Below are 120,765 nucleotides of genomic sequence, written 5' to 3'. Positions count from 1 at the left end.
TGGGGTAGAAGTGCAATAGTGCTTACCATCATGTGTGTCTGTTGGTGACCTGCCTGCTATTCAAATAATACTTTTCATGCAGACTCTCTGATGCATACGTTTCATATAAACATCTCAAAGTATTTTCATCTGGCAACGTATTATCCGTGCCGGATACATTTTGCTATCTAACTGACTGAGTGAGACGGTCTACAGGGCACAGAGACTAGAGGAGAGCGCAAACAGTGGAAAACAAGATGAGCCGAAAGAGTTCTCGTACAGCTGAGCCAAATGATCCAACTCACCCATCACATCAAGCTCAGGAAAAAACACGTTTTGTCACTCAAAATGACTATGAGCAGTTTGAGCAGTTTAATAAAAAAGTGTTATCATGAAAACAGAAACAGTGCCTACAATAACCAGTGCGATGTTGATGTATGGTGACTGGACTTGTAAAGGGATGACGCGTGTTTCCACAACTTGACAGAAAATACTGTATTATGCTGATGAATTAACAGTTATCTACTCTTATTGGTTAACCGACCGCATTACTGTTAATTTACATGTGAGGTATGATTATATAACAGTATTTTACAATTATTATAAAATACAGTAAGATACTGTTGTAAATCCACAGTAAATTTACAGCAATTTGTTACCGTGTGGATCCACTAAGTAAGGCCTTTATATCTATCTTAGACTCTCTTGGTTTCACTCTTTATTGCAAACATACTTTTGACTTTGGTGTAGTTTATTTAGCCATTCTCCCCCAGAGCACAGCAGTCTCAGATCTTTACCTAATCTCATATGAAATTCATCGTAATGTACGTTCGTCGCCATGCTATCATGCCGGAATCGTTTACCTTACTTCAACAACATGATATAACTGCAATAACTCTCTGTACTACTTTTACTTATGATAGTTTGATAAACTGCATTTAAATTCAACCTGAAATCGTGAAAGTAGAACTTTGCCTTTGTTAGTTCATGTTGATCTTTTTTACTTTGCTAGTTTATCTTGCTAATGTAAAGTCCACTATTAATTTGTTTCTGTGTGTATATATATATATATATATATTTATATACATCTCTCTCGCTCTCTCTCTCTCTCTCTCTCAATAGCATTGTTTTGACGCATCACGATTTTTGATTAAAGTTCTGATTAAAGTTTATTTTAAAAGCAAAAATTTGTAAGTAAAATCAAATAGAATACTTTTACTTTAAATCAAGCATTATTTAATAAAGAAAATTTTTACTTTTACTCAAGTTCAGAAGTTTTGTACTTTGTTCATTCTTGGTAAAAAGGCTCCTGAAGCTGCAAATGTGAGGAGTTGGTAGGGGGCCTAGAAGTAGAAGAAAAAGAGACCCTAAAATAGGACTTTTTTGAAGTTGGTATGTATACCATGGAAGCAGATATATGCACCCTTAATAAGAAAACATTTAAAAATGTCACAAAACTGTTCTTTCCCAAAGGTTATTACAGTCAGTCAACAGTCATGAGAAACACAGACATACTAGTAACTAGTAAGTTTAAAACACTGACTTCAATTAAAGACTGACATATTCATCTTAGATGATTACGTTTGTAGAAAAATAATTGTAAATAAACCAGCAACATGCCAGACAAATAGAGGTAAATAAAAGTTGCTTCCATGCCTGAGAAATGCTGGTGGTAGATGTAGGAAACGTGTAGGTAACTGTAAGAAGAAAAGATATGGTTAAGCCTGAAAATAGTAACAGAAGGAGAAGAAAGAACAGATTTCACAAACTGATAGTCTGATATAGGATAGTTAGCCTGTAAAATCTCTTGAGAGCTAGTTACCAAATCGCAGCTCTTTCCGTATATTCAGAGAGCCTCGCCCGTATCTGTACCTGGGCTGATTCTGATGTGACAATGCAGACGCTTTGCCATGTCTGCTGCAATGCAATGAGATGGCATTAGCACAGTAAAGGTTAATGAGTCAATTAAGTCATCATGAGAAAGTTGGGTCAATTGTATTTTTAAAATTTACCGAACATTTAGCAAGTTTTTTCAGTAACCACCTAAAAACACCTTATCAACCACCTAGACCACCATAGCAACCACTTACAAAAACCCTAGCAACCATCTAAAACATCCTTACACTCACCTAATAAACACTGGCAACCACAAATGATTGGTAACATTGCTACACAGCAATGCTTGACTTGCTTCAAGAAATGCATCTTTCTAGTTGTTTTACTTTTCAATTGCACGTACATTAAGTGTCGGATTTACAAGGACATTGAAATAAACATTATTTAACAAACATATACCATATTTTAACATCTTGTTTCTGTGGAAATGATGGTATGATTTTGCTGAATAGTGAAAGGTTTTATACCGTAAATGTAACAGCAAAATCTGTAATTTAAGTCCATGCCATGCTTCTATGCTAATCAAAACTAAAATGCATTCACTAGCGGCTAGCTTAATTTTGACTTACAGCACAGCAAATTTAACATGTTTGGTAAGCTGCAGTAAAGAATGGGCAACTGCTACAGCAACCTATTGGAAATTGTTAGTTTCCTAGCAATAATTAAAAAGGTCTTATCTTTGGTAAGTTGGAGGACTGCAACCCCTGAAACGTGTAGTCACTGGTGTCCATGAGGCATGAGTTTGCCTTAAGTGTGAGGTGATTAAAAGCAAAAACCTCCCAGTAAGTAAAATCTATGAGCTTTCTGCATCTTTGCTGTTCCTGATAAAACATAAGTAAATTCTATTTTTTATTAATTTATTATTATGAAACTCTATTATTATGAATAGGTTACTATTAGTTATTTACGAAATATTAATTAACCCCAGTCCCACTTTTTACAGTGTTGTCAAGGGGGGGTGTTACTAAGTACTGACCATGCACGGTACCAAAACCTTTGCTTTGGGCCCTTTTTCTTTTTGTTATTTAGAAACTGCAAAAGATGTAAAAAGTGATATTACAGTAATGTGTGATCTTTATGCTTTTTGGAAATCAAATAATTTTTTACTTCCTATTCACAGTAACATAAATTTGCATACCACTATATGTAAATTATATATGAGTATACATATTACATATAAGTATACATACTGTTATGTCTTACCTTGGATGACATATTGTTGTGCACATCTTCTAATGTAGCAGAAGCAGTTTTAATGTGTATGAATTTCATCAAAATATTGCATGTAATGTGTATTTAAAGTAATTGGTATTGTACATGATCTCTTATGAATGGAATTCTTGGGGTCAAATTATCTATGATGTCATCGCTATAATGGTCACTGCGTTATGTGTACGGAAAGACGGTAACTAGAAGGTCGAGCTCTAAAAAGTGTAAAAAATTGTAGTAAAAAATGTTTATGAGTCTGTGAAATAACTTGTCAATATATGTGGATTACATTTTGTAAACAACAACTCTTATGATTTGTTTAGTATGTTAATATCAGCAAGTGATTAGAAAGCCGCTGGATACAGAGTAGTCTGCCTCTTAACGATAAACAAACTGTTTTACTGTGGTTTACATTTTGTTGTATAGAAGCTGATAGCTGTAGTCTGTGCCTTTTAATGACCCCAACGTTTTTTTCTTGTGTTTGTCAGGTATGTTGATTTAATTATTTTTTTACTTTATTAACATCTTTCTATGTATTTCTGTTGTTTTAGTAAGCTTTGTTTCTGAATGTAATTGTCTATTATTGTTGCCCTAGTAACATAACAGAAAATGTATTCTTGTTAGTCAGCTGCATAGTAGATCACTTCAAATCAAAACAAACTGATATAGTTTCTTATTTTTATGGTATCTAATCTATACAATCACTCTTTTTATGGTCACTGTGTTATGTGTATGGTGAGACGGAGCTGAGAGCTGTAGTCTGTGCCTTTTAATGACCCCAACATTTTGTTCTTGTGTTTGTCAGCTAATAAACTCGGCACTACGTCTGAACCCAAAGCTTTGGTGAAGAATAGTTACTTGCACAAAGTGGTCACAGACCGATACAGAGGGGATACATTTGGTGCCGTGACCCCACAACTGAAGATCAGCTTAACTGCCAATCACCGAGTGACAGATACTGCGAACGGAGAGAGAAACGGTGGACTGAGTCAGATACTACGAACGGAGAAAAGCACTGCAAGAGGAGAGAAACACTGTGGACCGAGTCAGATACCTGCGAGCGGAGAGAAACACTGCGGACCGAGTCAGATACTGCGAGCGGACAGAAACACTTCAGACCGAGTCAGATACTGCGAGCAGCCATACAACATGGGAGAGTGCAGGTTACACATAGCTGTTTATAAACATAACTGAAAGTTAATAACAGTTCAATTACATTTTACAAACTTAAAGAAAATAGCTGATGCTGTTATGAATTAATTTACATGGACAAACGTTAATTTATATCTGTATACATTTTTTAGACATTTTTCATTTCTGTTGTATAAGCCTTTATTTAGTATTTATTGAATTAACATTCATTGTATTTTTTAAATGGCAGAAGGAAGAAGTATACACCAATCTGATGTTAGGAATGTGTGCACTCTCTTGACACTATCTACTCTATCTTGAAACAGCATTTTAGTGATCAGTCTTGTTCCAGCATGCCACTTGCAGACTTCTATAACACATTGCCAAAGGCCAGCGAGAGTCCTGTTGATTATTGGGTGCGGCTGAATAAAGCAGCTGACATCGAAGAGGAGTATCTGAGAAACAGAAGAAGTAGAATGAAAAACCTCAGCAAAGAGGTAACCATGATGTTTGTACAGAACTGTCTGGATCCATCACTATCTATGGTATTCAAAAGCAAACTCACTGACAGCCAAAGAAGTGCAGGAGAGAATTGATGAATATCAGCGAGAACAGAGGTCTGGTTCTAGAAAACAGTCCCTAACCTGCCTAACTCAAGCTATCAGTACGGTGAGTGACGAGACACAGAGAGTAGCCACATGTGACTCTCAGTCATTACTACACGTATATAAACAAAAACCCAGCAGCCTGTAGAGAGTGATAGTGATGCTTCAGTAAAACACAGCATTAACAAAATGATTGAAATGCTGATCCAGCTATTGAATTCACTGTCGTCAGTGCTCCGCGAATCACCTAATCAAATCTACACAAGAACAAACCAGCAACAGAAAAAAGGTTTTCAGGATATAAATCTTGCAAAATTTGTAATGAGCACTCACACACAACTATTGTGCACTGCCAACTTCATCGTCTCTGTTTTGTCCGTCATGAGCCAGGACATTTGAAGGGTCAGTGCCCTTCCCTCCACTCTCCAGTGCCACAGTCCGAAGCCACCTCTGTCTCTTCTTCCTTCAGTCAGGGAAACTAAGCAGCCTGCATTTGAAGAGGGGAAATGTGGGCTTTAGTGAAAACCCTCTCATTCAAACATCAGATGTGCAGTCAGTGTATGAAGCTATCAGTGAGGGCCTACCTAGCAATCCTCAAGTAATTATCCAGAATGTACAGCATCTGAATGGCAGTGACAGTTTGTTTTACACTCCTGTTGTTATTAATGAGTGTATTACAGTGAAGGCCATGCTAGACACAGGTTCTATGGCATGTACTGTAAGTGAAGCTGTCATGAAAATGCTCACTGATGCTGGTTCTGTTGACCACGATCAACAAAAGAATACCGATATTATGTTAGTTGGATGTGGAGGGAAAAGAGTGTCTCCAACAGGATTGTGTGATTTTAAACCTGAACTGTATGGTTGCAAAGTGTGTATGCCCACACTGATTGTTCCTGGTCAAACAGATGTTCTTATAGTCATGAAACATTTGACTCGTCGCCTAAAAGAATCAGAGAAATACTAGGAATTAGTTTCAGAGCCAAGCAAGCCTGACAATGATGACCTTGAAATTTTCTTGGAATGCTTGCTGGAATACATCGGTGGAAAGGAGAAGAAGTACCTGAGACTGTAGGGACTGTAGGCCATGAACACTTAGTCTGGGGAAAGCTTCCAGAGAAGTCCTGTGAGTCACTTGGTTCCACTGTCATTGTTGAACCAACAAAATCTCACTCCATGCCACGTATTGTGCTGGTTGGTCGCATTATAACTTCATTGTGAGGAAATGGATGGGTACCTATGAGAGTCATCAACCCTACTCACAAAACAATAACCATACGGAGAAATGTTATACTAGCATTTGTATATCCATGCATAGCCATTGAAGATGTGGATACAACTGATGGTTTATACATGAAATCCTTCAGTGAACAATGTGCCTCTGAAACTTCAGAAAGGTTACTGGACATTGTATGACCTAAGTGATCTGGATCTAGAGTCTTGTGAAGTGTCAGACTATTGGAAAAATGAGATGTGTAAACTGGCACTGAATTATTCTGATATTTTCTCCAAAGACAGGCTTGACTGTGGTGAAGTTAAAGACATCTGTACTGATTTTCGATGGCTTAACGCTCAAACAGTTAAAGATGCTTACCCACTTCCACATCAAGCTGACTGCCTTGCTGCTTTGGGAGGTAATGCACTGTTTAGTACTTTGGACCTAAATAGACTTAATATTCTCTGATGATTTTTGGGGTTGGTGATGTGGTATCAACGCTTCATCCCCAACTGCTCTGCTGTAGCAAAGCCTCTTTTCCATTTAACTTCCAGCCCAAGGAACACTATGGGAAACAAGCAAGCAAGGAAAAAGAAAGCTAGCGGAAATTTATACAAAAAGATAACTGCTGCAGATTGGACCCCCGAATGTGATGTAGCTTTGCAGTCTCTCAAAAATGCTCTACTAGCTAATGTTGTTCTAGCTCACCCAGATTTTTCCAGACCATTTATTCTATCCACTGATGCATCTACTGATGGTTTTGGTGCTGTACTTTCACAAGTTTCTCTAGGTGAAGATAGAGCTTGTCCTATGGCATTTGCCAGCAAGTCCTTAAACAAAGCACAGAAGAAATATCCGGCACATCGGTTGGAATTTTTGGCTCTCAAGTGGGCAATCAGTGAAAAATTCAGCCACTGGCTAAAAGGCCATACTTTTACCGCTTGGACTGACAATAATCCACTAACGCACATAATGACGAAGCCGAAACTGGATGCTTGTGAACAGCGTTGGGTGGCAAAGTTGGCTGCTTATGATTTTGGTATCAAATACATTCGTGGTCCTCAAAATATTGTAGCTGATGCACTCAGCAGAGAACCATTTTCTGAAAAGATTGAAGAATGCCTGTTATGCGAACCATATGAAAAATTGCTTTGTGGATCAGAGACACTGTCAGATGGTGAAGTTCAAGAAGTGTTTAGGTGGTCAAACATCAGGCAAAGCACTCAGAAGACAAGAAAGGAAAAAGTACAGATTTCCTCCTCTTCAAGTGCAGCAAAAATTGCATCAGTTTCCAGGGATGAAGTTTCTGCTTTTCTCAGCAACCACACAAAATGGGATTAAGGAGCAAGAACTCGAGCGGTGTCTATGTTACATCATGTAAAGAATATGGCTAACATAGGCCAAGAGGTCCTACCGTCCTTTTCACAACATGACTTGAGAGACAAGTAGCTCACTAATACTGAGTTGAGTCATGTCATCTTCTATGTGGAATGTCGCCATCGACCATCAAGAAGAGAGAGAGTTAATGAACCTGTGAATGCTTTAAGACTCACGAAATAATGGGACAAATTAGTATTGGAAAATGGTATACTATAAAGAGTGTTAAAAGATCTAATCACAAGGAAGAAAAAGTTTCAATATGTTGTACCTAAATCATTGCAGAAAGATGCCTTGCATGGTTGTCATGAAGATGCAGGTCACCAGGGTCAGGACAGAACTCCATCTGATCAAACAAAGGTTCTATTGGAGTACTGTGGATCGTGATGTATGGGATCATGTCTGATGTTGTGTCAGGTGTGTAATGAACGCCAGAACCTGAGAGTCGAGCACCTCTTGAAAGCATCTAAACTACAGCACCACTTCACTTAGCCTGTAGCGATTTCCGGACTGCTGAAGATTCCAGGAACTGACAAGTGGATGTACTTGTGGTCACTGACCACTTTACCAAACTTGCTCATGCCTTTCATTGTCCTGACTAGACTGCGAAGTCAGTAGCTAGGAAGTTGTGGGACAACTATTTCTGCATATATGGATTTCCTGAGAGAATCCACTCTGACCAAGGCACCAGTTTTGAAAGTGAATTGATAGCTGCTCTACTTCAAATTTCAGGTGTGAAGAAATTCCGTACTACTGCTTACCATCTTATGGGAAATGGCACTGCTGAGCGCTTCAACCACACTCTTGGGAACATGATCAGGATGCTTCCCCCTCATTCCAAGCAATCCTAGCCTAAAGTGTTGCACACTTTGACTATCATATCATATCATATCACATCATATCATATTACTGCTATGGACAATAACACTTTAACACTAAGTCACTTTAAATAACAATAACACTGAGTCACTTAAGTCACTTTAAAATGTATATATTGTTCACAGATTATCCCTTGTTTAATATAAATATATTTGTACATAGCAGAGAGGATTTTTTTTCTTCTTACATAGGTCCCTCCTGTCTCTATATTTTGTGTATTTTGTGTATATTTAATATATTTCAGTTTCAGTATTTTCTTGTATTTTTATTTTTGCTTTGTTTACTTTCTGTAGAGTGATTACCTAAGCCTCGTCACAAGCATTTCATTGCATGAATGTCCTGACATGTTGTGCAAATGACAAATAAACTTGAAACTTAAAAACTCATGTACAACTGTACTGCACACAAAACTACTGGTTTCCCCCCATTCTATCTCATGTTTGGGAGAGTTCCTTGGTTGCCTGTTAATGTTTAAGTCTGTTCTACATGAAGATGGCAATGCTTCCTATGAAGTGATGGTTTTTGTTGAGAAACACACAAATGATGAGCAGAAGCGTCAAGCCAAGGTGTACAACCATGAAAGGTGCTCCAATTGAACCAGGCGATAGAGTCCTCCTTGCTAATAAAGGTGAAAGAAGATGAAAAAAGTTAGCAGATGGGTGGGAAGATGTAGTCTACACTGTTGAGAGCAGTAACCCTAAGACAAACACATATAAGATTAGAAAACCAGTAACAGGTCAACGTAAAGTAGTCCACTGTAACCTTTTATTGTGTGTTAACTTCCTGCCCATCATGACTAGAAGTGCTGATGTCTCTACAGTATCTTCAGTCATAAGTTCTGCCACTGTTGATCATGAGCAGCCTACAATTTTGGAAGAAGCATTTGACAGGAGCTCTAGGACACAACATTGGGTGTCTCAGATTTAAATATGTTCCACCTGTATTCTCAGTGTAAAGAGAACTCAATAAGTGAAATGACCATGCACAGATATAAATTACAGGCATCATTATCGCACTTTAAATCCACTACAGCTTTAATATAAAAGGAGAAACCACAGTAGTATATATCATACACCTTCTGTCAAACAAGTGATTTATGACCCCTTGATTTATGACCCCCTGACTTATGACCCCTGTGATTGACAGCAGGGTTTTTTACGACACCCACACAACCCCACCTGCCCCCACCTACTCCTCAATATTTATAGTGTGACAATGGGGACAGGGTTTGTGGTTTACATATATAGTATTTAAGCATTCTTCTCACTGGTGATGTGTATGTTTTTTTGTTGCAAAATGTCTACTGCTAGTGTAAATCAGACTTTTCTTAGCGTTTCTGTGGTTACACCAGCTGTTAGTTCTAGTGGTTTGGATGGCAATTTGGGTTTTGCACCAAGGAAAAGATGATGTGGCAATGCATTTGGTTGCAGGTCTCGTGAGTGTGACATAGTGACTTTTTTTTTCAGGAGAAATTGATGCTTGATGGCGTTGATATAAAATTTGCATGACATGTAGTAACTACAAATTCTGTCTAATGCAAAATGATGCGTTAGTTTACAAATTAAAGATTCTCTCAGCATCTTTATTTGTCAAAAAAGCGTCTATCACCAGCTGAAAGGCTAGGTCATGCTCAGGCACTTCTGTCAACAATGGCTAAATACCCGATTGATAGAGTGTGTCTAAAAAATTTTCAATACCTGCTGGAACACGTGTTTCTAACCAAGAAAATTTGTTCTTGGGACTCTACCGAAGTCCATGATAATAGCGGTGGTTGACAACGATGCTTTCATGGGTGCATGCAATAAAAATCCTTTTGCATTCAAACATTATGATTCAGAGGTTCTTGCTGTCTATGTAGATGGACAACAATATCCAGCTAAACCACATCAACCCGAATTCCATTCCAATTTTACTGTGTACGCTGTTTTTGACAGTATCATCGAAGTGTCTAACCAAAGACACTTGTCCACAAAGTTTTAGTGGATTTTTACTAATGAATACCTTAGAGCTCACCGCTGTCATGGATAAAATATAAGTGTCAACACACATTTTCTTGGCGTGTTAGCATGTGACCAATTACCAACAAATTTCATAAGGAAATTAGCAACAATGGTGATTATTAATACACACACATATGATCTACCCGGTGAACACTGGCTAGCAGTCTTCATAAGTGAAGATCATGTTGGTTGTTTTTTTGACAGTTTTGGAAACAGTCCAGACTATGACATTTCCAAAAATGATTAGCGACTTTCTTAAAACATCATGCATAGCACAACGGTACTCAACCAGGCAAATACAAGATTTTACATCAACCACTTGTGGTCAACATTATGTGTTTTTTCTACACCACATGTCTAAAGAGTTGAGTAACAAAGACATAATGTCTAAATATAGTTTTGATTTAATAAAAAAATGACAATATGGTTTCAATATTTGTGAAAAATTTATTTCTGTGTATTTGTAAGAACAAATTGTTTAAATGTGTCCAGCATGTTCAAACAGGACAGATGTTTATTGTGTAATTTGTGCAATGTAGCTATTGATAAAATAAAAACAGACAAAACAAACAATTCCAACTTTGAGTCATTTATTTACAATATATAATACATTGGTATTTAACATCTCTATTCAGTGCATCAAATTAATACAGTACGTTCTGAAAACAATGTATTTACATGGTCATGATAAAAAAAGAACAATATACAAGTCAAATTAATGTAAAAATATAAAAAAACCAAGCAAACCCTACATTAGTTTAACCATTTACTTCTGTCTAGAATGGGCGAGATAAACATGGGGGTTTCAACACTCTTAACCAGTGTTTGCAAAATGTCTTTTGTTAGTGCAGCATTGTCAACAGACATTTTGTTTTTTAACAAAATAATTTTCTCTGTAACATGCTTGTTTGGTATGGTAGAAAGAGATATATTTAAAACAGCAAAGGCCTCTAGAAACTCTGCCCACCCCAGAGGTCTACGATCATCGCTAACCCTGTGTGGCATTGTGATACCTTTCACAGAATATGTGACCCTGGGACAGCGCAGCCATTTGAGACAAATTCTCCTGATTTATTCCAAGAAGACACATCATTTGACTTACACATTTATCTAAAATGTACGTAACATTCTTCCTGCTTCGTGAGGATACATTTCTAAAAATATCATCGATTACATCGTCTTTGTCATCAGTCTGATCAATAACATTTGTTTTCTTATCATTATTGTCTGTGGGTGGTAAGGACAATGTTAATGTGTTGATCTCACATAAAATCTGTCGACCACCTGTAACTATCATCGCATCTACGACGTGTTGCTGGCGGCTTCTGTATTGTCGTTTCTATTTGACAACCATTTATCCAGTGTGGTTTGTAAACCACCAGTTGAGATATAACCATTAATATTTGCATCGTATCGAGTGTCTGTGTCTTGCAGATTATTACTTCCGGTATTAATAACCGCATTATACTCGTCATTTAAACATCGCAATTGATCGTTTACAGACATATGTTCCCATGCATCATTTGTGTTGCTAACAAACAGATTTTTGTCTGAACCCCGACACCTTTTAGACCCCATTTTTTTTAGATACAACAAAATAAATTGTTTTTACTACTAATTATTTAAAACAGTAAGTAAAGTTGCACTGATGAGGTGGTTAATTTAATATATAAACAACAAGAATATATGTAAACAACAAGAGTATAACAAAATGCCATACAAAAACTACTTTGTGGATGGTCCTGCAACAGGCAAATTTGGTGAAAGTTTTAACTGTAAAACCCTGTTCAGTTTAAACATTGGCTGAAACAGGCTTATCGTCAACACATGAAATGATTTTACACAAGTATAGATTAGATTGCCAGCATGACAATTTTATTGTATTTTAAGTCCACTATGCTGTAATATACAAGGGGAAAACACTTTTCTCAGGTTCCGGCTAAAGATGTTCCCTCTTTATTCTCAGTGTAAAAGTGGTCTGGTGAAAGCTGTTCCGTCTTTATTCTTAGTGTAACAAATGTACAGATTGACTAAAACTTACTGACTTAAATGATCTTGCACAGATATAGATTACTAGCATTATTACTGTCCTTTAAATCCACTCCAGCTGTTTCTCTCCAAGCGGAAACCACTTTCCAAGGCTGCCAGTAAAACCTATTCCTGGCTGTGTTCTTATTATTAGATTAACACTAAAATAACACAGACTAATTACTGTGCAGTGGAATGCTGTTTATTTATATCAGCAACAAAACTTTCAAATGTTCACATTTACACTACATCTTAAAAAAATCATTTAAGTCTGAACAACAGATTGTCTATGTACAGTAATTAAATGAGAAATGTGCATTAAAACAATGTTACATGGAGTAGCTAAAAACGGAGCAACAGCTAGCATTAGCAAAATGAATTTTCACTTACTTCAATGAACAGAACGAAATTACCCCGAGGAACAGTACAAACACGAACGAATTAAGCCTAGTGTGTGCTGAAGACGTCATGATTTCAACATGCACAATGAGGCGAAACAGAGGGAACTGAATTTACCATCACACCGGTTTATGAGGAGCCTGGCCTCGTCTTGTTTCCCCCGTTATATCAAAAACATGACTGCAAAACGCCAGAGGGCGCTGTGAGCGAGTTCTTAATGAATGTGGGCGAATGGAGCTAAACAGCTAAAAACAAAGTTTTAAAAACAAAAACAACAAGTTAAAATAGTTTCTAACCACTTGCCTAGAACTTTCCTTTAGTTTTAGAAAGTAGAAGGATGTATTTAACTAAAAGAGCAACTACAACTTACCTGTATGTTTCTTTTTTTCTGCAGCAAACAGGTTTTGGCCAGTAGGATTTTTGCATTGCTACTACTGAGTGCTGAGCAGCTTATTGGCCGTTCGCGCTCACTGACTTCATGAACATAATGAGGCGCTGTTTTAAACACCTATAACTCGAGTTCGAAAGCGTTTAAAATATAACTGTGGTGTTAAAATGTTTTATGCTGTTCTGTGTTCAGGACATAATGTATTCTACATTACAAATGTTTAAGCATTTATTAACTATGATTTTACTGAAATGCTTCAACTTATTCATTTTGGACTCACTTTGGAGCGCCCTCTAGCCTTTGAGAAACCCGGAAGACATTACAGATTTGTAATGTTCTGCTCTATAAAAGTTCTCTGGTTGAAACTATATTATTATTTATTTTAATATTGATATTTGTCCTTTAAGTTCTTACCAGAGACCTATCTACCATTAAGCACTAAATAACTTTTGTGTTCTGTGCTTAATTTCCTGTATTAGATCCAAATGTGCCAACCTGTTGATTAGACCCATTATTCCAAGCTCCATTTATCTTGTTTACTTATTCCAAGTAATAAACAAGGTAGTTGAGTGCTTCTCATATTCATACTAAAAGATTATCATTACAGGCTTTTAACAGTAGTCATTGACATTCATAGTTCTCTGTGATACACTTTAACAGTAGTTACTGGTTTTCACTGCCAACAGTGACTGATTTACACAGATCTGCTTCTCATTGTTACTTTGATAGGCCTTTGATAGGTCATCAGTTATCATTGCTTAACCCAAATACTTCTGTGCAATGACCGGCTGTTTTTTCCCTTTTCTTTATTATAATATTTTATATTAATTGGTAAAACCTTATTTTCTGTTCACATTGCACTTGTGTTATTGTTTTGCTATCCAGTGTCGACCAGGAGAGGGAGGATGAGGAGGTTGTCAACATAGAGGGACCTGAGGACTGTATGGTGGACTTCACTGTCAGGTGGACTGTTATCCAAAACATGCTTTTGGACAGCAAACATGGCACAGCAAGGACTGTTTGTACCAAGTGGCAAATTGTGCCATTCATAGACCTAGGGCTATTCGTCCCTCTTCATATCACTCCAGATAAACTGAAGCAGTGATCTATCTTATCTTTAAGTCTAATTTGGTGAAACATATGATAACATCTTTCTGGGCTTTGGCTTGAGGATAGCCAGTTAGGTCATAATCTTCCACATGTACTGGGTGGGTAATATGCCAGTTTTCGTCAGTTAAAGTGAATTAACAAACAAAAATGATTGGTTAGAAACACTACCAATTAGTCAATGAGCACCGGATCAATGACGTTTTGAAAAGGAATCTCAAATGGCTCCTAACTCCCAGTATAGTGCCCCCTGCTGACACTGTCTTGCTTGTATGTTTATTAAAAGGGAAACAGTATCATATCAAGCACCATAAAGTACCCGAGAGGGGATCCATGCCAATTCTGAAGTGTCCCCTCCAGAACAGTATAGCCAACGGCTTATACAGGGTGGTTGTTTTCGAAAAAGGGAACAGAACATATGGTCCTTTTTAAAATGATCTCATCTATATGGAACTAAGAGAAGAAGGGAGAGGAAGAGAAAGGGCCTATGGGGCCTCCCCTTGGACCTTTGGACCAGGGGCCCCCTAACTTAAACATTCCAAACCTGCAAAGTCAGATATCACATGACCTAGGTAATGCACACTATATAGTGAGACCAAGCCTATATTTTGCCCAGTGTTGTTGATTGTAGCCAGAGACGTTATAAACAGGTCTTTGTTGCAATATGAATAGGAAAGTTCGGAAAGCTCAACATGGCAGCTGTAAACGAGCAAAGGTTTGCCTTTCATTAAAGTGAGCCAATCATCTTGCTGTTTAAGCCGCAAGAGGGAAAAGCTCCACCTCGGTGGGCATGAACAGTAGCCAGAAGAAGCTGAAAAATCATGTGTGTGATACTTATGAAATATGTATTTTAAACTTTAATGTGGCTTTGGGTTTCAGCTTTATGTCTCTCCCCATTCAAAAAGATAGATTTTGTATGACTGGAAATAACTGCCAGCATTGAGTTGCCAGACTTTCTTGGAAGGTATTTGTGTAGCTCCCATGCAGGCTAAGAATTCTATCTTCCTCAAAGCAAAACTGCTCTGTGTTTTCACTGAGAAAGAAATAGGACGGTCAGCCAACAAAGTACGGAAGAGTGAAAAAGCACTGCTACTAAAATCACCGCTGCTATAAAATGCTTACACATGCACATTACAGATCGGGTGGTGGCAGTAAAATAATGTGCTCTACGCATGACAGTGTTGGGCATGTGTGATGCAAATTAGGCAGCGGCGCAGATCAGATAACGACAACACTGAAGCTAAGTGCTTCGAGTCCTATGATATAACTATCAGTTGCCATCACGATGTTTTTTTTTTTGTTGAAACGCCCTCAACAAATTTGGTGCTCATCAAAATATCTGGTTTTGGACTAATAAATATGGCCTTAGTAATAGTGGCATTCATATGCGCTCATCTTATTAATACAATATTTCTGAGAATATACTTGCATATAATGTAACTGTGCATTAATATTTGCTGAAACATGTTTTGAATAGTTTCTAGCACAGGTTGTGTTTACTTCTGTTTACTTCAAAAATCAATGCATTAAACACAGTAATAGGATTTAAAAAGTAATTCCTGGAACTACCCTCACCTAGTATGTAAATGTGGTCCAGCACAAAACTAAAACTAGGCAAAACTGTGAAGGTCTGCAATTCAGTCTCTGAGGACTGCAATCAAAACTATTCAACCCCTCAATGTAAGTCTAAGTGCAAGGCAGTTTAGTAATGTAAATAAAATGTAATTAAAATACATAAACCAAGGCTTTAGTAAACAGTCAAAAGAAGGTACATTACTATGTTCAAACAAATTTGAGAAGAAAGTTTTCACTGCTAACAACTGAAACAAAAATCACACAAATGTCAAATCACACAAATCTCCACAAATGTCCATGTGCAAAATTATTCAACCTACACTCTGTAACCTCCAATAAATGTTTCCTGTAGATGCTCACAAGCTTCTGACATCTCTCTATTGGAATCTTTGATTTAGATTTAAATCACAACTAAAGCAGACTGTCATTCTAGAGTTCCCAAAGGGTTAATTGTTTGTTTTTTGTGTGCTTTGTAGCCTTAGACTATCAGTGATTTAAAAACCAGCAATATTAAATAAGGGTTCAATAATTATGACATGGCTGTTTATGGAAAGTATCCTTTTACTCAGAAAAATGACATCACGTTTTTTTTTTTAATATCAATTTGAATAGGTCACTCAACTGATACACAGGTCATTTAATAATTTTCTGGTTCTTCATAAAAGTTCACAAAAATTTGTAAATCAATACCGCTCAGTGGGGGTTGAATAATTTTGAGTGCAACTGTATCTCTAAATTAAGCCATAGACACCTAAACAGAATGTTTATTTTGGCTAAAAAAACTTCAGCAGAACTCTAAGAGAGACTCCTTAGAAAAGACAACTCACTTTCAAAATTTGGAAAATAAAAAGGCTTAAAGTTACCCAGGTTGTGAAATACCAAGTATTACCAATACGCTCTTGTTAAAACGCTCCATCTTATAAATGCATGCCAAATGCTTACTTGAAAAAAAAACAACAAAAAAAAAAAAACACATTGGCAAATATCCATGAATATCCATCTCATTTGTTATGAAGAAAAGAAAAAGTGCTTTAGGGTATGTTTTTTCTGAGCGCAAAAGTCACTAGTCTGTCAGAAGCCTGCTATTGCTGTAGACAGAATAAAAACTGCCATCATATTCCCCCGAGACATGTCCATTTCCTCCACTTCAATCAGGCCTTATTTCTCAATCTTTGTGGTATGATGCAATGTTACTGTTCAGTTCTATGAAAAAATCCTGGCAAGCTTCTGTTTTGAATGCTTTTTCTTGCCAGGCTAATCCTCAGCCTTAGCCTCCATCTCCTCTGCATCATCGTCCCCGTCCACCTCTGCGTTCTCCCTCTCCAACCTCTCCAGTTGCCGGGCCAGCTCAGTCTCATCTGTGTCTGTCACGACCTTTGGCTAAAGGGCAAAGGCACATACAATACAGGTGAATCGATTTGGTAGATGGCTGCATCAAACATAAAATTACTGATACACAGAAAATGAACTGGCACAAATTTCACGGGACAATCAGTAAACCATGCTGGTCACCAGGAAAACCAAATTATCCTGACTCCAAATTTCTGATAGTTATAATTTCTGAATTTGACATTGTAAGTAAAGCTCGTTTCAGATTAGACATCTATGTGAAATGAGACCTGTAAGTCCTGAGTTGAGCTGAGCTCACAAGGGCACTTTTGTACCTATTTATCAAAAATAAACAAAAAACGCAAGAGCAATATGTTAATGGACTACAGGTATTAATGCATTGCAATATAAAATTACGCTGTCCTTTCAAAAAAAGTTTACCAGAGTTGTACTTTTGACAGAGTGTACTCTGACAGTCTCATGCTCTAGCCAAAAGCAGACGTGTGGAGTGGAGCTTCAGTCAGTGAGTGATTTTGAACAAAAGGAGGAGCTGTAAAATTCAGTTCTAAAGGTTCAGTACAGCAAACTATCACAAAGAAGCTTTTGCATGAGTTTCCCACTCACATCAATCTCCACCTACAAACACACACAACAAACCAGTAATGTCAATGTTTTTTTTTTTTCAAAAAATATCAAAAAGTCCTTGTGAATACAGCCTTAACATTGTGTAAACATTATATGTAAACATTATTTTACAAATTATTTGCTGCAAACTACAAAAGCTTGTTACATTTGCATACAGTTGGAAGAGGGCTGTTCAGTACACATATACAGAAGGTAACAACTTGTTGGATATTTTAATGAAGTTGCTGGATATTGATATGACAATATAAGAAATGACAGGTTACGAATGTTTATCAATTACATTTTTGTGCTGTGTGAACAGAAATTTAGCTCTTCAAAACACAAAATTACAAAAAGCGCAATTTATCATTGTACCGCATAAAATGAAATGTAATACTAAAAGCTAGCACCTCTGCTGCATACACATTTTACAGGTTTAAACCAAGACTGTCAGAAAAGCACTCTGGATTCTCCAACAGTTTTTGCTACACAGGCCTACAAACATATGTATACATTTTTTCTACACAGTAAAAAAAAAAACAAAACAAAAAAAAAAACTGGGTGTTAATATTTCAGAGTTCACGTATTTAAGCCCAGACTATGTCTTTTTAACACTGTCAAGATTAAAGTGAACATGAATCTCGCATACTTACAAAATATTAAACTAGTGTCTGTATGATATCTGAAACACTTACAGACAATGCTTTCGATAGGGTAAACAAACAAGACTGCACCAGATTAACTTTACACAGCGAAGCGTGGCAGCTGCAGTATCAGACTAAGCTACTTCCTGCTTTGCCCTAGTAAGAAAAAGACAAAGGCTGCCAGACTAAAAGTCCTCAGCAGGGGGTGCTATTTCACATAAAATTAGGACAGAACAGTATCTTTATCTGGAAGACTCATTCACACATCAAGTTGTCACTTGTCTTAAATTGGTGGGCCAAGCCATGGTCGACAGTCCTTCACCAGTGATGAAGTGCCAACTGATGAAGACGCAGAAGCAGCGACTGCTGTTTTGAGTACCACAAAAATCAGCATTCACTACTTCTTCATTGGGACTGATAAGCATGCGCTTCCATGCAAGGCGACAGGTTCAGTGGAAGCCTCTGACCAACTCTTTAAGGCACTTTTTTCCCCCGAAAAAATTTATCAAAGCACCATTTTATTATCCAGTATCCCCACTGCATCCAGAGAATTGGACCTGTAGTTTATAGCTGGTGTACGAAGGCAAATGATCAAAAGAAAAAAAAGGCATACAACGGGCGATCTTCAACAACTTTTAGTTGCTTAGTTATTGGTCCAGGGAAAATGGTGTCTTTCAACATGGTTAAAAGGAATTGCTATGGCAATGCACCAGGTTATGAAAGAGCACTGGACTAAACACCTGGTTATATGTAGCAAAGTTGAATCTGAAATTTCTCTGATTTATCAGGTATATTCTCTTCTGATAATATGTGGAAGCCTGTTTCTGCTCATTGTGCCTTTAGTTACTGCCAAGTCAACAAAGGGTTTTGTTTTCTTTCCCATAAACAACCTGCATTATCATAGGTCTATTGACATGCAAATGTCATATGGAATGAATAACAGAGCTTCATTTGTTGCCGCATATTGCTTTCTCTGGTGGGGATGTGATTTGTCATTTTGACACTGATGTATCGATCTCACCATTATAGGCAAGGCAAGCAAGCACAGCAACATTGGTCATGCTTTGTTCATGTTTATTCAATGTTATGACCTTTACAATAGATGCTGCGACTGTCATTTTGTGTTATGGTGTTTGCTTTTGGCAGTAATTATATTACAGTTATTTAATAACACTATTATGAAATTGAGATAAAAAAACAACACTGTAGAGACAAAAAAAACTAAATACAACTGCATCAGGTTTAAATATGATTACAAATTAAAGTGTTGATTTTTAACAGTTTCGAGTTAAAATAACTCTGAGTGTGATGTTTTTCACATTTTGGTGTTAATTTTAAACCTATTTTAGAAGAATTTATTCTGAAAGTTTGACACTGTCCATACAGTAACTTTAACACTATTTTTGAATGGGACTAAATGTTATCTGAAATGGTAAATGGTTAAATTCAACTATGTATGTGTTAAATTAACACTTATTTTTACTGTGTATATAGATCTACAAAATAATAATATTATAAAAATAAAAGCTCCCAATAGTGATGCAGTTTGTTGTGACAGTAACAATTACTACTTCACAAATACAACACTGACAGTGAGAATAAGTTATGGTAGTCTAGCTCTGTAGCAGAGGGGTTAAATTACTTGCTCTACAAGAGGAAGATCAGCTCAATTTTAAGCCTGGCTCATGGAGGCATACCACTACTTAATATTACATGCAGCTCCTTAACGGTGTTTAACAAGTAAACTTATTGCGATGAAAAAAAAAAATAATACAAACACAATTCTTTTAGGGCTGCACAATTCTTTAATTGTGCAGCCCTAAACTTGGAAAATGTTATTGGTAGCAGTTTACTGCCTTCATTTGCAAGCTATTTCCAGATTTTAAAAAAAAAGCTTCAATTTCCAGAGGTGAAAAAGCTCAGATTCCACACATTTCCAGGAGCATATCATGCGAAACTTGTGCAACTGAAATGTTCCCAGAATCCCAAATTCTGCCTAGCAAACTCAGCTCTCACCTCCATCTGAATGTTAAAGACTCCTCTTTTCTCCTCAATCTTCTCCTTAATGGCAGCCATGGCCTGGTTAAGCACAGAAAGGCCTTCTGTGCGCTCCAGCGTGGTTGTGGTCATTACATAACGAGGGGGGGCAATCAGGTTGATCTGCAACAACCATTACATGTTATGATCATTCAAAATTTAGTGGCACAGCCAGACCACAATGATAGGGCAAGAGACAGTCCACAGTTAACTGGTGAGTCACAAAGAAAACAAACAAACATGTAATTTAACCAGGGTGTTCAAACGGCATATGACTGAATATCATGAAGAATGAGTGTCAACAACTTACTTTGATAGGCATTGCCTCCGTTGAACAGTTCAAACCTGCCCGCAATGCATCTTTAACTGCGTCAATACCCTCATACCCATAACAAGCAACCTCAATGTCTGAGGAAAAGAATACAAATTACATTTAGGGGTGCATGGTATGGCAAAAATATAACTAGACATTTTCACAATACATGATATGTATCACAACATTTCTTTCTTTAAAAGGTTTGATAATAAAAAAGAAGGAATCAGTTGTGCCACATTTAAAAATACTATCAACAACTATAAACGCAACATTTCTTTTTGTTTCATATACTGCAACTGCACCAAATCCAACTAAACAGGTCTAATTATGTTCTCTCTGTAATTAAACATGCAGTGGGTCAAAAGTATTTAAGTAATGACAATGACATGCCCAGAAAAGTACATTACGATACCATTTTCCCAATGACAAATATCCTCATATTGCCTACACATAATAAGATTAATATTAAACCCCTTCATTTTAACTACAGATACTGTAAAGAAAAAATTAGCACCTGCTCTGATTTTGACTGCTTGTGGGGTGAGTCGTCTGTTGATGTTGTCAATTAAAACGGTCCTTTCCTCCTCAGTTAATTCTAAGCTATCTAAAATAAATGGGTCCCTGCAATTCAAACAAAAAAAGTATACAGTTAATTACAGGGTTAAGAGAAAATATGAACTGCAGCAGGTACTATGATTCAAAGTGTAATGGTAAACACTGCAAAGTGACACTTAAGCCCATTTGACACTAGACGCAGTAACCATGCCATGTCGTGTGCAATTTGCTCCTGTAGTCAGGGCAGTAACATGTGAGTGTAAAATGAACAAAAAACTGCCTTGGGCCTATTTTTGATTTTTGATATTTGTGCCACACGCTGCATGCTAGCATTTTCTGGGCAGAAACAGTGAAGAAGTACTCTTTGACAAGGGCTTAAAAATTCCTTTGCATGGGTTAATGTGGTGAACCCAGCAAGCATCTCCCCCTCTTGATAAAGCTATCCATCACTTGGCAAAAAAGCTAGCAACAGTAATGACAGCAAGTCTATTTTTTTATTGTTGATCTCTTTATATCATCTACATAAAGTGTATTTAAGCAGTAAACAGAGGACAAATACCGCTTTTGCCTTGCAACATATGCGTCACTTCTAGTGTGAAATAACTGTATTATTATTAATAAGTGTCACGGATGGGTTCCAGATTATCATGTGCACCACGCTGCATATGGTGTGAAATGGGCTTGAGGGAACGACACATACGCCACGGCTTGCTTGAACACATCATAAGCTCCGTATCCAGGTCGCTTGTACTTCTCATCAAATACCCAGGCTGTACGCTGATACAAACTCTCCAGCTGCTCGTCTTTGGTATACTCTAGTACCTCGGCCACGTGCCTCAAAATGCTGTACACCTGCAAAATGCATAAGTGCAGCAGCTAAGGAAAATAGGGTTCAGTCAACCACAGATACAGCTAATGATGAATGCCTTCACATGGACTGAACCACAGATACAGCTAATGATGAATGCCTTCACATGCAAATGACATCTGATTTAGCATCCTCAATGCTAAATCAAATACTCAACACTCAGCTTGAGGCCTGCTTACGGTCTTAGATTTAGTGAACTTGTCCTCACACTTTATAGCTTCTTCTGGCGACACTCTTCTTTTGGATAAATCAATGTAGCCTGGAAATCGATACAGGAATAAAAGTGATTAGGTAGACCTGTCACAATTTTTACATAATCACCAGATCTCAGTTAGTTTAGGTGACTGCATACTTGTTAGCTTTCACAATTACATGTTTACGATGCAATAAACAGAATCCAAACTGGGCGCGTTTTCATCTGCTGGACTGGGGTGAATACACATAAATAAAGAAAGCAGAAAACACATTTTTTTAAGACACATCATGGGCCTTTAAAGGTTCAGCTTCTGACTGGTGCTTTATATGTTTTAACGGCAGAGGTGAGTAATGCTTATTTGAACTCTAGACGTGTTTGTCTTTAATTCAAAGCTACCACTGATTGGTCAGTGTGATTATTAATACCATACTTACTTGTCAATTACATGTTGTCAAAAAATTTTGTCAAAAAATGTTATAATCATTAAAGGGCCTGTTATTAAGCAACTGCAAGACTGGAAAAGGTACTCCAGGAGTATCTGGTCCCTACCTTTCTCCTTGTCCACACGAATGACCACAACACACTCGTTGCGGCCAATACGGATAAGTTTGTTGATGGAGCGAATACGTCGTCTGGAAAGTTCACTCAGCAGAATCATGCCTTCGATGTTGTTGTACTCCAGGAGGCTCACATATGCTCCCATCTCAGCGATGGAGCGCACATTGACCATCACCACATCCTCCACTTCTGGAAATTTGTGCTGGTAGAATCTACAGCTGAGGCCAGGCATCCTCTAGCTGCCAGTGATTTACAGGAAAGGAGAGGAAACAAAGTAAAAGCAGTTAGGAGTTAGACATTCAACAATAAAGTATACCACAATATTCGACACACAAGGTATTGTAACTGTATAGACTTTTATATGCGTAACTGCATTTTAGTCAAACAAGTTGCAGTTTTCAAGTATATGTATAATTTTATATATTACAGCAGAACAGCTTTTGTTTTAGAAGGTCACACTATGCTGTCATATTGTGATTCCATGCATCCTTTAATGTCTGCACAGCTGTCTTATTGGTCTGAGCAGTGGTACCACTTCATAATCAGTGTGCTATTTAAGGGACACCAAAAACATGATGCCCATAAAGACTGTGAAAAAACAGGATTCCACAAATTTATAAAGACTACTGTACCATTATACAAGTGTCAACAAAGAAGTTTATTTTTTTTTTAAACTGAAATCCTTAAAATATATAATCAACATATGACATTAAAAAACTACATGCATACGTATCACTGTTTTTCTAAATACAATATTGTGATATCTTCAACTGTGAAAAAGTTAGGTAATCATCAGCTAGTCCTAATTCAGTAAACAATAAGAAAATTAAGTGTTACTGAAAACATTAGCTAAGCTCACCCACCACTCTGAATAAGACTCCAAGGACGGGTTCAAAACGTTTATCGCACTTAAATTTTTATTTATCAGTTTTTTTTAACTGCGTAATATAAAACAGCTGGATGCTAATGCAGAGAATCAAGCATGGGCTGGTTTAATTCGCTAACTCAACTCGGCCGGTCTGAATGAGTCTTGCCCGTTCTTTTGCCAGTCATTCAAGTAGAAACCAAATATGAACTTATTTTACTTTACAGATACAGATGAGAAAGTATCAAAGTCGCCGAGTTTTGTACCGTCGTTCCTTTGGATGATAAACTGTTTTAAAAATAAGAAAAACGGCAAATAATCAACCTACCGCTTTACTATACAACAGCGTGAAGGACTTAGACCGGAAAGAGACTACTATTTAGTCAAAAACCTGTGAATAGCGCCATCTACTGTACCGGTGTTCTATCAATATGTCCTACCCATCGAGCGGAACTACTGAGCATGCGCATATCATTACTATAGCGTGGTAATTTAATGCTTCAAAAGGTTTGTTGTGTTTTTAACGTTAATTCGGTGCATATTCCGAATAATATTGTTACTTACTGCCTGATAAGGTGATTTAGGCGATCACAATATCCTAATTATTCTTTTAATGCTGGTGACGTTAACGTTTAACGTTATTGATAAGGAGATTTAGGTTATCAAATTGTCCTACCTATAGAGTCCACTACAGGTAGCATTTTCTGATAGGATAATTTAGGCCATCAAAATATCCTACCTACAGTTATTTAGAGCGCTACTTAAAATATGCGGTACGGTAGGAAATTTCGACAAGGTAGCACCATTTTGTCAGAACACCGGTGTTACGGTAAATTCAGTTCCCCCTGTTCCCCCCTCATTGCGCATGTCGAAATCATGACGTCTTCAGTCGACGCTCCTCTGCGGGGCTTAGATAGGTTTAATTCGTTTGTTTTGTACCGTTATTTCGTCCTATTCCTCGCGGTAAGCGAATTACCACGTTGTTTGTAAAAATGACTTGTAGTTAAACACGTTTTAAAAGTATAAAATGTGTTGTTAGCAGATGTTTAAATGCTCAAACACAACGTGGGCTATCTTGATAATGCTAGCTTTGGCTCCGTTTTCAACTACTCCGAGTAACAGAAGTTAGATTTATTGCGCCATTTCTGATTTAATTGTCGTACATGCGGACACATTCTGTTGTTCAGACTTCAGTGATTTTTAAGGTGTATTTATGTCACATATCCTCATCAGTCTCGCTAAGTTCTGTAAATAGATTTGAAACATTTGTTGCTGAAATAAATAACCTGCATTAAGTTACACAGCACAGTAATTAGTCTATGTTATTATTATTAGACTACGTATCTCAGTGCACCTAGGAAGTTGGTTTCCCTGTAGTCTTTGAGGCTGAAGTCTTACTGTTATGGTACTAATGTGACTTGTCTTTACAGTAACTTTTATTCATATTTTATAATCTTCAGAACTGAGAATACAGGGGGAACATCTTTAACCAGAGCCTTAGAAAAGTGGTTTCCCCTTATATATTACAGCTGGAGTGGATTTAATGTACAACAGTGATGCTGATAATCTATATCTGTGCATGATCATTTCACTCAGTAACTTTTATTCATATTATACCACCTTTACATTGAGAATACTGGGGAACATCTTTAACCAGAGCCTGAGAAAAGTGGTTTCCCCTTGTATATTACAGCTGGAGTGGATTTAATGTACAACAGTGATGCTGATAATCTATTTCTGTGCATGATCATTTCACTCAGTAACTTTTATTCATACTATACCAACTTTACATTGAGAATTCAGGGGGAACATCTTTAACCAGAGCCTGAGAAAAGTATATTACTTTGTATATTACAACAGGAGTGGATTGTATATTACAACAGGAGTGGATTTAAAGTACAGCAATGATGCTGCTAATCTATTTTTGTGCATGATCATTTCACTCAGTAACTTTTATTCATATTATACCTACTTTACACTAAGAATACAGATGGAACAGCATTCTCAGTGTACTAGTCGATTACAGCTATTAAAGATTTAATGCACTATTATATTAATTTGTTTTTATTTTTATTTTACTCCAACTGCTTCTTACATTAACATTGTTTTATACAGAGACTAAACGGTAGAACAGATTTACCCAGTGCCCCTAAAAAAGTTCCCTTAAAAACTGGCAATTAGGATCAGTTTAATGTACTATAATGCTTTCTTTGCTTTTTCTGTTCTCCCAGTAACTACATTGGGTCAAAAATTTTAACCTGTAGTTAATTAAATGAAAAAAAAGATACATTATATGTTTTACCATTTTTCTCTACTGAATGATTACTACATGCAGGTGTACCACACTGTAATGTTTCTTGATACAGCTATGTTATCTGTTACTATGTTACCATGTTTAATGGAAGTAAACAAATGGGATTTGATCAGTGTTCCTGGTAAATGGTTTCCTTTCCCTACACTACAACGGGGCATAAAGGTAGTATGATAATCCTATCATTTTCTTATAACAGGTTATAAAAGTACTATAATAATTGTGTTGTTGTGTAAAGTTTGTATAATATGAATAGAATTCACTCCAGCTGTAATATACAAGGGGAAACCACTTTTCTCAGGCTCTGGTTAAAGATGTTCCCCAGTATTCTCAATGTAAAAGTGGTATAATATGAATAAAAGTTACTGAATGAAATGATCATGCATAGAAATAGATTATCAGCATCATTGTTGTACATTAAATCCACTCCAGCTGTAATATACAATGGGAAACCACTTTTCTCAGGTTCTGGTTAAAGATGTTCCCCCTGTATTCTCAGTTCTAAAGATTATAAAATATGAATAACAGTTACTGTAAAGACAAGTCACATTAGTACCATAACAGTAAGACTTCAGCCTCAAAGACTACAGGGAAACCAACTTCCTAGGTGCACTGAGATACGTAGTCTAATAATAATAACACAGACTAATTACTGTGCTGTGTAACTTGATGCAGTTTATTTATTTCAGCAACATCCATCCATCAACTAAACCGCTTATCCTTCTGGGTCGCGGTGGGGTGCTGGAGCCTATCCCAGCTGTCATTAGTCCATCGCAGTATTTCAGCAACAAATATTTCAAATCTATTTACAGAACTTAGCGAGACTGATGAGGATATGTGACATAAATACACCTTAAAAATCACTGAAGTCTGAACAACAAAATGTGTCTGCATGTACAGTAATTAAATCAGAAATGGCGCAATAAATCTAACTTCTGTTACTCGGAGTAGTACTCGGAGCCAAAGCTAGCATTAGCAAGATAGCCCACGTAGTGTTTGAGCATTAAAACATCTGCTAACAACACATTTTATACTTTTAAAACGTGTTTAACTATAAGTCATTTTTACAAACAACGTGATAATTCACTTACTGCGAGGAATAGGACGAAATAACGGTACAAAAACAAACGAATTAAGCCTATCTAAGCCCCGCAGAGGAGCGTCGACTGAAGACGTCATGATTTCGACATGCGCAATGAGGGGGGAACAGGGGGAACTGAATTTACCGTAACACCGGCATAAACAACATTCTCCAACCAGTGGCAGGGTAACTTACTGAAAGTGGACTACTTCTGCAAGCAGCTTCTGTTTAAGAAAGGTGAGTAATTATGTGATAAACAACTTAAGTAACAGTTAGTTAGACTCAAGCTATACACACATAAATATATCTTTGCTAGGTTGTATCTCTGGCTCAGAGGGAAAGTCACTAGCGTTAGCTAGCTAACTTGCAAATGGTTCAACCTCATAAAGTTGTGCACCGTTTTGCTTTGCTTTTACTTTCCGGTGTTAGGGTGAAGCCTGTGGCAGGTGGTTTTCGTTTCTTCCATTTTAATTAATAAAAAATGACCATTTATTCTTGAACAGCATACCGAAGATACTGAGGGCAGATTCATTTTAATTACTGGTCACTTGTATGGGCACCATGTTGCAATGCTTAACTCTACGCCCCAAAAGAGGACACTCCTACCTTTATGTCTGATGTCATCTTACGATTTAATCAGTCTTGTAAAGACGTTGGTATATTAGCTGGGGGTTTCAATTGTGTTCTTGATCAGAATTTAGATAAGACATCCGTTTCTTCAGTGAACGTTAAGTCTGCTTCCATTGTTAATCAGTTGTGCAGCGAGCTTGGCCTTACAGATGTTTGGAGAGAATTAAACCCTACTGCCAAAGATTATACGTTCTATTCTAACCCTCACAATTCATATTCTAGGATAGATTATAATTTTATACCAAACAGCTGTATTCATTTGATACATTCATGTCAGATAGGTTCAGTAGTGCTATCGAATCATGCTCCAGTATTTGTGGATATTCATTTTTCTTTTTTTAAATACAGAACTAAAGATTGAAGGTTTAATTCGTCTTTGCTATCTAACACTGGATTTGTTGACAGTGGATTATTAATTATTGGGAAGACAACAAGAAATCACCTGTGTCCCCAGCTACTCTTTGGGATGCTGCAAAAGCTACGGCACACGCACACTTAATATCTTACACATCATTCCATAAGAAGCTTTCGCTACTAAATAGTAGAAATTGGAAACTGAGGTGAGAAAATTACAACAGTTACATAAAACGGCACCTAATCAATCCAGTTGGGTTCCCCTGTGTAGCGCTAAAGCGAAGCTAAATTTAGATAATCAAATAAAAAAGCAACAAACTGAGAAATCTGTTAAATACTCAGCTAAATTCGATGGTACTAAAATATATGAACCTGAGAGTATAAATGATATATTCAAGGATTTTTATGTTTAAGTCTACAGTCTAAGTATACATCACAAACTACAGCTTCTGATCATGAGATTCAGATACAGAGAGAGAAAACCTTAATGCTCATATTTCCCTTAGGAGATCTGGGAGGCGATTCAGTCTTTGTCTTCTAATAAAGCACCTGGACCAGACAGTTTCCCAATTGAATTTTATAAAACATTCTGGGCAGAACTCCAACCTGTTTTACCACCGGTTCTGCAGCATCTGTTAGATCAAGGTTCCATTCCAGAGACTTGGAAAGCAGCTTCAATCTGCTTAATCTTTAAAAAAGATAAAGATCCTCAAGTCTGCTCATCCTACAGACCTATAAGTCTTCTCAATACGGACTGTAAGATATTCGCTAAAGTTTTAGCAAGAAGACTTGAAAATGTTTTACCTCAAATCATTAACCCTGATCAACATGCATTCATCAGAAAGAGATACGGGTCTGACAATATACGCATATTGCTAAATGTAATTGATTTGGTACAAAGACACAAAAACCCTTCGCTTATGGTTTCACTAGATGCCGAAAAGGCATTCGACTGAGTGGAATGGGCTTATTTTATTCACTGTCCTTAATTTTATAAGGCTTGTCAGGCATCTGTATGTAGACCCAAGGGTAGCTGTAATCACCAACGGTGTTTTATCTTAATCTTTTCAAATTGAAAGGGGAACGAGACAAGGATGTGCCCTCTCACCTCAGCTTTTCACTTCGGTCATAGAACCCCTAGCTCAGTTGATTAGGATGAACAAAGACCTCTCAGGAATTTTAGTGGGAGAGGATGAGCATAAAATATCTCTCTATGCTGATGACATTTTGATATATGTGTCTAAAACAACCCAGTCAATCTCTGTTCTTTTAGAATGCCTCACCCAATATGGCCGTCTCCCCAGATACAAGATAAACATCTCTAAATCATCAGCACTGCCGCTAAACATAAACACAACAGATTTATTTAATTCTGTTTGCCCTTTTACATTAGTGCAAAATGGTTTTAAATATCTGGGCATATTTTTGGGTCCAACACTAAAAGATCTTTAGGGCAAAAATTATACCCCTCTTGTAAGTTAAGACAGAGCTTAATAATTGGTGCTCTCTTCCCATTTTTCCCTTATACAGAATAGAGCTGACTGAGATAGAGGAGCTTCTGGATGGGCACCGTGGCCAGGACTTGTATCAAAAATATATAACTTATTGTCTGGTGTATGTACATCTTCTCTGCCTTATCTGAGGAGTATGTGGGAGCGAGATCTGGGCATGAACATAAGTGACGATGATTGGAAATTGATTTGGGAAGGCTTACAGCCTAGAGTATGCTCGACATCTCTTCATGAAATTAATTTTATCAATAAGACTTATCTTGCGCCAGTTCGCCTCCATAAGATCTCCTCAGATTGCTCAAATCTTTGCTTCAAATGTAAACAGGAAAGAGGTACATATATGCACTGTTTTTGGTCATGTGACAAGATATAATTTTACTGGAAGGGGATCCACCGTGAACTTGAAAAAATATTGAAGGTTTGCCTAGTCTTCTCTCCTCCTTTGTTCCTATTAAACTTTGATGTGGAATCTGTACTTGACTATAAAACAAAGCACCTGTTTTTTTATATTAGTATCTTTGGCCAAGAAATGTATTTTACTTTTGTGGTCAACAACTCAGGTTCCATCTGTTGATCTCTGGTTGTCCCAAGTTACAACAGTGCTTCCGTTAGAGCAACTGGCCTACAACTTAAATCAGAAAATGTATAATTCCTGGCAAATTTGGCAGTTGTTAATGTCTTACCTTGAGGCACGGTCCTAAATAGTCAATTTCTCCCCTTTATTTTCTTCCCTCCCTCCTTTACTTTATCGTGTCCACTGTATCTGCGAACCTGACTGTGTGTGCAAATAAAATGTTAATTATAAAAAAAAATAGGTAGAGCTTGTAGACAGGACAGTAACCTGGGTGGTCCGAGGGTGGACCAGAAGTCACAAACAGTCAGCAGGATGCCAACCCTATCAAGCCAGCGGACCGATATATGCCTGCTGTCTGGGATATAATTTTCCCAAAAGCTTAAGACTAATGCACAGCATTATATTTCTCTTGCCCATTAATTGGGATGAAACCCTTTAAAACTGTAACACTGAAACAGGAACAGACTGAAGGGCAAAGGAATAGATTTGCTGACATATAGCATATAATTCAGATAAGACCGACAGTTATAAAATGAAATATAACCACAATCGGCAATCTGCGTGGCCCGAGCACCATTACATCAATGATGGCTTATGTGTCGGCCTCTGACCATAGAAGGCAGAAAATCATTGGATTTTTAAGAAAGACCTTCATTTCTTATGATTACAATCTGTATGTGATCGCATACAATAAAATTTACACAGCTCTGGCCACAATCTTTGAAGGGGACTTGAACACACAACCTTAGTCTTCAAAGACAGATGTTTTCACAGTGAGCCACAAGAGGCCTGGGGATATATTGCATTTTTTGAGACCATTTATTAGAAGCGAGCAACAGGGAACCAAGCACCATCTTTAGACAAACTAGAAGCATAAACAAATTTCATTCTTTGGTCATAGAAGGCAGCTGATGGTGGGACTTTTAAGACAGACCTGCATTTCTGATGATTGCTGAGTGATATGTCCATTACAATTTATACAACTGTCTACTGTCCATGAGAGGGAATCTAACCTACAACCTTAGGCTTCAAAGAGGGATGTTTTCATGATGAGCCACAAGAGGCCTGTGGCGAGGCTGTATTTTTTGAGACAGTTTATTGGTAGGGAGCAATACGGAACCAAGCGCCACTTTAGTAATTTGTTCCCAACTTTTCATTAATGTGATTATTAAATAATAGAATTGAAAATTAATTCATAATACACTCTCAGTTTGTCATTTTGTACATATGTTTCAAATTTTGTTAGAATCAGACAATCATTTGTAGCCCTTGTATATCATGTATATGTGTATTATGTATATGTAGCCCTTTAAGGCAGGCTAAGGCAGACTAAGCCGGGTCACATTGATTTGTTCAAATCTTACAGCCACACTGTGCTTAAAGGTCATGATGTTTCATTTGAAAAATTGTCAGGCTTGCTGGGAAGCACAATATACATAAATTCTCTTGTAATATGGCTCTCTCTGGTGGCTGAAAAAAATAACAACTGACTGTGATCAATATTTGTTTATGAAATTACAGGATTTCCTGTAAAGTTAAGTAACGTACCTGTATTTGTAAAGTGTCAAGGCTCATTAAGTTTTGTAATTTAAAACCATTGTCATGTTTTATTTTCATCTTAGACAGAAATAATGATGATGTAATTTGTTGCCAATTCATTATCCATTGTGGGGCCCTACTTAAGTCGACTCAAGCATATTTTAATGTTTCCTCAACTGATTATTGTGAATGTACATCAAATTTGGTCAGAATCAGAGCATCACTGATGGATTTATGGCCCCTTCTGTCAGAATATGCCAGACTGGACCGATTGATTCATATCAATCCAACCCAGGACCAGATGGCATTCCCGGGAGAGTGCTTAAAGCCTGCTACAGGGAACTAGCAGGAGTTTTTGCAGACATCTATAACACCTCACTGTCTCTCTCGGTCGTGCCAGCTAGTTTCAAACTAGCCACCATTGTGCCAGTTCCAAAGACAGCTAGTATTACCTGTCTGAACGACTGGCGACCTGTTGCCCTGACCTCCATCGTAAGCAAATGCTTTGAGAGGCTGGTCAGGGATATCATCTGTTCCTCACTGCCTGCCACCCTGGACCCACTGCAATTTGCATATAGGCGGAATAGATCCACCGACGATGCAATCGCCCTGACCCTGCACACTGCCCTCTCCCACCTGGAAAAGAAGGACACGTATGTGAGAATGCTGTTTGTAGACTACAGTTCAGCATTCAACACAATCGTTCCTTCGAGGCTCGACTGCAAGCTCCGGGATCTGGGTCTGAACAGCATACTGTGCAGCTGGATCCTGAACTTCCTGACGGACCGACGGCAGGTGGTAAGGATGGGAAGTATCACATCCTCCTCTTTGACCCTCAACATCGGAGCCCCCCAGGGTTGTGTGCTCAGCCCGCTCCTGTACTCCCTGTACACCCATGACTGCACTGCTAGACACAGCTCCAACGTCATCATAAAGTTTGCTGACGACACAACAGTTGTGGGCCTGATCTCCAACAACGATGAATCGGCCTACAGAGAGGAGGTTAAAATCCTGGAAAACTGGTGCCAGGAGAATAACCTCTCTCTAAACGTCAGTAAGACCAAGGAGCTGATCGTGGACTTCAGGAAGCAGGAGAGAGTACACCCATCGATTTCCATCAATGGGACTGCGGTAGAGAGGGTCAGCAGCTTTAAGTTTCTCGGTGTTCACATCAGCGAGGACCTGACATGGGCAGTGCACACCTCACAGGTGGTGAAGAAGGCCCACCAGCGCCTCTACTTCCTCAGAAGGCTGAGGAGGTTTGGCCTGAACCCCAGCATCCTTAAGACCTTCTACACCTGCACTGTGGAAAGCATCCTGACGGGCAGCATCACCACCTGGTACGGGAACTGTACTGTTCGTGAGAGGGAATCTCTGCAGAGGGTGGTGCGGACAGCACAGTCCATCACCGGGGTTCAGCTCCCTAACCTATTGGATTTATACACCAGTCGCTGCCTGAGGAAATCCAGAAGGATTATGAAGGACCCCTCCCATCCTAGTCACTGTCTGTTCTCTCAGCTGCCGAGTGGTAGGAGGCTCAGAAGCTTAAAAGCCAGAACCAGTCGGCTCAAAGACAGCTTCTTCCCCCATGCAACCAGGCTATTGAACAGCCAGTAATCACTGCTCTGCCCAGCCCAACCCTTCCCATTACACGTACGTGCACCCACTGTACTCCCACACTTTACTTGCATAGCTGGACTTTGAATACCTATCCAAAGACAATACTCTCCCCCTGCGCTTCCACTTAACTTCCTGTACCTTGCACTTTACTAAATACTCTGCCACCTACTGTACCATCTTCTACCTCCACACCTAGTGTGATTATTTGCACATCTACATAGCATTGTAATATCCATTACTATATATAGTATATGGTTGATTACACTCACTCTACATTCCCAGTGCAATATTATATGTCTCGGTGCAATATTATTATTTTTAAGTTATTGTGTAAGATTATATGTATATATTTTAGTTAAATTGGTTTTATCTATTCTTCTATCCTATCTATAGTTTTGTTTATCTATGTGTAAATACTGTTCTCTGCATAATTTGTGGAACTCACACTCAAGTTTTTCACTCACCTGTACTCTTGTGATGTGACAATAAATCTGATTTGATTTGATTTGATCATGCTGCAATACGATGTTTAAAGGCAAGCTTTTTAAAATAATTATTGACCTTGAGACTTTGATGTTGGTTTTAAGACCAAGTTTAAAAGAATGCAATGAAAACCCAGGGAGTTTCATCATTTACTGTAAAACAGGGTTTTGTTTTTTTTTTAAAGACTTGTTTTTGCAAAATTCTTGGGCTCAGTGGAACACATAAAATTCAGAAACTTTCTGTATGTATGTCTGAGGCTCTCTCTGGTGGCTGAAGAATATATTGCCATCCTGATTCTGTGGTTATGAGGGGTTTAGATCAAATTTCCACATTTCCTGTGCAGTTTTGGAACATACATGTGACTGCAGAGTTTTAGGTGTTAATGAAATGTGTAGTTTGATACCATTGTCTTTTCTTTGTTTAAATCATAGAAAGATATAATGAATTTTTAATAAATATGCACTAGAATACGTACTGTAGGGGCCTTAGAGATCAATTTAAATGAAACTTTGCAGGCTTCCTCAGAAAATGGTATTGTACATTTTTTTTTTCCAAGTTTTGTCACTATAAGATGAAAACTAATGAATTTATAGCCCCTTAAGTCAGAAAAAAACAGGCCGGAGAGATTGATTGAGATTGATCTAGTCAAAAAAGCTCATTTCAAACATTGAACAATTGCAGAAAAACTTAAGAATTTTAATAGAATTGTATTTAATAATAAACTTAGAGTAAGGCATCATATATAATGATTTTCTTAAATAATTTAAAAATTTATGGGACTTATTGTAGTTTGTGTTGAATAGTGCCACCTCATGGCCAATTGAGGTCAAACTTAATAGGCTATTAGAGATTTACTTTATGGACACTTATGGTCAATTCTAAGCCCTCCAAATGCCTGTTGAAAGCTTATTGGCCAGTGGTGGCCATATTTGTCCAGTGATTGAGTTGTCCTTAACAGCTTCTTTATACAGTGGAACAATGATGCCGCATGCAAAATTTCAGCTTAATTGGCTAAGCGGTTGCTGAGAAACAGATTTTTGGTTGGTATAGCGCCGCCTATTGAGTAATCAATATCAAACCTTGTACTTATTTCCACAGTTTTCTCTAAAACAAGTTACAGCTGGAGGTTTTGCATGGTATGCATGGTTATTATAAGTTTTAACCAGTGTTAAAACTATGAGGCTGAATTTGGCGTCTTTTTTTCCAGCTTCTTGTTTGAGTTTTCCGTTCCATCTTAAACGGTGCAGCAGTTGTGATTAGCTATCACAAACATTAGCAAATGGGACAAAACAATAATGACTTGTTGGTTCTGTGAAACAGCAAAAATAATGTTACTCAGCTGTCAAGCAGAAAAAGACAACCTGCTCATATCATGGATTTTAACTCTCCCTGAAGCCGAAGTTAGCTTCTTTTTCGCCAGTTGCTTGTTCAAATTTTCCCAACGGGGGAGCCAAGATGGTGCTGAAGCAAGTTTAGTCTATTGATTGCTCACTCAGATTTTGTGCAAAACCTGTCTTTTTCTACCCTCTCTTGAACGTTTGTAGCTTTAAATGCTTAAGGAAAGTACTTGGCACAGTAATAGGAAATTAGTGCCGAAATCCTGAGCTTTGTTCCACTCTTGGCGACTGGGAATTTTATATGAGACAAGGTCTGCTGAACCCTAGAAATCCACAGTTTGTAGCACTTATAGCTCCGTATGGAAGTTGACACTACAGTCACCATGTCCGCAAAAGATTTGATGGAGGTAGCAGCTATGGCAGAAAGTGTAAAATGAGTGCAGGACTATGCCAACCCAGATGGCTGTGCTACTGGCTGAGAATAAAAGTCCCTGTGATAAAGTGGATGAATTGGATCACTATAAGATGCGCTGGAATCTGAGAATTTCAGATACCATTTGCTGTAATGGATAGCATGAAGGTTACTGTCAGAGATGTTTGATTTAAGAAGGCCTAAAATGTCAGTAACAGGTAATTTGGTATTTAGTGCCATTTTTTGGCTAATGTTGTCTAAGATATGAGAGAGGGTGTTGGTAGAGTCAAGGTTTTGCACTTTACAAAGAATTTCTTACTTATCTAGGTGCCCAAGTAGGTAAAAAGTTTTTTTTTGTTGTTGTTTTGCACATGACTTAAACTGTCCTGTTTTTCTCTTAATGTATAGGGGTTTCATGATTTAACAAAAGGCCTTATTTTTACTTTGTAAGACTCAAAGATGAAATGACTATTTACTTTAAGAAAAACATTCATGTTCCAAAGGCAAAGTATTTTGGTGCACTCAATGGGGATCTACAGCTGTACTTAGCCATGGCACTAATAACTTTACTTTTATTCAATCCAAATTTTCATGTTAGTATTCTTGAGTCACACTCTTCCTCTGAAGGTGGATGGCTAATGGTAGTAATTCTTTTAGGGTACTTCTTTTATATTTTGAACATATATGGCTACAATTAATCTAATTTGAACAAATTACTTTTTCAAAAGATAGCCACAAATACTTCTGATTCGAAAATAAAGGAACGCACCCTTGTAATTAAAGACCTGGCTATACATCTACAATTTAAAGCTCTTCTCTAACAGTGAGGTCGGGGCTTTACTGCTTGCTTTTGCTAGACAGTAAACATCGCTAACTTTCATTTTTGGCAACTCATCCAAGCACCATGTGTAAAAACCAGCCATGATTAAAGTTAGGCACAGAGTTAGCTGTCTAACGTCACACTCGGAATAAAGCTAAACAAGCTAATAAGAGAAACACTATATATAACTGCAAATGCTATAAAAATACACTAAAATTACACAAAATTTAAATAATTTGTACAAAATTGAAAGAAACTCCTGAAACAGATAAGCAGGTGAGATGTCTAGCTACTGAGCAGTTAACAGGTGCTAGCTGGAAGAAAACGGATGTGTTGTTCAGAAAGCAGACATACGTCACGCTACGTTGTGCAAGTACATTGCAAACATTATATTAACCTATCCACTTCTGTGTGTGCAGCATACATTTTGTGTCAGGTAGGCTGAAAAGTTAATTAACTCTATCTGAGAATTTGTTGTTATAGATGGTTTCCAGTTCCCCGGATGCATTAGTTTAGCCAGTTGGCTAATAGTAGGCTACAGATTTGAGCATTTTGTTCCATACATTAGCTAAATAGATTGCAATATTGACTAGCCTACCTGGTAATTAGGTCAATTAATGATACTAAATAAGTGACGACATTTTTCCACACTGATTTGGGGATACAAAAGGGACACTGAAGGAGTCAAATCAGGTTTAGTTTCTCTAGCTATATATCATAATTTAACATTTTATGTTAAAGTTGATTCAACGAGCGGTGTCCCACAATTTCTCATTTACTCCCATTTAACCTTTACGGAATGTTCTTCCGTACAAGTGGCATGGTTTTCCCTCCGATGACGCAATACACTCTGTCTCTGTGAATGCACCGAAGGTCCATGCACAGCGGCCACGCAGAAGCGTTGTTTTCCGCATCTTCTTTATCACGCTGACATGACAATATGGCTATGTTCACACAGCAGGTAAAAGTGGTCCAAATCCGAATTTTTGTTTGGCTGTTCACATTGGCTACGTTTACACAGCAGGTAAAAGTGGCCCAAATCCGATCTTTTTCCTCATATGTGACACAGATGTGTCATCTGTGTGGCTGTGTGAACAGCAAAAAACGCATTGAATCTGACATTTTCAATTCCGATTTGAGACGCTTTCACATGTGGTACTGAAATCCAATACGTATCCGATCTGCGGCAATGCGACTCAGTCTTAACATCCAGATCGGAATTCATACGACTTTTACGTCAGTCCAACTCGACATTCGTCATAATTTCGCGCTGCTGAGGCTCATAAACATTTAGGCTTATGTCTCTGTACCAAAAAATTAGAAGAGAATTATCGCAACCACTCCATGTTTGAAGAGATTTCGAACGAAACGGCCGAACGCGGCCGGAGGAGACCGAGGCTGCAGCGTCAAAAAACTTCATAATCGTTCCTGTGATGCTGGCGAAGACGAAACTGAAAGCTCCGGGAGCGACTGGCGTTTGCTGACCGTCATGATTGTTTATGAGCACGCCACGTGAAGCACTGTTCTTCTGCGCGTGCGGGTCGGTTTAGGAGTGTGATCTGTTCAGATTAATGTCGCATACAGGTCACATTTAAAAGGTAATGGCTACATTTACACAGCAGGTAGAAGTGGCCCAAATCTGATTTTCTCACAAAGTCCGATTTTTTTTTTGGCTGTTTACATTATCTTTTAAATGTGACCTGTATGCGACATCAGTCTGAACAGATCACGCTTCTAAATCTTTGCATGTGCAAAAGAACAGTGCCTCACGTGGCGGCTGATCCAGAGGTGAACAGTCGTGACGGCCAGCGAACGCCAGTCGCTCCCGCAGCTTTCAGTTTCGTCTTCGTCAGCATCGCTGGAGCGAGTATAAAGTTCCAGTGGTTGACAGCTGGACTCATCACCCACAATGTGTTCGAGTTCGCCGAAAAAGGGCTGGTTATTCGGCCACATCCACTTCTTTGGTTCGTGTCCTCGGATTCTTTAACCTGTTCTCTGATGCTGCAGCCTCGGTCTCCTCCGGCCGCGTTCGGCCGTTTCGTTCGAAATCTCTTCAAACATGGAGTGGTTGCGATAATTCTCTTCTAATTTTTTGGTACAGAGACATAAGCCTAAATGTTTATGAGCCTCAGCAGCGCGAAATTATGACGAATGTCGAGTTGGACTGACGTAAAAGTCGTATGAATTCCGATCTGGATGTTAAGACTGAGTCGCATTGCCGCAGATCGGATACGTATTGGATTTCAGTACCACATGTGAAAGCGTCTCAAATCGGAATTGAAAATGTCAGATTCAATGCGTTTTTTGCTGTTCACACAGCCACACAGATGACACATCTGTGTCACATATGAGGAAAAAGATCGGATTTGGGCCACTTTTACCTGCTGTGTAAACGTAGAGTATGGGGACTAAAATTGACATAAGTGTAAATAAATAAATGAACAAATAAATAATTTAATATATAAATAAATAAATGAATAACTACTTTTTTTCCTCAAAAAGGACATACTTAAATAAATATCTTGAATTTCTTTCTACATTTCCATACATCACCTTTTATTTGGGCTATTTCTGTATTTATACATGTATGTATTTATTTCTATATTTCCACATTTCTACATGTATTTATTTCTGTATTTCCACATTTCTTCATTTATTTATTTCTATTTTTCCACATTTCTGCATTTATTTATTTCTGTATTTCTTCGCCTATATGTTAATTGTGTGGGGAGTCCTAACCTCACTATAAAGCAGTATGGGTCAGCTTGGCAAACCAGGCAGAAGCAACCGATTCCTAACAACTCTAGCTATGTGACCAAAGCTAGTTACGCTAACCTTCTCTTAACTATACAGTGGCCTTGAGTGGGAGACCGCTGACAGACCTCCTGTGGGATGTAACTGACCAGCTTGAAAACTGTAAGTATCTTCTGTTCATATCTCTCGGGTAGATGAAATAACCAGTGCGACCTGAAAAAAAGTAATTTAGCTAAATGAATAACTGATATTTAGGCTACTGTATTAACCTTAACTGAGCAAGTCAACAGTGTGGTGTTCAACACGTTTTTGTGCAGCACCGGGGGCTGTAAACTCACCAAGTTCTCCTCCGCCATCACATATCATGACACCCAGTCACCCAGTGGACGGTAGGTTTCTGAACATTTTGTGAAGCTGAATTCCCAACTGTGATGTGTATGCATTAATTATGAAAATATTAGGCCAAATGATTGTAAAAACTGATATTTGGACTAATATACACCATCGTCGGTGATGTAGCTAGCTGTCTTCAGCCTCCTAGAAGTGGGTAGGAGCCACTTGTTAATCTACTATTATTAGATTCTCCAGTTATTATTAAGAGTCTCCAGTTATGATGCTTTTGAGAAACACCTTTTAAGCTAAAGAAGGATTGTAAGATGGATTTTACAATCATATTAGCCTCATGATAGTTTTGGGAAATGAGGCCCAGAACTGTATGACACTATATGTGATGTAATCAATATTCAGTTTGTAATAATCAGGTCACCAATTGTTCCTGTACATACGCAAAGTAATTCCAATATAGGTAATTGTCAATAAAATCAGTTCTTCTTCTATGTAAAGGCACTTTTAAGTTCAGATTAAATTAAAATAAGGCTTCACCAGTCTGGGTTAATTAGGTCAATTTGGGTTCTACCAAAGTTACAGTTTTTTAAGTTCAAAGTTCTCTCTGTGTTACTATCACAGCATGTGTTGGTAGCTCTGTGTTGCTACCACAGCAAGGCATCACTTTCCATGGAAACACTAAGAGGGCGTTTAGTACTAAAAACAATGTAACTTTGGAAGACTGCTGAAACCACATATTAACTTCAGATTTAAGTTCAGGTAAATGTTAGAAAGCGCTTTTATTCCCAAAAAGGATTTTTCCAATATCACTTCCATAGATATATTAGTAAAGGAATCTTTTATGATCAGTATTGTAAGGGAGAACAATTGCAGTGGCCAAAACTCTTTCAGTGTTTAATCACTGACCAGCCAATTCATTAATTCCATCTCCTTGTATCTTCATTCTTTGTCCATTTTATCAGCTCCACTGACCATATAGTTTCACTTTGTAGTTCTACAGTTACAGACTGTAGTCCATCTATTTCTCTGCATAGTTCATTATCCCCCTTCACCCTGTTCTTCAATGGCCGGAACCCCCACAGAGCAGGTACTATTTGGGTAGTGGATCATTCTCAGCACTGCAGTAATACTGACGTGGTGGTGTGTTAGTGTGTGTTGCACTGGTGGTGCGAGTGGATCAGACACAGCAGTGCTGCTAGAGTTTTTAAACACCTCAGTTTCACTGCTGGACTGAGAATAGTGGACTAAAAACATCCAGCCAACAACGTCCTGTGGGCAGCGTCCTGTGACCACTGATAAAGGTCTAGAGGTTGACCAACACAAACTGTGCAGCAGCAGCTGAGCTATCGTCTCTGACTTTACATCTACAAGGTGGACTGACAAGGTAGGAGTGTCTAATAGAGTGGACAGCAAGTGAGCAAAACTCCAGCAGCACTGCTGTGTCTGATCCACTCGTACCAGCACAATACGCACCAACATACCTGACAATTGAAAACAGGGGGCTAACAGAGTATGCAGACAAACAGATGGACTACAGTTTTTAATTGTAGAACTACAAAGAGCTCCTATATGCTCAATGGAGTTGATAAGATGGACAAACAGTGTAGATATAGGGTGGTGGTTTTAATGAATTGGATGGTGGCTGTATGGGCATATGAGTATGGTATTAAGACAGATTTGAAACGGATACTATAAAGTTACATAATGTATGGCAAATAACAGTAATGGACAGATTAAAACATCAACCCTACATAAAAATGTGAAACAGTTTGTGCTGCCATATTTTACAAAAAGTACTATAATGTACTACAGAGATAAATGTTGGACGAATTAATGATTTCATGTTACCGTTGATTATGGACACTCCTGCCAGCAATATGTTAAGTCCTTGGTTAGCCACCATGTAGCATGCCACGTCAACATTTTCCCCACCTTTATCTGACCTTACACGAGACAGCATGCCATGCACTTCAACAGTTTCTAGAACTGTTGCTGCACGATTGTTAGTGGCGGCACTCAAGTACATGATGACACGGCTAAAGCCATCAATACCACCATGCACAACAATACGGCATCTGAAATAGATACGTATGGACATAGGTTAAGAGCGATACCACAACTTGTATCTTGCATCTCTGTGTGCAAGCTTAGTGTGACACATAGGTCTATCTAAACGGTCTAAATTTGATATTCTTAGTAAACATAAATATAACATCCCTCCCAAACTCACAAAATAAAAATTCTAATTTCCCACTTTTGTGCTTTTACTCAAACATTTTGTATATGCAAAGAAAACAATGGTTAAAGTAAAGTGATGACTCCAAGTTTTAATTCTGGGATTTTCAAATCCATACTGCGTCAACAGTGTCAGAGTCCTAGTTCTTTTCTGCCCTTGACAAAAAAATACAATTTCTACACTGTTCAGCTGTTGTGAATGTAAGCAACCTCAAATTAAAACTGCAACATTAATATTTAAAGGTTACTGTTTAATTTTAAATTTAAGAGTCCTATGTTAAAGTGTATCACTATTTAAAGACTTTCCAACTGAACTATACAAACCATTTTAAAAAGGCCTAGCTAGATCGCTAACATTCTTCAAATACCTTATCAATTTGTGAATGCCGTCAATGTGCCACAAACTGTTTGGTGCTTGTACAAAGTACTTCCTTCGCCTTTGTGGGTTCAGCTGAAGGGTGCGCATCAAAACTCCATGAGGATCCACACACTGCATGGATTCCTGTACATGCTGTCCTAAAATTTGCAAAATAGAACACAGAATTAGGTGTACTCAAAAATCAAGTTTCCCAATCAACTTTTTTTTTCCCGCATTGTTAGTAGATCAGCAATTAGTGCAAATCCCAACCTGTTGGTAAATTAAATCCAGACCCAATGAATGACTACATGATTATATTGTCATGACTACAATCACTTACTTTGTATGCGGATGCCCTGTACATTCAGGTGCCCAACCATCATTTTGTATCCACAGCTGGGATGGTGCTGCAGAATTTGGGTCACAGTTTCATTCAGATCGTTGTCTTCCATTGGAGTTAATAGACTGTTGATACTGATCATCAAAAATATAGTCAACATAACACAAACATGACCACAGCACAAACAAAACACAATGATCACAAGAGCTCAGTTGCTCGGTCACTAGCTTAGCTGTAATTAAAGGTTTATCATGACTTTAAATCTGTGCTGTCTGGGACAAAAACCTCAAATTAAAACAAAAATACTTGGCCTCTTAAACCTCATGGTTTAAGTTTCTGCTGTGTCCTACAGAAATTACATAAATGTAACAGCTTACCTTAAATGAGGTTATCATATATGCATGTGTATGAGGTTGAATTTAAACCAAAGCAAATGAGGTTAGGACAATTTTATGGCCCAATATAAGAAACAACAAATTTTCTTCAATGGACATGAAAATGTACAGCAAGACAACAGCCACTATCCTTGACTCTCAGGAAGAAAAAAAGAGGAGAGAACTCCCTTCCAGGATGAACAAAACATGCAATAGATGTATGATCAGAATAGACCAAGATAAGGTCATAGAGTTCAGTATAACTTTTTCTGAGGAGAGACTTCAGATTTTTTAATTTGTAAAAGTTAAAACCTTTCACAGTGTATGAGTTTATGAACACAACAACAACGTAAGTGTTAAACCAATGCTACTGAGTATGAAAAGTTCTCAGGGATGCCTCAGGACTAAACTATGAACTAAAGCACAAATCCAGTACGTTAGGCCATTTGAAAATATTGAAAATAATTTTTGTAACGTTAATGATTGTGCAAGCACGTATTTAACCAGTGATATTTCTGTTTCTACCTTTGCAGTAGACATATTGCGTGCTGTACTGTAAAATCTGGAAAACAAAATCTACTTGCTTCACTACTTTTCTAGAAATTTGCACAGATATAATAGCAATTACATTTTCAGCAAACAACAAAGATGAAGTAAAAAGGAGACAGACTGGACAAACTGTTGGGTGTTAATTACATTATCCCATACCTTGCCATCCTCCAGCGAATTGTTCTCTCGCACACTCCGAACAGCTGTGCTATCTCCAGCGGTGTGGCCCAAAAGGAGGTGAGCCTCGATCAGTTGGAGGCAAAATGTAGGATGGACGTCCAACTGTCGCTTCCTCCGTCTCTGAGAGATTAAGTTGGCGGGAGACTTCTTGAAGACGGTCTAACACAGTTAGGTCAAGGTTCTCATCCATGTCAGCACGGAGCTGAACAAAACCATCCATTAATCTTTCCAGACGAAACAGAAGGTAGTCATCTGGTGCGTGATTCTCAAAATCATTCGCTAATGATCTTAAATCATTAGCAACGGCTCGTAAAAAATGCCATCAGCAATACAGGACTACACAAAATTAACGAATGCCAACAACTTAAGTGGCTTATCTAGCTGGGCAATCCGGGCAATGCTACAGTGAACCAGAAAGCAGCTACTGGAGGCCAAGGACCTCCGTGAAGTTGGCGGAGATAGGTAGGCCAAGGCAGTAGTAGCAGAGCCAAACCGATCTCACCTCTTTAACCAGTCCTGATTTAGAGTGAGGTTAGGACCGCCTACCTTATTAACATACAGATACAGAAATACAGAAATAAATAAATGTAGAAATGTGGAAATACATAAATAAATAAATGCAGAAATGTGGAAATCAATAAATACATGTATAAATACAAAAATAGCCCAAATAAATGGTGATGTATGGAATGTAGAAAGAAATTCAAGACATTTATTCAAGTATGCCCTTTTTCAGGAAAAATATTTATTCATTTATTTATTTATATATTATTTATTTGTTCATTTATTTATTTACACGTCATTTTTAGTCCTCCATACAAGAACTGTGTGTGTCCATGGCCAAGCAGCTGCACACAAGCCTAAGACCACGATGTGCAATGCCAAGCATCGGCTGGAGTGGTGTAAAGCACGATGACACAGAACTCTGGAGCAGTGCAAACGTTTTTTTTGGAAGTGACGAATCCTCCCGGAACGCGCAATTCCAAAGAGACAGCAGTTATGTTTAGTGGAGGAGAGATAATGGTCTGGAGCTGTTTTTCAGGGTTTGGGCTAGTTCCAGTGAAGGGTCATGTTAATTCTGTGTTAATGTTAATGCTAATGTTTTTTTGTGCAGGATGTCATTATACACACTGTATTTTGAAATAATTCAACTTGTCTACAAAATAATACTGTTCAACAGATACAGAAAGTGTGGTAACTGCAATGTACTTCAGATACTTTATGCTAATAATATTACACCGATCAATCGTTGAGATGTAAACAAATTCATTCAGAGCGGTCTGACGTGAGCGGTGCATTGTAGAGAAGCTTAAAGGCGTTGATGGGATCCAAGGGTGATGTTAAAAAGTAAATTTTAGGCTAAAATGTTACCTCAAGACTACCATTAGTTTTGACATACAATATATATATATATATATATATATATATATATATATATAGTTGCTGTTGGAAGAAATCCTTGTATGTCCATTTTTGTCATAATTTGAAAATGCCTACTGCCCTTTACATTGTCTAAATTTCATGATGAATGGACCAAAAGAAATGGCCTAAGATGACTTGGAAAAAAGTCTGGTTCCATTGACTTACACTGAAAGTAAAGTGGGTTTTTTCCTTTTTCTGTAATGTTATCATTTTGGAGATACAAGATTTTCTTCCAACAACAGCGATATATATATGTATGTATATATAAATATACACACACACACAATGTATATATGCACACACACAATGTGTAAATGTGTACATATATACATTATGTGTATATTTATATATACATATATATATATCACTGTTGTTGGAAGAAAATCTTGTATTTCCATACATATATACATTGTGTGTGTGTATATTTATATTCATACACAGTTTATACTGCACAACATGAATTTCAGCTTGTTCAAATGTCGTGCAATCTGAATACGCACCTTTTATGCACCATACACAAGACAACATAAAATGTCTACTAATCTCGTTTTTAATAATTCACATGTATAATTCATACAAAAATGTTTTCTCAGACAGAAAAGTGATTTTTATTTTACATTCATTAGTTCCACTTCCAGTAACTATATCACATGTTGACTGGTTGCAGTCCAGCCAGAACCAGTACGAAACATGGACTGATATTCCAGAGAAAAGCTAGGTTAAGTTGGGTATTTGCTGTGGATGTTTGTACATAAAAATATACAGGTTGCTTTCAACATAGTGATTATTAATTAAAAATAATTAAAAATAATGTTTCCAGTGTGTGCTAAAGTCACAGGATGTAACACTTATCTGCATTCTACAATTTCAGAGACAGTATTTCCTTTAAAAAGGTTTCACTTATAAACTGTTACAAGTATAAACAAATCAACATTCTGCCGTTCATAATCAAATTTCAGAATTTTCAGAACATGCTCTCATGAACTGCACAGGAAGACACCCAGGTCACGCACACACATGCACATTTGTGTCATTCTTTCTTTCTCCACAGTGCTTGAACTTGAGCTTTTTATTTTTTTGGTTGGTTGACCAAAAGTTATGAGGAACTACACGTTTCTGAGTATCACTTCCACTTTGCAAGTGATTTAACTCACTTAAAGAAAAGGGAACAAAAATTATTTTTAAATTAAGCAAAGAAAAGACTAAGACTAGGATGGTTATGCTTAGTACGTGAATCTCACTGTATTGCTGTCAAATACTTGTTTACAATACTGGTCACACTTCTGGAAGTTCTGGAAGTGCATGTGAATACTGAGACAGAAAGCACAGATTTGCATTGTAAAATACACACAAACACACAAAAGAAAAAAAAAAAAAAGCAATACAACATTGTTAACCTGATCCTAATCGCACAAAGTATTGTCAGTCATAATCACAGTGTTGGTTGTCATAGGCTGTGTCACTTGAAATGGTAGAGGCATTGGGGTTTTGCCACTTCAGTGTTCATCCTTTTCTGTGGTATGGAAGTTTCAGAGTTAGTGTTCTTCAGATGGGATATAGCTAACGTCCACCAAAACACAGCAACAAACCACGTGACAGACTCATGATGTGAGTTGAAGATTATTCTTCTTCATCTACATTGAGGGAAATTGATTCACCTATGACTAATCCTTGTCAGACATGTCCATCATTTTCCTCAAAAAAATTCTAGAGTTTCACACCACCTGTCTGCAAGGAAATTTGAATTCAGGCACACAAATGACATTTCCATTTCCTGTAAAATAACACTTTTTTCAGATTTAACAAAAATTGTCTTTCAGAAGCTTTATAAAGGGAAGCAATTCAAAAAAGAGGCCCTTCAGAGGAAAAAACGACAATGTGAGCAGTTCATTGCATCCTTCATTACATCCAAGAACCCTGTTCAAATTCTACTTTAACTATGAACTAACATAGTTTACGATATTGTCTGTAGATATGTTGATATTATTCTAGCAGCTCTTGGTAATTTCTCCAGCTGAGTAACTGCAAAAATGTTCTCACTCCCTGTCCACAGTTCAGAAATTGTCCCTTGACAGTGTTTAAAAATGCATATTTACATTTATAAATAATAATCAAAAGCAGTCTAGAAGCACTTAAATTATTGTTGCTACCTAAGTGCTGGTGATTTTCTTACGTATTTCCAGAATGTGGGTAGGTTATTTAGTGTGAAGAAATACATTGGGTTCATAAGGGGGAAAAAAGGCGGAATATACTCAGGATAGTGAACAGAAACAGTTATGTCCAGCATTCATAATAATTTGAGTGTTCAGACTGTGGTTAAGTGTAGATATGTAGTGTCCTGACACAGCCAACAATCAGATGTCTCCTCTTGCAGTCCACTAAACCGCACAGCAACAACCACATACAGCCTACTTGACAATCTTTTCTGTGTATGTTTGTGTGTCTAAAAAGAGTCATCTCAGCGCAGCCAGGAGGAAGGAACCCACTGAGGCTCAGTATCCAGTTTATTGATGAGCCGCAGCAGCTCCTGGTAGGCCTTGTCCTGGTCAGTGTTTACTATGGTCGCATCAAACAGGTGGCCAAAGTTCTGCTCCATCTCCCTGGCTTTCTCTATGATGTCCCTCAGCTCCTCAGGCTTTACAAAGAAGACACAGCAGAAGACAGCATTACAGCAAGACTACAATGTATTACTATGATGTAATTCAAAACAGTTTTTCATATGGCTAACCACTTATGGAAGATGGAGGACACAAAAGCCATTAGTTATAATTTATAATGTTCATGCTCTTCCACTGAATATTATACTCTTAAAAGTAAAAGTTCAGAAAGGGTTCTTGGTGTGGGTTAGTTACTTTGACTTTCTGGTTGCTGACTCATTTCTCGTTTGATGACTTTCCGGTTGCTGACTCATCTCTCGTTTGATCTCTCTGTAAGTCGGGCTTGGGTTGTTTATATAAAAAGATGTCTATATTTAATTTGTTTGATCAACAGATATATTTATATTGTTATATGTCATATGATCTATGTACCGAAGGAACTTTAGGATTAAACATGTGAAAGCTGGCATCATACTATTTTAGCACCGCAAATGATGAGAACAGTTTTGTTGCATGGTTAAACCAGCATTACAATTAAAGATGTGAAAAAAATGTGAAAACTAATCCAAACTGGCTTATCATCACCCATCTTTCTGAAGATCAGGTCAGTTTCATGGTGATGTGGTTGGGGTCATGTTGGGTCCGGCAAAATTTTGTTGGGCCTGGGTTGGATTCGGGTTGGGTTTGGGCGCGTTTGTTTTTCTTTGGACAGCTAGCTGAACCACATTAAACTAGTTAATGTGGTTTGGTTTGAGTCAGACAATTTCAGGCCTGATTATATATCATAAGATATACACTCATATCTTATTCATTTACAAAAAATATTGTATAAAGAACCATTCACTGAAAGGTTCTTTAGAGAACCAAAAGTGGTTTTCATATTCTCCTATGGCATTGCTTCAAAGAACTCTTTCTAGCACAGTTATTTCTAAGAATATAAAAAAGCCAGTCCTTGGTTCGAACCCCTTAAGACCAGGAAAAAAGATTTCATTTACCTTTGGGTTCTTGGTTTCTTTAGCTAAGAGGGCACGCAGTCGTTCCTGGGAGGGTGGTGCAATAAAGATGATGTAGGGCTTCAGGTCCGAGCTGCGCAATACCTTCAGAGACTACGGAGGAGAGTTGACAGTCACTAATGAGCTTAGGCTACATTACAACAGGTTCAATGTAAGTGTCCTTTCTTTATCCATTCTCTCTTTTACCTGAGTGTGCAAACATAAGAGGCAGATTTTGCCACTATTGATGAGCTGTCGCACTGAGTCTGTGCTGGTACCATAGAGGTTCTTCTCAAACTCTCCAGACTCAATGAACTTTCCTGCCATAGTGTCCATCTCAAAAGACTGGCGAGACACGAAGTGGTACTCGCGACCGCTCACCTCTCCGTCCCTTCGGTTCCGTGTGGTGTCTGTTAAGACAGCAGTCTGTTACTGGGGCCATTAGGAATGCAAATATAGCTGGATATTACTTTATACTCAACTGGTGATGCTGACTGCTTAAGCTTTGGTCGTAAGCACACGTACATAAAATAGACTCAAAGAACAGCTCCGGCCAACTGCTAATAATACTGGTAAATAAACAACGAAACACAAATATATGTACATGTACACTTATGCCTGATTGAACTGCTGTAGTCATTTGTATAGAAAGAGTAAAGATGAGAAAATAGAGGCTATTGTACATTAATGTGCTAAAGTCAGAGACCACCCTTTTGTTTATTATTTTTTTTTGGTTCAGATTGCTTCATCCTGACGGGAGTTACAACAGAATATTCGGGGCCTCTTTCGAGTGAATCTCCCTGTATTTAACAGGTAATTACATAAAAAGCTGCAAAAGTACCTATCAAATATATCAATATTTAATTTTTAGTTTTTCTGCACCTTTCTGACACTTCAAATCTCCCATCTTTCCAATCTTAAAACCAAAGAGTTATAGCTGTGTCCTCCCAACAACAGGTCTCACTCAACTTGCAAGACTGAACTTTGGAGGACAAATATCCCTGCAAATATCCTTGCAATTTCTTTGCAGAACTGAAAATAATTCTCCTGAATACAACTGAAGCCGTAATAAAGGGAAGGTGTGAGCACACTAAAATACTGGAAAAAAGTATATTATCTATTTTATAGGTCCCAAAATATTGGCTCTGACAGGAAAATCAGGGCTTTAAATTATTTACAGTGCACTTGACAGTCATCAATGGTTAGTACTCACGAGGAACTGCGCCTCCAAACCGGTCAGGGTCACAAGACAGGAGTCTTTGTCTTAGCTCATTCTGGCCGCAGTTTGGAGGTCCAATGAGAGCAATGGGCCGCTTGCGATTGGCTGGCTGATGGTATAATGCCATCTCCTCATAGGTAAGAATCTCCTCAATGTCATAGTCTGAGAGATGCAGAGAGAGGTCAAAACAGAATTCATTATGTTAAGTGTATTTACATTTGAGAGAGCCCATTCTAATTAATGGAAAAAGCGTGATTATTGTGCCCTCATACGTAGGCAGTAAATAGCTCAGGGAAACAAATTAACAGCAAATCAACCTGGGTAGGTGTAAGTCTTTATACTAGGATGGTCTGTACCCTTATACCCAACACCTAGACCAGGGGTGCACAATCTGAACCAAGTGTCCTGGTGGGCTAGTGCCCAGCGTGGTTTGGTAATTTACCTGCTCAAGTACACCTGTTTACCCTCATCTGTTAATTGCCAGGTTGAGTGGGTGTGTTTGAACAGGGTAACCACCAAACTGTGCTGGATACCGGCCCTCCAGAACCTGAGTTCTGCACCCCTGACTTAGACCTTGCTGTTATACACCTGAGCAACGCACTTAACAAGGGGCGTTATAATATGCCACCATTAATTCTAATCACCAATGACTTTTATGCAAATAAAAGCAGAAAGGCACAAATATAACAAAACTTGCGTGTAAGTATTAAGAAAGCATGCATTTTGTGTTTTACAAGCTTATTGATTAAACATTCAAAGCAAAAAGAAAAATGACCTGAGCTGACTCACCATCGTTTTTGTTTGCGTTATATAGCAGCTTCTTCCGCTTCTTCTTGTTCTTTTTTGCACACCACAGTTTCCCTAATGAATGGATAATGTTGAGAAGTCATCAAAATTCAGAACAAAATCATTGTACTGGTAGGAGAGTGACTGGGTGAGTGGAGTTGGGTATGGGGGTGTAGCAGCACTAACCTGATTTCTCAGGCTCTTTATCCTCCTCTATTGTTTGTTTCATGGCTTCTCTTTGCTGCTGAAAGCTCTTGCCTAAATAATGTAAGAAAAAAATTGCAAATGTGTTTATATATATATATATATATATATATATATATATATATATATATGTTGCTGTCTCAGGCTTTTAACTTGAATATAAAAAGTATATTTATTTATTTACTGCCTCTAAACACAAATATAATAAAAGAAAAAAATGTAGCTGCCCCATGTAGATTTCCCAGGTTCCACAACCACACATAAATTTATCCTCTCTTACCTGGCACAAGGCCTGCCAGAGGCTGGTTCTCTTCATCTCCATCTCTGTAGGCTTGCCACCAGTTGGGGTCATCCTGGCTAATGATGTGGAGTATGTCTCCCTTTTGGAAGCAAAGACCCAGTTCTCGGCACGGTATGTATGGGTCATCAGAAGGATCATAGTCAAAATGTGCCTTCACATGAACCTGGGTGTAGATAAAATAGGCAGAGAAAAAGTGAAAAAAGAGGAGGGACTTATAGGCCAAACTTTTCAATAGTTAAATAGTCCACATAAACCACAGAACTTTCCTAAGTAAGAAAAGTCCAAAGTTTCAGTTGCGCTATAACTATGTTAAGGTATGGTATGCAGAACTCACCACAGTCTCTTTAATGGGAGGAAGTTTAGTCTGTGGACTCGGGATCAGAATGAAGGTCAATGTGCCGTGCATCTCTGCCTGAGGGCACACAGATCAAACACTTGGTAAACATGGGTCTGTATTAAATTTTCTTGTAAAAGTCTTCTTGATGATTTTGTATCCTCAAGGTGTTCTGCAATTCTAGTGCTCCATTTATGTCTTCATCTAGTGCTGCATGGTACGTCATATAATCCGGCACTCGCATCAACACAGATTTTAACAGCTGAAGCTTATAATTCATGCAATTTTTGGGTACTGTGGGTTTTGAAAGAATAGTTCAAAATACAAATAAACAAAATGATAGTCCGTCTTCGTCGAAATACGGTCTCTGTCTAGTTAATGTGTAAGTATGAAACATAAGCAGAACAGAAAAGAATAGACCAATCAAAATAAGCCATGCTAAAGTTGTAAGACATTCTTATAGCAGCGTACTCTGGAAGTGTGGGCTTAATAAATCTAACTAGTTGCAGCTATTTAATATTTAATTTTTGAATATTCTGTTGAATATTATCTCAAATATTCTAGAATTCAACAGGAAAAAGCAAATAAAAATTCAGTTAAAAAAAAGTGTCTGCCAAATCTCTACTGCCAATAGCAAATGTGTGCTACTGGGGAATGGCTTTTGCACTTTTTAATATTTTAATTATCAAATTTATTAAACATTAGGGAAATAATTGTTGTAGTCCTAGCTAACTTTTGAATTTTATCCATTATCACCCAGCATTATCTGCATTCTAAGAGCTCTCGCCACTTACCAGAATATCAAAAACTTCATTGACATCTTTGCCACGGATCTCAACTCTGTTGATCTCCAAGATCTCATCCCCTTCATGTAGCAGCCCACTGCGCTCTGCAGCTCCACCTTTTACAATGCGACTGATGATCACACTGTCCATATCGTTCCTCACAGTAGCTCCCTACACACACAAATACATCTACTGTATCACTGAGGATCAAGAATGGAGAAGACTACAATGACAGATTGAGGAGCACACATAAGGATATTCTCACAAGTGGTATGTCCTTGGCTTTTTCTATGTGTACAATCTTGACAGTCTCTCCTCCCCACTGTGTGAGGGTCTCACATGGGCCATCGAGAGGGCTGAGGGGGTCTGGCTGCATCTCCTGCTCTGCCACACTGTCATGGGCCAGCATGAGAGCCTAAAGAGAGAGAAAGCAGACATGAAAAAGCTCATCCTTTACATTAAGGATGCTCATCCTTTACATTAAGGATGCTAAAAAGCTCATCCTTTATTAAATACATCAGTTAGTTGAGGAAACATACAGAATGGTGATCAGGGCTGGGGCATAAGGACACAGAGAGGAATACAGCTGGATCTCCACAACAGAAACAAGTGGAGTAGAAGTGCATAGAGATCGTCAGTGAAACTGACCTGCATGTGAGGGCTTTTCAGCAAGGTGCTAAGCTCTACTCCCTCCTTTTGCGCACTCTTGCGCAGCATGGTCTGGACCTAACAGGGAGATGACACCACAGCTAAGAAATGAATTGGTTTCAGAGAAACGTAGAAATCAAAGACCCCTGAATGTAGAACTGGTGATGAATAAGTTACAACACACAGAAAAAGTCACAAGTGATTAGGCAGATTTTACAACATAAATTTGCCTATCTTTCTGCGTCATGCCATGCCAACCTAACTGAGCTCTTACATTTTATATTAATCTCGTTTTATCTTTTTCTGTCATATTGTGAAGCAATACGCTGGAAGAAGCAATGCATTACCATGGTTCTTCCATGATGTGAAGCAAAGTAAAATCATTAAAACATGACCTTGAGTGGCTTACTGCTTTTTTGGCGAAAACTTGGCACATTAATACATGGTAAAAGTGGACAGTACTAGTCCTATGATTTGATTGGCTTAGCCTCTGCAAAACTGTTGTAAAACACTCAACAGACAAACACATATGACCTCCTCACAACAACTGAATTCTGTATAACAGCACCAAGCCAATAAAAAAAACATGCTATAATTCGAATAATCTTTAACTGTAATATTGCTCGTGAAGACCACCAAGTGTACTGATGAAGTAAGAACAGATTTTTGTTTAAACCAAGGGGCTGACAACTTATTTTCTACTAGGATTAGGCTGAGCTAACAGACTGAAAGATAACAGGCTGAACAACTCCTTCATAAATTAAAGAATTAATTAATTAGTTACTATATGTGTCACTGCTAAACTGCAATATAAAAGTATAAAGAATGTTACCTGAATGAGATTTAGCCCACCTTTAGTTGATGCTAACAGAAGACTGGAAATCACAGAGGTGCTCATGAAAATCAGTGTTGTCTGTCATGGTGGTAATTTGATGAGCAAAAACTACTTACAAAGCAAAGGGCTTTGAATTACACATAGCTATGTTATAATATGTTCTTTATTATTTGTCTAAAAATTAATGAAATGACTGCAGTATACAATATGGGTGATTGAATGTCCTTGTCCTCCTTCAGTAGTCCGTGGTTGCTTGGAAACAGTAACATACTCTGAACAGACTCATTTCTTGGCGGAAGAATTGTTGATAAAAAAATAATAATAATACAAATCTCAATTATTTATTTAGTTATTTATTGTATTTTATGATATTTTCGCCATTGTCTGTTGTTTTATAAAATCAATAAGCCACTAGGGCAGTGAAATACAGTGGCTTTATCACAAGTAAGGGGGTTACCCGTGACGCTTTGCACTGTGTCTAATAATACACTTACCCATGATGAAAACACGGTAATGCACTGCCTCTCACAGCTTACTGCTTTAATATAATTGGTGTCTGTGGTTATATGTGCATATATAAAGTGTTGTGTTGAACCTAAATCACATTTTAAACCAAAACTACTTTTTATATAACTACCAAGACAGAGCTCAAGAAGAGATTACAAAATACACCCACGTGTTAAAACAGCATCAGAATTGCATCTGTTGCAAGTGGCAAAGAAAATATCAGGAGATGACAGTTCAATTGGTGTTTGTTCCATTTGGAACTGCACCAGAGTTTGTTTGAAAGTGAACAGAGACTGACCTCAGCGGGGTATTGCAGCAGCGTTCTTTATTTTAACCAAACCTGCCAAGAGTTAACATGCCCTCAGAAGCAGGGATCAACCAATTATCAGCCCGACCGATAATCAGAGCCAATGTTCAGAATTTTGCCTATTAGCGGAATCGGCATTTGAACTCGTTTCCTTGACAGTAAAAAGCTCTTTTTGTTCTGTATGCACATTGTCTGACGCAACCACGATCAAAAAGTCTGCACTCTGGCCCAAAAGCCCGTCTGCTGTGTTACTGGTTTGGTTAAGTGGACGACTCCTCGAGTTCAACCAGATAGCACCAATCAGTCTGTCTCTGTGTCCCACCCCTTGTCGAGTAAATCCAATTAAAAATGCTTTTTGGTTTTGTGAGAGACACAGGAGGGAATGAAGAAGCGTTCCCATTTCTTCCACAGTGACAGGAAACAAACACATTTGGCAAAAAGCTCAGTGCACTTGGTAATTAATTTCACTCACTCTAGCCTTCACTCAATCAGAACTTACCATTTTATGTTTAATAAATAAGTTATACATAAATTCTATTTTCACTCATTAAAGGTACAGACAGCACCAGCATGCTAGCTCCAAAGATTTTACTGCTCTGCTTAAACTTAATGGGCCATTTCCATTGAATTATGCAGGTTCTTTTTTTAAGAGCCAATCAGAATACATCTGATACATTCAACATGGCCAACTACTGCTTGTAATCGCATAAAATACATTTTTGGCTGAACAACAAAATAAAATAAGCATGTTGACATTTATATACACTCACTTTATATCAAGGTAGTGACAGTTTTTACTACAATTGCTCAAATGCCTACTGTATTATTTTTACTGCAATACAATTACAGTTCTTTGTATTTGGTTAGTGTAGGCTTTATACAATTTTTAGCTTGTAACTAGTATTTCTTGCTTGCACTTACATACTGAAAAAGCTCCATTCCTGATGTGTGCCCTTAAACACTGTCAGTGACTCATGCTACACATTTGTTTTTCAAAAAACATGTAAATATATTTGTATGATTGAGCTCCATTTTTCTTACGTCACTGGCTATTAAACAGTTATTTTTGCAACTTATACTGTCTAAAGTTCAAAACACTTCATTCTTTCATTCGTGTACATTTTCACCCTACAAACATTACATTTATGCTAAATGAATATCAGCCCCAAATGTGGATTATCAGTGTCCCTGATTACTAATAATCGGCATCAACCAAAAAAAAAACAAAACAAAACATATTAGTTAACTCAGAAGTACTAAGCCACTAACATACGTACTTCAGAATAACCCGCCAAGCACCCAGTGTCAAGTTGTTCCTAGGATAAAGACTGGTGGCTCTGCAAACACTGTACATTCCTGTACAACAGATTTCTTTTTTCTGGTTGTATCAGTTTGCAAAATCTTGCTCTATTGATTTGTTTTATTCCATGCTATTAACACTGTTATAATAATAATGATAACAGAAATGTTACATTTATATAGAGCCTTTCACAATTCCAAGGTCATGCTACTTAACAAAGCACAAAAAAAAACAAACAAACAAACAAACAAAAAAACAACAACAACAACAACAGCTAACACTAAGCAGTAAAGGAGTCAAAGAGGTCAGGAGTTCTCTGAGGTAGAGGGAAGCAAGGTTATGCAGGGCTTTGAAAGTGAAGTAAAATTTTAAACGCTCAGTATGGGTGAGAACTCTAGCTGCAGAGTTCTGAATATACTGTAGCTTTTGTATAGACGTAAGTGAAAGAATGCAGTCTTAGTGAGGGACTTGATATGCAGATCAAAAGTGTTGAGTAAAACAACAAAATACCTTTCAACAGGAGCAGGCTTAACAAGCACACCATCAATACTAACAGAAAAACTGAATGATTTTGATAGTAAAGATGTAGGTAGATATTAGATTACAAATAGTTATTAGGGCAATAGTATAGATAATATTAGGGTTACGTACAAATGTCTAGACCCTAGGCAAAAAAGAAAGAGCTCTTGGTTGTGACATTTTATGGTGGCCCGTACGGGGACCAAGTGATGTGCCTGAAAGACCTCTCCGTTATCAGCACCAGCACGACAAGGGACAGCCAAAGTATAACTCTGTGAAAAAAGGTCTGCCCACAGCGCGCGCATACTGAAGTAAGCAAACACCTATTCTGAAGCTCTGCTCTAGAAGTGGGAACAGGCTTTATTCACTAGGTTATTTGAAAATGGTCATCAAATTTGTGACTGTAATTTGATGTATAGGATGCAGAAGGCTGCAGACTGAGTGTGGAAAGAGGAAAATGTAAAGAAAAAGAACATTTTTAAAATAAGGAGCAATAGTTAGAAAACAACCAGTGACAAAAAATGAAAATAATTCTATGAACATCCATAAAAATGAAAATAATTAATGAACTCAAAAAAAATTTAAATAATCTTATGAAAATGTAAAAAATGAAAACAATCATGAGAAAAACACCAGTTGCCAAAAAACATAGTTGAGAGAAAAAAAGCACGCAAATAAGAGCAAAGAGAGAAATAATAAGAGAAAAGAGAGAAATAATAAGAGAAAAGAGAAAAAGAAGAAGCAACGTAAAGCATGCCAAAAAAGAGATGTGTTAAGTGTTTGTGTAATTTTGTCTAAATGAGTGGCCACAAATGTCGAAGGGTTAGGGAATAAAATATTAGTTATATTACAACGTTGAGAAATTTTGAGTGAGTTGTAATTAGGGTTACAACAGGAATGAGAGCAGGAGTTAAAGGTCACTGGATATTAATAAAAGAAATGAGAATATATCTTTTTGGGAGACGTATTATATCGGTTGAAACACATTTGTTACAAGCAGTGGTGGACGAAGTACACAAATCATGTACTTGAGTACCCAAGGTAAAATATTACTCCAGTAAAAGCAGAAGTCCTCCTTTTAGACCTCCACTTGAGTAAAATTGCAAAAGCATTTGCCTTCAAATGTTCTTAAGTAGCGAAAGTAAAAATATTAAAAGATTAATTAATGCAACTTAGTTACAAGTTTAACTTTAATAAAAACTAATAAACTTTAAACACAGGTTCACAAACGCGTTTTCCTTTACTATACTGCATCTGTAGATCTTTGTTCATAAACACAAATTTACTATGAAATGAAATAATGTTTGTATAAATTCAGAAAAAAGACACATGCCAGTCACAACTGCATGTGTGTACATATTTCTATATTGTGGTCTATTTACACAAAGTTAGGTTAGTTCCAACATTTATGTTGGCATAGGCACACCCAAAATTTTACGCTGCTGCACTGGCGTTGAACCGTATGCTTGCACTGGGTAAGTATGTCCAACAAGTCAAAAAAAGCTCAAAACAAGGTGGCGCTGTACCCTGATTGGTGTGCGTGCTTCACGCTTCTTTCGTTTTGACGTTACGTTTTTATACAAACATAAGCGAAAAGGAATGACAGATTTTGCATAATGTAGTGGAATAAAAAGTAAGATATTTTACATTGAAATATAGTGGAGTGAAAGCAAAAAGTCACCCAAAATGGAAATACTTCAGTAAAGTAAAAATACACAAAAAAAAAAGTACAGTAAAGAATTTCATTTACTTCATTACAGTCCACCACTGGTTACAAGCAACATAAAGAGTACGTGCCAGCACTGTCGTTTAAAGCTATAAAAATATTACTGTTTGAAAAAAAAAAAAAAGAGAAGATAAGCAAATTATAGAACTACTTGAAGTGAAAAATAAACGTTGGATTAAATAGAAGCAATTGATAATAATAATAATAATAATAATAATAATAAGTGACGAGTGTAAATGTGGATGGAGAAAAGGAGTTTGGAGTGAGAAAGTGGAAATTAATTGAGATTTGGTTAGGACCCAATCTAATCCATAGTAATAGGGCGTGGTTGAGTCAACATATAAATGAGCCCTAGGTGCATCGATAGAAAGCAGAGCAACTGGATTAAAATATCAGTTGTAGCGATTACATGGATAATAACCTGTTAGTAGAGACACAAGAAATCCAAACTCATTTTTGGCTTGAGAGAACTTATAGAAACATAGAAGGCAGAGAGAACTGGCAGTCACCAACATTAATTAATGACAAGTTATGGAAATTGACACAATGAGTCAATTGGGGTGAAATGCAGACAATGCTTCCACATCATAAACTGAGAGAAAGAATAAGACGGATCTGGAATAAGGATCTTTTAGAACCAGTATAAATTTGTTGTTGACTGGTAAAGTGCCATTAGAAGCGGTGACAGAGTTAGAACCACTGCCGTGGGGTCCATCTGGACCACCCCAGGATGAGAGGCAGGGAGTTAGAAATCCACCTTACAGTTGTGAAAAGACAGGTACTTCAGGAAAGAGGACTACCAACACCTATATTTGTTAATAGAATTATGTGTTTGGGCCAGAATATTATCAGGAACTGTTCATGAAACCTGCTGTTACAGTGGGTAAAATAAAAGCAACTGTGAGTTGGGATAAGGCTGCTATCTTTGGCCGTAGAGTTACACCCAGAGCAGCACTTGGAATGCATTATTTTAAATCAGTGGAATAGATCAAACAAGATGAAAATGGATGTGGTGTATAGACAAAATTCTAAGATATTTGTCTATTTAAATGGAGAGAAATTGTGGGGAAGAAAAAGAAATTGCTTTAGGATGGGTAACACCTCTCCGATGGGTTAAAATACAGGGAACTGACCCATTATATGACATTTTACAGCCATATCCAAAACTGGAAGCAATAGTGTTGCATAGCACTAATTGGGACAACAGCCGTGTTAGTGCGCTCGTACGAGTGCAGCATGTCATCAGAAATTTACAAAATGAGCTGATTAAAGGAGATTTTAAACATGTCCCCTTGAATTAAGGAAAAGTTGTGTGAAAGGCATAGGTGGTGAAAACTTAACCGTATAAACTACTTGCGGTATTTAAACAAAAAAGAAAATAAGAGACATTACCAATTATATGAGCAATAACGGTCCTGTCTTAGCAGGAGAGAGACTGCAGCTGTGAGGGATAAGGAGAGAGATAGAGGAGGGTGGACCACGTGCACGCTCACACAGACACACACACACACACACACACACACACACACACAGCCCCTCCCATTGTGGAAGAAAGAGAAATCAACACAGTGAGCCTCGTAGACAGCTGTAACCTGTATAGGAAAAAAAAATTTAAGTACTACATTATAAAAAGTAGAAATACAATGGGGAATAAACTAGCTAAATTAGAACAAGGAGAAAAAATAACACCTTTTAGCTTAATGCTATCAAAAGGCATTGCATCTAAAAAGGAATTAAAACGTGGAAAAACGGAATAAACTAACACGATTTGAGGAACAGCAGTGGCCTCTTGGGGGATCATTTGAACTGAATTACGCACAATCGTAAAAAATTTAGAGGAAAAGGGAATAATTAAGACACAAGCTCAACTTGTTAAAAAATCAGAATAGACTAACAACTGTAAAAAGGAGAGTAAGAAAGACACAGGCCCAACTCGCTGAGAAGCAGCGTAGGCTGGCCATCCTGCAGGCCTTTAAAGAATGCTCCATACAGCTAAAAGAAAAAGAGCAGAGTTATGCACAGGCACAGGAAGCTGAAGAAAAGAGTAGTCAACATTTAAAAACAAAACAAGAGAGACCTTATGCACATGAACCCCCTGTTGTTCCAAAACGAAAGGATGTGGCTCATCAATATCTGATCCTCATTTCAAAAGAATGGACAGAGGCAGAAGTATAAATGATAGGATCTGTAAGGTTCAGAACTAATGATCCAGAGCAAGAAAAAACAAGAATGAGCAGCCAAGAGGGAGAGCTGATAAACATACAAGACTCAAGGTACAGTAGACCACTTTCACCTATGACAGAGCCTGCATCAATGATAAGTGCTGACAGAAACCTGCTTCATCAGAATTTTGAATCAATGATGACATATCCAACTAACATATGTTCTTCAGGAATCCGTCTGCCAGGTGGACCGATGATATCAGTGGAAGCCACACCCAACCAGGGGAATGCAGCAGCCCCAATGACTAAGCCAGAATGCAAAGGCTGGTCAGGATGTGGACAACAGACAATCCAAACAGGCATTACGTGTGATACTCCAATTTACCAACAAAATGAAGGAGAATTACTCATTGAACCACCTGAAGCAGCAAGAAGACAGCATGCTATACAAGATGAAGTAGATCAAATGCTTAAAGTCAAACAAAAAGAACAACAAAGACAAGAAGAACTGCAGCAAAGACAAAAAGCGCATAAGGAGCTGATAAAGCAGTTCAAGGCAGTATGAGACAACCTCACAGTGAAGATGAATGAAATGAAACAAAGAGCAGAGAAGAAGAGAAGCATCAAAAAACATGCAGGAATTCCAGAACAAGAAGAGGATTACCAAGCTTCTGAAACAGATCAAAGTGAAGATGAAGAATTCTGATCCATGCCTAAGCTTTCTATGCAATTAAGAAGAAAAAAACATGCTACAGGGCAAGCTACAGAGCTTCCTCTACTATATAAAGGGATGAAGTGCACCTATGTGCCCTGGTCATTCATGGACCTGAGAGGCCTAGTTGAGCAACTGCCAAACATGAATATTGGAGGTCAAAAATGGATCACTGCCTTTGAAGAACGTACAGCAGGACAACGATTGGCAATTGGGGACATCAAAGCTATTCTGTCACAGACAGTGGGAAAAGTAAAGATGGAAGCCATTTTAGGCCTAGCCAATACGGGAAGATTTACTGACACATCAGATGAAGATGATAGATCTTTAGAAGTATATCGAAATAGAATATGGGATGCTATCAGAAGAGAAAATCAATCAGTGATGGATCCCAGCCAACTGGAAACAATGGAGCTGAAACAAGGTGCATGTGTCAATGCATTCATCAGCAACTTTCAAAGAAAATGGCTAAAAGAAACAGGCTCAGCCTGGAATCAAACTGAAACTAATCAAAGGCTTTTTCAGACGATGCTCAAGAAGCTTGCCACAAGAAGTGCAACATGCACTCGATGAAGTTGTGGGATTACACAATATGGAAAGGAAAATCTTTAAAGATCATGTGATTCATCATGTGGAGATATACAGGACAAAGAAAGAGCAAGAAAAAGTAAACAGTGAGAAATTCGCAGCACAACTACAGAAGGCACAGCTGAATGAGTTGAAGAAAAAGGATAAGAAGAAAGAGAAAGCAGCCAATCAAGCTGCAGTAATAACCCTACAACATGGTGGAGCCTCAGTAATCAAGCAGCAAGATCAGTTAGTGTCTACTTCACAAGACAATATAATCACACAAGCAGCTGTCGTGACCCAGACGAATCAAGTACCAGCAATTATAGGAAATCATTTACGGCACCATTGGGACACATTCCTATACCAGATGGACCATTTAGACACTTAGTGATGGACTATGTAGACATGATAAAACCAGTTGGAAAATATTGATACGTGCTGTTGAAAATATTGATACGTGTTGATGTATTTTCTCGTTGGTTGGAGGCTCAACCAACTACTAGAGAAGACGCAGGTTCAGCTGGCAAGTTTCTGTTGAGAGAAGTCATACCTAGGTTTGGCATATCAGATAGAATTAGCTCAGATAATGGCCAACACTTTGTCAATAAAGTCACTGACATAATCACACAGGTATTAAGAATTAAACGCAGATTTAGATGTGTATATCATCCACAACATTAAACTGGGCAGGTGTTCCTGTTAAGCCTGGGAGGTTTGTTTGCGTTTCTGCCAAGCATCCAAACAGCTAGAAATGCAAAGTGAATAAATTATATTTAGTATAATCAACAAAGATTCATGAATTACACCATTAAGGCTTTAGAATTGCTAGGTCAGCAATTGGATGCTACTTCCTGCATGGCAGTACAAAACAGGTTTGCAATTGACATTATGAGGGCTCCAGATGTGTGTGTTTTAATTGGGAGTGTGTGTTTTTTTTTGGGAGTGTGTGTTTTATTTGGTGATGAATGTTGTACACGTATTCCAGTGCATATCGCTGAAAACGGTAATTTTGAACATGTACTAAATACTGGAGGTCCTTCTTTAATGACCAGAAATTGGTTTGATTGGTTATTCTCTGGCTAATGGAAAGCCATCTTAATAAGAATGGGGATAATTTTATTGGTTTTTGTTATGATTTTGGTTGTTTTGGGATGTTGTGTTATACCATTGGCATGCAATATGATTGGGAAAATTGTGTCTAATATGTTGGGACATTATCCAGTACAGCAGGATGAAAATCCTGCAGACAACGGCAACATCCGTTTAATTTGCCATATTGTACCTATGACTATGGACGTCTGATTGAGCCAAACGACATACTTGTGACCTCTCTTTGGCTTACATCAGCCTCTCTACATGGCGTAAAGTCACTGGGGTGGAAGAGGAAGATCATGCACTGTTTTGGTTACAATTGTTTGTGCTGATTTTAACTATTTATCCTTATTAACCATCATTACTCAATTATGTAATTTTCATTTATCTCTCACTCAGCGTATTCCCAAGTGTAGTATACACCCTTTTATTTTTTGTTTATTGTTAAATTTATCCACGTGTACTCTGTCCTCTAGTGCCATTACTTTGTGCTTTGGGACCTGTGACCAAGGTATTGGTAATGACAAATTTTTTCTTTAAAGATTTCTAATGAGTCTGGTTAACTTTTTGGCTAACACCGGTTGTCCAACTGCAAGGGGTTGGGGTCTGGACACTGGTTGTCGTCCTTGGAAAGAGCAATCGTTATGGGTGATTCTATTTTATGGCACATGAAAACACCTTCTCTTTTAGGGGCACCAGTATTAGGACGACAAAAAATTTCATATCAATACATATCGCGATAAATGTCAAATCATTATTTCTTTTAAGTTTGAAGGCTGATTTTTGCTCAGTTGTGGAGTGGTTACTTGCTGTTTTATCCTTTATAGTTGGAACATGACAAACACTTGCCAAACAGTGAAACACTTCCCAAACCTGTCATGGGTTAGTGGGAGAAAGTTTTGGGTCAGCTGTTTTTATCAGCTGGAAAAGCATGGCCGCAATTTTTGTAAAATTCATAATATAAAAAAGAAAACATTTTTAAATGTCTGGTGACGAGTGCTAGGCTATCTGATAACAAGTGCTAAACAGTTTAGTTTCTCAACAACAGCAGCTTTACATGGACAGCAAACATTAGCTGGCTCTGTATGTCAATGATGGATCACACTGCCTTACTGCCATCACTCCTAACACATCCATGTCAGAGCACATTACAGTATTCAAACAACAGTTAGCAGACATCTGGATTTCTCTATTCTATCATAGTAGTTTTAGGGGTGAAAGAACCGCATCAGACAAACAGTCCTTCTTTTAGGAACATTTAAACTGAAATTGGTGCTTTTTCTGTCTTGTTTGATCTTCAGTAACATCAATTCGCCGCGCTGTGCGAGTGACAGAGCACTGCTTCAAGTTAGCCAGCTGCTAAAAAACAGCTAGCCTGGGAAGCTAGCATTCTCCCACTTTCCAATGCCACTTACACAGCATCCCCAGTATACTCTCGTTTACATCTGTGCTGTATTTGTGGCATATATGTGGAAATCTGTGCATGAACCCATTTCTTTCTTTCACTTCTGTTGCTTGGGAATGCAATAATACTAAAATATGACTGAGTGCTGTAACAGCGCTGGAGTTATGTGGAGCAGACATGATTTAACACTGCTAAAGCTTGTAAGCATGTTAGGAAAGAGGGGAGTTCGCTCTAGGACAGTAAAGTTACGCCACTTATCTAGTCACTCGCGTCTGGTCACAGGAAAACAGAACGCTGATCGCTCCATTCAAACAGGGAATATATAACTCCATGTTTCAGACGTTGCCAAAGCATATTTGGCGACTCATTTTACTCGGAAATGTGCCCTCTTGTGGCGACAGCAGAGTAGTGTGGCTTTCCTTGCAGTAGAAAACACCACCAGGGCTGTTGCTAGAACGTGGAAATGTGAGAATGGTCTATTACATCGACCATTTCTTATATTTCCATCAAAGAAAGTTATACTATGATAATTATCCTCATTTTATTGCCCAGCCCTAGCTAGTAGCAGCTGGCTGTATACCGAGAGCCAGGGTGCCGGACATTAGAGGGAACCTGAAGCTGCTAGCTAGCCGTAGTGGTGCTCAGAAAACAATGTGGGATTTGTAGATAATTGGTCTAGGCTAGCTGCCTTGAGACGCCACTTAGGTTCCACCAAATAGAGACTGTGTTTGTCCCACCGCAAAAAAAAACCATTCATCCTTTTATTCATTTATCATCATTAACTGCTTAATCCAGATAGGGTCACGGTAGCAGTTGGGAGAGCAGAGAATCCCAGACGACCCTGTCCCCTGCAACTTCCTCCAGTTCATTCCTGGGGGACCCCAAGCCGCTCCCAGGCCAATCCCTCCAGCAGGTCCTGGGACAACCCTGGGGTCTCGTCCCAGTAGGCCGTGCCTGGTACACCCCCACCGGGAGGAGTCCAGGGGGTCCGGATCAGATTCCAGAACAACCTCAACTGGCTCCTCTCAATATAGAGGAGTAAGGACTCTACTCCGGGCTCATCCCGGATGACCAAGCTCTTCACCCTATCAAGTAGAGTGTAGCTCGCTGCCCTCCAAAAAAAGCTAATTTCCGCCACTTGTATTTGCAATCTCATTCTTTTGGTTATTACCCACAGCTCCTGACCATAGGTGAGTGTCTGGATGTAGACCAACCGGTAAACAGAGAACTTTGCCTTATGGCTGAGCTCCCTCTTCACCACTACAGTCCGGTTCAGTGACCACATTACTGCTGCTGCCTGTCCCAGCCTGCGGCCGATCTCATGATCCCTCTTTCCATCACTCGTGAACAAGACCCCGAGATACTCCTCAACCTGGAGCACGTCCTTTGGGCATGCCATCCGGGCTAGGACTTGGAGGTGCTGATCCGCATACCAACTGTTTCACACTCAGCTGCAAATCCATGCGATCCAGCCAAAAGAAAAACATCATCTGCAAATAGCAGAGACACCACCCTCTGGCCTCCACACATAATACCCTCCTGACCTCGGCTACGCCTTGACACCCTGTCCATGAAACTCATGAACAGGAGTGGAGACAAGGCGCAACCTTGGCGGAGTCCAACGCTAATACTGAAAGAGCCTGACCTAATGCGGAGTATACGAACACAGCTCTCACTCCGGGAGAACAGAGATTGTATGGCCCGCAGTAGTTAGCCCCGGCACCCCATACTCCTGGAGGTATAGCAGCCATTTACACAAAGCTTTAGGCTTGAACCATAAAGTAGGATACAAATTCTCTTCTTCTGAAATTCATTTTCTTATTATAAGCGATCGAGGAACAAATAAGAATTTATTTTCACTAATTACAATCTAAAGCCCACCAGGGCCGTATTTTTAGTTCTTGCATGAATTTACTGACTTACTTTCAAGTTTAAGTATGCTCTTGAATAAAGTAAAAATTGTCTGAAATTTAATATCCACTTTGATAAACCACAAGATCCACTATATAAGGCATTTATATCCATCTAAGACTTTGAAGTTTCACTTAAAATATAAAGGGGCCCACTTATTATTGCAGCCACGCCCTTGACTTAATTTTGACCTTTGGTATAAACATAGATCATATAGCCATTCTCCCCCAGAGCTCAGCATTCTCAGATAATTACCTAATTTCATATGAAATTTGCTTGAGTCGCAATGTATGTTCATTGCCATGCTATCGTGTTAAGCGGACTATAACGTTCCACAGCTGGCAGCTTTATCAGAAACCTCCCACAACTGACAGCATCTATCAGCTGCCCATCTAATCCTATCAAATTAGATATTTTGACTGAGTGCTTAGAGGACACTGTTCATTCTATTCCAGATAATGTGGCTCCAATAAAAAGTAAAAGGCAAAAAAGCTTGCCCCTCGGTACGAAGGTCATACTCGAGCTTTAAATTAGACAACTAGCATGAAAATGGCACCTGACTACACTAGAGGAATTCGAGTCCACATGGTGGGATAGCCTTATAGACTACAGAAGGGCACTTACTGCAGCACGCTCAACCTATCTCTCCTCTCTGACTGAAAATAATAAGAATAATCCTACATTATTTAGCACAATTTCTAAATTGACAAAGAACCAAACAGCTACTGGACCCCACATGCCATCAACGTACAGCAGCAATAATTTTATGAATTTCTTTAATAATAAAATTGAAACAATCAGGGAAAAAATTCAAAACGTGCAGTTAAACCTACTGCCTTATAAAGCCAATCTAGATCTTGAGAATATTGTAACTACTGCAGAGAGGCTGGAATTTAGTTTACTTCAACAAGCTGAGCTAGTTAAAATTATTTTCTCATCAAAATCTTCGAAGTGCATACTAGATCCAATTCCCACAGTTTTACTCAAAGAAATTTTGCCAGAAATAACCAAGCCTATTCTGTCAATAATAAACTCCTCTCATAGCCTTGGCTATATTCCAAAAACTCTTGAACTAGCAGTTATTAGACCTCTGATTAAGAAAGCTAATCTTGATCCCTGTGAGTTCATGTTTGCACAGGAATCGCATGTATGAAAAATTTCAGTCTGGATTTAGACTTCACTATAGTACAAAGACAGCACTAGCGAAAATTGTAAACAATGTCTTATTATTCTCTGACCAAGGAAATGTATCTTTGTTAGTTCTCCTTGATCTTGTGGGGCATTTTGTGCAATAGACCACTCTATCTTACTAAATAGACTAGAGTAAGTAACAGGAATAGCTACAGGAATAGCTCTTTCCTGGTTCAGATCTTACCTGACTGATCGCTATCAGTTTGTAAAAGTAAACGGTGAATCGTCTGTTCTAACAAAAGTAAAGTATAGTGTTCCGCAATGCTGTATTTTAGGACCTCTATTATTTACGTTATATATGCTACCACCGGGTACCATTATCAGTAAACATGGCATCAATTTTCACGTCGACGCTGATGACACAATTATATATAGCAACCAAACCAGATGACAAACTTCAACTTAATAAGATTGAGAACTCTCTCAGATAACACAGAGGTTCTTCTTCTTGGTCCAAAAGCTGCTAAAAAACAAACTATCTTAAGGTATAAACTTTACAGTTTCTCAGTTGCATCAGGGACAAAAAACCTTGGTGTCACAATAGATCCCAATCTGTCCTTTGATGCACATAACCAATATTACTAGAACAGTTTTCCTGCATCTCTGCAATATTGCCAAATTAAGAAATGCACTGTCTCTTCAGGATGCAGAAAAGCTAGTTCATGCATTTATTACCTCAAGGCTTGATTACTGTAATGCCTTGCTGTCTGGATGTAATGCCCTGCTGTCTGCTGTCTTCCAGCAAAAGCCTTAAAAAGCTTCAGTTAGTCCAGAATGCTGCAGCCAGAGTCATCAAATGAACCAGAAAGTTTCACCATATCAGCCCAGTTTCATCAAACCTAAACTGGTTGCCAGTTAAATTTCTCACTGATTACAAAATTCTTTTACTTACACATAAAGCTCTAAATGGCCTCGCCCCTCAGTACCTGAGTGAACTTCTCCCTTAAAAAGAAGTCTTAAAAATCCATGGATGAATGCAGAAATATACCAGCTTAAGAGAAATTGTCATAAATTGGAGCGCTTATGGAGGAAAACTAAACTGCAGCTACATAATGATATTCTCAAAGATCAGATCTCAATCTATAATTATGCTATGAAGATATCCAGATAGTCATACCTCTCCAGTGTAATTAATAGGCACAAAGATAATATCAAAATCCATCCAAATACACCATAGACCGACTAATTAACCCCAACTTTTCTGCTAGTGCGTCTCATGGTGATTTATCTTCTAAAATCTGCGAAGAGGTCGCAATTCATTTTCAAAATAAAATAGACCTGATACGACAGGGTATAGCTCAGCTAACTGAAACAAGCTACTATAAATGTTCCTGAAAAGCCTCCTGCATCAGTAATGACATATTTCTCTGTTATCAACTATCAGGAGCTTACAACTATTTTAAACAAACAAAGTTTGTCCACATGTGATCTTGACCCTGTTCCTGCTTCATTCCTTAAGATGGCGTTTGATTGTGTTCACAATGATGTTTTAACTATTGTAAATTGTTCTGTCAACAGGTGTTTTTCCAGACGCTTTTAAAACTGCTTTGGTGAAGTCTATGCTAAAAAAGAGTAGCATGGTACTAAATAATTTTAGACCAATTTCAAACCTACCTTTTTTAAGTAAAGTCTTAGAAAAAGTTGTTTTCAAACAACTAAATACATACCTAATATAAAACAATTTATATGAGAAGTTTCAGTCAGGTTTTCGTTCTAACCACAGTACTGAGACAGCACTGCCTCACGTTATGAATGACATCAGGCTCAGCGCTGATGCATAAAATCCTTCTATTTTGGTTTTATTAGATCTTAGTGCAGCTTTTATTAATGTTGACCACAAGATTTGAATCCAGCATCTTCAATGCTGAGTCGGCCTCTCAGGCACAGCTTTAGAAAGGTTTAAATTATATTATATAAGTAATAGGCAGTTCATGGTTTCACTTGGAAATCATTCATCAAAAAGATTTGCCATTTCTTGTGGAGTCCCTCAAGGTTCAGTTTTAGGGCCTTTGCTTTTCTCTTTGTTCATGCTACCTCTCGGTGATGTCATTAAGAACCATAGTATAAATTTTCATAGCTATGCTGATGACACCCAGTTATACATTTCTAGTTCTTCTGAAGATCAAGACTCTGTAGACAGACTAACCAGCTGTGTGTCAGATATTTCTCAGTGGATGTGGCAAAATTTTCTACAATTAAATCATGAAAAAACTGAAATACTGATCGTTGGTACAGAAACTCTGTTTTATCCTGCATGTAAACACAGTCACTAAAGTAGCTTTTTATCATTTGAGAAATATCACTCAAGTTCGGCCTTTTCTGTCTCAGAGCGATGCAGAGAAACTTGTTCATGCATTTGTTACAAGCAGACTTGACTACTGTAGTGCTCTTCTTACTGGACTTCCTAAGAAACCTATACATCCCTTACAACTCGTACAAAATGCGGCAGCGCACATTCTAACAAAAACAAAGAAGAGAGATCATATCACTCCTGTTTTAAAAGAACTGCGCTGGCTACCTGTATCATTCAGGATAGATTTTAAAGTTCTGCTACTAGTTTTTAAAGCTCTAAATGACCTAGCACCTGCTTACATCACAGAGTGTCTGTCCGTTTATGTTTCGGCACGTAATATAAGATCTGCATAAAAAGGCCTTCTACAAATACCCTCTGTAAAATACAGAAAACATGGAGAGACCTCTTTCAGTTATTATGTTTCTAAACTGTGGAATTCAATTCCACCTTTTATTAGACAGTCAAGCTCAGTGCTCACTTTTAAGAAGCTAAAATCTAAAAATGTATCTCTTTCACTTAGCATTTAATTAAAACTCTACGTCTTGTGGTATTTATCTTCTAATTTGATGTTTCATTTTTTCTGATTCTAAATAAATACTAATGATTTCTTCTATAACTATGTTTTATCACCTGTCTGTAAAGCACTTTGAGCTGCCACCAACATGTAAAGTGGTATATAAATAAAAAATATTATTATTATTATTATTATTATTATTATTATTGTTATGAACCATCATGCCTACTTCGATCACAAGGTGCTGGCTTACTATTATCTAGAATTAATAAAGTTACATCAGGGAGTAGCGCCTTTTCATACAAAGCCCCCCTGCTCTGGAACAGCCTTCCAGTCAGTGTTCAGGACAATGACACAGTCTTGGGTAAAAACCTACTTGTTTAGTCAAGTCTTTGGAAATTTGTTTTTCCTGTAAGAAAAAAGATGCCAATCTGGGGGGTTCATGGACCACAGCCAGACCACCCCCTCCCCCTTTTAATTGGGGTTTTGATAGACAACTGTAGCCTCGGGGCATCAGCATGCTTAAATGTAAGCAGTCACCAGGTTGTTGCCAAGTTTCAGAGAGTATAAAAAGATACCCTTTTTTTCTGGGCAATGAGATCATTGATTAATAAAGCTTTATTGGTTATGGATTGAGAATTCAAGCGGGCGAGGTTAAAGTAGTGATGATTGGGAAGGAAAGTTTCCACCAGTTTTGGAAGGGGACAAAGATGGCTGTTTATTTCACGGATGGCTTTAGTGTCGCGCCGGTGGATACTTTCATGTGTTCATATAGTTGGGATCCGCGCATCAGAGCCATCACAGCCCTAACTAAACAAGGGTCCTCTTTTTGAACGGTGGATGTAACATCAGTGTCGAGCAATTCCAAGTGTCCGTGCAGAGATTATACTACGCATAATCTAAGCGGGCATGACAGTCAAGGCTAGTTCAGTCTGGCAGTATTTAAACATTGCCAGATAGCAAAAAAACAAAAATACACAGCACGACTCAGGCCAAGAACAAAAACGGGCAGTAAAACTCTGGATACTGGCAGTAGACATGACAGAAAAGAGACAGTGAAAAGTCCAGAACTCCAGACCACACACGTCAGCCAAACAAAACTCACTACACCACCCAGCTAAGACTGTGAGAAGCACAAGAAGAAATGCTGTGACTTACCATAGAACAAACTATCAACAGTAACGAGGCAAGGGGGTAGAGATACACTAACCACAGATGCAGTCAGGGTGCAGGAGAAGAGGAAGAGGACTTGCTCAGACAGGTGATAAGCAGGTGTGCCATAGACATTATCACAAAGTAATATTCAACTGCCAAATGTGCACAGCAATGAGTTGTCTTAGCCTAAACCAGTTCTTAAAGAACTGCCTTCCTCTGTAATTTAATGAAGTTCCCATTAGCGAAAAATAACTTTCACCAAATTTGAGGTAAATCTGTCACATCTGAAGCTCACTGTTGCTTCTTTTTCTGATACCTGCATTATTTTTGTAATTATTTTTGCTGGCAGAGAGAAAGAAAAATGCTGCCCATGAATTTATCTGACATTGATTAAATACAAAACAGGACCATTTCATTCAGACATGAGATCACAAGATGGCAACCTCTAGTATAAAATGGGATATAATCCAAACAAATTCTCCAAAGAAACACTGAATAAAGGTTGTGACCTTAGAACATTGAAGTCAGTGCTGTGGGGGTTTGGGCGTGTTTTAAGGAAAAGACCCAAAGTTAGCAGTGGGGTGTTAATATAAACTGAAGAGAGAAGACATATGCTGACAATATACAAAGATGTAGGCTAAGACATAAGGAGTAAGTTATACACATATTTGTTAGTAGGACTTAATCTATGCATGCCATTATTAATATTTTTCCACAGATGCTTTCAGACTTCAGAAAGACTCATGGGCGATTTTTTCAATGCTAAAAACCTCGGGCTGAGGTGTCCCTAAGGCTTTTTTTGTTAAGCTAAAAAGGCTAAAGGCAAGAGTTTCACTATGAGTTCACTTTGCTTGTCACAATACAATTAAACTTGGTGGAATTTGTCAAGCAATGAGACAGTGTTAATGTATGACAGTCCTAATTCTTAAACCGAATTACTGTGGATGAGCTAAGGTCAGATTTCTTTTCTTTTAAAAAGGTGTTGCTTCGATTAAAAAGGAGAAATTTGCCCATAGTAACACAAATAGGTTTGTGCTTGAGGTGTCAAAAAACAAGGCCAAAAGCCCCAGTGGTGCTCTGGCTCCCCTTGGCCTGGTGTGGAACGCTGGCCATTAATAAGCACTCTGGCCAGGCCCTCTAGCTGTGGCTATCCTGGCCTAGAGACAGAGGCTGCATTGTGAGAGCACATTTCAGGTCAGTGGGTTTGGGACCTAATGAAAGCTCAGCACAGAGTTGCACTGTGCCTGTTTTTGTCCACCAGCAGATGGAAGGATTGCAACAACAGCAGCAAGATTATTTGCCTCTCATTAAGGCTTCACACAACACTAACTCCAAGCAAAAGACCTTTCTCCCACAACCCTGTTTATAATAAGTGCTCATGCTCAGAGTCAATCAGTTACAAGGTTCACGTCCTCTGAACTTTATTTTTATCTTAAGTTTAAACCAAATTATGGGCAAGAAAGTCATCAAAAATAACTGCTACAATAATAAAAAAAACTTCATGAGGAGAAATTAGACACTGTACTCCAGTCATATTTTCGTATTAGTGCATTCCCAAGCAACGAAAGTGAAAGAAAAGACGTGGGTTCATGCAAGTTAACTGAGGAAGCTGTGAGGCATTGGAGAGCGGGAGAACGCTATCTTTCCAGGCTAGGTGTTTTTAGCAGCTGGCTAACTTGAAGCAGCGCTCCATCACTCGCACAACACGATGAACTGATGTTACTGTAGATCAAACAAGACACAAAAGCACCTATTTTAGTTTAAACGTGGCTAAAAGGAGGACTCTGTTTGTCTAGTGTTAGATATATTGCGGTTCACCCCTCAAACTAATATAGAGAAATCCAGACGTCTGCCAGCTGGTGTCTGAATACTGTGATATACTCTGATATGGATGCGGCAGGAGTGATGGCAGTAGGACCGTGTGATCCATCACTGACGTACCAAGCCAAGCTAATGTTTGCTGTTCGTACTAGGCTGATGTTTTTGAGAAACTAAACAGTTTAGCACTGTTGGCCACTTGTTTAGCATTTGTAACAGGATAGCCTAGCACTCATCACCAGACAGCTAAAAATAATCTGTTTTCTTTATGACTATTACAAAAATTGCGGCCGTGCTTTTCCAGCTGATAATAACAGCTAACCAGAAACTTTCTCCCACTATCCCAAGACAGACTTGTGAAATGTTCCACTGTTTGGCAAGTGTTTGTCGTGTTCTGAAAGAGAGAGAGAGTTTATGAAGCTGCCTACTGATGACTTCCAGTGTGTTGTCAGAGTGAGACACAAAGAAGTGGGACAACACAGTCCAGCATTGTTCAGTGTACTTTTGCTGTCCTATTGAACATGTGGTTGATTACTGTTTCTGGCATTGTGTGTGTAGACAAAGTGTTATGGGAGGCTTAATAAGTGGGAGAAAATTAAAATCACAATTATCTGTGCTGCCCGAACTGTTTTCATCATTAAATTTACAAGGGCAAAACATCAGAATGTATCACAAATAGGGAGGAAGGCAGCAGTCTTTTTCATTAGTTGGAATGTCAAGGGTCTAAAGGGACCAGTTAAAAGGGCCAAGATACTGGCCCACATGAAAAGTTTAAACACAGAAATTGCATTTTTGCAGAAAACACTCATGTGTATAGCAGGCTACACTAGACGTAGAAAGCCATAATATAAGAGCAAGAGAAACAGCAATTTTAATTCATAAAAAAAAATAAAAAATGATCCCAGATCCCAATGAATGATTCAGTATAGTATCAAGCTCTCTCTTTCATATCCCTGTTGCCTTAGTCCGTGTGCATGCCCTCAACTGGGATGACAGTAGTTTTATTAACAGGTTAACTTGTTTGCTACCTGACTTGAATTTGTACAGTCTAATTTTGGGCGGAGACTTATACTGTGTGACAGATCTGGTCTTGGATGTTCAAACCCTAAATCTAACCCTTCCCTCTAAAACACTGGCTTTCTAGACCCGTGGAAATTTTTGTTTATCCAAATAAAAGGGAGATTTCATATTTTGCCCATATTCATCATTCGTTCTCATGGATTGACTAATACACACACACACACACACACACACACACATTACATTTTCCATAGCACATAATAAAGCACAGAAAGAGCAACAACAGCAACTCAGACTATTTTTTACAAAAAATTCTCCTCCAAACTATCTCCCCTTCTTCTTGAATTGTTTGATGACTCATTTAGCATTGCGACATTACTGCAAAGTCTCACAGAAGCATTCATCTCTCCTGAAGCTAGGCAAAGATGGGTCTCTCACAGGCTAAGATACTACTCTTTCAGGCTGATTTCACTTTTAAAAATTTTGGCATCCTTGCTTCCAGAACTAGTATATTGCCCAGTATAATTTCAGAAGACCAGACTGGTGTTGTATAAAATTGTCACTCCTTCACCAACATAGTAGGCTGGAGGCTCTTTAATGTTATATACTTTCTTGCGCCCAGGGATATCCCAGAGGTGGTGGTTTCCCTGGATGCAGAAAAAACATTTGACAGAATTAAGTGGAAATATCTTCGGTCCAAAAATCATCTCCTAATTCACCTGCTATATCCCTCCCCTAAAGCATCAGTAGTAATTAACAAATTACGTTCACAGTATTTCCCACTCATAAGAGACACGCGACAAGGGTGCCATCTTAGTCCTCTTTTATTATAGCAATTATACCTGTCCATTAAACTGAGAACACTATAAATAGTAGAAGATATTCATTGTACAGGTACAGAACATACAGTCTTCCTGTATGCATTTAACCTAGTACTATTTTTATCAATCTATCAATCAAATAAATGATTCAGTCTTTATTTTCACTCAGAAATACATTTAGGGTGACCATCATTTTCACTGCGCATTTACAGCATAAAGGGATTGAAAAAGAAATTAAAATGGAATTTTAATTTGTCCCTAACATCATAGAGATTGGTTATGAATTTGGTAAATCCTCAGGATATAAATGAAATCTTTCTAAAGGAGAGTGTTTCCATGTTAATAGTCTAGCCAAGCAAGTCAGTGAGACAGAGCTGCCTTATTGTGTCTAAAAAGGTATCTAGGAATTAAAATCACTTCAGCTTTTTCTGATTGCTTGGATTTCTGATATTTCAGGAGAATTTTGTACCCCTTATTTCTAAAGTTAAATCAGACATCTCCCACAGAGTTAGGGTATGCTGCACTTGTCCTTTGTAGGCAAAATTAACTGATTTAAAATAAATACATACTTTCTTCCCATTTTTTGTCATTTTTTGTATTAGTAGATAAGCTAATGTTGTCATCCTAGAATAAGCAAGGAACTCCTCAAAAGAAGTAGCCTACAAGGAGGGTTTATCTCTTTCTAACCTAACAAGGTATTACTGGGCTGTAAACTTACAAAAACTTCAATTCAGAAATTCAATTCAGAGACTAATTGGTGTAAAGCTGAGGTAAATTTCTGTATGTCCTTATCTCTTGTTGCCCTTGCTACCACAAAATTAACTTTTTCCTCATCACAACATACTTCATCCCCAATTGTACGCTGCACAGATTTTTCAGTGTTTCAGTTTATTTTGTTATTTTCAGATCCGTCACTTTATTCACAAAGCTCAACTTCCCCCCTTTTAACCACCAGCTCCAGCTTTAGACAGTATCCTTCCAACCCGATGCATCTTAAAGGCCAGATCTCAAGTACCTTGAACACAATTTTTCCCTGTTAAAAATTTATGATTAGATGAGTTCTGAGCAGACAGAAGACCCAGGTATAGAAATATCTGATGAAAGTTGGCCCAGTGCTCTGAAAAGAGTTAATGGAACAACTTAATGAGCAAAAGTAGACCTGACCCACATGTTCTGGTCCTGTCTAACAACTGAGGGTTTTCATCATCTATATTCAAAATACTGAATAAGGCACTTGATTCAGATGTATAGTGCTATATAGTCGCAATCAAGCAGGAAACCAAACAATTGGACAAGAAACAAAGAAATGTCGGCCACTGAAAGAAATTTTGGCAATGGCCATGTACAGAGCTAAGCAGACACAGCCACGAAGGCAAAGAAGTCATACAGAACAGGAAAAGAGTACATAGCGCTGCTTCGGTCCTCTTGGATTTTCATTGTCTTCTGCCTGCACGTTTCTATTGGTTGATGTGCCTCCTTTTGCTGCGTTGCAGCAAAATTTGAAATGGTTTGAACTTTTTTGATGGTCAACGAAGCGTCTTTTTACTGCATACAGACATGTTTCTAGTCTGACAGAGCTGACAGAGGTTGCATCAGCTGCTAGTGTGTAGGCACCCTAAAGCAGAGTTGTCATTCACGGCAGCACTACAGTGATGCATGAGCATCTGAAATGCAAGCACCCTGGAGCCGTGATGTCTAAAGTATTTTCTACCACTTCGCTCTTTAGCCTACTAATGTTAGTATCGTAATGTTTGTTAGTTTACCCGTCGAAAAACAAGGTCTCATGGACTATGCTTTGCTAAGAGAATGCTATTTCAGTTATGTTAGCTAACGTGTTAAGTGCAATAGTTAATCAGTGATTCATGAGTAGACATTAGCCTAACTTCACCCTGTCTCGTTTTCCCTATTTTTGCTTCCGTTGATACCAGCCTTTAGTGTACATAGTAAACCTTCTCCGCTTAACGGTAGCTAGTTAGTCTCAGTGTTGGAGCACATCAGTAATTCAGTTGTAAGATATTTAACCTGTTATGGTTTACTTGGCCTAACCAGCACACTATCTTTGATAAACTACGACACAAAGCCTTCAACTTGTGATAATTAATACAGCTGTTTTGTTCTTTCTGTTAATAGCACTAAGCAAAGGCGTGTGAATGATATTGTATATTGTATATAAGCGAGGCTCATGCCCCCCTGAAATGGCTAAGGTCTTGACAGAAAGCATCCTCAACATGGTTGTCAATGACATGAGACCAATATCCACGGTTGAATGTGAGGGCTTTAAGCAGATGACAAAAACACATTCCACATGATTATACCTTACCTTCCAGAACTCATTTTATAAAGCTCATGAAGGCAAAGTATGAAGCTACTATTGGTGAGGTTAAAGATGCTCTTAAATCAGCCAAGAACAAGATTTCCCTGACAGCTGGTGCCTGGACCACTGTTGCCACAGAGGCATATCTTGGCATCACCTGTCATTTTATAAGTGATGAGTGGGAGCTCACTAGCTTCTACCTTACAACCATGCCACTAGAACAACGGCACATTAGACCTATCATTGTTGCATGGATTGAGGAGACTGTGGAAATGCTTGAGATCCCTCCAAGCAAGATTCTGGCAGTTGTCCATGACAACGGCTGGAACATTGTGCTGGCAGCAAACATCTTGCAGGAAAAACATGGGTGGATGTTTGCCCGCTGCGCAGCCACACTTTACAGCCGATGGTCAATCATGCACTGAAACACCCCTAGATCAGTAAAGCACTACGAGCAGTGTGGTGTCTTGTGGAGCACTTCAAACGAATGAACTGGCTTCAAGCAAGCTGAAAACCAAGCAAAAACCGAGGGGGACCCTGGAACACAAACTTGTCCAGGACATCTCTACCAGGTGAAACAGGACCCATTATATGATGCACCACCTGCTGAAACAGAGATGGCCACTGACTGCGACTCTGACCCAGCTACAAAACAGAGAGGGAAACAGACCTTAAAGCTAATCAGTGGACACTGACAGAAAAACTGGCAAAAGCTCTTCAGATCTTTGAATGTGCCACTATCTGCTTGAGTGGTGAAAGTCTGCCAGTCTCTCCCAGACTGCCTATGATACAGCTCCAGTGCAGGCCTTCCAGACAGCTGCTTCAGAAGAGATCAGTGCATGCCAGTCAAGAGAGGTCACTGCCACAGATGACAACCCAAGTAAACAGATCTTGGCAGCTGCACTAGATCCACATTTTCAAAAACTGAAATTCCTGACACGAGAGGAGAGGTTTAGTGTTCAGAATAAAGTCTGAACTCTGGCCTTACAGTTCAGCGCACCAGTGGGAATGAAGCCACAGCATCAACTGTCAGGCATGCCACAACCTCAGCTGAGAGAACTCCAAGCAGAGTTCTGTTTCAGCTATCAATCACTGCTTGGATGTGACTCAACAGACAGTGAGACAAATGAGCCAGATGATTTAATAATTTAAACAGGAACAGTAAATATTAATGAACATTTAAAACCAAATATAACATGCCAGATTTAGCCTCCACCTCCAGGCTAATTTTCATTTGTTGTCTTAAGGCAGGTGCTGGTGTACTTCGGAAAGCAAGCCATCTCAAAGACAGATAGTCCCCTGTCTTGGTGATAGCTGAATGAGGCAAAGTATCCAACTCTTGCATCACTAGCCAAATCATTCTTGTGTATTCCTGCTACTTCCACTCCCCCGCTGAGCGTCTCTTCTCAGCAGCTGAGAACATTACCTAAGAAGAGAGCCAGCCTCCGAGGCACATCAATATCACGTTCCTGCACTGCAATTTAAGGCTGCTGCAAACTATCGCTAATAGTTAATTTGGACTGGAAGATGTTACATTTGAAGCCTTATTTGAACCTTTGGGCCTCCAGACCCAGCAAGATTTTATATAGGATGGACTATTTATTAACTTTTACAAACTTGCGAATGTCACATTAAGAAAACGAATTATATAGTTTGTTTTTGGCTTGCAGAGTTAAGACTTCTGCAATTTAACAGCCCCTCATGCTGGGGCAGAGGCTGCTATTTTGAGTTTCATTTTTGCACATTATCTTTATTTGAAAGCCTTCTTGCACTTTAATTAGTATTATTCAATTAGTTGATTTCACTTTCATTGTGATTACATGTATTAATGTTACAAATACATTTAATGAAGCTATCAAGCATAATTTTCATATTTATGTTACATGGGTCATTATTTTAATTTGTTATGGGAACTTAAGACAGAGATAACAGGGTGACACAGTTTTGCAGACTTGAGCAGGTAAGGTAAAACAGAACAGGAGCCACACTCACAGGAAGCACAGATGAAGGTCATGACAGAAATAGTCGTTGACTAATCGAGAAAATAATCGACAGAGAATACTCCCAGAAAATACATCACTGACAAAAAACACCTTTGACTTTGCCTCTTTGTTGGCTCAGATCAGCACCTCCATAGTCCATGGCCCTGAAAAGGATGGCACATCCACTCCAGGTAAGGGGACAGGACCTGCCCCACGTGGAGAAGTTTAAGTATCTTGGGGTCTTGTTCATGAGTGATGGGAAGTGGGATTGTAAGATTGGCCATAAGCTGGGACAGGCAGCAGCAGTAATGTGGCTGCTGCACTGGACTGTAGTGGTGAAGAGGGAGCTGAGCCATAAGGCAAAGCTCTCTGTTTACTGGTTGGTCTACACCCCAACCCTCACCTATGGTCAGGAGCTTTGGGTAATGACCAAAAAAAGGAGACGCTACTTCTCCACATTGAGAGCCACTATTCCTCCACATGGAGAAAAGCCAGTTGAGGTGGTTCTGGCATCTAATTAGGATGCCCCCTGGCCACCTCCCATTGGAGGTGTACCCGACACGGCTAACTGGGACAAGACCTCAAGATCATCCTAGGACCTACGGAGTCTTCTGGGATTCTCTGCTTTCCCTACTGTTACCACGACCCAGGCTGGATCAATCAGTTTAAGAAGTTGAATGAATGAATGAATAAATGAATGGCTGAGCTGGAGCTGAATGTCCTCTTAAGCCAGACATACGCTGTATGATTTTAGAAATCTTGTTCTTGGGTGAGTCACACTGTACATTTGAATAGACCACTGTGTATGCACAAAGCCTCCAAATTTATATATTCTCACGGTATGAGCTTAGTCCATGCTATGTGAAATGTAGCCTCTACAGACAGGTCTGTCTACAGAGACTTTCAAGCTTTTTCAGAGCAGCTAATACGGTGCAGAGAAGCTAAAACCAGTCAATCGCGATGCCTAAAAAAAATAAACATAAAGAAAAAAAAAAACAAACAAAAAAAAAAATATATATATATATAGAGAGATATACACACACATATATACATACATACATACAAATACATATACATATACATATACATATATATATATATATATATATATATATATATATATATGTATATGTATATATATATACACACACATACGTATCAATGTTTATACTTGGCAAATTCTACTCAGTCAAACAGAGTAAAGTCAGCAGATACAGACTTTGGTAGCAAATGGTGTTTTTTTTCCTATCCAATGTGTCTCCATCCATATTGGGAAAGCAGTTGTATTTGTGCGTGTTTAAAAGGACAATCACATAATGTAGGTCTGGCGGGAGTCTGTCAAGGTGGAATGTGTAAAGTGACCAATGGCTTTGTGCCTGATGGTCACGAGGTCAGAAACATTTCTCTGTATGAGCAGAGCCTCGTTTACTGCCAGCTTCAGTCATCTGTTCATTAGCACGGCAGTGAACACTCGGCTTATGTCAGACGGTATCAGCAGGTGTTAGATAGTTGGTATTGGTGAGTATGAATAAATGTATGAGTAAATGAGCCTAGTATCAGCCTGGTTTTCGATACCAGTATCAGAATTGATGCATCCCTACTCATTTCATCATATATTTACATCACAACCAACAGAATTTCAATTGTTTTTTCATTGCACAGACTAAGGCAAATACATGTATCATTAAATAATAAAAGAAAGCAAAAAACATTATAGAAAACATGTCAGGGGGCAATAACAAAAAAAACTAAGGAACAAGTACAATAACATGTTTAGGGGCAGCTTAGCAGAGTAGAGAGCAGAGAGGTTAGTCCACTGAACTTCTCTGTACACTAACATTTGCAGCTAAAGTCCACAGTCACTCAACTGTATATTGATCTTTCAATTTCTATTTTTAGAATTATCATAAAACTACAGATTTAGGCATACAGTAAGACGGGGCAGGCGAGGAGGAGTGGCATGCATTTATAATAGTGACCTTGACTGCAAAAATACAGCTGTGGGTGAAATTTTTGTGTTTTAAATTTGTTGCCGTCAACTATTTTAGCATCATTTGAATGTTATTAATTATAATATATATACCTCCAAAGCAAAACTGAATTTTTTGGCAGAAAATCAACTTACTGATAATCCATCAGACAATAATACATTCTAAAGACATTTGATTTGAAGCTGCACATGGGCAGCTCTACCCAAAACCTAGGTCACATTCTGTGTCTGGTGATCACTAAAGGTTTAAAACACAAACAAGTCCCCCATCTTTCATCTCAGATCATTTCTGTATATTTTTTTCAAGCCAGTGTAGAAGTAAGAAAGAAAGTGTCAGAAAAACTATTTGAAAAAGCGTTACATTAACTCAGAAACCATTGAGAGGTTGATTTAATTTCCTTTTAACTTAATCTGTCATTGTCTTGTCTATTACTGTTGAACTCCTGTCTGTAAAGCACTTTGAGCTGTCACCAGTATGAAAAGTGCTGTTCAAACAAAAATATTATTATCGTCTCTGACTACAAGGTGGATCAAAAAGGCAAAAATGTATGCATAATAGTCTGGAGAGAAAGTGGACATGCAGTTTTTAAAAACTCTAGCAACTCAGCCTTGTCTGATCCACTCATACCAGTGCAACACATCACTATGATGACAGTGTCACTGCAGTGCTGAGAATGATCCACCACCCAAATAATACCTGTGCTGCGGTGGCCCTGAACATTGACATAGAACAGAGTGAAATGATTTTTAATCATTTATTAACTGAAATAACTGAAGTAAATTGTATTTTTTTTTATTGTGTAAAATAAGTAGGTACAGACCTGAACAATACATTGATAAACCTGTAGCAACTTTTCTGACTCTGGCAAACTAGCGCTAAATGTTTCATGTGCAAATTTGTCATTTGTCTTATAAAGCACTTTTCGTACGGGTGGCAGCTTGAAGTGCTTTGCAGATGATAAAGCTTAACAGTAATAGAAGAAATTATGAGTACCAAATTAAAATCAAATAAGGGAATGACAGATCAATTTAAAAAGATAATTATCACAAAGACAGAGAATTTTAATTAAATGCTAAATTAAAGCAACACATACACTCATGTCTACGAGCATCAGACAATGCTGGAATTTAGTAAATCTTAGTCATTCATGCAGTAAGAGTTGTTGAGCCATTGATTTCTTGGACAGATGGGACCAGCACGTTCCGAGACCATGGCTGACCACTGGAGGCACACCAGAGACACCGCTAAATGAACGCACTAGCTACGCTATGCTGATAGCTATCACCATAAGAGACTGGCCATTCCTTCCACATATATCTCTCTAATGCAGCGTTTCAACCTTTTTCAGTTATGGCATCCCTATCTAAAATGTATTTAAGAAGTGCACTCTGCATCCCTCTGACAGCCAACATATACACACACGCATGCGTGCATACCACATAGGCATATACATAGCACTGCTGAGCTACCACAGGATGAAGCTGGTGGCTCAGATTCAGAGTTATCTGATTCTGGAGCCTTTCTTTTCAAAAACTGTTTCATGCTATTTTTGACGAAGCCAGACAGCACCCTTCTCTAATGTACGCTCCTTCGTTAACAACCTGGACACAAATTACCTCTGCAACTGCACCTGACTACACAATAGAAGATGAGGGACAGCAGAAAGATCCCTAATTCAGCTATTCATTATTGCGTTCTCTGGCTTATTCCAACAAGAATTCAAATTGGTACATTACCCACCAATATTGCCCCTCCCTCGGGAATACTGGCATTACAGATTTTGGAATGAGAATTTTTACTACTGCTTGTCATCATACACAGCTTCAGTTAAGCTCCACCTACTGGCGTGTATGCACACTTTATGTAGTAGTATGTGTGTATGCAACAGAAAATGGTATCGTATTCCCTACTGTGATACCGATACAGCATTGGTGCAGCACTAGTTTTGATGTCAAATAAGTAATCAGTTAACTAGAACTCTGAAAAAATGTTGCATTTTTTTTATGTTGGACCAAAAAAATAAACAAAACGTAAATGCACTATAAAACTGTACTTCAACTGTACCAGTTGGGTTAGTTTACCAATAGCCAAGTATTTTACCATTGTTCTGTATGACTGTAGTAATCCCTAAAAAAAAAAAAATCTATATAGACTGTAGTATTCTTATTGTATAATTTCAGTTATATTAATGTTTGATTAAACAATATTACGGAGTATAGCATTGATTGGTCAATACTTTCTCAAATGAACAGCAGTAATAAGTGCTGACCTCATGTGCAAGACTTTGGGCACAGTCCGTGAGGGGAAAAGGAGGACTTGGCCGGTTCATGTGCAGTGCCACAGCATTGTGGATGTGGAAGGCCTTCTGGAAGTCAGGCTTTTGCACAAGCTGTAGCACCAGCTCCACGTCCTCCTGACTCTGAGCGTCCCCCAGACAGTGCTGTACCTGCTTCAAAGACATCAGCAGCTCCTCCAGCTCTATTTAAATACACAGACAAAAGGAAAGTGCAAGAGTGAGCAAGAGAGAGCAGGAATGCAAGAGCAAAAGAAAAAAAAAAAAAATCAGGTTTTGCTAATAGCAATAACTTATAATAGGTTATAAATAATAACTTACGCAAAATATGAATTTATTATGAATAGAATGATTTGTAAGTAAATAGAACATGCTAGAATATAGAACATAGGCATTCTAACACTGGAGACAGTAGTTAGTGAACTCACTATATAACAGCACATACCTGGCAATCATTCAGCCATTAAAAAAAAAGAACACAGATGCTGGCTCTCTACATCCCATTCATTAACAGGCCTAAAGAGTAGCCTAAATGCCAAACACCTTAACAGCAAAGTTTAAATAAACATTGTACTGAACAGAAATATCACTATTAATTACACTGGCCTCTCTCGACTAATCTTTACTTTTATCTCTGAAATTCTTCTCTTCTCTTGAATGAAGAAGGATGTGCGAACAGCTAAGTACTTTCATAAAAGAGAGTTTTTTTGTCTTAACTCACTAAGTGGGTGGCTGACATTGAATCTCAAACGCCATAAGACCTACAACCTCTTTTCACTCATGAGATACTTTAGGAGAAAAAAGAGAAAAAGAATTTCCCCACTCAGAGTGGGTCAAGCAAATTTAGAGGGAGTAAGAACTAAGGAATGCAAGGACAGCAGAGGACATGCAAAAACAAAGAGATGCTGGAGAAATGGAAACAGTGCAGTCAGTCCATGCACAGTCAGAATGACTTGTAAGAAGCTTTTTAATTAAGCTCCCCCTCGCAAGGTCCTCAGCTCCCTTTCTCAGGAATTCACAAACACAGACACACTTCCTTAGATGCATGGAATTTCTACTTCCCTTATTAATTCACTTCCTCCCTTGAACATATGACGCACCACCCTGAGAGAATGAAAGCCTATTCAAAATCCTTGGATTCACTGACATGATTCACTGACAAGTGTCCAGCCCAGGGGTCGACAGTGCCTGGTGCCTACTTCCCTGGCTACAACATTTCTTGTTTTGGCCACTTAAAGAAATCTCAGCCTGTGGCCTGAGTGGCATTTGAAATTTTTTGCATTTTTCCCCTTTTAAGAAACCATCAGAGCAGTTGAATTTTCACACTTACAGAGATGTCCATTAAGGGATGCACCAATACCACTTTTTCCCTTCTGATACAGACACCTGATCCTTAAGTATCGGCCGATACTGAGTACAGATACCAATATAAATTCTCTTACTTAACTAGCTAGGTCCTTACTTACTTGTATTTATACAATTATACTTTCTAAATATTTTATTTTGGTAAAAGTCATATTAACAAACTGGAGAAGGTCTGCTTCAAGGATGTTCCTGTATTGGGCTGCACTCATCCATCCATCCCTCAATTTTTTACCAGTCTCCCTGTCCCTGCTGCCGAGAAGCATCCCCATAGCATGACATTTCCAACACCACATTTCAACGTAGGGATGGTATTAGTCATCTGATGTACAGTGCCTGTTTTTTGCATACACAGTGCTTGCTGTTGCGCAAAGAGTTCAATTATCATCTCAACAGACCAGAGAATCCTTTTGTCTCTGGTCTTTTCATGTTTTTCTTTACATACCATTTAGCAAACTCTTTTTATGCAACAGTGGCCTCTGTTTTGTCACTCTGCTATAAAGACCTGATTTACTGAGTGCTGCAGAGATGGTTGGCTGTCCAACGGATTTTCCCATCTCTGCATAGGACTTTTGGAGCTCTTTTAGAGTGACTGTTGGGTTCTTTCTTACCTCTCTGACCAAGGCCCTTCTTGCCCTAGTACCCAATGTGGCCAGATGACCAACTCTAGGAAGATTCAGTGCCTTGACACAGGAGTGGAACATTTATGCAAGCAATATTTTTTGGTATTTATTCATTTATTTTTTATGTTCTCACAATTAATTTTTGCTTTAAAAACTGACTTTAAGACCACATTGGTTTGCAAAAAAAAATAACAACTGGAACAATGTGTGTGTGTCATCTGAATTTGATGACTTTTAAGGGGGTGAATACATTTGCAAGGCACTGTATGTGTGTATAAAGTCCAAAAAAGTTGTGCCAGTAGGAAAAACGTAAATAAAAACAAACAATTTACAAATCTTTTTTGACCTGTATTCAATTGAAAACAGTACCAAGATAAAATATTTAATGTTACAGCTGAACAATTTTATTGTTTTTGTATATAAACACTAATTTTGGTGCTTGCAACATGTTCCACAAAAAAACTGTGTAACATCTTTCTTTTAACAAGGTTCAGTAATCGCTTAGTAATTGAGGACACCATGTACTGCAGTTGTGAAAGTGCAGAAATTTTTTCTCCTTTCACGCTTGAAATAACACTTCAGCAGCTCAACAGTCTGGGCTCTCTATTGTCATATATTGCACAAACTTCACAATGCAAGGCAGGTCTGGACTATCTAGCAACTGCACTCTCTTACTCCAGTAACATTGTTGTAACAAATGCAGAATGTGGCTTGGTATTGTCTTAGTGGAATGAGCAAGGATGTCCTTAAAAAAAGATGCTGTCTAAATGGGTGCATATATAGCTCCAAAATGCACTTTCAGAGATGTGCAAGTTTTACCAAGGCCTTTGGCACTAACACCCCTCATACCATGACACGACACTGACTTTTGAACTTGTGATTGTAAGAAACATGGTGGCTCTTTTCCTCTTTGGTCTGGAGAACACAATGTCCATGATTTCCAAAAACAATGTGAAAAGTGGATTCGTCAGACCACAGAACACCATCTGAGATGAGCTTCAGCCCAGAGAAGTTGGTGGTGTTTCTGGATGTTGCTAATATATGGCCTCTGCTTTTCATAGTACAGTCTTAACTTACATTTGTAGGTTCAGCAACAAACAGTTTACGAACAAGGGTTTTCTGAAGTATTTCTGAGCCCATGTGGTTCTATTCAGCAAAGAAGCATGTTGTTTTTTAATGCAGTGTTGTCTCAGGGATCGAAGATCACAGGCATTTAACACTGTTTTTGGCTTTGCCTTTTACAATTTCTCTGGATTCACTGAATTTTTTAACAATGTAATGAACTATAGATGGTGGAATCCCTAAATTCCATACAATCATGCACTGAGAAACCGTGTTCTCAAACTATTGGGATATTCAAGGAATGCTCCTTTTATATTCATATTCCAACACTTGTTACCTATTACCCTTTCTTGGAATATTCCACAAGTACCTGCAAAAAACAACTGTCCCAACTTTACTATTTACTATTATACAATAAGTGATAAGAACCATATTTAATAACTGAAGTAAATTTTAAATATTTTTATTCTACAAAATAGTTACTGAACAACATATAGACAAAACAATGGTGTGTATATGTAAACACGCAGCAGCTTCTCTGGCTCAGCAAAAACAGCAAAATATCTGAATCATGGACACTGTGAGAGGCCCAAAAATCCTAAACCACAAATGGCTTCATAGGCAAGACTATTTAAACATGAGCCTGAACAGCCTAAATTCTGATGAAGACTGACATATCAGACCAAGGGGGAACCTAGAACTTTGAATGAGCAAGCAGGTGAAAACACAATGAGTCAGCTAAAGGTGGACACATCGGCATTTTTTTTCACCACCTAAAAATTCTGCATGTGCTTAAAAATGTAAAAATGGATAAGCTGCTTCCAGTTAGCGCTTGTCAAGTGCTATCTTTGCATCTGTTTATCATTTCTTGATTCTGTTTTATTTTATACATTTTTTTATTTTTAGTGTTTCTTTTTATGAGCAGTAGTTAAATCATCTTTAGTCATTTTGATTGTTAGACAGCCTACAGGATTGTTGCACAGGAATGGAGTAAAAATGTAGACTGCCTGGGGGGCCAGGTTGACACTGGTCTTGAAAATGTGAGCACTGAAGCTCCAACATTGCTGTTCGAAAAGGGCTTCAAAATGTATATATTTATGAGTTATGAGTAATAGTTTCCACCAGAATCCACCAGATTCACCAACATTAGTACTGTGGCTGTGGTAACCAGTGTAATGAACAAGAACATGACAAAACTCAGGTCATTCGGTCAGATCTGCTTGGCTTGCCCGCTGTTATTTTGTGTGTGGAGCATTTTAAACAAAGACAGACTGTCAGGGGAAGAAGTATGAGAAGTCTGAGAGTTGAATTTGGGTGAATTTTAGAGACAGTGACTGCTGCATTTTCATCCTACTCTTAAATTGTGTGGCTTCTGACGCCTCTTCACTGAACTGTAGCAACTTTAGCATGGTAGCTAAAGCAACATTTTTTTGGTGAACCTGGTGAATCTTTAAGCTGCTCACCCTCGTAACTGAAAACATAACAAGGTATGTACAATTTAAAACCTTTTTCGAGCAATGTTAGGTTGTAGTGCTTGCTTTTGCTTGACCATATACATGATAAGCAATTTTTTGGCAACTCATCCAAGCACTGTGTATTTAAAAAAATAAATAAATAAATAAATAAATAAAAATTAAAAAAAGAGCCACTTACACTGTTAGCCAAGCTAATGTTGGCGCTATACTAAGAATGGTGTCTAACATCACTCTCTGACTAAAACTGAACGATAAAAATAACTAGATAGTTTACATACTGTATACAAAATATAAACACTGAAAGTAAAGATAAATATGTACCAAATGCAATAAACATAACCAAGAAATGATGGAAACAGTCGAGGAGGTAACTGCAGATGCAAAGACAGCACTTAACAGCAAGTAAAGAGACATTATATTTTTATTGAGCAAAGTGACAGATTTGACTCTTTATTTGTTTGGTAAAAGTATGTCTATAGAGCCTTCTTGCTGCTCCGCTCAGCAGCACAAACACTATAGGAATGACTGGCAAGTGCAAGCTCTAACAGTCTGAAACACCCAAAATGTGTCCAAAAGTAAACATCTGAAACAGGATGTAAAAACACAACTTATTTATTAAAATGCCACTGCATAATTTCTACCTGCACTGCACGTTTAAGAACTAACCAGATTTAGAACCGTGAATATGGCAACCCAGAATGATGGGGCAAAATCTGCCACAGCTCTGGTCCAACAGAGCAAAACAAAAGAGTTAAAATGGAAATCACACCGGTATTCACTTTGATTGATACCAGTATACCACCCACCCTTACTCACAGCCAAGAGAAAAGCTGGATGCGATTAAAAACATCAAAGGGCACAAAAATGTAACAATGTGACTTGGTTGATCATTTCAGCATAAGTTTATGATGTTGCTGTGACAAAAAAATTACAGTACACCTACTACAGCTGCTAAAGAACAATGTGACACTTTGCTTTGGTCACAAATCTGCATGTCAAATTTGTTGTCATTTGAAATGTACTGCTTCCTTAACAGGAGAGGAAGTCATAGGCATAATATCCACAACGAAGGAAAAAAAAAAAAGTCTGTGCCTAGACACAGAAAAATGGAAGAGGTGTAAGAGAAAGGCAGCATATACCGTCCCTGTCATCTTTTGCTTTGAAGGCAAGTCTTTCCCTGGGTTTTGTCAGTGATATGACTCGCTGATCTGCTTTGCCTCTGATAAGAATGAGCCCTCTCACATCTCCTGGTATCATGTGCCCAGTATCAGTAGCATTATTCAATTAGCATTCAAAATTCACTTCTAAAATTATCGGACTGTATTTTGCATTTCTGAACCACAAGCTCACTTTCTCAGGATCGAGGTTTAGGATAATTATTACTCACCTAATATTTTTGGGGCCCCGTTGAAGCCTTGTAGCTGTATACCCCCAGAACCCTCAATGGGCTCAAAGGTAGGGTTATCGATGCCCACCTTGGGGTTCTGCGCAAGCTTCTTTAAGCGCATGGAGGAGTTAAGGTCCAGCTCCTGGAGGCTGCGGCCCTCCTCCTCCCTCCTCCTGCGGTCCTCCTGATGCTGGCGGATGCGCTCCAGCTGGGCACTCCGCCGGACGGGCAGAGTGCGGGCACCCAGCTCACCTGGGCAGTCCACAGCCATCTCCCGGTGGCACTGCAGGAGCTCATCTTGAGCCTCACCTGCATCGGCACTGCATCCCTCTCTCCGGTCCTCTGAATCGTTCACACGGCCATTCATGTGAGAGGTGGTAATCATGCTTGCACTGCCTTCCTTGCGGGTGGGTGGTACTGTGATAGAAGGGCTGTGAGCAGGAGGTGTGAGGCTTAGGAAGGATGAGTTCTGCATGGTCTGAAGGATAAGGCCATGACAATGAGGTCTGGGTTAACAACAACTCCAGAGAGGGAGCTCCACCTAGGCAGAGGGAAGTTGAGAAGAATTAGACTTCCAAATATTCTAAGGAGTACATATTTTAAAAAGCTAATATGTTAAAATTAATACGTAAGCTAAAAATGTTTCAAAAAATGTTTTTTTAAGAAATGTAAAAAAAAATAAATAAATAAAAAATAAAAAAAATACCCTAGATGTACCTTTTATGCTATTTGCAATGAAAACAACTGCTTACCAATAATGTTTCCATTCTTGTAGTATTTCAATAAAGTTTATTTAGGGTGTATTTACAGTTCCCTAGATCTAAAGCAGAAAATAATACATTGTTGCATGTTAGTTCTGGTTCTCTCAGTGTTTACACTGATATACAGTTGAAGTCATAAATTTACATACACTTAGGTTAAAGTTTAGGTTAACACATTATCAAAAATAATATTAATAAAATACTTATCCCCTCCACAGACTTTATGTCAACAAAGTGTAGTTTTAGCAAGTTGTTCAGGATACCTTTTGTACACGGAAAACTTCCAGAAAATGACCATGGCATTAGAAGCTTCTGATAGCCTAAATGACATCATTTTAGTTAACTGGAAGTGAAGCTGTGGCAGTAATTTAAAGGCTACTTGCTACTTTGACCAAAAGAAATCAGCCAAAGATATCAGAAAAAGAATCATGGACCTCCAAAAGTCTGGTAAATATCCTTGGGAGCAATTTCCAAATGCCTGAAGGTACCACGCTCATTTTTTTCCCCAAACAGTTTAAACAACATGGGACCCTGCAGCCATCATATCGTTCAGCAAGGAAATGCGTTCTGTCTCCTAGAGATGAACGTACTTTGATGTGAAAAAAAAAAAAAAACCCAAATCAATCCAGGAACAACAGCAAACAATCTTGTGAATATGCTGAAGGAAACAGGTACAGAAGTATCTATATCAACAGTAAAACATCCCCTAGACATGACCTGAAAGGCCGCTTAGCAAGGGAAGCCTCTGCTCCAGAACTGCCATAAAAAAGCCAGGTTACACTTTGCAACCGCACAAAAAGACCTTACTTTCTGGAGAAACGTCCTCCGGTCTGATAAAACAAAAATGGAACTGTTTGGCCATAATGACCATCTTTATGTATGGAAACAAAAAGGGGAGGCTTGCAAGCCAAAGAACATCATCCCAACTGTGAAGCACAGCGGTGGCAGCATCATGTTGTGGGGTTGCTTTTACTGCAGGAGGGACTGATGCGCTTCACAAAATAGATTGTATTATGAGGGGGGTAATTTACGTGGAGATATTGAAGCAGCATCTCAAGACATCAGCCTGGAAGTTAAAGCTTGGGTGCATACTTCCAAGCATATTTCCAAAGTTGTGGTAAAATGGCTTATGGACTACAAAGTGAAGGTATTAGAGTGGCCATCACAAAGGCCTGACCTCAATCCCAAAGAACATTCATGGGCAGAACTGAAGAAGCACGTGCGAGCAATAGGGGTGAAACGATTAAATCAACGTAGTCAACTAAAATCGACGATCAAATTAGTTGGGAACTAATTTAATGACATCATCACAGGGGTTTCTCACACCAACAAGGAATGTTTTGACATTACCGCTTACTGGAGAGTTAAAAAAAAGCGCACAGCCACCTTAAAAACAAAAAGCGTGGGAGCATTTGAAAAAAAAACTTCAGTTGTGCTATTTGTAAAGCCAACCTTTGCTTGCATGGGAGCACGTTGGAGGATCTGAAGAAGAGACACGACGGCTCCTTGAATGTAAAAAAAGTAAAATGCTAATGATGTGGATGACGGTAAGGTGCTAGCTAGCTAGTTCGATAACGTTAAAAGCTGTCCAACTTCATGTTATGAGCTGAGCTGTAACATTTTCTATTTCGAAATGTATGCTTTCTGGAATCGTTAATGAAGTTGGAACGGAGGAGCAAGTAACTATTATTCACAAAGACCCTGTTTGCATTCCAAATAATGTGTACAATTTTAAACATTGCATCATTGTCTTTGCGTCTAGACCACTGGTGCAGCTATGTAGGAGAACGTTTGCAAACAGGTGCCAACAGTTTTCTGTTTACTTTGAGTTCGCTGCTATCGTTTGCCACCACTCACAGTTTTAGGAGGCAGTTCTTCGCAAATATACAGGGAAGCTGGACGAAGGGTTACCGCTGAAATGGAATGTTTACACAAAATTGATCAAAGAACGTGATGTGGGGAACGCAGAGGACATGACCCTATATTCCCATAGTCAAGTGATTCTGACCCCCGCACTATTCAAATATTTCACGTTTCCTGAATTGAACTTCGGACTGGCAATTACAAATTACTGGGGAAAAACACCCTTTTAGGACAAATAACATTTTTTTGAAGGCACAAGTAACTTTGGACTCACTAAACAGCGACCCAGCCAATCACAATTAAGCAGTGTGTGAGGAATCAGACCAAACGCAATGTGCAAAGTCAGTGGGATTTTGAGAGAGTGGATTAAACTGGCTAACAGATTTGGCTTGACAAAAAGAGTAGGGACATGTAAAATTTGACTGTGGTATAAAAATACTATTATCAAATACTACTGAGTCAGGAAAAAAACATGCAAGTAGTAGCTTACTATTATAGCACTCACTAGCTAGTGGAAATATTGTTGACAAATGTACAGTGCTGTGAAAAAAGCATTTGCCCCTTCCCAATTTCATCTGTTTTTTGCACATTTGTCACACTTGAATGTTTCAGATTATCAAACTGCTTTTGATATTAGTCAAAGATAACCCAGTAAACATAAAAAAGCTGTTATTAAATGATTATTTTATTTATTGAAGGGAAAATGCTGTTCAGCACAACCTGGCCCTATGTGAAAATGTAACTGCCCCCTTAGCTGCTGAATTAACCAGTTATCCAAATTCAATTGACTTTTTGGTTCAATTTTACTAACCACACCCAGGCATGATTGCTGCCAGACCTGTTAAAGCTAAACATCACTTAAATAGAACCTGTCTGACAATGTGAAGCAGGCTATAATTTCTCAAAAAGTAGCACAAGATGCAACATTCTAAAGAGATTCAAATACAGATGCGAAACAACATCACTGAAATCTGCCAGTCTGCAGAGAGGGTTATAAAGTCCTTGCTAAGACTCTGGGACCATTATCCACAAATGGAGAAAACCTGAAACAGTGTTGAACCTTTCCAAGAGTAGCGAGGCTACCAAAATTTTACCAAGAGAGCATGGACAACTCATCCAGGTAGTGCCAAAAGATCCCAGATTAACATCTAAACAACTGCAGGCCTCACATCCGTCAGATAAAGTCAATGTACACGATTCCACAATAAGAAAGACACTGGGCAACAATAGCATCCATGGGACAGCTGCAGGGCACAAACCACTGCTGACTAAAAAAAAATAAATAAATAAAAAATAAAAAAATAAAAAAAAATAAAAAACACAAAGGCTTGTCTCACATTTGCCAAAAAACAGATTTTGGGATAATATTCTGTTGACTGATGAGTCAAAGGTGGAACTTTCTGGAATTGGTTTAGACAGTTAGACTAGAAAACCTTGTAGGAGTAACAGGAATAGCTCTTGCCTGGTTCAGATCTTACCTCACCGATAGCTATCAGTTTGTGAATTTAAATGGCGAATCATCTGTTTTTACAAAAACATGGTGTTCCACAAAACTCTGTTTTGGGATTATATATGGTATCAGTAGGTACCATTATAAGTATACACAGAATCAATTTCCACTGCTACGCTGATGACACACAATTGTATATATCGACCAAACCAGATGATAAACTTCAACTTAACAAGATTGAGAACTGCATAAATAACATAAAAGACTGGATATCAAGCAACTTCCTCCTACTCAGACAAAACAGAGGTTCTTCTTCTTCTGCTGCTAAAAACTAACTGTCTAATTTAACACTTAACCGTTTCTCAGTTGCATCAGGTGCACCAGTAAAAGACCTTGGTGTCACGAGAGATCCCGATCTGTCCTTTGATGCACATATAACAAATATTACTATTATATATACAAATATTACTAATAGCTTTCATCCATCTTCCCAATATTGCCAAATTAAGTAATGCACAGTCTCTACAGGGTCCAGAAAAGCTAGTTCATGCACTTATTACCTCAAGGCTTGATTACTGTAATGCCCTGCTGTCTGGATGTTCCAGCAAAAGCCTTAACAAGCTTCGGTTAGTCCAGAAGGCTGCAGCCAGAGTCCTTACAAGAAATAGAAAGTTTGACCAGATCAGCCCAGTTTTACCAAACCTACACTGGCTGCCAGTTAAATTCTGCATTGGTTACAAAATTCCTTTACTGACCTACAGAGCTCTAAACGACCTCGCTCTCAGCACCTGAGTGAACTTCTCTCTTATTATGAACAATCATGTCTACTTAGATCACAAGTTGCTGGCTTACTATTAGTACCTAGAATTAGTACCTAGAATAAAGTTACATCAGGGAGTAGAGCCTTTCCATACAAAGCCCCCCAACTTTGGAATAATCTTCCAATCAGTGTTTGGGACTCAGACACAGTCTCGTTCTTTAAGTCTAGGCTAAAAAGTTACTTTTAGTAATTTGTTTTTTCCGTTAAATAAAAGGTGCAGATCTGGGGGTTCATGGACATAGAGTATTATGGCAAACAAGTTTGTTGAGCGGAGGGGCACTGACATCTCTGGGACCCCTTCATGTCTGTGTCACTTTCTGGCTCTCCCTTTCAGTTAGGCTGTAATAGCTAGACCAGCTGGAGTCTCTGCTGCACTCTGTTAACACTGTGTACAGTAGTCAGTCCCTCTAAAAGAATTAACTGTCTGTGTGTTTTCTTTGCTGACTTGACAACTCCCATCCTGTGCGGTCTGATGCTTCATCTGCCTTGACCATCTCCTGGACCAGTTTGACCATCATGGAGCCCTGTTGTACAATGCTGTGCAAACCTCATATGCTTTAACTGATCCTCCTGATGATGCTATTGCTGCACAGACTTGAACTACTAAATTGTAGCCATTGCTTCACCTGCTTTTCCTTTTCTGTATTTTAATATTTTACACTAATGTTAAAACCATACTCTGTTCATATTGCTCTTTTGTTATTGTTTGCTATGTGTTGTTGACCAGAGGAGGATGGATTCCCCTTTTGAGTCTTGGCTCCTCTCAAGGTGTCTTCCTCTTGCTCTTAGGGAGTTTTTCCTTTGGCTTGGCTTGCTATTGGGTGCTTGGACCCAGATTTTTCTGTAAAGCTGCTTTGTGACAATGCCTGTTGTAAGAAGAACTATATAAATAAATCTTGACTTGACATGGGTCCCGTTACATCTGGCGTAAAGCTAACACCGCATTCCACCATAAAAACATTATACCAACAGTCAACCACTGTGGGGTTGTCCTGTTTCTGCAGAACGTGGACAACTTGTTGTGATTGGAATAAATGGAAATGGAACCATGAATTCTGAAAATTCTGAAGGAGAATGCCCGCCCATCAGTTTGTTACCTGAAGCTCAAATGCAATTGGGTTATGCAGCAGGACAATGATCCGATATACACAAGCAAGCCCACCTCTGAATCGCTCAAAAGAAACAAATTTAAGGTTCTGAAGTCCTGACTTTTCTGTGGCAAGATCTTAAAAGGGCAGTTCATGCTCGAAAACCCTCCAATATAGCCAAATTACAACAATTCTGCAAAGAGTGGGCCAAAATTCCTCCACAGTGATGCAAAATCGCAAGATATTGCAAATGTTTGATTGCAGTTGTTAATGCCAAGGGTGGCACAACCAGTTATTAGGTTTAGGGGCAATTACTTTTTCACATGAGTGATATAGGTTTTGAATAAATCTTTGTGTTGCGTATGTACCCAGAACTAGAAAAAGCAACCTTTGAAGCACAAATGGTCAAGTTTGGATCTAACTATAATATACAATCCAGCAGTGAAGCAGCAAAAAACTCTTCAAGAAATGTGTCCAAAATTATGTGGCCTGTTTAAACAGGTACAAACACTAGTCAGATTGCTTCATGTTGCTCCTGTGTCCTCAGCTGAGGCAGACCGAAGCCTCAGTGGTCTCTTAATGTTACTGTGTGTCCTATACCAAAGGAATTGCTTGAATATGAATACGCTGAATCACCAAAAAATACTGTGCATTAAAATAAACAGTAGTGTGTTCTCTGTAGAGGACGTGTTGACCATTTTTTCATTTAGAAAAGCAACAAAACATGTAATTTGACCAGACCAGGGGTGTTTAAACTTCTGCATATGACTGTATCTGATGCATACACATTTATAAAATATGGAAACTTGGATTAAATACACCCAGATTAGCATTACAGAAATATTATATATATATATATATAAATCTAGATCTATATACAAATATAAAAGAAATATACAAAAATATGCAATAAGACCTATCCTGAGATTTGAACGAATAAATAAAATACCAGACAAGCAGTCCAATTACTGACATAACATGTAATTACAAAGTTATTCATGTCAGTGAACTGAATCAAATGGCACCACTTGTTTATCTGTAGACTTTGTAATAATATTGTAGTAACATTTTTAATGATTTTTCGTGCTAAAGTGCCCCCCTAAAGGCCAATCAGGACCAAATGTTGCAAACCCCATCAGAGTCTCAATATATACAAATACTTAAAGCTTTGAGATCATAGGACCAAAGACTGATGAATCAAGCTAGCAGTGTGATGCCTGCAGTGATGAATTAATAGAGCAACACCATGCTGAATAAAGAAGTCAACATTTTTTGATAATTATTTACCTAGAGAGGCCAGAGAGTATTTCAAGACCAATTTCCAAAAGTTTGGATCAAAATCCAAAGACTAGTTTGAAAAGTACTGTTTTCAAACAGTTTACAATTACAAAAAAAATGTGCATTTTTATAATAAACTTGCAATTGAAAAAACTGGCACACTGTACAAGATTAGATGCATATAGTTTTTGGATCAAAATTAGGAATAATTGATTAATAAACGCAATAATTAATTCATTCTTATGAATAGCTCTCCCAGTGGCCAAATCTGTTGAAACTGGTAAATCTGGTAAATGGTAAGCCTGTCAAATGCTTGCTGAATGCTGATTGGCTGAGGGCAACCATACATTTCAATGTATCAAACTGTCCTTAGAAATTCGCTTATAGTCTAATAGATGATACATGCAAAGCTTGATCGGATGTACGGATGCTGAAAAACAGCTATGTAGCATTTACAGTACCCCCTAATGACCGATGCACACAAAAATCAAAAGGCTACCTAAGAATCTTCTACTGAAAAAGCCTGTCAAGTCTCAATTTTTTTGGTAAAGGATTCTCGAGTTATAGAATTTAAACTTAATAATGAATTATTTTAAATTTATCCAGAAGAATGAATTACCATATGACAGCCATATCATTCAGAAAAGTCACATATTTTTTCATAATTATTGAGTTTCAGGCTCTTTTTAATTTTTTGACACCAATTACATGAGGATCGGGCAAAAACTGTAGGACTAGTTCGCAAAAGTAGGTTTCGCGTATTATGCAAACTAGCTCAGTGGCCAGAGCTAAATGGTTCAAATGGCCAAGTTGTTTGGTTTGGCTGAAGGAATCAGGAAAAAAAGTGTATTTTGTCTGTAAAAATTTTGGTTTAGGAGTTATGAGGCAAAACTATTTTTTCTGCGCTATAGAGCCCCTTTTAGGATGTTTGGGTTCATGTTGTGTGCCTGAGCAGCAGGAGGGACTACTACCTATTGATCAAGTTTCATGTCTCTAGGACCTATGGTTTTGTCTGGGCAATTAGGGCAGAAAAATAATAAGAAGAAGAAAAATCTTGACACTTCCAATAAAATGAATAAAACGCAGATGTTTTAGTACAGTATCTCATCATCGCCTAAATGCTTTGTTCTTCTGGTTAAAATAAATGTAATCAAATATCAGTATGAAATATCAGTCAAATCTTTCCAATGCCAATCATTTTTTAGCAATGATCTGCTAATATGGATATTATTCCGATATGAACTGAAAGACAGAAGCATGTGCCTTGTTTAATTTACTTTAAATAGCCAATCTAATTTTATCTAAGAGTTCCAACAAAATAAAACTAAACATTGACAGAAAACTGTTGGGGGGTGTTTTATAAACATAAAGAGAATTTACACATTCACACAAAATGTAAATGAATAAAAACAAAAATAAGTAACAATAATAAAACATACTAAAAGAACTCATGAAATACATGGCTTTTCATTTCCTTATTGAATGTTCACTCAATAAACTATAAAACAGAATATTCAAAAGTGAAATTATCTGATAGGTGCAGCCCTATATTCAACAATACAATCTGATGTTACGATACAATAAGGCACTTTACATTGTTAAATCCCTATTAATTATGGCCTGTAAGTGAGTGACCTTAAAAAGCAGCTTATGTAAGATTCTGTACTGCATACAAATGTCGTGAGAAGCTTAAGACAGCTGGAATAGAAACAAATAAGTTATAAGTGGGCATGTAGAAGCACTCACACACTGTAACACACAGTCTCCTCTCACACACTCTTTTCCTCATCCAGTGACTCGCTCAGTAGCAGCCTTGAGATCCTGCTATTGCTGTCAACTGTGTGAGACAGACCAGGTCTGCCTATTATGTGTCCTTTTATCATTACCGAGAATGCACTTAAACCAACCCCCAGCACCCAGTCTAACCCATGCTAGACCGCTTCACACTTACGTTTTCTCCACCATTCTCTTAGGCTCATTAATAAGGTAACCAACAAAAAAAGTGAGTCACAACCCTGTCATCCCTTAAGTGATGAGAAGAGACTGCAGTACAGCATAAAAAAAACATTGACGAAAGTACTGCCTATGTGAATGGTGCACTAAAAAAACTTTAACTTAACACTAACACTAATTGGGTGTGGCGCACACAGGTTGCAGGCAAAAGGTAGAAGCGGTCACAGAGGAGAGGCACTGGTCATGTGACACCACTGAGAGCATAATGGATAACCTTTGTCCTTCTGTGCCCCTCCTCCACCGTCTACCACATTCCTGCCTTTTCCAGCCAACTCTTAGCACAGACATGGAATGGGCACACTAGACCATCTGAAAGGAACATTATATGTAAGTTTGAGCTGGGCCTACTGACTGGCTGGTGTTTACTGGCTTAGAAATAAACTTTGCCGTTTTAAATCTTTCCAACTTTCCTTTACTATTCCAGATCCGTTTCTGCCCACCTCCCTGACCACATAGGAGCCGTTGTTCTGATATCAGCTCTCTCAACAGAGCCTCTCTTATCTTAAACACCCTCCCTCACTTGCTCTCATTTTTCTCCCCCTCCTCTTTCACCTTCCCTCTAATGGATTGCTCCCCCATCTTATTCTGCCCCTCCCTTTCTCCCTCTCTACTGGGAAGAGATTACTGTGCTGCGCGACTGCCCAACTCATCGTCATGGCAACAGCTTTGTCAGCATGCTGGAGGTCCTGAGGCCTGAGAACTGAAGGAGGGAACACAAAGGCGTGTGCAGACGCACAGAGAAGGGGGGAGGCTAGGTCCTCCTTACCCGTGCATCCCAGTGAGCTGAATACAAGCGCTTGGGATTGTGACAGGGTCTCTGAAGAGTGCTCTAATCAGTCAGGCCTAGCCTCTCAGTTCCTTATTACTGCTCCACTGAGTACTGGAGCCTCTGCTTTCTCAGCTCCTCTTGGAAGGTGGCAGGCAAAGCTCTAGAGGACAGGAAGGTCCAAAACGCATCTTAATAACTGCAGATAATTTCTTAATGCACAAGATCAGTGGATCCCAAAGTTTTTACACACCCATACCCGCTTAACCATTAAACACTGTGCTCCCTCTCTCTCCTTATACATATACGTGTGCCTTGTAAAAATCAGGTCCCTCTAAAAGATCAAACATGCTGCACTGAAACATCACACTAGATATGCTGAATGATACAGAGAAAATAATATTATTCTTGTCTTACAGGTGTGGTAGACTAAACCCTGTGTGTGAAAGTAAACTTATCACAAGTACACAGAGATCATACATACTTCAACAACAGGTAGTAAAAGAAGCAGAATAAAAACAATAACATTAAATTAATAATAATAAAATATCTGTTGAAATAAAACTTTTAAAAAAGTTATGCAAGATTGATTTCTGTTTAGTATATTGGCATCTTCAATACCTTGACTAATCCTGAAAATGGGTAGATGACTTAATTACTTATAGTGATAATGAAAGCACAAACGATTAATGACAGCTGCAGATGCATAATGATCAGACTGCAACTTCACGAAAAAACGTCCAAATATGAAAATTTTGTAGTCAGTGTACTGAATTTTATTCTCCAATACTTTTAGTTAAACCGTGCTTTGCTGACAGATATGACTGTCAGTTCGCAATTCATATTTGTTAAACCGAAACAGCAGAAAATCCCTTACTTAAACTATATAAAATTTGTACTACTTGGGTTGGAGCTCTGTTCTTTACCTCTTATTTTTCTTAATTTTTATCTGTTCTCTTCATAAGAAAAAATGTGCATTATAATAAAATATAAATCAGAAGCAGTGCAGTGAGTTTGCTTTGGCAAAGGGGCAGCTTTATCAACATCTTTAGTACAGCCAGTGTTGTGATGAATTTTGTTACCTTGTGGAAATGTCATGCAACAGCGTATATTTATAGTTTTGTACATAAAACTCTAGGTAGGATATCTTCATAAAATCACCTTATGAAAAAATGCTAACAGTATTAAAACTACAAAGCTGAAGTCAGGTTACTATCCGCCATTCTTGTTTGAGTTTTTCTGTTCCACCTTAAACGGTGCAGTGGTTAGCACCTCAGGTGTTATGGTAATAATTGCAGCGCCATTTAAAGGGGAACTCAACCAATTTTGCAAAATTACTTAATCATTTAATGGTTTAGATGTACACAAAATCATTCAGAGTGGTTTGGTGTGAAATGCGCCTTTCTAGAGAAATTCTGAATCAGTAAATTTCTCTAGCAAGGTGCACTTCACACCGAACCACTCTGATTGATTTGGTTTACATCTTAACCATTGAATGATTAAGTAATTTTGCAAAATTGGTTGAGCTCCCCTTTAAGACGGAAAAGGAAATTTCAGCTGGTGGATAGGAAGCCGAATTCAGCCTTGTGTTAAAACCACAGGTAATGTAGTTTTATCGTCTAAATGTACTTATCAGATTATCGTATTAAAAAAATAGGATATTTTGATAGCCTAAATGAGCTTTTCTGGGGGAAAGAGTAATAATAAGTCTGTGCTGAATTAAAATTTGGCAGCAAGCATAGCATAAATCGCTAACTGCTAGGTAGCCCAAGTTTTAACTTTGTGTGAGCTGTCCTGACAATGATGGGTAGCTAATTTTGTATTGCTTATGACTGTTAATATTATCAACTGTAGGGAGATGACCACAGACTTTTCACATCTTTTAATTTTGAATCTTTTCACATTTTTTCACGTCTTTGTTTTTGCACCAAATTATGGGATAAGGATATTAATAACTAGTATCAGTATCAACACTGGTATCATTTCTGTTCGGTACTCACTGTGCAACGTGTTATAGGTAAATAAATATAATATAAATTTGATATACAGCAACACGGTCAAATGTTTGTTACTGTACTGTACGTACGCTTGGTTTATTTTATTTCGGAAGACAAGTGAAGCATTCACACACGCAAAAAACATGCAAAGCATCAAGAAGCCCTCACTCAGCATATAAACTCCAGTTTAACTTTAACTAGAGAGGGAGGGGGCAACGAGTAAAATGAGTCATCAAACATACTTTAGCAACGTCTGAAACATGTAGTGTCACTCCACTCAGACAGACATTCCCTGTCTGAGTGGAGTGATCGGCGATATATTCTACTGTGAGCAAGTGTGAGTGACGAAATAAGTGGTGTAACTGTACTGGCTTAGAGTGAACTCACCTCTTTCCTAACATCCTAACAAGCTTTAGCAGCGTTAAATCACGTCTGTTCCACACAACTACAGCGCTGCTACAGCACTCAAACAGACATATTTTAGTATTAGTGCATTCCCAAGCAACGAAAGTCAAAGAAAGAGTAGGGTTCATACAAGTTACAGCCTACATTTAAACGAAAGTAAACTGAGGAAGCTGTGAGGTATTGGACAATGGGAGAACGCTATCTTACCAGGCTTGGTGTTTTTAGCTGCTGGCTAACTTGAAGCAGCACTCTATCACTCGCACAGCACGGCGAATTGATGTTACTATAGATCGAACAACACACAAAAGCACCAATTTCAGTTTAAATGTACCTAAAAGGAGGACTCTGTTTGTCTGGTGTTAGATATATTGAGGTTCACCCCTCAAACTAATATAGAGAAATCCAGGGGTCTGATAGCTGGTGTTTGAATACTGAGATATGCTCTGACATGGATGTGGTAGGAGTGATGGAAGTAAGGCCGTGTGATCCATCACTGATGTACCGAGCCAGCTAATGTTTGCTGTTCATACTAAGCTGACGTTGTTGAGAAACTAAGCTGTTTAGCACTGTTGTTGGCCACTTGTTTAGCATTTGTAACAGGATAGCCTAGCACTCATCACCAGACAGCTAAAAATAATCTGTTTTCTTTCTTAAATTATGACTATTACAAAAACTGCGGCTGTGCTTTTCCAGCTGGTAAAAACAGCTCACCAGAAACTTTCTCCCACTCTTCCAAGACAGATTTGTGAAATGTTCCATTGTTTGGCAAGTATTTGTCATGTTCTGATCATAAAGGATAGTTTAAAACGACAATTAACCACTCAGGAGCAAAAATCAGCCTTCAAACTTGAAATAAAGATTTGACGTTTATCGCGATGTGTATCGATATCGAACTATAAGAATTTTGTTTATAGTGATAACATTTTTGGCCATATCGCCCAGCTCTAGTTTAACTTAAGAAACTTAGCAGGTGAAATGACCATTTTTCTTATGGTAGCAAAACAAAAGAAAAAGAGATCTCTCTATTTGAATGATTTGAACAGCTACTGCAGGTAAAACAAGCGCAACATCCACCACAAGGCTGAATTTAACTTGTTATTCGCCAGCTTTATATTCAAATTTTTGTTCCACCTTGAATGGTGCAGCAGTCAGTTGCCGAAATGCACCTGCTGCATCATTTAAGGTGCAGAAAACTGGAAAATTGTCCAAATTCAATTCAAACTAGCAACTAGTTTTAGTGCTGATTACTCATCCAATGTGCCCAAATTTACCAAATTTACCAAAAATTACCATCTATCCATCCATCCATCATCTAAGCCACTTATCTTTCTGGAGGGTGCTGGAGCCAATCCCAACTTTCATGGGGCTAGTCCATCGCAGGGAAAAATTATCTCCAAATATAAATTTTAAATTAAGTTCAACAGTACTTTAAAAAAATTTCTTTTTATGTGTTGCTGCACTTCTCTTTGTGTATACCATTACGTCTGTCATGGTTATTTATGTACCATGGATTTTGTATTTTATTTGTAAGGGTGGAAAAAAAAAATAATATGCAGCTACACTAATAACATGCTGTCATTAAAAGGCCGTATTATTGTTACCATGATTTTGGTGTTCAGAGTTGACATGGCCTTACATTAGCTAAAGAATACATACTGACTTGTTTAGGACTTGAAAATTAGGACTTGGGACGTGACTTCAGACTTGCCTGTACTGAATCTGGACTAGAATTGAGACTCTACTGTCTTGAGTTGGAACTCGACTTGGGACTCGAGTGCCAAGTCCTGAGACTTGTTACTTGCAACTTAATAACTTGTTTCCACTTCTGGAATATATAAATCATAGGCTTTGTCCGAACACAATAGTCTATTCAAACGTACAGTGTGAGTTATCAAAAACAAGATTTTTAAAACCGCACAGTTTATATGGACTTTCAAAGGACGTACAACTACAGCTCAACCAGCCATACAAAAAATTCCAACAAGACTTAAAACACACAAGCATCCACGCCTCAGATGCTTTAGCTTTGGAAGCAATTCCTGCTGTCACTTTGCTACAGAGACAGTCGTTGAAAGACATAGATGAAGAGCAAAACAACAGCTGCACAGAAGTGCTTTTCGTGGAACAGAACCCACTCCTCCCCACTCAGGGCTCCAGAATGTGACTAAAATGGTTGCAATTGCGACCAAAATTATTACATTGCGAGTAATAAAATTAATTAACTCGCCAGTGGGGACAGGTAGCAACTGATAATATTTTTTATGGATAACTATTTATTACTATTGTTTTGTATTTATTGCTTTATGTTTTTTCTTTCATCATTTTTCATTATAAAACGTAACCGATAGGCTTTAGCACCTGCCTGTCAAAAAAACACCTGCATGCTTGGGGGATTTTCAACCAGAGTGGCAAAACGTGACAAACAAAGCAGATGAGCCGAGCTGAGCTTTCTGTCGTTAACATTGGTGTGTACAAAATGGCGAAGTGAAAAACATCAGATTTTTCACACAATCTATGTCTCTGTCAGACCTTAAGAGGTCATCTGATTAAACCCAGTCTGACTCAGGACCAGTGAACTAGTTGAAAGACCCACATAAAGATGTACCTGAATAACCATCTACCTCAAGCACTTCTTGCAGAAGTACAACCACAGAGAGATTTCAGAACTTTGTGGCTTCAGGAATTTGCATGACCCAGATATGGCAACATAAGGCAGACTGTACTGTGAATTCTGTTCGAAAGAAAGAAAAAATGTAGCTGGAAAAATGGAGTTCTTAAAAGGAACGAATCATTTAGAGACGGAGAAAAACACGGCAAGGGTCGAACACATAATAATGCACGCGATTTCATCATCGCAGAGTGCTCCCGAAGAAACTTCTTTGGCTCATGCAGTGTCTTGTGCAAGCAAAAAACATTCAAGAAAGAATCCAAAGAGCTTAAAATTAAATTCAATGATAGCATACATGATAGCACATAAAGAATTAATCTTTACCAAATTCATCTCCCAAATCTTGTTGATGAAAAATAGTGGACTGGATTCGTCAAGAATCAGGCACAGTGGAAGGGAGAGATACTTAAAGGGGAATTCCATTAATTTTTCTAAATGTCTGTACAATTCAATAGTTGAGACACAAACATTCAAATTGTTTGAATGTGAAATGGTTATTACAGTGAATTGTTATTACAGTGATGGTGACAGAAACCAGGACTTCTGATGTCAACAATGCAAATGTGGCCATTTTATTTACTATCCAAAACCACCAGTGAACCTAGAGATGGGGGGAAAAAATAAATTCTTAGATGCATTGTGGATGATTCTGAATAGATTCAAAAATGTCAAAAATCGATTTTCTAAATTTTAATCAATAACGTAATGTTGACAAAACGCAAAAGTGCGGAAGTGCAGCGCCCGGACAGTCTGTGGCGTGCACACTACATTAAAAGCTAGTGCAGGGGTCGGCAACCCAAACGTTAATAAGAGTCATTTTGTCTTTTCAACAAAAATCAAACCACCTTGGGAGGCACAACATTTTGAGTCCATTTTACCATCTACGTGCTAATAGAGCTGGGCGATATGGCCAAAAATGTTATCACGATAAATAAAATTCATATCGTTCGATATCGATACATATCGCGATAAATGTCAAATCATGATTTCTTTCACGTTTGAAGGCTGATTTTGCTCCTGGGTGGTTAATTGTGGTTTTAAACTATCACTTATGGTCCGATCATGACAAACACTCGGCAAACAATGGAACATTTCACAAATCTGTCTTGGAAGAGTGGGAGAAAGTCTCTGAGCTGTTTTTATCAGCTGGAAAAGCACAGCTGCAATTTTTGTAATAGTCATTATTTAAGAAAGAAAACAGATTATTTTTAGCTGTCTGGTGACGAGCACTTGGCTACCCCGTTACAAATGTTAAACAAGTGGCCAACAACAGTGCTAAACTCTTTAGTTTCTCAACAACGTCAACTCGGTTCGGTAGGTCACTGCTGTCACTCCTACCACATCCATGTCAGAGCAGATCACAGTATTCAGACACCAGCTAGCGACGACTGGATTTCTCTAGTAGTAGTAGTTTAAGGGGTGAACCGCAGTATATCTGACGTTCGCTGTGTAAAAGCATTATCTGCAGTGTGAATCTCTCACACCAGTCAAACGGAGTCCTCCTTTCAGGTATGTTTAAACTGAAAGCGGTAATTTTGTGTCTTGTTTGATCTACCATATCATAAATTCTCCGTGTTGTGCCGAAGCGCTGCTTCAAGTTAGCCAGCAGCTAAAAACAGCTAGCCTGGAAAGATAGCGCTCTCCCGCTCTCCAATGCCTCACAGCTTCCTCAGTTTACTTTCGAACATGAACCCACTTCTTTCTTTCACTTTCGTTGCTCGAGAATGCATTAATACTAAAATATGACGGTTTGGCGCTGTAACACGGCGCTGCAGACATGACTTAACAACGCTAAAGGTGTTAGGAGGCACGGAAAGAGGCGAGTTCGCTGTAGGACAGTACAGTTACACCACTGGCCTCGTCACTCACACTCGGCCACAGGAGAACAGATCGCCAATGACATCCACTCAAACAGGGACTGTATAACTCCGCGTTTCAGCCGTTGCTAAAGACTCATCTTACTCGTGGCCCCCTCCCTCTCTAATCATGTAGAAAAACTCGGAAGTGCGCCCTCTCCTGGCGACAGCAGAGTAGTGTTGCTTTTCTTGCAGTAGAAAACGCCACCAGGGCTTTCGCTGAACGTGGAAGTGTGAGAATGGTGTATTATATCGAACATTTATCGAACCTGTCTTATCGCTCTATCGAGGAAAAATTATATGGCGATACTTATCGTTATCGTTTTATCGCCCAGCCCTACGTGCTAATGTCCTAGTGTAGGCTAAAAATATAATACAAACAAAAATGGAGAGTTTCTCGTTCTCCAGTTTCTCGTTTGAATTTTCCTGTTCCACCTTAAATGGTGTCTGAGCCGCCAGAATGTAACTGCTGCACCATTTAAGGTGGAACGGCAAAATTCAAACAAGAAGCTGGAGAACGAGAAACTGACTTCTGTTTCACGTTTTTTTTAGTGTTTGACAATTTCTTGTTGCAGATTAAATGTATCAGGAAACCAGCTGACTGATTATAAATGCAAATAAGTCTATTCGTCTCTAAATTATCAATGCTCATCTTAGATCTTTCTCTTTGCCTTTTCATTAGCTACCAGCTAGGTGAAATAGCAGTTATAGGCTAAATTAATTCCATCGTTTAAGATCATTTATTGTTAAAACTGTGTTTGAACGATCAGTAGAGCTTTATTTTACTGCAAAGAAGGATTATTTTACTTTTACCTAGAAATGTAATTCTGATGTGGAGCCGCGACAGGCCAGTAAAAGAGCAACAGGCTGCCGACCCTTGAGGTAACGTATGGAAGCACTTTGGCTTCTATGGAGTTGAAGGGGAAAACCATATTACATGTTTCCATCCATTTTCTGCCCAGCTGTAGTTGCTGCCAACCAGAGGACCATCGATCAAGCGATGTCAAAACTTCCACCCAACTCGGAAAAGATGAAGTGAACTACAAACTCTATCGCAACTTTTACTGCCAAGGATTTGCATCTGTATTCAGTCTTTGAGAGCCAGATCTTTTGTGCTATGCCGAGATATAGGCGTCCCATCTCAAAGATATTTTACTGACACAGCGATTCCCCCCACTATCTACAACGAGACCAAAACCGAAGTTATGAAATCACTGAAGAAAACGTGTAGAATAGCTGTAATCTGGAAACCCATTGCCACAGGATCTTATTTCACCGCAACTGCACATTTTATCGTAGACGAGTGGGAGTGTGCTCCAAACAAGAGCAGTGAATGAGAGCCTTTCAGTTCACGTGCCACATCTTTTCCATTTGATTTATTAATAAAAGATATTGGAAGTAAATTGATTGTGGATCATTACAAATACCGTGCTTTAAAAGTTCCAAGCTGTCACACAGTGAGAAAAAAAAAGAAATCTTGTATAGAAAAAAAAATGCATCAACATGCATCGATAATTGTTTCATAATCGCATCGCAGCCCTCTGAGTCATAATCGAATCGAATTGTGAGGTGCCTAGAGATTCCCACCTCTAAGTGAACCTACAAGTGTCTTCTGAATTTTTATGTAACGTTGATGATTGTAAAACAGTGTTAAATCTGAAAATTCTTTGGGGACTATTTTGCCTTAGAATACCCTTCATGTATCCCTCCACCATGAATTAATTAAAATTAATTGATCAAAATACATTTAAACTGAAACTTTATCACAAAGTTACTGTAAAACAGTGTCTTGGACATCAGGCAGTGTATTCATAACCACTGCATACATTTATGGGATGAAGCTTTTAGAGACATTTAACTCCTCAGATGTCTGATGCCCATCATTATGATTGTTTTTGTCTCTTTTTTAAAATGATTCGTTCCTTTTAAGAAATCCATCTTTTCAGCTACATTTTTCTTTCTTTCGAAAAGAATCCGCAGTACAGTTTGCTTTATGTTACCATATCTGAGTCACGCAAATCTGACCCTTTTCAAGTTGAGTAGAGGCATAAGACAAGGATGTGCTCTCTCACTTGCTTTATTAACTCTGTTCTTAGAACCTAAGCTAAAGCCGAAAGGCAGGATCAAATTATTTCTCCAATTAGGTTTCATGATGATAACCATCACATCTTGCTTTGTGCAGATGATATTCTGCTCTGTGTGACCAACCAAGCAGTCTCTCTCTGACAGATGCTAGCGAATTTGCCTCTATACCTCCCATCACCCCTACTGGTTCTGGGCTAACATATATGGAAATTAAGACTTTTCCTTCACTACACTCTATTGTTTAAAATAACTATTCTGTTAGAGATGGGGTGCTTTACAACTCTCCCTTCAGGGCAGAATCTCAATAGTCAAAATGAATTTGCTCCCAAGACTCTTCTCTTGATTTCCACTTGGTTGAATGTTGATTCTAAGGTGGCCTGGCAAAATATATAGAGGCTAAAACTGTGAGCCCATATCGGCTAGAGGATTTGTTGTTTACAGGTATCTTACAAAAAGGATCTAAAACTTAAATTCAATGCCAAAGTGAACTCTCTTTTTGTCCGGCAAGATGCCTGTAGATTTCTGGGCGGCCCATTTAGATTCTCAGCAGAATCTCGCACAAACAGGAAGCAAATATTTTGTTTCCGAGGCCTGGTCTGACCATGATGTCCATGCACTTGGGGATATTATCAACAATCAAGGTTTATGATCTTTTCAGGACTTAAAAGAATCATATAATCTTCCCAGTCAATCTTACTTTTTGTATCTATGCATAAGAAGTGCTTTATGGGCATATGGTGTTCCACAGACTCTTAAAATCAAGAAAACATCCTTTAATGGATTGTCTGTGTGTTAATTTAAAGGGAATGTTTTTTTTCCATCTAAAGTAGCTTACTAGCTCACTTATCCCATAGCCATTTGCCTATTGAACAAGGACTATCTTCAGCAAAGAGTTTTACATACAGCTTCAATAGCTGCTTAAAAAAAATCCTTAAATCATGGTTTGATCCAGGAAGTCATCTTAAAAGGATGTGGTTTGCAGAGTTTAAACACATTATATTATTACAGCATTTGACAGCCATGGTCAATAAAGCAAATCCTAGAATGATTGGACAAATATTTTTGATAGGCTTTCAGCTTTAAACTTTTGCTGAAAGTTCTTTATGTAAGTTAAGGTGTAGCGTGTGGCATGTTTGGAGGCTTGTGGGCATGGGGATACTTGAGAAAACTGCTCCATTGTCTATAGGCTGTATTGGATCATCTATCCTGTGCTTTCTCTAAGGATGTAAGGCTGATGTGAGGTTTGGCAAGGCTGGATATGTAAAACTTGATCACAAGAAATATTTCAAAATACTGTTAGCATTTACATGTAAAATAATGGTATAGCTGAGTAGTCCAGGGTCTCCTAAAAATAACAACTTATGGCACGTGTGACTGTCTCTTTTAAATACGTTATAACTGTAATTGTAATTGATTGAAACAACAATGCGAAATTACCCTAGGGTTCTACGAGTTAAACCTGTTTTGTGGCATTTGGACCTGTAACCCATCAGGCTACCTCAAACTTTACTTAGCGAGAAGGCGACAAATTACTCAAATACTGCCCCCCATCAGAGTACAGACTTCATTCTGAAAATTGATGCTCTGCTGACACAACATTGAGAGCAGTTAGCAGGCTTTGTTAGCAGGCCAAATGGATCACACAACAGCACAGGTTTCGTTGCAGCTAACTGATGCTAAAATAACATGTTTGGAGTAAAGTGCACTAGTCACTGGTGCTGAAGTGAAAGACAAAATCGAATGTGTTCTGAGGTGTGTGCAGAGAATATGTGGTTCTGATATGTATAGCTCTTTGACATGGTCGAGCTGCTATCAAGGTTAGTTTTTCCTGAGGTTTTTGCTGGCTCTGATTTCCCCCCTTTTTCTGTTAGCGCCACCTATCAGTGAGCTCCCACACCATCACTAAGCCCTCTAAAATATACACGGGAGAAAACTGTTTATTTATCCATTCAGTCATGGAATAAAAATTTGACATGTCCTAATTTTGAAATAGCATCATCATATTGAAATATCATTATTGTTTTCACACACCGTATAATAATCATACCAACCCTACTAGCCATTATGATTTGTGTTTAGATTTTTCAGTTCAGTTTGTACTTCAGGTAAATACTAAATGTCTTAATTGGGGTTCCCGAGTGGCACATAGAGCTGTATTCAAAATCTTAGTATGGCAATATATAACACGTGGCGTTGTGCATATTGTTGCAGTAGTAGCTGTACTGACTAGCGTTGGGTGGATTCCTCATTTTTCAAACCTACAAACTGTCTCTAAATATTACCACAGCATACAGTATTACAGCATTGAGCAAAGGTTGTAAGTGATGTAAAAGCATTTATGGCCTTGCTTTATTTAGAATTTTTTTTGCTGTCTTGTCCTGCGTTTGCAAAATTGAAAAACATTAGAAAGAGCAGTTTACTTACATGTCACCAAGTTTATGTCACCAAATAAGTCAACGCTGCACAATTTTCAAGTCATCATTTGATAAATGTCATACAATTGATCTAACAGTTGATAAATATGGAACAGTGTTCTTCTGGAATAGAGGAGCTGGTTAGCATTAGCTTTGCTAGCATGATGACTACTCTGCTCATCACAGAACATTTTTGATTCTGGCTAACCAAAGCATCTACACAAGTTTATATGATAATAATTCCAATGTGAGGGAGTAAAGTTGGGTACCTGGCACTGAAGCGACAGAAAGGCAAAATTAAATCTGTTCTGTGGTGTCTGTAGCCAGACTAACTTGATGCTAACTTAGCGAGCATGCTACAGACCCAAACAGTACCTCACCCCAGAGCAGGCTTGATTCTGACTAAGTGGTGCTCTGCTGAAAAACTGGAAATGAAATACATGCATAATAAAGAACCTCGTTTACACCATCTATCTTCAGCAACTTCACAGTGATTTCACCAATACCTATAAAGCTAAAGGATATATCTGGGCCTAGTCCAAAGAGGCTGAAAAAGTATTAGACTGAAAATCAGCAAAAATAATGAAGTACCATACTCCATTAATAACTCTGTGATGCTGCTAGATAATAAAACTAGAGCTAATAATCATGTACAAATCCATTCCATTCCCCTTACGTGCTATTCCAGTCCACACAGATGTTTTTGAGGTCAGAGGCGAGCAATGATGGAGAAGAAATTCCATGATGTAAATGACAGGAATGCAAAGCAGCCTGGAAACAACATTCCTCAGCAGACCAGATGAGTATAAGGGGCCTATTTTAAGCACTGCATACATACGTATGTACGTGTGTGTGTGTGTGTATGTATAAACTCATACAGACTACACAACATCATACTGAACCCAAGGTTAAAGCATGAAAGGAAAAGAAAAAAAGTGTGAAAACAGACAGATAGTGGTGTTCATTAAGCACGACTGCCTTTTTTAAGCTCTCAGAAGCCTTGGTAAGATACAGCTGTGCTGTTTATTGCCAGGAGAAAATCCAATTAATCTTTCCTACAAAACGTAAGAAGATTGCAGGCTTACATCTAGTCACAGAGAGAGAAAGATTTTTCAACACACCTATGAGTATACTACAGTTTGTACATGTTATGTCAACACTTAGGCACTCCTGGTGATGTTATTTAATGGGGCTTTAGATAAGAAACCACATAAACATGTGAGAAACCACTAAAGCCTAAGGAGGAGGTTACAGAAAATGCAACAACAGAGGCTTACTGGCAGTCCCACCACTACCAACACTCCAGCACCAACAATAACAGCTTATATACACACACAACGGACACCTTTCATTACAATGCCTGCTGATTGGGGCTTCAATACTACATACTTAACAAATTCAAAGACTCCGAGCCAAAGCTAACCGTCAACCTTTCCAAACAAAGCTAGTGGCACCTCATTTGCTCAGCACTCTACGTTTTGTGGGAGAGGCAGACTGAAAACTAGCTGAATACTGAGGATCCTAATGTATGCTCCCCCTCACACATCTCTTTCAAATGGTGAGCTTAATCATGTCTGTAGGATCCCCTCCCCCATCTTTATGAGACAGCACTTGGTTGATGTCTCAAGACACAAACCAACTAGAGCCCCAAACCATCTGCTACTTATGAGCTTAAGTAGTCTACTTCAAACTCTCCTGCTCCATTCAGTGCCAGACTGGCCCAGATTCAACTAGCTCACAGCTCAATATGCTATCCCTTTTCTGGCGCAGACGCCTGGATTGCATTTTGGGTGGAAATGCATCTTTATATTCAGGGCACACCTTTGCCTTCCTAAATTCTACATATTGTACTAAGCCAAACAAAGTGGGATGTGTTAAAGGGAGCAGCCAGCTGAGGAGGTTCAGAACTGTATGCAGGTGTGTCGAGCCAGAGCAGGTGCAGGGAGCAAGCCCTGAAGCAGTGGGTGGGAGCTTCCCAGGCCTAATTGTTTTTTGAAAAGGAAAATGAAATTCACGCACTAAAACTCTGCGCTGACTCTGACAACTTTTACAAGTGTTAGGGCTTAAGCAGACATTAATGATTACTTACAATTAGACACAAGTGATAAATTAGCCAAGTCTGATCAGCAGCTTTGTTATGAAAGCAACATAAACCCTCCACAAATTGACTTATGCTCAAGTTAATGGTAAAGAAAGTTCTTGTGCACAGCAGCAACCATTACCAGCTATACATAGTGGGGCTTAATATCTATAAAATTCTAACATCACATCAATAACAATAAGCAATTCAGGGTTCAGCGTTAACTTTTCTTCCAACTTGCCCAGTCGGGCAAGTGACCTGAAAATTCACTGTCCCGAACCAAATTCCTACTGTCCCAAACAAATCTTTGTATTTGAAGGTGTTATAAATAAGCACACATACACTAATACATTTAGTTAAGGTTAATTATTCTTAAAATAAAACTTTTTAACAAAACTGCGCAAATTCCTACCACTGATTTGTATTTCTATTTTCTTATACATAAATTCACATTAAAGTTATCAATAATCTAAACATTAGCATTTGCATGCATACGTTAGCAAATATTACCTTACCTTCTGCAAGCCATGTTGGTACAATACTGGCTACCAAGTTCCAGCCCTTTCTTAATTTGAAGGTCTATTTCATGTAGGTAGACGGTGAAGGGTCTTTCTCTTTTAACCGTATGATATATTGTTGTGACTAACCTCGTCAACCTGGAATCTGCTTCACTCTTCATCCGTCGTATGCACATGTTGAGTGGCCCAGACACGTTAGGCTAGCAGTTTTTTTCGCTGCTACACACACAATGTGACAGAGAGACTTGTGGTGACACTGGAGCAACTGTTTTCTAAAAGTTGTAGTTCTGACAAAAAAAAAAAAAGAGCCACTTTTATCTGCCTTGTTAGGATATTCCCTACAAACTTTACAGAACATCTGAGTTTTCCATGAGGGAATGAAGCTGCGGACTCACTTTGCTTGGTATTCGTGCTTCGTCGACATTTTCCTGCACGCCTCGCTCTGACGTCATTTGTCAACAAATTAGTTTATTTTGTTATTCATTAGTTTGTTTTAACTAGACGCACAAATGGATAAGACCATTTTTGTATAGTGAGGGGTTAAATATTCAAGTGAATTGAGTTTGGCCTCAGTTACGTTCTTCTGTTAACACACTGCGGCCCCCACCCCAACATGAACTTGCCCGATTGGGCAAGCGATTTTTCATGCTGCTGTCCCAACATCGCGTTTTACTTGCCCCAGGCATTTGGGCAATCATTATTGTTGAACCCTGCAATTCTCCCAACAGCATACTATGGTACTGATAAGTATAAAGACACATTATAGTATCAATTGTGACCTGTTTCTTATAGTGAGTTACAGTCAGCCACTATCGCTTTGTCTTGGTCCCAGGAAGCCTTTCTGTTCACATGACCTCTGCTATCTCACGAGCCTGAAGGACCTCTAAGCTAAACCAAACAATCCAATCATGCAAGAGAGGAATAATGTGGAGTATTCATGTGAGGCAGGCAGGCTGGACCTTGGCTGGGTGACAGGGTGGACCAGATACACTTACAGACATGAAGCTGCTTGTCCTGAGGATCGGTATCAAGAGACAGTGACAAAGCACCTGCAAAAGCCACCAGACAACAGACAATGCTCTTAAATCTCCTTTGCTCAATCAACCATCTCCACTGGTCACTCCTTGGAAAAAAAAAACTTCCTTTGTAAAAAAGCTAAGTTAACAAAAGATCAAAATATTGACCTTTAGCTCTACTTTTCACATCAATCATATGAAGTACATTTAAACTACCTAAAAGCAGTTAAAAAAAGGCCTTGAGACCTTGAGAAATTCTCATTCACAGAGCCAACACTTCCATGGCTGTCACTTTGGAGGAAAAACAGACCAGAATCATTATATTCTCCAAAGCCACTACTGCCTAACATTCCAACATTTGAAGCTTGCGTATCAAAAATTCCAGATTCCAAGGCTCTTGGCACTGGAGCATGTACCACTGAGTACCAGGAGGGAGGACAAGGGTGAGAATGTCTGCAAAGAGGAGAGGGACTGAGAACAAAAACAAGGCCATAATGACAATTTACTGTGGTACTGTGCAGGACTGTATTCTGCAGATAATTAAAATATATTCAATCAACCATGAATATCTGCAAAACCGAGTAATCATTACAAAAACTATTATATAGCTTTTCTTTTTTAGCTATTTAAAGAAAAAAAACAAAGGTGCAATAAAGACATTAAGTGGTCTATAGACCAATTGGCTTCATTTTTACAACTGCAGTATCTACACAGAGTAAATGACCATTTATATTTTATATTTCAGTATAATATACTAAAAATTATTTCAAGAATAGATACAGTCAGTGTTCCTTTGCTCCTTTTTTGGCTGTACAATGAAGCCTTGAATATCCCATCTAGCCACCACAATATTATATGCATACATAACAAATGGATAACCGTGATAAAATCCTGGTTTAAATCAATAACTCATGGGCTAAAAGTAAAAAAAACAGAGAGCTAGCCCTTTACTAAACCCATGAACTTCAGCTTTTATTGTGGATACAGTGCAATGTTATTGATTTGAAAACCGTCATCAAAGTGCTCCATGTGAATTTCATACAGAGAAGAGTAGACATGGGGCATTTGGCTGTGTGTGTGCAGGAGCAAGTGTAAGAAGGCAGTGGTAGGTGGTGAACTGCCTTTTGCGTGAAAACATCAATATTCAAAAGATTATCCACAACTCCTGTCCTTAATAGCTCCCAGTGCTTACTTTTTCACGTAACATAGTGAAAACAGCAAGATCAATGAGCATAAATCATAAACACCAAAGAATTCTGTGTTGATCTTGACTGATCTGTAGTATGTATGAGCTGAAGTCTTTATGAGTTTTTCAATCATGGACAGTACATTGACAGGACAGCATGCTGTTGTCGTTTATGCCCCCCCCAAAACAAATCCTGGTTTAGACAGCAGAGTGGGCCAAACGCGTTTAAGGCTGGTACACTTGGGAATGTGAGGGGTGAACAGCAGCAGCCTGTTCATTCTTCTCTGCTGTTAGTACACTGAGGAAGCAGAAACAGGACACATTAAAAAAATTCCTCAGGGAACACGGACAGGTCAGAGAGAAAATAGAATTACTGTGCATCCCAGGCCCACGGCTCTATTACACTTTTGGGTACCAGACTAAAGGCTTCACATGCAGAAAATTAGGAGATAAAACAATGTTTTGATAAACAGCTGACTTATGTCATATATACAGTGTAGTTAAACGGAGATTGGCATTTTAGTTGTCTAAATAAAAGTTAATGGAACAAATCCCTGCCAAATAATTGTAATAGCATCAACATAAGCAAGATTTTAAGTGTAAAAATGTCACTCATAACATAAACAAGCAAACAAAAACAAAACAAAACACTGGGCTACAGCAACTTCACAAGACACATAGCCTTGTTTTACCAAAGTCAAATTTGTTTATTTTTGCTCATCAGATAGAGCTGCCTGCTAAATAATAGCTAAACATTACCCTCCAAATATTTTGATCAGTGTGACCTACTGAATTATGGGACAGATCAGCTGATAGAAACAACAATTTTAGTAAGAGAAACAACTTAAAGAAGAAGAAGAAGAAGAAGAAGAAGAAGAAGAAAGAAAAAGAAAAAATTCAAATATTTGTGGGTAAAAAAAGTTTCATATTTTTAGTTCAACATATACAAATCAGTGTTTGCATCACCTCTAACTAGATAACCAAAACATAGTTTCAAATTTTGCAGATTTCCTTCAGTTCATCCCCCATGTTCAGAGAGCAATCTGAATAGTACAAATGTGTTCTCCAGGACACATCATGAAGAAGCTGCACATTAACAGAGCAATGCAGGATGTATATCAACAAGGCTGGTTAAGGCTCAAATAGCTGGCAGTGGCATTTTACTTCTTAGGTCTTTATCAGTAAAACATTAAGTAAGTAATTATCAAGGATATCAAATATGCATGGCATTAAACATGAAAACTATATTTAAAAAAGTCCTGAGTACTTATGTAATAAAAACAATGAAAGTGGGCAAAACTTTGCATCACACTCAGTGATGTGTACAATGTTAGGATGAAAAAAGTGGGGACTTATCTTTACAAAGCAAACTCTGTACACTGAGTGACACTTATGTCACTATGAGAAATGACACAGATTGTGATTTATCAATGGAATGAGGATATGATTGTCCGCCAGCCTGTTATTTGATGAGACTGCTATATACAAGTCAGATAAATATATCGCAATGTTTGGACTAACTAGGAGTTAATAATATGGAGACCTAACTCAAATCAGAATCAAGTCAATAAACAAAAATAACATTGAAGGATGGGAAAAAACAGAACCACATCACTCTTCTATGCAGCAGTATTGTGATTTATTCACAAAGAGGTTCAGCAAACAGCCTAGTGAACAAATCACAAGAAATGTTCCTGCACGTTCTATGTTAGGCCATAGAATGGTTAATGTCTACAGGAAATATTCCATCACCACTTTATTTTCCCAGTAGGCCCACCTTCGATCTTTAGAAATATGAGAAGAAGGATGTTTTCAAGATTAGCGGCTCAACATGCACGAAGAACGCTAACTGATGAATCTAATCATCTATCATATTGCAAAAGCTTCGCAAATAACAGTGTTTTTGATCCCGGTTTTTAGCGCTAAAAATGTATATGAGACATGGGAGCCTTCAACCGTCTTTACTGCAATCTCTGAGTGCAAAGGACATCCCATAACATTTAAGTAACTAAAACTTACAATACAGTTACCACTTTCATTTTCTCCCATTTTTTCACAACACTGTGCCATTCAGGATAAAAAACGAAGTAGAACTAGTTCCAAACAACAGATCAGCGTTCAACATCATCTTACAAACATTGGTACAGCTTCAGCGTCCAAGTGTTATCAACAGCAATTCATAAGAACCTAAAACATGGAGAGGCTGATGGAATGCGATATGTCAAAGCATTACGGAGATTAGACGGCGATATACTGAACAAAAAAAAATAGAAAAAAACTCACTTTATGTAACTTGCGCATTAGATAGATACCATTTTAGAGACCATTCGCCTTTTATTCTGAGCTAAGAGTAGCTGGTATCGGATGTCTCACTGATCAGACGTCGAGACGTCGACTGAGTAAAACTAACGAATGTATCAAACTCTCTCTGACAAAACTTCACAGAAAATGTATTTCTATATCTGAACTCATATCTAGCTAGCTCGACAGTTACCGGGTGGCAAGCAACAGGTTGCTGTACTGGTTGGCAACTAGCAGCTCTAAGTTAGCAAAACTGTTTGCCATTTTGCTGTGCTAGCGACTCAAAGAGAACAAACCTGGTCCAATGCCAGTACTACCAACAAGTTAGCGTTAACAACCAGAAAATAGAAATTATTACAACAGAAAAGTTCCATATGTAGTGGTATAGTGGATAAGGTTCGGCTCGTTTTCCGCGAAGCACTGAGTATTAAAGTAGCTTAGCTAACAGGTTAGCTGGCCACTTCCCTTGCCGAGGTGCAGCTTCTCTTATGGCAACCTGTTGCGAGGAAGACGTTAGCCAGCCAGCGGCTAAGCTGAACACCAAACATACGCGCCTTTTGTCATTATGGAACGATACAAGAAAAAGAAAAGAACAGTTTACCTACGGGTTGAGGAAAAATAAAGTGTCCTCACTTTTAGGCGCTTTCAAATATTCCGAACAAGCCGTCTTCTTCACGGACAACAACATATAACAGCCTGTTTCGTTCTCGACATGTTTTGGTAAACTGAGACTGGGTGGCAGTTCGCGAGGAAGTGACTCTACAGCGCCCCGTCTGGCTCTTCAGGGCACCCTGCAGACAGGCAGTACCGAACCTCGTGGACAAACACGAAACCACGTTTAACATGCAAGCTGTCAAAATATACGTTTATTATTATACAACTTTGAGTTATTTTCCTGCAGGTTTGAGTATATATTTATGTCTTATATACATATATATGATTTTGTACTTCTAAGACCCCCCCTTTTAAATCCAAAAACATAATCTATGTATGTGTGTAATTTGTAAATTCCTCCTCACTTCAGTATGTAAATACGTACCAATGTGTTTTTGTAAGGGCATTGTAAGGCACTATATTCCAAGACTTATTATTTCACATTGACCACCATTTCAGCATTGTCAACATCATATAGAAACGTGCAAAAGACACAATGTTCACTGGTGGTTTTGTTTAGTAAATATAATATATATTTGTGTTGTAGACATTGCAGTTCCAATCACCACCACTGTAAAGAAATCTGGGTTGGCAAGTTTCTTTACAATACGTTTTTACATCAACGCATTTTGAATGTCTTTGTTTACGTCACTGATTAAATTATGCAGAAAATCTTAAACAAAAAACTGTGGAATTCCCCTTTAATATAGTGACTGTGCAGATGTCTAGCTGCAAATCACTCAGGCTGCCTATGTGTCTACAGGGTTGCTGGTATGATCCAAGACAAATGTCACACTAAGTAATAATATGGTCCCTTGAGGTCCACTTGCTTGTGTACCCAAAACAGTTGTAATTTATCTTTACATGACCATCCAACATCTCTTTAAACCTTAGAATTAAATAGGCTGAAATATGTAAATGAACCCTGTTCGTATTGGCTGGTCCTGAATTATGTACCTTATTCAAAAGCAGGTCACGCTGAAACTCTCCTCATAAGTAAAGCTTGAATGGGAGTGCAAAACTGCCATTTTCTGAATAGATAGATATATGTAATGCAATTATTTTCATGACATCATAAAAGCAATGAATTAACAACAGGTTGTTTTGGTAGCTTAAATTCTATATGTTTTGAAACTTAAACAATGCTTCCATATTACATCAAACTCTTGTTTTATTCTGTCAGTTTTCCATGATATGGGCCCTTTAAAAGGGCAATAGCATAGACCCTTCTAATCCCCAGTCCATACAGTGCATATATAAACATATACAGGTATTTTGAATTTGTTGTCAAAATGAACTGTTGATGTCCCAACCATGAACACATTTAAATAGGACTGCCCATTCAGCATACAGCAGGTTACCCTTCAATTTCACTCGTAAAGTGTTAGTCAGTCAGTCAGTCAGTCAGTCAGTCAGAAAAGAGGTCTTTTGCATACATCTGTCTAAAAGGCAAATCCGTTTAATCCTAAGGGATACAGAGAGGTGTGAAAATGGTCATGAAAAAATGAATTATGGCTATTTTTGCCACATAATACCACACAACTTTTAAGAGTGGGCTTTAGAGAAAAGAATAAAATACAAGAAAAAGGTACAATACAGCCCCTTTAATTTATTGAATTATAGGGGAATTCTACAGATTTTTCTATTAAATAACTGAGTAGTAAACAGTCATTTCTAAATATTGCTAAATTGAGAAATGCATTATCTCTACAGGATGCAGAAAAGTTAGTTCATGCATTTATTACCTCAAGGCTAGACTACTGTAATGCCCTGCTGGCTGGATGTCCGAGCAAAAGCCTTAACAAGCTTCAGCTAGTCCAGAATGCTGCAGCCAGAGTTCTTACTAGAACCAGAAAATTTGACCATATCAGCCCAGTTCTATCAAACCTACACTGGTTACCAGTTAAATTTCGCATTGATTATAAAATTCTCTTACTGACTTATAAAGCTGTAAATGGACTTGCCCCTCAGTACCTGAGGGAACTTCTCTCCCATTATGAACCATCACGCCCACCAATAAAGTTACGTCAGGGGGGAGAGCCTTCTCATACAAAGCCCCCCAGCTTTGGAATAGTCTTCCTGTTAATGTTCGGGACTCAGACACAGCCTCATTCTTTAAGTCTAGGCTAAAAACTTACTTGTATAGTCAAGCCTTTGGTAATTAGTTTTCCCTGTTGGTTCTATACCTGCCAGAGTTTCTGCTGCTCTGCTAACACTGTAATCTGTGATCAGTCACCCATTACAGAACTGACTCTCTGTGTTTTTCCTTTCTTTCTTTTCTTTGCCGAGTTGAACAGCTGCCCATCCTGTGCATTCTGATGCT

General features: G+C 38.4%; 2 protein-coding genes across 6 annotated transcripts; both read right to left on the bottom strand.

The window, feature by feature from the left end:
* Positions 1–15,895: 15,895 nt before the first annotated feature.
* Positions 15,896–24,220, bottom strand: LOC118823923 (eukaryotic translation initiation factor 2 subunit 1). 2 transcript variants are annotated; one of them, XM_036593786.1, is made up of 8 exons: positions 24,110–24,220; positions 22,908–23,155; positions 22,342–22,421; positions 21,995–22,146; positions 21,254–21,360; positions 20,734–20,831; positions 20,403–20,546; positions 15,896–17,169 (listed from the first exon to the last, which is right to left on the bottom strand). In XM_036593786.1, exons 2-8 carry the CDS (start codon positions 23,146–23,148, stop codon positions 17,044–17,046), a joined length of 948 nt encoding a protein of 315 aa, XP_036449679.1. In that variant the 5' UTR covers positions 23,149–23,155; positions 24,110–24,220; the 3' UTR covers positions 15,896–17,043. The 2 variants fall into 2 exon arrangements, with proteins under 2 accessions (XP_036449679.1, XP_036449681.1); XM_036593788.1 differs by lacking the exon at positions 24,110–24,220 and adding an exon at positions 23,780–24,103.
* Positions 24,221–45,539: 21,319 nt separating this feature from the next.
* mpp5a (membrane protein, palmitoylated 5a (MAGUK p55 subfamily member 5)) lies at positions 45,540–118,536 on the bottom strand. 4 transcript variants are annotated; one of them, XM_036594174.1, is made up of 14 exons: positions 118,390–118,536; positions 89,224–89,764; positions 83,291–83,499; positions 52,877–52,954; positions 52,494–52,643; positions 52,238–52,399; positions 51,444–51,521; positions 51,089–51,272; positions 50,791–50,862; positions 50,608–50,679; positions 49,813–49,980; positions 48,807–49,009; positions 48,603–48,713; positions 45,540–47,645 (listed from the first exon to the last, which is right to left on the bottom strand). In XM_036594174.1, the coding sequence occupies exons 2-14, from the start codon at positions 89,696–89,698 to the stop codon at positions 47,469–47,471; spliced, it is 2,139 nt and encodes a 712-aa protein (XP_036450067.1). In that variant the 5' UTR covers positions 89,699–89,764; positions 118,390–118,536; the 3' UTR covers positions 45,540–47,468. The 4 variants fall into 4 exon arrangements, with proteins under 4 accessions (XP_036450067.1, XP_036450069.1, XP_036450068.1 ...); XM_036594176.1 differs by having other exon boundaries at positions 118,394–118,536; XM_036594175.1 differs by having other exon boundaries at positions 118,422–118,536.
* Positions 118,537–120,765: the final 2,229 nt, after the last annotated feature.

The sequence above is a fragment of the Colossoma macropomum genome, unplaced genomic scaffold (assembly GCF_904425465.1).
Source record: "Colossoma macropomum unplaced genomic scaffold, Colossoma_macropomum, whole genome shotgun sequence".
NCBI classification, from domain to species: domain Eukaryota; kingdom Metazoa; phylum Chordata; class Actinopteri; order Characiformes; family Serrasalmidae; genus Colossoma; species Colossoma macropomum.
This window is presented reverse-complemented; position numbering and strand designations above follow the sequence as displayed.

Excerpts from the sequence above, each read along its gene's own strand:
- LOC118823923 (XM_036593786.1), bottom strand. The coding sequence starts at position 23,148 with ATGCCTGGCCTCAGCTGTAGATTCTACCAGCACAAATTTCCAGAAGTG. Across the intron at positions 22,147-22,341 it reads AGTTCACTAAATCTAAGACC|GTGTACAGCATTTTGAGGCA; the intron begins GTAAGCAGGCCT and ends TGCATTTTGCAG. Across the intron at positions 17,170-20,402 it reads TCTTTAACATTCAGATGGAG|CCAAAGGTCGTGACAGACAC; the intron begins GTGAGAGCTGAG and ends TTTGCCCTTTAG.
- mpp5a (XM_036594174.1), bottom strand. The coding sequence starts at position 89,698 with ATGCAGAACTCATCCTTCCTAAGCCTCACACCTCCTGCTCACAGCCCT. Across the intron at positions 50,680-50,790 it reads TAAAGAGCCTGAGAAATCAG|GGAAACTGTGGTGTGCAAAA; the intron begins GTTAGTGCTGCT and ends TCCATTCATTAG. Across the intron at positions 49,010-49,812 it reads GTTTGGAGGCGCAGTTCCTC|ACACCACACGGAACCGAAGG; the intron begins GTGAGTACTAAC and ends CTGTCTTAACAG.